Source organism: Mangifera indica, chromosome 16 (assembly GCF_011075055.1).
Source record: "Mangifera indica cultivar Alphonso chromosome 16, CATAS_Mindica_2.1, whole genome shotgun sequence".
Classification (NCBI taxonomy): domain Eukaryota; kingdom Viridiplantae; phylum Streptophyta; class Magnoliopsida; order Sapindales; family Anacardiaceae; genus Mangifera; species Mangifera indica.
This window is the reverse complement of record NC_058152.1, coordinates 2,982,626-3,125,010: the sequence shown is the minus strand read 5'-3', so window position 1 is coordinate 3,125,010 and position 142,385 is coordinate 2,982,626. Positions and strand designations below refer to the sequence as shown.

At 32.0% G+C, this 142,385-nt stretch overlaps 18 protein-coding genes and 1 pseudogene across 27 annotated transcripts in view; 12 read left to right on the top strand and 7 right to left on the bottom strand.

The window, feature by feature from the left end:
• The window catches only part of LOC123199397 (probable receptor-like protein kinase At2g23200), a 2,718-nt gene extending 1 nt beyond the window's left edge, over positions 1–2,717 (top strand). The window contains exon 1 of the mRNA XM_044614367.1: positions 1–2,717. This exon is cut by the window's left edge and continues 1 nt beyond it. Within this exon, the coding sequence (XP_044470302.1) occupies positions 55–2,550 (2,496 nt within the window). The 5' untranslated portion in view covers positions 1–54 and the 3' untranslated portion in view covers positions 2,551–2,717.
• Positions 2,718–9,601: 6,884 nt separating this feature from the next.
• Positions 9,602–10,328, top strand: LOC123199778 (PAMP-induced secreted peptide 2-like). The gene has a single exon (XM_044614832.1). It carries the CDS (start codon positions 9,674–9,676, stop codon positions 10,067–10,069), a length of 396 nt encoding a protein of 131 aa, XP_044470767.1. The 5' UTR covers positions 9,602–9,673; the 3' UTR covers positions 10,070–10,328.
• Positions 10,329–27,193: 16,865 nt separating this feature from the next.
• On the top strand, positions 27,194–28,541 carry LOC123199139 (transcription factor MYB44-like). Of its 2 annotated transcripts, none has more exons than XM_044614006.1 (2): positions 27,194–27,280; positions 27,316–28,541. In XM_044614006.1, the coding sequence occupies exon 2, from the start codon at positions 27,342–27,344 to the stop codon at positions 28,272–28,274; it is 933 nt and encodes a 310-aa protein (XP_044469941.1). In that variant the 5' UTR covers positions 27,194–27,280; positions 27,316–27,341; the 3' UTR covers positions 28,275–28,541. The 2 variants fall into 2 exon arrangements, with proteins under 2 accessions (XP_044469941.1, XP_044469940.1); XM_044614005.1 differs by having other exon boundaries at positions 27,196–27,254; positions 27,290–28,541.
• LOC123199138 (probable cadmium/zinc-transporting ATPase HMA1, chloroplastic) lies at positions 28,473–37,982 on the bottom strand. 2 transcript variants are annotated; one of them, XM_044614003.1, is made up of 13 exons: positions 37,447–37,981; positions 36,386–36,536; positions 36,127–36,311; positions 35,641–35,787; positions 35,214–35,409; positions 34,181–34,293; positions 33,543–33,784; positions 32,511–32,616; positions 31,276–31,440; positions 30,679–30,895; positions 30,009–30,196; positions 29,840–29,926; positions 28,473–28,809 (listed from the first exon to the last, which is right to left on the bottom strand). In XM_044614003.1, the coding sequence occupies exons 1-13, from the start codon at positions 37,888–37,890 to the stop codon at positions 28,627–28,629; spliced, it is 2,424 nt and encodes an 807-aa protein (XP_044469938.1). In that variant the 5' UTR covers positions 37,891–37,981; the 3' UTR covers positions 28,473–28,626. The 2 variants fall into 2 exon arrangements, with proteins under 2 accessions (XP_044469938.1, XP_044469939.1); XM_044614004.1 differs by lacking the exon at positions 35,641–35,787 and having other exon boundaries at positions 37,447–37,982.
• A 493-nt stretch (positions 37,983–38,475) lies between these two features.
• Positions 38,476–41,572, top strand: LOC123199584 (annotated as a pseudogene).
• Positions 41,573–42,258: 686 nt separating this feature from the next.
• On the bottom strand, positions 42,259–53,389 carry LOC123199328 (protein MRG1-like). Of its 2 annotated transcripts, XM_044614274.1 has the most exons (11): positions 53,154–53,388; positions 52,542–52,595; positions 52,327–52,340; positions 51,267–51,412; positions 50,005–50,040; positions 49,337–49,377; positions 48,635–48,736; positions 43,987–44,066; positions 43,189–43,358; positions 42,771–42,855; positions 42,259–42,673 (listed from the first exon to the last, which is right to left on the bottom strand). In XM_044614274.1, the coding sequence occupies exons 1-11, from the start codon at positions 53,289–53,291 to the stop codon at positions 42,622–42,624; spliced, it is 918 nt and encodes a 305-aa protein (XP_044470209.1). In that variant the 5' UTR covers positions 53,292–53,388; the 3' UTR covers positions 42,259–42,621. The 2 variants fall into 2 exon arrangements, with proteins under 2 accessions (XP_044470209.1, XP_044470210.1); XM_044614275.1 differs by lacking the exon at positions 50,005–50,040 and having other exon boundaries at positions 53,154–53,389.
• Positions 53,390–63,207: 9,818 nt separating this feature from the next.
• LOC123198631 (probable LRR receptor-like serine/threonine-protein kinase At4g37250) lies at positions 63,208–66,196 on the top strand. Of its 2 annotated transcripts, XM_044613359.1 has the most exons (3): positions 63,208–63,376; positions 63,495–65,170; positions 65,323–66,196. In XM_044613359.1, the coding sequence occupies exons 2-3, from the start codon at positions 63,514–63,516 to the stop codon at positions 66,033–66,035; spliced, it is 2,370 nt and encodes a 789-aa protein (XP_044469294.1). In that variant the 5' UTR covers positions 63,208–63,376; positions 63,495–63,513; the 3' UTR covers positions 66,036–66,196. The 2 variants fall into 2 exon arrangements, with proteins under 2 accessions (XP_044469294.1, XP_044469293.1); XM_044613358.1 differs by having other exon boundaries at positions 63,208–65,170.
• A 2,100-nt stretch (positions 66,197–68,296) lies between these two features.
• Positions 68,297–70,949, top strand: LOC123198882 (microtubule-associated protein RP/EB family member 1C-like). Its single transcript, XM_044613679.1, has 6 exons — positions 68,297–68,482; positions 68,579–68,734; positions 69,058–69,164; positions 69,803–70,019; positions 70,109–70,222; positions 70,462–70,949. The coding sequence occupies exons 1-6, from the start codon at positions 68,375–68,377 to the stop codon at positions 70,738–70,740; spliced, it is 981 nt and encodes a 326-aa protein (XP_044469614.1). The 5' UTR covers positions 68,297–68,374; the 3' UTR covers positions 70,741–70,949.
• A 2,744-nt stretch (positions 70,950–73,693) lies between these two features.
• On the top strand, positions 73,694–76,465 carry LOC123198778 (ADP-ribosylation factor 1-like). Of its 2 annotated transcripts, XM_044613551.1 has the most exons (7): positions 73,694–73,813; positions 73,902–74,063; positions 74,914–74,984; positions 75,103–75,222; positions 75,308–75,426; positions 76,126–76,207; positions 76,284–76,465. In XM_044613551.1, the coding sequence occupies exons 2-7, from the start codon at positions 73,916–73,918 to the stop codon at positions 76,287–76,289; spliced, it is 546 nt and encodes a 181-aa protein (XP_044469486.1). In that variant the 5' UTR covers positions 73,694–73,813; positions 73,902–73,915; the 3' UTR covers positions 76,290–76,465. The 2 variants fall into 2 exon arrangements, with proteins under 2 accessions (XP_044469486.1, XP_044469485.1); XM_044613550.1 differs by lacking the exon at positions 73,694–73,813 and having other exon boundaries at positions 73,823–74,063.
• A 4,980-nt stretch (positions 76,466–81,445) lies between these two features.
• Positions 81,446–83,385, bottom strand: LOC123199491 (cyclin-D3-3-like). Its single transcript, XM_044614520.1, has 4 exons — positions 82,756–83,385; positions 82,323–82,524; positions 82,061–82,191; positions 81,446–81,949 (listed from the first exon to the last, which is right to left on the bottom strand). The coding sequence occupies exons 1-4, from the start codon at positions 83,245–83,247 to the stop codon at positions 81,674–81,676; spliced, it is 1,101 nt and encodes a 366-aa protein (XP_044470455.1). The 5' UTR covers positions 83,248–83,385; the 3' UTR covers positions 81,446–81,673.
• Positions 83,386–94,524: 11,139 nt separating this feature from the next.
• LOC123199490 (F-box protein SKIP2-like) lies at positions 94,525–96,479 on the top strand. Its single transcript, XM_044614519.1, has one exon. It carries the CDS (start codon positions 94,667–94,669, stop codon positions 96,233–96,235), a length of 1,569 nt encoding a protein of 522 aa, XP_044470454.1. The 5' UTR covers positions 94,525–94,666; the 3' UTR covers positions 96,236–96,479.
• Positions 96,480–99,201: 2,722 nt separating this feature from the next.
• LOC123199489 (small RNA degrading nuclease 1-like) lies at positions 99,202–105,140 on the top strand. The gene is made up of 12 exons (XM_044614518.1): positions 99,202–99,355; positions 99,916–100,098; positions 100,196–100,285; positions 100,889–100,957; positions 101,658–101,798; positions 101,995–102,111; positions 102,196–102,265; positions 102,415–102,509; positions 102,782–102,913; positions 102,991–103,098; positions 103,979–104,083; positions 104,379–105,140. Exons 1-12 carry the CDS (start codon positions 99,323–99,325, stop codon positions 104,790–104,792), a joined length of 1,557 nt encoding a protein of 518 aa, XP_044470453.1. The 5' UTR covers positions 99,202–99,322; the 3' UTR covers positions 104,793–105,140.
• A 912-nt stretch (positions 105,141–106,052) lies between these two features.
• On the bottom strand, positions 106,053–112,296 carry LOC123199488 (phosphatidylinositol 3,4,5-trisphosphate 3-phosphatase and protein-tyrosine-phosphatase PTEN2A-like). Of its 2 annotated transcripts, none has more exons than XM_044614517.1 (13): positions 112,049–112,296; positions 111,075–111,657; positions 110,872–110,973; positions 110,732–110,788; positions 109,768–109,833; positions 108,413–108,589; positions 108,220–108,306; positions 108,069–108,133; positions 107,916–107,992; positions 107,398–107,444; positions 107,180–107,310; positions 106,871–106,940; positions 106,053–106,788 (listed from the first exon to the last, which is right to left on the bottom strand). In XM_044614517.1, the coding sequence occupies exons 2-13, from the start codon at positions 111,651–111,653 to the stop codon at positions 106,276–106,278; spliced, it is 1,971 nt and encodes a 656-aa protein (XP_044470452.1). In that variant the 5' UTR covers positions 111,654–111,657; positions 112,049–112,296; the 3' UTR covers positions 106,053–106,275. The 2 variants fall into 2 exon arrangements, with proteins under 2 accessions (XP_044470452.1, XP_044470450.1); XM_044614515.1 differs by having other exon boundaries at positions 111,075–111,673; positions 112,049–112,295.
• Positions 112,297–114,821: 2,525 nt separating this feature from the next.
• LOC123198680 (protein RER1C-like) lies at positions 114,822–117,275 on the top strand. Of its 3 annotated transcripts, none has more exons than XR_006498104.1 (4): positions 114,822–115,303; positions 116,510–116,690; positions 116,815–116,919; positions 116,998–117,275. XR_006498104.1 is itself a non-coding variant. In XM_044613424.1 (3 exons), exons 1-3 carry the CDS (start codon positions 114,927–114,929, stop codon positions 116,866–116,868), a joined length of 612 nt encoding a protein of 203 aa, XP_044469359.1. In that variant the 5' UTR covers positions 114,822–114,926; the 3' UTR covers positions 116,869–117,275. The 3 variants fall into 3 exon arrangements, 1 of the variants encoding a protein (XP_044469359.1); XR_006498105.1 differs by having other exon boundaries at positions 116,995–117,275; XM_044613424.1 differs by having other exon boundaries at positions 116,815–117,275.
• A 794-nt stretch (positions 117,276–118,069) lies between these two features.
• LOC123198679 (cysteine proteinase COT44) lies at positions 118,070–120,870 on the bottom strand. Its single transcript, XM_044613423.1, has 4 exons — positions 120,318–120,870; positions 118,955–119,190; positions 118,719–118,859; positions 118,070–118,624 (listed from the first exon to the last, which is right to left on the bottom strand). Exons 1-4 carry the CDS (start codon positions 120,823–120,825, stop codon positions 118,346–118,348), a joined length of 1,164 nt encoding a protein of 387 aa, XP_044469358.1. The 5' UTR covers positions 120,826–120,870; the 3' UTR covers positions 118,070–118,345.
• A 3,343-nt stretch (positions 120,871–124,213) lies between these two features.
• On the bottom strand, positions 124,214–127,208 carry LOC123199476 (probable beta-1,4-xylosyltransferase IRX14H). Its single transcript, XM_044614499.1, has 3 exons — positions 126,132–127,208; positions 125,248–125,805; positions 124,214–124,884 (listed from the first exon to the last, which is right to left on the bottom strand). The coding sequence occupies exons 1-3, from the start codon at positions 126,875–126,877 to the stop codon at positions 124,638–124,640; spliced, it is 1,551 nt and encodes a 516-aa protein (XP_044470434.1). The 5' UTR covers positions 126,878–127,208; the 3' UTR covers positions 124,214–124,637.
• Positions 127,209–133,961: 6,753 nt separating this feature from the next.
• LOC123198721 (probable WRKY transcription factor 15) lies at positions 133,962–135,555 on the top strand. The gene is made up of 3 exons (XM_044613482.1): positions 133,962–134,860; positions 134,962–135,087; positions 135,179–135,555. The coding sequence occupies exons 1-3, from the start codon at positions 134,208–134,210 to the stop codon at positions 135,333–135,335; spliced, it is 936 nt and encodes a 311-aa protein (XP_044469417.1). The 5' UTR covers positions 133,962–134,207; the 3' UTR covers positions 135,336–135,555.
• Positions 135,556–137,924: 2,369 nt separating this feature from the next.
• Positions 137,925–140,894, top strand: LOC123198717 (tRNA-dihydrouridine(16/17) synthase [NAD(P)(+)]-like). The gene is given in 4 exon segments (XM_044613478.1): positions 137,925–138,239; positions 138,242–138,450; positions 138,933–139,039; positions 139,791–140,894. Coding segments are annotated over 4 exon segments (1,281 nt in total). The 5' UTR covers positions 137,925–138,013; the 3' UTR covers positions 140,530–140,894.
• Positions 140,895–142,060: 1,166 nt separating this feature from the next.
• Positions 142,061–142,385, bottom strand: part of LOC123198718 (probable 2-oxoglutarate-dependent dioxygenase At3g50210) — a 4,130-nt gene continuing 3,805 nt past the window's right edge. For both annotated transcript variants that reach the window (XM_044613479.1, XM_044613480.1), the window contains exon 12: positions 142,061–142,385. In XM_044613479.1, the coding sequence (XP_044469414.1) occupies positions 142,257–142,385 (129 nt within the window). In that variant the 3' untranslated portion in view covers positions 142,061–142,256.

Here is a 142,385-nt window from a genome sequence, read left to right as displayed (position 1 = left end):
GTCTTCAGTGGTCTTCATCTAAATATCGGGATTGGCTTTGCTCTTGATGAAACCATGGAAAAAGCTGAAAGCATGAAAATCCATTGTTCTTTACTTTCTCTTGTTCTTGTTTTCCAGTTCTTATCGCTTGGGCTTACCTCTTCAGCTTATACTCTCCCAGATAAGTTCTTCATCAACTGTGGTTCGAACAAAAACATAAACACCACAGGTCGTCAATTCACTGGGGACTTGAATTCAATTTCCTTCTTTCCAAAGCAGAGTGAAATTGTTACAGCAAATAATCAGGCAGAAGATTCATTAACTCTTTATCGAACAGCCAGAGTTTTCAAGCAACCATCTTGCTATGAATTTGAGATCAACAATTACACAGTTTATGTGGTACGCCTTCATTTTTTTGCTTTCTCCTCTTCAACCAATCTCTCCACCGCTGTTTTCAATGTTTTGACTTCGACTTCTGAGTTTTTGCTTTTGGAGAATTTTACTGTCGAGGAAACTAGCCATCCTCCGGTTGTAAAAGAATTCCTTCTTAGCATCACTACAGGAAAATTCAGGATTTACTTTATTCCTCAAGTTTCCTCTTTCGCGTTTGTTAATGCCATAGAAGTCTTCCCTGGCCCTGAAAATTTTATCCCTGATGAAGCTCCACATATTAGCCCTTCAGGAAACAAGGATACTTCCAAGGGTTTACTTTCAAAGCTTTTACACCCAATTTATAGGATCAATGTTGGAGGCTCTACAATTACGCAAGAAAATGATACTCTATGGAGGAACTGGCAGCCGGATGATAGTTATTTGCTCAACCCAGATGTTGTTAAGAGCCAATCTTATTCTGTTAAGCCTAACTATCTTGGTGACGTTAATGAATATATTGCCCCGGATTTTGTCTACCAAACGGCCCAAGTGTTGGCTAATAGCTCTTCTAGTGACTCCAATTCCAACGTAACTTGGTCTTTTAATGTGAGTAAGAATGCTAGGCACTTCGTTCGGCTTCACTTCTGTGATATTGTCAGTCCATCGCCGAATGTTACGCGCTTTAATCTGTATGTTGATCGCAACTTCAGTAAGAAAATTGCACCTTATGATATAGTTAGCCAGTTGGCAGCTCCATTTTACTTGGATTTTGAGGTTGATTCTGATTATTCTGGAAGTATGAATGTTAGTGTAGGGCTTAACACTGATAGTGATTGGCGAACTGCCTTTCTGAATGGACTGGAGATAATGGAGTTACTTGAGAAATCGGGTTCGATTCCAAAGATCAGTGAACCCAAGAAAGATATTGTGTTGGTTGTGGTTGGCTCTGTTCTTGGAGGTTTAGCTTTTATAGGCATTTTGGCAGTGGTGATATTCTGGGGTTTGAATTGCAGGAAGCCAAAATCTGCTCAACCGTTGGAGTGGTCTCCATTACATGTTTATGGAGCTGGAAGTTCTCAAGGTAAGGTGCCTGAGGGAACCATCATTGGCTCTCCCATACCTTCCTTAAACCTTGATTTGAAAATCCCTTTTGCTGAAATTCTGTATGCCACAAACAACTTCAACGGCAAGTTAGTAATTGGTAAGGGGGGATTTGGGTATGTCTATAAAGGAACTTTAAGGAATGGCCTTAAAGTTGCTGTAAAACGAAGTGATCCTGGATCAGGCCAAGGTCTTTCTGAATTTCAAACAGAAATAATGGTCTTGTCAAAAATTCGCCATCGGCATCTTGTTTCTTTGATTGGGTACTGTGATGAAAGAAACGAGATGATACTAGTTTATGAATTCATGGAAAAAGGGACTGTAAGGGATCATTTATACAACTCAAAGTTTCCCAGTTTGTCTTGGAAGCAAAGGCTTGAAATATGCATTGGTGCAGCAAGAGGACTTCACTATCTCCACAAAGGCTCAGCAAGGGGAATCATTCACCGAGATGTTAAGTCCACAAACATCTTGCTGGATGAAAACCATGTTGCTAAAGTTGCCGACTTTGGCCTTTCAAGGTTGGGTCCTTCTGATCAAACCCATGTTAGCACAGCAGTAAAAGGCACTTTTGGCTATCTAGATCCTGAGTACTTCAGATCCCAACAAATAACAGAAAAATCTGATGTTTACTCATTTGGGGTTGTTCTTCTTGAGGTACTATGTGCAAGACCAGTCATTAATCCCTCACTCACAAGAGACGAAGTCAACCTAGCTGAATGGGCAATGCTTTGCAAGAACAAAGGGGTTATTGAAGAGATTGTAGATCCTTTGTTAAAGGGTCAAATTGCTCCAAATTCATTGAGAAAATTTATAGAGACAGCAGAGAAATGTTTGCAGGAAGATGGAGTTGACAGGCCTACAATGGGTGATGTGTTGTGGGACTTGGAGTATGCATTGCAGTTTCAAAGAACAGCAACGGGGGAACCCCATCAGGATTCAACAACAAATTTTGCATCTGAGTTAATATTGCCTGATGTCAAGCGTTTCCCTTCATTTAGCCAGTCCATCAATGAAATGCCCAATTTGACACAGGATAGCTTTATCTCATCAGAGGATGCGGTTTTCTCCCAATTGAATATTGAGAATGCAAGGTAAATTAGTTTAGTTTCTTAGCCTTTGTAGTTATATATGTAGATAGAACTGGAAAAACTTGCCACTGCTTTATATTACGTATTCTTCTGGATGTATTGCAATAACATAAATGTATGAAGAACAAAAGTACTATGGATTAGTCTTTATTATACATCAAACACTGCTTTTCATCGTTTATTGTTTTCAGAATTTCATTTAAATTTCATCGGGGAAACCATTTCTTCTCCAGCAATTGGTTTACGAGCATCTGAATCTGTTATGATCAAATGGGAACCAGTAATTTTGTTCTCTTTTTTAGCTGGAAACACATTTCTGCATTAAAAAAATAACATCAATTATTGGCATGGACTTGAATTGATACCTTATTGGTTTGAGGGACATCAAATTCTATGCTTACATGTAAGTTTTAAGGTCCATTCAAAGTTTTGCAGAAGGTGGGGTACGCGGTATACAAGTTGGAATTTCTAGCCCATTTGAAAATTCATTCAGTCTTCCATGTGTCGCTTTTGAAGCCATGCCCAAGAGTGGTCTCTTAGACTGACTTAGTGTTGTCACCCACCATGCACAATTGACAATCACTGATAACTCCCACCGGTGGTGGTGGGGCTTCGTACCGTCTAGCGTCTTGGCGTGAGTGTGGAGCAAATTTTTGTACAGTTGAAGGGTTACCATTCGAGGAAGCATCATGGGAGGATATTGTTCGAATGGTGGTGGTGCATTGTCTATCATAATAGTTAAATCGTATATCATATTATATATTGAAATTTTAATTTTACATATCATATTATATGATATATTTTTTGAATAATAAAAAAAATCTAATTAATATGTCATCATTTAAAAAATATCACAAATACTTTTAAAATTTTAATATTTGTAACATATATTTCTATTATATTATCATTTTTTTTAAATATATCAATCATATCAGTAATATATATCATTATGATATATCAATTATATTATATTAGTTTGATATATCCTATGATACGTATCATCTTATAAGATACGTATTATATATCATAAAATATTAATAATTATGTTGATAATTTCTTTCCAACTTTAGAGATAAGGTTATAACTTATACCTGAAGATGGGGCAATGCTAGGAAAGTGAAGCAACGAAAGAAAAGTTCAAATGGGAAAAGGTAAAAGATTATACGGGTTAGAATAAATAAAAAATTTACGGCAGGAAATAATATTGTAAGTCAGTATTTTATTTTAATTTTATATTTAAATATTTTAGTTTAATGCAATTAGAAAAGTTGGGATAACTTTCAGTTCCAGAAATCCTCAAGAGAATAGAATTTGTCTTCTTGAATGCTCAATTATTCTTGGCCAAAATGAATAAAGGTAGCTAATAAATAATTTCATAAATTCTCATTCTCTTCATCTTTAATTCTTAAAGGTAACACTCGTTCATATAGAATACATTATCCTTAACAAAATTCCCTTATCGCAAACTTAATATTCTCAGTAATATCATTAAAATTGTGTCAATTCAATTTGACTAAATCTTTACCATTGATTTCTTATTCCTTGCATCAAGACTTATCAAAATCAGAGAAACCCTCATTGTTAACATCATTGAGAGAGTGATCGTGCCTATTGATGTAGTTGAAGGGGTCCAATAAGTCACCATATTTGGCATTGTCATCAATTTTTCCAGGGAGGAAATTGAGGACCTCATCATCGTCTTCAACAATATTGATTTAAGGTTTGGATAACACTAAGGAGAAAGTAAAGAAGGATGTAGCATTGTTGTGAAATTGAGATACGAGTCAAAGACTCAGAATTTTTTCATTTGCGTGTTTTTTTTTTGTAATGTTATATATTAACACTTTTGAGTATATAGATAATATGTTATAATATAATTTAATATTATTTTATCTTAAATTTAAAATTATTTAATTATATTATGACGTATTATTTATATATTTAATTATATATTTAAAAATATATATACTTAATTTTATTTTATTTTAAGTTTTTATACACCCTTAATATAAATTATAGATATGCAATTGTAATTATCACTATATTATAATTGTATTAAGATCTAATCATTGAAGAGATAAATGAATAGCGAAAAAAAAATTATAAATTTGTTAGAATCTTGTAAAATCGCCATGTAATTATGTTGAGGGAACAAATTAGCGGCATCGATTGGGTCGAACCGTGGGCTGGTTTGGTGCAGCCTGTTACTGTTGAAAATTAAAAAATTAATAAAAAATATTTTTTTAAGAACATTAAAAAAGTCAAATTGTCAGCCTTATACTTCTATCAAGCTGATCAAGTCGGTATGATTCGTTACCGTACAAAGTTTAGGCCTGATCTCACTAACCGCTGTCTCTAGGGCAAATTTGGAAAATCTTTAAAATTTGTTGTGCTATATTTAACAATACTCCAGATTTCTAAACAGTCCATTGGCAGACTCAGCCCGAACTTCAATCTAACTCCTGCTCATTCCATCTGCCTTTACAACAACTATGGAAGTAATTTTTTAGAGAATTAAAAGAAAAACAATCAATCCTACTAATAATAATATAATCTATCAATATTAAAAGGAAGAAGCAAATTATATCCCTCTTACTTTGACAAAACTACTTTCATGAACTCAATTGGAGTTTGAAAATTGATATTATCATAATCTTACAATATAATATGACATATATAAAAAACGATACATATTTTAAAATATATCGAATTAGGATGATATAATAAACATATCAGATGATATGATTCATATCTTATGATATAATACATATTATTGATACGAATCGATTTAAAGGTGTTTGTGATATTTTTCAAAGTAATGATGTGTTAATTAAAATTTTTTATTATTTTATTTTTTAAAAAGCATATCCTATAATATACGATATAAAAAATTAGATTTTTGATACATAATACGATAGACAATTCAACTATTATATTTCAACTAATCAAGAACATCAAAATCTAATATATATTATGAATAATTGACAATGATCAATGAATTTTCTCAGCCCCTAAACTTGGCCTAACATAATTTACAGCCGCTGATACATAAAATAATTACATTAACAATATATATTACACACCCACTTAATTACATCTACAAGATATATACAACACACCCACAAACATAAAGCCAACAAATAAAAATGGTATAAGCCTTAGGATGACTCTGATATGAATTTTGAAAAAAAATACCACATCTAGAGCCATATAAACCCTATACAGAAAGCCATAAGCCATATTTACTTATATAGGATCTAAGTCTCATACCTCATGTTTGATTTGCTAACAAAAAACAAATAATCCTGTGAAAGATGACTAGTGGCCAGAGCCTCTCCTGCTAGGTCCAGACGACATTGTATAAACCTTCCCCTGAAGCCGACCACCCAAGTCCCTTGAAACTTCGGCAACAGCTTCCGGGCTACCTGACGCTGGAAGACCTCTACAATTAACAGAAATTGAACGAGAAATCACGACCATCATCAAAATCATTATAAACAAATAGACTTGTTGTCCCATTGTTGAAATTGTAGCGTTGTGTGTTTCCTCTTGTTTAGTTATTTTATACATTTTTCTTCAAAGATTCTCTGCCCTAGTGGAGGAGAAAAGAATGGTTAAGCGATTGGCATCTCCAATGCATAAGGAATTGGTTTTGGTGGAAAAGAAGTAAAGGACGGTGAAGGGCTTTCGGGAGTGGGGACATTCAATTAGAGTATTATTTGACTGAAATTTTTGTTTGTGATGAGATGCCAAGTTTATTTTACAAGATAGACTTCTGGTTCACATTTGAGCTATTGAGAATTTGACCTTAGAATCTTGTTACCAATTTTGGAGAGGCAGGAGATCCCAAATGGGAGGTGGGTAACTGACACATAAGCAATATAAATAGTAATATTATGTGTACTAATTTTGAGTATATAAATAAATAAATAAATAAATACTTATATATATTATCAAATGATTAAATATTAATTTACTTTTAATTTAAAATCACCTAATTATATGATGATATATATCAAATATATATTCATATATTCAAAATAATTATACATAGTTTTATTAATAGTAAATGTAAGCATCTTCATGAGTCTTGAAACCATTCAAATGGTAGGGGAAGAGAATGACACGATATTTGTGGTAATTAATTAAAGGTTGCAGTTCACATAATCTATTCTCCAAATTATTGCCGAATATGTAGCTTTCCAAGCACTTAACATCTTATAATTTTGGCCAAAGGATTATTTCCCACTAAGCTACAATGAAACCACAAATTCCGGCATTTTAAATGGAGTAATGATATATGTATAAATAATTTATATAATTTTATAAATAAACAATATTATATTACTATAAAGCATTAAAATTTTTAAGAAAAAATCTTTGATTCTAGCATTTATAATATTTTTAAAATTATCTGATTAATCATTTATCAAAGAAAAATAATAATATATTACTATATAATTAGATATTTTTAAATTAGAGATAAAATAATACTTAATTACATAATAATAAATATTATTTATTCATATAATTTTATTATTTTAAATTTGAAAATCCAAGAGTTTATTAGTCATTAACTTATGTTACATACCACAACGTCAACCATAATTTGGCCCCAATGAGCAATTAATTATCGTCATGGAAGAACAGGGGAAACACACTTTTTCTACCAACTGTTTTGGGAATCGCTATTACATTATTACTCTTACTATATTTATAGAAAGGCCAAGAGATTTACTCTTACCCCAGGTTTACTATATTTTCAAACCTTTATTTGTAAAGTTTTAAAAATTCATATACTCTCAATTTTATTAGAATTTTTTGTTAGAATTAAGGATAAAAGTTTTGTTTAACAAAAAAATTAAAAATAATTAATATTTTATTTTATTTTCTTATTTTAATTTAAAAAACTAACAATTTCTCTTCACTTAAAGTTTAAAAAGTTATATTTTTTCCTCTAAAGTTTAATTTTTTCCAATCATCACTTTCCAACAACCACTCCAGAAAGTTCGTCAGCTCGCTTTTCCAGCATCCTCCTCTCCGATGGTTTTCTAGCATGGAAACCACCCCAGATTCGATTGATATGGTCAAACAATGTCACACTGATATGTGCATTATTCGACCTCTATACATCAATTTTATCCTTAACACTAATAGAGAATTTTAACAGAATCATGAGTATTTAAATTTTTAAAATCTTATAAGTAAGAGTTTGAAAATAGATCAAACCTTGGGTGGGAATAAGTCTTTTGGCCTTATATAAATTTAGCCCTCTTACTATAAATATAAGAAATGAGTAACGGACTAGAGACTAAGCAAAGGTAAAAACATTTAAAAAAAGACAAATTAACTCTTGTTATTATCTTATAATATTTTTCATTCATATCAATAGCAATACTGTAGACATATTCCAATATTTTATATTTATATACTTGAATTTCACTTATTAGATATACATCTAGTTATTGCAAATTTAGGCACCAACATCTTACAATTTAATTTCAAGTAGGAGAAAATTCGATCCATACATGATACAATTCAAGTTGAAATATATATATATATATATATATATATATATATATATATATATATATTAGAAATTGCTTCTTTTTACTTTTCAAGTAGAAAAGGATCGGAAGTAATTAAAAGATAAACTTAAAAGCCTCCATTCAGCTTGCCACGTTTATTAGAACTTTACAACCTTGAAAAATGAGAATTGATTACTGATATATTTAATTAATTAATGTAAGTCTAAGAGATCACGTTGGACTGCCTTGGTCCCTATCCTCCAGAATTCAACATTGGGTTTGGTCTAATTTGCAGTCAGAGAATTCCTGCACGTAGTCACGCGGTGGCTGTCAATTGGACCTAAGAATCCATGCAACGAAGCTGATAACATGCATGACATTCTCCCGCCCACAGTTTGGCCTAAAAACACTTTTTCATTTTCACTTACCATAAATAATTTTTATTTCTAAAATAAAGCTCTATTATAAAAAAAAAATTAATATCCTGAAGATAAAATAATTATTTTATCATCTATTAATTAAAAAATAATTTTTTATCATATTTAAATATTTTAAACATGATAATTTAACTTTTAAAAAAGTTTAACAACTCATAAATTAATCTCTAAATATTATTTCAAACCATCATATATTTTAAAACTATTATATAACCTCAATAGTTTTTATATGACATTTACACTCATATTTGTTGTATTATGTTCAATTCTTGGGGGTGTGATTGTCACTTTTGAAACTATTGAAAGTAACTGATATTTTAAAATATTTCAAAAGACCCCAAAATATTTATGAAGTTCTAATAGCCCCTGAAATTTTTAAAAAGACCCCTAACATTCTCAAAATTTATATTTACTCATGATAAATGATTTTATGATAAAGACACTTCTATCTATAAATAAGAAAAAATGTGAGGGTGATAAGAAATGGAAATAATTCACTTCTTATATAATTTGGATATTTAAAAATTATTTCTTTTTAATTTAAGGTTATATGATAATTTAGAAAAAAAATAAAATACTATAAATAAAATGATAATTTTACTTTTTAATACTGTTATTTTATGAACATAGTTTAATTTTAGGTGAAAAGTATTATTTGTACTTGACTTTTGGGTTAAAAATTATTATTTATGTCAACTAAGGGAAAAAAAAGTCTTTTAAGACCAAATCTTGGGTGGGAAAATGTAAATTACTCTATTTTCTGTATATGTCTAAATACAATATGTTCTACACCTACTCTCAACTTGGACTCGCAATCTCTTATTTTCTTGATTTCTTTCATTCCTTCTCTAATTTTCCACCTTTTACTTAGAATATGAGAACCTCCCTCGTTGTTTCTTGCCAAAGAACAATGCTTTCTTTCACGTTTGTATGAAATCAGGAAAGTATGATTTCTCACATTGGTGTCAATGGTGTCAAATTACAATTAATACACCATAGTCAAAGAAAGCCTATCCCACATGTACTCAACAATTTACTCACCAAGCAAGCCACCTCTATAAATACCACATTAGCTTCTTTATGCACCATATCGCTTCATAACTTAACCTTCAGCTTGCTTCGACAATTTTGCATAAACTTTCTTTCTCCCGGCTATCACTGTAAAATGACAACTATAATAAAATCTCTCATCTTACTTTTGCCCCTTCTTTTTTATTCCTTTTCCACTGAGACGGAAGCCCGTCCATTCAATATCATGTTGCCAAGGAACTCTCCCACTGAAGTAAATGATGGTCTTTTCGACGGCTTAGCTCTTGGGGCAATCAAGCAAGCTGGGCCGAGTCCGGGTGAGGGGCACAAACTCATTGACAGCCATACCTTAGGAGGCATCAAGGACTCGGGCCCGAGCCCTGGTGCGGGTCACAAGTTCGTTGATAGTCAGACTCTTGGAGGCATTAAGGAGTCGGGTCCCAGCGGCCCTGGGGAGGGACACAAGTTAGTTGATAAGCGTATTCTTGAAGGCAGTAAACAGTCGGGTCCCAGCCCTGGAGAGGGACCCTGAAGAGGCTCCTGAGAACGAGGAAGCATTCGGTTGCAGAAACTTGAGCTAATTATATCTATTATACTTCTGAAGTTTGTGGCTCAATAATTTGTTCATATATTTTTCTTTTGTTCAGCATCCTATCAGTGGAACAATTAAGGATGACCATACAATACAATCCTATAAATAGACTTAAAAATGTTGATATGTATACATATAGAATCCACGTTTGCTTTTGTTTTCAATAAAAATAATAAATGCCAATACCTGTTTGTCCCAACTCTTAAGTGACATAGCAGTTCCTCTCTGGTGGCCATATATGTGTGGTCAGTGGCTCAATGCTTTACGACCAGTACTTCGGTCAAATATTCATGATAAATATTAACGTGTAAAATTAGGAATAACAACTATTTTTTCATTCGACTTATGTCAAAATTAGAAGTTGTCATGTTTAAAATTAAAAAATAACAAAAAATAAATTCATGGCAACCATCAATACAATCTCAACCGGAATAAAATCTATCTAATCCACCATATTTACTTGACTTCCATAGTCTAGTAAATTCTTCACGTGGCCGTGAATTTGTAGCGGCCCTAACCCTTCTGGGCGCTCCTCTAATCACTAACAACTTTTTGTTTTCACTGCTTTCTTGCTCTGAAATTACAAGGTGTGATAATGAGCCAAACAGCCATAATATCTCTTTTTTATTTTGCGCAACTTACGCCTATATTTTTGTGGTAAAAATCACATTCCAAAATCGCAAGGAACTGATCTTTATCTAATTTAAAATTCAACGAACAAATGCATATATGTGCACCAACACATACGCCACCGTTAGTCATCCTTTCTTAGCCATTTTCCACTGTCTTACTTGAAATAATGACTTTGCCCTTTACATTATATGCACAGGTTTACACCCCTTTGATGTACGGTCATTCATGCTCTCAATTAACACATAAACAACTTAAATAATAAGGAAAGTATAGAAATACTCTCATACGTATATGTGATGTTACATTTCTCAACCTCCATGTGACATCTTTAATTGATAATTTCTCCATAACCCTTGACCAAAGGAATCAGTTGGTTTTGAAGCACCTTCACTTGTTTGTTTAAATTTTGTACCGAAAACTCTTCATATATCAAATTGTTTTTCTGCTCGATATCTGTAATCCTTAACACATAGGTCAAGTCACTATAATATATTTGCACAACATTAATACATGAAATGTGATTCACCGTACAGTTATATCCATGTGATTTATAATAATAATAAGGCCAAATGACTCCACCCAAGGTTTAATGAAAAGACAAATTTTCACCTATTAATTTTTAAAAATTTAAATACTTACTCATCTATTAAAATTCATTGTTAAAGTTAAGAGTAAAATTATTATTTAATTCAAAATATTAATAAAAACTACAAACTTCTTAGAATGGTCATCCATTAGTAGTTATTAGAAAAAATCAAACCCTATGAAAAAAAATGTAACTTTTCAAACTTTGAGTAAGAAAAAATTATTAGATTTTTATGAATATTTTGAACTACATAATAATTTTATCTTTAAGTCTAATAATAAATTTTAAAAAATTGATTAGTATTTGAGTTTTTGAAAGTTATCATGTGAAAAAAAATTTCACTAAACCTTGGGTGGGAAATAGTGTTTTTGGCCCAATAATAATGTCTTGTGTGACCTGAATAATATTGCTGTATATGGGGTATAATTAAATTCATATATGTAAAAGAAATTGGCATCCACAATGTTCCTTGATTTGTAATATCATTATCGGCAATTCAATTAATAACTTGATTAAATTTTTTTTAATAAGGAATTTCATTGAAATTGAACCATAATTCAAATAAGTAAAACTCTGAATAAAATAGCTACTCTTATAATCATTATTAAATAAATTAAAATTTTAATTTTAAAATACTATCTAAAAATATAAACTCATAATCTCTTATATTTAAAATCACTCTATTATAATTCAAACATCTCCTCTTATACGCGCATAAACTAATACAAGAGGCTGCATGATTTAACGTAGAAAGCAGTCAATGTGCAACTCAAAGTCAAATGGGGGTCCAGCAGCCACAATCCCAGGTACTTGCATAGCTTCGGGGCACCGTCCGGTGAGGTGAAAAATCGAAGAGACGTGCTCCATGCAAATTCTTTCTTCTATGGTCCAAATTTTTGACTCACAGAGTCAAAGCTTAATGTGGTTCAGTGAGAGGAGTCAACCTTATTAACTTCCTCCGTTTGCTCTTTCAAACTTTCTGACTTCTATCCACCTATCCCAGTAAATCTTATTAGTTTTAATTTTTCTTCTAGCTTAAACAATTGAATAAGGATAAGTGTACAGAAAATAATATATCAACATATAATTAAATAGTTTTAAATTAGAGATAAAATAATATTTAATCATATAATAATATAATATTATTTATATATAAAGTTATGTGTATTATTTATATACAAAGTTAAACATATTATTTGTGTAAATAATTTTATTATTTGGATAAGGTTCATCACAAAATGGCATGCACTATTAAATTCAAGAGCAATATTATACGTATTTATTTTGAGTACATAAATGAATATATACTTATATGTGTTATCACGTAATTGGGTTTTATTTTATCTTTAATTCAAAATCACTCTAACACATGATAACACACATCAAATATATATTTATTTATGTATTTAAAGTAGATACGAATAATTTTATTATTTATCAATAAAACAATTTATATATATTTTTGATACACAATTTAGATACATAGATAGTGTGTCATCATGTGATTACATTATTTTAAATTAAATATAAAATAACACTCAATTATATAATGACATATTATTTGTATATTCAAATTATATATTAAAAATATGTACACATAATATTATTTTTAAAAAAATTCACACTTTACCCTAACAGAGCTTAAATTTAAACTAAAATTAGTTTAAAATATCACGAAACAAAAACCCCTTACTTTTTCCATATATAACAACCATACTTTGAAAATAAAAAACTTCCGAAGTGAGATGTGAGCAGACTTTTCTCACATATGTTATATTCCAAGTGAGCTAATAATTTAGTAAAAAGAAAAAAAAATCAATGTAATATTACGAAGAACAATATTATACATAGTCATTTTGAATATATAAATACATATATATTTATATGTGTCATCATGTGATTAAAAATTATTTAATTACATAATAACATATATTAAATATATTTTTTTTTATATATTCAAAATTAATATGCGTTAGTTTTATTATATTTTGAAAAACGAAAATCTATTTTTTAATAAATGGTTGGAAGGTTCTACTAGGCATAAGTTCAAAATTTGTCTGCAACTACGTGTAAATTGCATGAGTTCCATAAAATTCACGTGTAGTACTATACTTGGAGAAAGTAGGTAATTCAACCAAAACTCGTTTTGGAGAAGGAATTCCGGAAAACGAAAGAACATGAACACAAGAGTTTTGCTGCAAAAGTAGGGTAATATAGCCAATCCTGGACTCAGTCGCCTTCCATGTTGTTTCTTTACTCTTGACCTTCTTTCCAAGCTTCAGCGTAAAACACTGAACAAAATATATTCTGCATTCAATAACAGTATAAATGAGGTACCTAATTTAAATTTTTTTATTGACTCCCTTGAAAGCATTAATTCAAGCACTATTACATCCATTTTCTCCCATGGCAAGAGAACTAAAAGCTGTCAGCTTCTTGCTTATTCTTTCCCTTATTCTATCACTTGGTTCTGTGGATATTATTGAAGCTCGCTCATCTAGTAAGTTGAAGTTGGATGGTTCATATATTAGAAGAGAAGGTTTCTTTGAAGGAGATCCTTTTGAAGCAATCAAGGAATCGGGTCCAAGTCCGGGTCAAGGAAACAAGTTCATGGACTCAAGAGGTACTCATGGAGGTAGGAACAAATAAACATTAATTTTGCTTCAGCTTCAAGCCTTCAAGCCCTCGAGACGGAGACCATCTTGTTGCTGCAGAAAGCATTGTGGTATACACACCAGTAGTATTTAGGTATAAAGATGATAATAAATTTCTTTAATGTGCTTTGCTCTTACCCATTTATAAAATGATATCGAGTTACAAATTAATTATGCATTTTTGTTTGTTTTAATTAAGAACATAATAATGCGTTATCTTTATGGCAGTCGAATAAATTTATATCAATACATTTTTCAGATATAACTAACTATTACCATATTGGTAACCTTAAAAAAAGGGTCGCATTGGCCTTGTGCGAAATTAGGGTGATTGGTATGTAAAACACTTTAATGATCTCAAATTAAAAGATCGCATACATATTATCTTATTAAATAATTTATTTTATAGACATTAGAGTTGTTATCTATGTAAAAATTTTCGACAAGTGAATCTAGTAACTATATAGTTAACATACTTTTATGTGTTACATCAGATTATTATGACAGATAACTTTGAAATATGAAACATATCACTACTTTTTAGTATGATCATTATATATTATAATAGTTTTACATTATTATTTGTGCCCTACAAAAGGATAATATTGACAGTACAAACATTTTTAGAATAGCCAACAATGTATATATGGGTTCTTATGATCAAAATACATGTTAGTTTCCATGTTATGGTTATTATCATTTTAAGGGTATGTATCTTAGAACACATATAAACATATACACTTACAAATAAGGGGTGTCACTTGTAATCCTGTAAATATGACTCAATCATAATATGCATCATCAAGAAGGTTGGCTCTCTAACATTAACTTCAACAGAAATTTCATATGACAATTCTAGGTTGTTGCAATTAACTTGGGTTTGTATACTAATCTATAAAAATTACTTTGGAACCCCTCAATTTTCCCAAAAATCTAATCTTACCCTTGAATTTGATGGGGACCATAAAATTGAAATTTTTCTATTTTTAAAAGTAATAAATGGAATGAAAGTTATTTACAAAATTCATTGGAAAATAAAGTTACTCTTAAACAGTGGATTTCTTTGGCAATAGAAACCTCTCTTCGTAACCAACTTGAAATAAACTTTAGCAACATGTACTGGGCCAAATGTCTAAGGGCCCATGCCACTCTGAAATAAAACTATTATGAGACCGAATCCAATATGTATTAATAAAAGTCATAAATATTGATATAAATGTTAATATATTATCATATAATTAAATATTATTTTATTTTTAATTTAAAATTATTTAATTATATAATAATTTATAAATGTGTGTACCCGTATTTGTATTCTTTGTTAATACATAAAGTACTAGAACATATAATTGAGAGTTGAAATTTATGCCAATTCAAATGAGAAGATGATAAATATAACTTAAGCAAGCTTATTTATTTTGTTGTTGTTGCTACTAAATCTCTTTACTTTATTCTAAATTGTGTTTATTTAGGAGGACAAAAACAATTTAAGATTGACACTAAGGCCACAACAATTCCACAACTAATTAATCCATCAATCTAATTGTGTGTTGTTACACGAGAGTTCCCCAACTGTGAAGCCTCCACTCGAGCAAGTGACTATTTGCAAAAAGTGATGATTCGTGTCTTGATTAGCACATAGACAACTCTCACCTAAATAACACAATCCACTAGTCAACTTTTCTTTTGTGTCATTTCGCCCACAATAAAAAGTAATAATTTTCTATCGTATCAGTTCGATTAATATTATGTCTCTAATATATCTAGTCAAAAGTTATTATTTGAGTTTAACCAATATAATTGTAACCGTTCTCTCTCTCTCTTTCAACCCTTTAAATTAAGAAGATTTGTGTGAGACTGGAAGGAGAAGTATAAATTAACATGAGAAAACATATACTTTATGTTTAAAATATGATAAATTTCATCTGAATTTAGATGAGAAAACTCTCGTAGAAACCAACAATTCTTCTCAAAATTCTCATTCTTGATTGAATCCCTTTTAAGACCTTTTTTTGTAATTTATATACACATACTAAATCAGAGTCTTCTCTCAAAATCATTAATATTATATCCCTAGATATAAACTCTTAAATAACATATCAAATCATGTTAAAGTACCACTCTTAATCCAATTTTTTATTTTGTTGATACGAGAATTCAGCAACAAATCCTTGGCACTACTACTTTAATTTATCTTACAAAAGGCCCGGCGACAAAAAAAAAAATCTCATCATCATATGTGTTTGGTGAATTATTGCTTTTTCTTTAATGATTTAAACGAAAGAAACAAGCAGCAGCTAATAAGTGGTAACCAGTTCAACTTAAGATGGAAACCACATCAATTATATATGTGATTAAGTTAACCCCTTAACAATAAATAAATATATACATATTATAATATAAGATTTAATATATATATATATATATTCTCACTCTCCAATCACAGGCAAGGATGCTGAGAGGCTTGGATACGGAAGCTTTAATTATTCTTTCTTCTGTAAAGACAATTTCACATATTATTCCACTTTGATTTGAAGCTGTAGTTTTCTCTAGGAATTATTATGACTCCTATGGTTGCCAACAGGATCATGCAATTCAAGTGCAGCTGTCACAGCTAGCCCTTTGTTTTCTTTGTAAATTGGTGGACAACATAAATAACCTTTAGTATTATGATTGACTAAACAATTATTGAACTAAATAAGTTAAAAGTCTGATATTAAATCCAAACCCTCTCTCTTGAAAATTCCACATCATTTACCATTCAAGCTATCCTTTGAGGTTTTGTATACAAATTCTGATCAAGATGAATTGATTAGTTACAATAATTTTCAAATTTATCTCGACTCTTCGTATTCAAATTTTTCTTTTTCTTTGCATCCATCAATTTTTTGTATCAAAGTAAATCGGTGGAATATTAGATTTTTAGGGAGAAAATCTGGATTTAAATCTCTATTACGCTTATAAATATGGCAATTACAGTACTGGAAAACATGCAAAGCCAAATTTCAACTCACCCAAACAACTGCAAAAGTTTTTGGATTCGCCTACCCAAGTTGAAATATGCACCGAACATAGTCTTTTTTATCATTTTTCTAATTCCACTACTCTTTGTTTAGATAAATCATTTGAGCAAGTTATATTTTAGTTTCAAGTTGGGCAAATTGAACTAACAAAATTAACATAAATAAGTGCAACAGTTAATTGTCAATTCTTTAATAAAACTATGAAGAGAGAGCCCAATAATTTGCGAGACTCACAACTACCCAGTAGAAACAGACAGAGAAGAAAAACTACCCGAAAATAAAAAGGAAAATGAAGTTGACCCTACAAAATGCATGAAAAGAAGATATTCCAACTTTTTCTTTGGGTTCACATGAATCACATCCATTCGCCGCACGCCCCACAGAAGTGACAGGACCAAAGACTTAATATGGCCGAGCTGTTTTATGAAAACTACTTGCAAGCCCTAGAAGCAGCTTGGTTGGGAAAATACGTTGAATTCCAATAGTCACCAGAGAGTTTGGTTTGAGATTTACTGTTATCAAAGCAAAAATAATATTTTTAAATTATCCGATTCAATAGTTATATATTCAATCATTAGATCTGATTTTTTATCTATTTAATATAATCGATTAAATCTTAATATGAATATTTGACAAACAAAAGTTATAATATTTTTATAGAATATTAAGAGAGTTTAGATTCAAGATTCATTATCTTATTTATTCTAATAATTATAAAATTAATCATTAAATCTAAAATTTTATCTATTTTATATGATCGGTCAAATTCTAATACAAACAAACTAAATTGAATAGGTTTTGCGTTGTATAAAAAAAAAAAAAAAAAAAAAAATCTGCTTATAAGGAGCTGTTTGGGCCCATGTAGGTTAAGCTGAAACTGGGGGAGTTTAGAGGAAAGTGATTCCTGACCTAACTAACTAATAGGCACAAGCTAGTAAAGCGACGGATGGCTCCACCTCCTGACAAAAGTCAGCGTATTAGGTGAGTAAGGAGTTTTCTTTGGATTTGTTTACTTTCCATCTGACTACTTTATTATTAAGTAGTGATAAGCATGGACATATATGCTTGGTTCTTGCTTGTTAGTTTTGTACCCACTCGTTCATGAAGATTTGCCTCCCCCCGCTCTCCTTCAATACACGAGATGTATCATATATAATATGATATATATTAATATATATAAAAAAAAATTTATAATATAGTTTATATATTTTATAATATAATATTTATAGCATGATACATATTATTTATATAGAGTAATATACCTTTTTTTTTAAATAATGATATATTAAGAATATATTTAAGAAATTTTATAATTTTAATAAATATTTATGATATTATCAAATTTTTAATATATGATACAATTTTATATATATATTTATATATATGCTGTTTCCTGCTGAAACACCTGCACCACCACAAGTCTCCAACTATTTTTGTTGGCTGGAGGCAATTAAGTTAACAAGTTGAACAGAGGAGACGTGTTTGAAATTAAATAAAGTGTGAAAATCGCTTTCAAATAGTTAAAAGTGGTTTATAGTTTTTTTCTTTTAATAATTAATAATTTATTAATTGATCTTTTGAAAGAAAAATAATTTGAATTAAATATAGAATTTTTTTTTGTAACGAGAAATCCCATCGGAGTCAAATTACTACATTGGATCAAAATCAATTATACTAAACAAGATAAATCTTTAAAAAAAAAATTAAATTTATATTCTTTTATAGATAGAGTCTTCTCTTTTGTTATTAAAACTTTTTCTTAAGAGTTCAGATATAAAATTGTTGTGCACATATTATATAACTAGTTTTTCCAAAAACCAAGTGGGGGGCAATGTTGCTTAGATCCCATCAATGTGTCATTGCTTAATTATAAAGGAGGAATTATTTAGATGATAAAGTAAAGTGACCCTGATTATCTTAACTAATCATGAGCTTACACTTCCAATATTAATCATAAGCTTCAATTAGTAAAATATAATATATATATAAATGAAAGCAAAAGCACAGGGCTGCGCCCACAGTCACTTTAATTAAAGAAATATTTATATTAATTAGAATAATATGAATATTAAAGTTAGTAAAATTTTATTCCTCATTGTTTTGCATCATGCGGGACAACCCATAATTTTATCTATAAAAGGATAAATCTTTAGTATACTATACTTAATTACACTTTTCCTTTATTTGACAGGAAACCCCACTCAAGTCAGAGTTTTTGAATGACAAAATTAATCATACTAAACACGTAATATTTCAAATTATGATTTAAAAAATAAGGGTAGATCAATCGGTTAGATTTATTGAACTGTCAACCATAAATTAAATTTGGTTTTGATTTATTTAAAAACCCTTTTTACATTTAAATCAGGTTAAACTATTTGAACCGTCTGGTTGAATCGAATATAAAATTGGGTTTAACTCGGTCAATATAAAAAATAAATTTTTTTTCAAAAGTTCATTATAAAAGCTTAAACTTAAAACCTTATTTATCACGTTTGAATATATACACTATCAAACTAAGTTTTTTTTAATGTTAAATAAGTCAAATTATATAATTAATAATAAATTATACAAAAATTTTTAAGTTTTTTTTATTAATAATTAACCAGTCTATCATCAATCAATCGATGTAACCACCAGTTAGATCAGATCATCTTTTCTATTAGATTGAAATCTGATCCAATTTTAAAAATATTACTCTGAATTTAATAATAAATCTTATAATCTTTATACCAGTAAATTAAATATTTGTTCTTGTTATAATGCTAACAAACCCCAAATGCAACATTTACCCCCTCAGAATTCAACCTTCTTTACTATTCAACCCACCCAATAGAACCTTCCCATCTACACTTTGATTTGGTTACGGCTAGTTTGAATGAGCATTCATTTTTAACGTCAAATAGAGGAAAGACCAGTGATTTGATTGGCTTAACTCTTATCCATGTGAATGTGATGAAGGTGGAGGTAATAATCAATCGATCAACTCCGATTCTTTTGACCAAATATTCTATTATTAACCAACCATTTGAAAATCAAAAGCAGTATGCTTCCTTTAATAATGGATAATAACACCTCTTTATCATTGTTTCTCATTTTGTCTTACGCTATTTGTTGTTAGGGTTAGATTTTAATTGAGAGTCTTCAAGTTTGAAGATAAATTCGATTTGAATAAGTTTAAAATAAGTTTTGTTTAAATAAATTCAAACATAAAAATTTAATATTTTTAAATTTGAACTATAAAATTATTTGATTTGTTAAATTAACAGGTTTAAAAAATTTTAATATAAATCAATTAAAATGATATTATTTTAATTTTTTTTAATCTCAATTATAATATCAAATTAAATTAAAAGTTTGATTCAAACTCAAATCTTTTCATATAAATAAAATTTGAATAACTTTAAGGCAAACTCAAACTCAATTTTGATCCAACCTCCTATTTATTTTTGAAAGAGAATATGAGATTACTTTTCAACGTTGCTACTTTTGAAACTTGCTTATTTTTGTCTATTTGTCATGTCATAGTCCTCCCTACCGTCCAACATTAACTTAATTACTTGACAGTATTTTCTTTTAATGAAAGGGATTTCTAATAATTACAAGTATTAATCAATTAACAAAGTCAATGTGTTTTTGCATACATTCCTACAATATTTATTTAATTTTAGATAGGCCAAAAAGAATTACTCCCGTCCAAGATGTGGTCAATTATTAAACTTTCATTAGCTAAATTTTAAAAATTTAAATATTCATCTATTATATAATTTTTATTAAAATTTGTTATTAATTACAAAAGTAAAATTACCTTTTTCCCCCAAGGGTTTTTTCCCCTTCTTTGGCGGTTGTTTTCATTTTGGCTGACACTTGACCTTCCCGCCATCTTCCTCTCCAGTTGATCTGCAAGCATCAACGGGCATTTTCATTTCATCCACTCGTAGATTGACGTCTTCTAGTAATTTTAATGGGTTTTGAGTCATTTTCTAATATGATATATGGGTGTTGATGAAGACAAATTGTCTTCATCTCCTTGAAGAAACAAAGATGACTTCATCTGACGAAAATGGTTGTCGATGCTCAAAGATTGACAAGAGAGAAAGATGGTTGAAAGGTTAGCTGTCGGCTAAGGCAAAGATGGTCATTGAAGAAGGGAAAAAAAACCCTTATGGGAAAAAGGTAATTTTTCAAATTTTGGATAGGAAATTTTTTTTTTTTAAACTAAAGGAAAAAATGTGAAAAAATTTTATTTTTTTTAAATATTTTGATTAAATGACTTTTTTACCTTTATATCAACAACAAATTTTAATATAAATTAGATTATAGGTGGATAATTAGGTTTGTAGAACTTAGCGAGTAGGAGTTTGAGAGTGAACCAAACCTTATTCCCACCAACGATTAGTGTTTTCTCAAATTTCCATCTATTAATTTTAAAAATCTCAAACATCCACCTATATATTAATTTTTACAATTAATGTTAGGAGTAAAATTGTCATTTAACAAAAATATTTTTAAAAACGAAAAATTTATCTCATTTTCCCCCAAAGTTTAAAAACTAATAATTTTCCCCCTCCCACCTACCTAAGGTTTGAAAAATCACAATTTTTCCTTAGGATTTCGATCTTCTCTCTTCGATGACAATCCTTTCTCCGGTTATCGACATTTTCCCTCCCGATCAACTTATCTCTTTGATGACAATTCGAATAAAATGGAGCCACAAATTCAAGTTGATTTAAATCATAAATTCATATATCAAGCCATGAATTTCAATGAATATTAAATCAAATTAAACATCTCCTAATATAAATTTGCCTCAATTTAAAAATAAATAAATAAAAATTTACTTAAATTTAACTTAAATTCAAATCAAATAAATTTAAATTAAACTAAATTAAATCAAATCAATTTTTGAAAACCAAACCAAATTCCAAAACTGAACCCGCTTAGTAGGGTATAACCTTACTTGCACAACCATCAACACATGCTATCCAAATCATTATCATTTTCTCCCCCCTTAAGAGGCTTCTGCCTCAACTAGTATTTCCCAAGAAGCTAAAAATGATTGTTTTTTCAGATGCAGGGAGGTACGATGGATGTATACGGCTTACGTTAGCGGTAAACAGGGGATAATGAGGGATCGAATCCCAAAAATAAATGCTGTCTTTTTCGATAAACTCAAAAAACAATTTTAAATTATTTAAATAATAATGCCTTGTAGCTGGCAACTTCATCGCCCATCTCAATTGACGGTTCAAAAGGAGACAGCAAAATATTACCTTTTTTTTCACAATTTTAACTTATTTTAATATTGCGGAAAACGACAACCTGAAGTGGGGCCAAGTTCAACGAACCTTATGACGTGTCGACAAACGAGGGGAACCCGACATGACAAAGCCGGGGATGGTTGTCTGAGGTTCAACTATCAATCAATTGTACTGCCTACGTGGACCTTTTGGTAAACAAACACGTGTGAGCTCTGTTGTTCTGTCGGTTTTATCGTTTTCGAACACTGTGCTTATTACCACTTGTGTTCCACGTGCTTTGATAATAATTCAGGAGAGGGTGGGGGAGAGGTTTGTGAATTGGACGGTGAAGCATTTCAGCCACGTGTCAACCACAATCCTTCGGTTTTTCATTCCGCCCCCTGAACGTAATTTGCATGGACCAGAAAAATAATATCTTATTTAGGTAGATCACGAATCGTATTTGCATTTATATTTGTATTATGTTAATTTAAATTTTAAATAAAATTTTTTTATCTTAATCTGATATATATTAGAATTATATAAAAAATTTTAATCCTTACTTAATTATTTAAATTTAGATTGATATAATATAACTTAAATTATCTAAAATTATCTATCGTTTCATTATATTTAACGTTTTAATTTGTTTATTAAAATATTTAATTTATTATTAATAAAACATATAATATAATATTTTATATTATTTTAAGTGTTTTAAATTTTTTATATCAAAATCTTTAAAACACGTTAATAGTCTAACTAATTAAATCGTACTCTCACAATTAAATAATTAAATAAAATATTTCAAAAAAATAAAAAATAGTACGAATAATTATAATACAATTATATATAATATGTAAAAATTTCAATTTCTGTTCATATTACCCATTAACAATTTTATAATTTAATTTTAATAAAATATATTAAAATAACATTATCTATATATTTGAGTTAATTTTGATTATTTTTTATATCTATTTTAATATTATTTAATTTATTTTTAAATTATATCAAATTAATTTAAAATAAATTTTACATTAAAAAACAAAATCTTTATTTGTTTTTTATTTTTTCATATCGTATCCCCTCAAAGTAATAGATCTTATAAAAAAAAAAGTCAACTCTTTGGTGCCCTGTAGATTTCTTCACCAATAACATTACCGACTGTGCCATTAAAATAGTTAATGCCAATAAACCTCCAGGAATGTGGATAATCACGTGACCAAAATCAGTCAGTCACCAACCGTACGTACCTTCCTGTTAGGTTCTAATCAACGGATATACATTTAAAATTACAATAAGACCCTCAGACTAGAGGGCGAAAATGACAAAAGAGGAAGGGAATAACGTGTGGATAGACGGAATTAGGTCGTGTGCCGCAGTGTAGGACGCAAGTGGCACGTGTGTCTCCTTCGTGAGCAGCTGAAACACGTGATAAAGTTAATGGAGCACATGGCAATGCGGTTGAATCAGATGAAAACACAAGAGAAAAAATAGTTGGACCGTGGGGATCACGACACCTGTCCCACTGCAACGGTTAGAACACTCAAAGTACGATTTCGATATCTGCTGCGTCATCTTTTTGTCGATCTCTTTTGAAATTAATTTTTTAAGCATTATTAGAAATTCCATTAATAATTGAATTACTTAAATTTGGAGTCACATGGAGGAGACAATTGAAGATATCTTGTAGATTTTGTACTGAAGTAATGGATTAAATTAGCTGAAGTATTCCTTCACAATTTCCAAAGTATATCTACTCCTTACAAACTGTCTGATGGAATTCAAATTTCATTTGAGTAATGGATTTCAATCATATTCTCAATTAGCAGAGCTACATGCATAATTTCATATATAAATAATAATTTATTATTATATAATTAAAAATTAAAATTATATAATTATATAATAAAATATTATTTTTATATGTAAAATTATACATAAAATAATACACATAATTTTATTAATTTTTAATTAAATAATTACACTTCTAAATTATGTAATAAATATATTACGATGAATCATACCGATTTGTATGAAGTTATTCTATTATTTTAACTAGAAGGTAGATGATTTTTGTGTCAAGATTCCATTGGGAAGAGAGTGAGGGTGCCAGTGGATGTGTCAAAGTGAATTGCCCAGAAAAATGGTTGTTGAAAAAATAAAATATACTTTTTGGGATATAAGTGCATTTTTTTAAATTTTGAAGGAGATAACTGTTAACTTTAAAATATGAAAACTCTATATGATAGAATGAAAACATACTTTTTTTATAATTTAATTAAAAATATTATTAATTTTTAAAATTAAGATAGAAAAATATGATAGAGTTTTTTTTCTTTGAATAAAATCAATAAATAAAGATTTTATTTCTAATACTAACTACAAAATTTTACACACGGTTAAGTATTTAAGTTTTTAATACTTTACCAATAAAAGTTTCAGAATACAATAAACCACAAGCGGGAATAAGTCTTTTGGCCTTTTTTATATCTTATATGATTATTTTGTGGTTTTATAATACATTTTAAAACCATGATGTTGATAAGGTGAACTCTCTCCCTCTCTCTCTCTCTCTCTCTCTCACACACACACACATATATAAATAATTTACAAGCATAAAAAATATATTATCATGTAATTATGTGTTACTTTAATTTTAATTTATAATCATTTAATCATATGTAAATCTAAATTGTGTATACATAAGTTTTTTGGTAATAAGGAACCTACTCGAACTGGATCACCATTTTCAAAACCCTCCATTTAAGCTAGACATTACTTTCAATACTGAACCAACTATCCAAGTGGGAAAATCCCCTTGAATTGGATCGTCACTTTAAGGATTAAAGTAACTACCCAAGTCAGACAAACCTTGATTCCACTAAACGACCTCACAACTAATGAAGTAGGTAAGTTAAAAGTTTTGATTTTGATATGTGATCGGAAGAAACTTAAACTCATGTTCTTTTATATACGAAGTCTTTTCTTTTGCCACTTAAACTACTATTTAAAGTTTTTTTCTTCATTTCATTTAATATCAAATTAATTTACTATTTTATCATAAAAAGACAAATCTTTTTCATTTAATCACACTCTCTTATTCTCTCTCATGATTATTAATACCTATTACATACAATATGACACATATAAAAAATGATATATATCATAAAATATATCAAATTAATACAATACAATAAATATATTATACAATTAAATACATATATTATGGTATAATATATTATCAATAAGGTTCAATAGATTTTTTTTAAGAAAATAAAAATATAGTAAAAATAAATATATTAATTAAAATACTCAATTTGTTTCATATGTGTATATATATACACTCTAAAACATAAAATATCTAAAATACTTTTAAACTTTGTATTCATCCAATCAAAACATAAAACTCACCTATTTATCCAACCAAAGCTGAGGTGAAATAAAGTACAATTGTAAAATTTTTTGATAATTTTGACAATGAAAAAGTTGATAGATATTTGATCAATCGACCAATTCATCAAACTAATATTAAGTATCAAAATTTTTTATTTTAAAAATAATTATTTTAATTAATATCCTATAAAAATATATGCGAATAAGTTTAAATTTTCATTAAAAATAGTTCCTTCTAATTATAATAAAGATAAGATAGTTTGCTTTAAACAACCTAATATAAAATTAATTATACAAATAACAATTTAAATATTATCGGACGTTGAATGTTAATAGTGATTTAAATTTTAAAAATAAAACAAATTATTGCACTACGAGAGGAGGAAGGTCCGTGGTTATGGGAGCGTGTGTACGAAGGATAAGGTTTTACCGGTTCCGTACAGGTAAACGTTATGGAGAAAACGTTTATAGCAGTTGCGGATAGGGATGTTTGACTGGCACGCGTCAGTGGACAGGCCGTTAAGGTGGTGGCAGTGTACAGGCTGGACCGGGCAGCACAGCAGTAATGATTCGCCCTCTAATTCGGCGACCAGTGTTGTCGTTTTGTTCCACCTCAGCAGCTCATGCGGCCGTACCTGTTATCAAAAATGCTCAAAAAGAGAAATAAAAATCTGACACGAAATGCTATACAGCCTGGCTTGCCATCTCGGTCAAACTCTGACCAAAATCTTACCCAACCGTCACCATCTTTATCCTCAGATATTTAATTTTTGTTGTTTTTATTTTTGTTTTTATTTTTTAATCATAAATTTTACGGCTCTTAGAGTTTGGTTTGTCTATGTAACTTCCAGAATAGTGCAGAGCCAAATTTCTCACGCTCTCCTACGAGTTCTTAATGCGCGTGTTATTGCTATTTTCCATTTTTTTATTTGACAATGAGGGCCAAGCAAACTAGACCGTCAGATGGAGTCAGATCATCACATTAAATAAGGATCAATTATTTTAAATAATATAAATTTTATATCGAATAATTGATCTTATGATTATTAAATTAAATAAATTAAAATTAAAATTTTAATATATCATTAAAAAAACTTAATCTCATAATTTTTTATGTGTAAAACCCCTAATTTTATCACTATTTTCCATTTTGATTTTGTAATTTTGACGCTGCTCTGAATTTAATTTAAAGCTTAAAGATTGAATTCATGGTCTTCCGCTCCATGCAATAAAATCTTTAAATATTAGAAAAAGAAAGAGAGAGGGAGAGAGAGTGTGTGGGATAGACGCTCCATAAAAGAGTAGGCAAAATAACTAAAACAGATAAAGCAGAGAGATTTTAAGAGAGCGACTCATGTAAATCAGTGCAACTAAAATTTGACGCGTGTCAATTCCAGCTGTATCCCAAACCCAAAAACGTACAACCGATTACCTCAAATAGGCGGTGCCCATAACGTTTTCACAATAGAAACTGTCACCGCTTCTCCCGGTTACTCTTTTTCCTCTCTTACATATATATATTTCCAACTCCATTCCCCCACAACTCCAGTGGTCTCACTCCAAACCATCGGTCTCGATCTCTATTTAAATCTGTTCCTTCTTTCTTCTCTTTATATGTTAAACAACTGTTCCTTCTTTCTTCTCTTTATATGTTAAACAACTGAAACCACTAATACGATGGCGTTTAATAGAAAAGAAGTGGATCGGATCAAGGGCCCGTGGAGCCCAGAGGAGGACGAGGCGTTACAACAGCTTGTGCAAAAGCATGGCCCAAGAAACTGGTCGTTGATAAGCAAGTCAATTCCGGGGCGATCCGGCAAGTCTTGCCGTCTCCGGTGGTGCAATCAGCTCTCTCCGCAAGTTGAGCACCGCTCCTTCACACCTGAAGAAGACGAGACTATATTACGCGCTCATGCTCGCTTCGGCAACAAGTGGGCGACAATCGCCCGGCTTCTCAACGGCCGTACAGACAACGCGATAAAAAACCACTGGAACTCGACCTTGAAACGGAAGTGTTCAGGTTCGATGGCAGAGGATGGTAATTTTATCAACTGTAATGGGTACGACGGGGATTTAGGTCATAATAATCAAAATCAGCCGTTGAAAAGATCTGTAAGTGCAGGATCAGGTGTGCCGCTGACCACGGGGCTTTACGTGAACCCGAGTAGTCCATCTGGATCTGACGTAAGCGATTCCAGCGTACACGTATTTTCGTCGAATCACAACATATTTAAACCCGTTGCGAGAGCCGGCGGTGTTAATGTGGATGTGAATGTAATCCCCGAAACGACATCGTCGAGCAACGATCCGCCAACTTCACTGAGTCTATCACTTCCAGGCGCCGATTCAAGCGAAGATACGAACCAGAAGGCAGCGGAGTCAAGTAAGGCTATAAATACTAAGAGTTTGTTCCCTGAGAGTGGAGCGAAAGGCGGTGGCTTTCTAGGGTTTAGTCAAGAGTTCATGGGAGTGATGCAGGAGATGATAAGGCAGGAGGTGAGGAATTACATGGCTTCCCTTGAACAACAGAGAGGTGGAGTTTGTTATCAGAGTAGTGGCGGTGGCGGCGGCGACGGTGTCTTTAGAAATGTCGCGCTGCAGAGGATCTGAGAGAGAAAACTGGGATTTGTGTTTTCTCTTTTTTTTTTTTTTTTAGGATAATAATTTTGGTTAATGTACAGAGAGGTAGAGGTGGGCAATGGATGATAACTGAGTTAGGGGCTTTAGATTGACGGGAAAAATGGTGAAGACTATATCAATCTTCAGCCTTGTTCATTAGATGTTAGGGACCAAAACAAGCAACAAAAATGGAAAAAAAAATTATATTATATATAAGAAGTTCAAAAAAAAAAAAAATCCTTCCAAATGTTAAACCAATGGAAAGTCTTCTTAATTACATTTCTGTTATTCACAAACATTCAAGTCCCTAAAAGAGAGGTTCACAAGAATATCAATTCTTCCGTCATAAAGGTGCAGCTTGAATGGTGTTTGAGGTGGTGTTAAGTTTCCTCAGGAGGAAACGCCTAGATTTCTTCAATTCATTAAGCAAATTGCATATATCCTGTCTCCAGGACCATGAGGGGTCCTTGAGAGCTCTTATGGAATTGAGGCAGACAAGAAGAGTCCCACCTTCATGTAAAAGAACCTGCATGTATATCAAAAAGTTGGCAGTCAGGAAACCATTAGCTTCGGTTACAACAAAATTCGAATGGAACAACAATGGCATGCTGTAATCTATGAATATGGAGGTGAGATGTTCAAATTTCGACATTCGCATTGGTTGTGTTGCATATATATACTAAATGCAAATGTTAAATAGAAAAAAAGCTCACAAAGATGCAATTGTTTACCAGTGCAAATTAGTCAAAACTAATCAATAATCTCTTTCCAGAAAATTTTGACTCGTTTCAGAAGCAAGGATCTGCCCATTAAGAGCCTTGGTGTATTTGTCTAAATGAAAATCAAAAGTAAAATAGCATGTCGTTTATTTCTTAAAAATTAGGCAAAAGCCAATACAAATGTATGCAACAAGTTCTGTACAGCAGATCTTGACTAATTTAAATCCTGTCTACCTCAATTATATCTTTCCAGAAATATTTGACTAGTTTCATCAGAAGCAAGGATTTGTCACAGAAAGATTTGGTGTTTTTGTCTAAATGAAAATAAAAAAGTAAACTAGCATGATTTTTATTTCCACAAAATTAGCCATTGCCATTAAAAATGACGCAACAAGTTCTTTTCAGCAGATAATTAAGTTTAATTCTGAGTGTCTATGTAACATCCGTAGTTCAATAGTTTCGACTGTTATCAAGATATTGTCCACTTTAAGCACAACTTATTATAGATTTGTTTTCATCTTTATAATCTAAAACATCTCTTGACAGTTTAAGAAACTTACAAATTGTTTAACCAGTCACATTTTAATATTCTAAAATAATGTGGGATACACATACATATCTAATATCACTTTTGTGTTTTGCCAATCTAAAATTCGCTTAAGGGTATCACAATCTAACTCAATTATCTCTTTCCAGAAATTTTGACTAGTTTGGTGTTTTGTCTTAAGGAAAATCAGAAGTAAAATAGCATGTTTTTATTTCTATAAAATTAGCCAAAAGCCATTACTAATGCGCGCCACAAGCTCTGTAAAGCAGATAATTAAACTTAAATCATACCGTCAACCACAGGGGCAGAAAGCCCAAAACAGATGGAAGAGAGGCTAAAACTATACAAGATAAAGCGAGGGCAACACTCTGCTTGACCTGCAAGTACAAAGTACTCAAAGAATAAATATCATAAATAGCTGAAATGACTAATGATGATAGGAAGGACACTAGAAAGTACCACCGAATTTGTTTGCCGAGACTTTGCAATACAGAATGGAATGCCAGAGATATTATCCCGCAGCAGCACGACATCTGCAACAGCTATAGCTGTTGCACTTGCACGTTGAGCAAGCACAATTCCAACAGTTGCGGCAGCAAGTGCTGGTGCATCATTAATGCCTTCACCAACCATGATCAAACCTCCGCCTGTTAAAATAATTGAAAAATACAACAATCTGTTCAGCAAACCATGAGTTCCAGAACATAACATTATGAAACCTGCCCCTACACTCCACAAATTACAAATAACAATTGAAAAATGGTATTACGTGTACGAGGTCAAAACAAGAGAACGCAGTTTTCTAAAAATAAATGGGACAAAGAATAGGCAATTGAAGGCACAACAAATATACAAGTAATCAATTATATGAGTGTGCACATGTACATATATGGTTTTTCATGAACAAGTAGGGTGCTCTTTTCCAGTGTTTCTGATGGTTTGAAATATAACTAAAAAAAATAATATGATTTTGCATAATGAATATTCATTAACGAACTTTTAGGGCAAAAGTGTTACTAGGTAATCTTGTACAGAAATTTTCAAGTAAATCACATGCTATGAGTTAACATAAATAAGCCAAAACATTTGTTTTTTGAAAAAAAAATCTGCTGTTATAAGTGGAGCTCACCCATATCCCTGGAGATACTCTTGACATGATTGAGCTTATCCTCAGGCTTCAGGCTACAGTAAACTTCATTGATGCCAACAGAATTTGCAACTCTCCATGCACTGGATGCGTGGTCACCAGTTAACATCATGATGCGTAATCTTGCTTGATCTTTTAACTCCCCTATAACATCTGAAAGTCCTGGGCGAGGCTTATCCTCAAAGTGAATCAACGTTACCTACACATACAGATGGCAAACAAAATTTTTATTCTGGATTAAAAGTGATTCACAAAATAGATTACCATTGACCCATAGAATGAGAAATGAGGTGTTTATAAGGAAAAGTAAACAAAGAATCTAGGGGGCAATATAGTTGTATAAAATAGCAAATCATAAAGCTTAAAAAATACTTCAATTTTTCTTTTAAATAAGGCTAGAAAATTCTCAACGGTATTAGCCAATGATAGCCCTTGTAAAGCATAAATCTAGTGAAAGCCAACAAAACACCACAAATATGCAGGAAGCTACATTGTCTCCATGGTCTTTCTTGATTTGACTTTCAGATTTGCAGTTCAAAATTAAGTCAACAGATAGATTATCATAACCATAAACCACACCTTTTTATTAACAGAGAGAGCAGCATGGACAAAATTGCTTCCATAAGAAGAACCATCAACAGCTTCCTTGATCTTTCTTGATTCTGCTTCAGATTTACAGAGAGAAGTGATAAACTCTACAGAACCAAGAGATGCTTTTGACATTTTATGCCCTCCAGTTCCTGACTACAAGTACAAAAAATCGTAAAATCATATTATTGTCCAACCAAGACAACTTAACAATAATTTCATAAAAATGCATGGTTGTCATACACTTTCTTGAGAAGTTAATTGACAATGAATGTGGCAACTCAATAACAAACAGTTAAATTTTAGAAAGTTTTTTCTTTGCAAGATTTGTTTCTCAAAGCAGATGCAAAGGGCTGTCAGGACACAGTGTCTCAGTCAAAAGTAGAACTTTTATTTCTAGATTTAATATTTATATTTTGGTTACTAATTGGTTTCTTATGCCTACAAAGAAAGATTATAGATGATGATTCATAACAAAGATTGGTTTCATGAAATCTAATTTTTCTTTTATTTTTGTCTCTTTTCATCTTTGATTTATCTAATTTCCTCTCTATATTTTTTATTTTTTATTATCTGTTATTCTTCTGCTACTCTGTCAAAGCGTTATTATAATATATTAAACAAGATAATAATTACAACACCCATCCCCTATGTAAGGCAATAATCTAATATCATTAATTCGTTTACAAGCAGAAGTCTTAACATATTGTCCAAGATAACAATTTGCCCATACCATATGTTAGAAACAAAGTTCAAAATGTCATGATATCACACTTCCAGAGGATTCAAAATGACTAGGATCTTGTAAATAGGTAACAACTGTGCTAAAATAGACCTGAGCACAAAATAATTAGGAAAAAAATTATCATATTAAGAAGGGGCACAGAAGATAAAATTATTTACTAAAATAGGATCTTCCATAAGTTATTAACCATAAATAATATTGCCTCCAAACCAGTTCAAGAAAGGAGAATATTACATGAAAACGTGAGTTTCAGTTTTCCTAGATGAATAATAGAAATAAATTCTCCTTGTGTCTTTTTAAGTCCAAATTTAGCCAATGAAGAAAAACAGCATGATCCGTGGGACAATAAAATTATACTAATAGAAAAGTTTCAAATAAGTTGTCAAGCATTGTTATGCAATATGTTAATAGGATATTCTTTGCAAATCAAGAAAAATAGATAAGGTACCATCAGAATATATGATGAGATTAGAAAAAGTACCTCAATGCCATTAACAGTTGCTGTAAGACCTTTACCAGGAAAGTACTCGAAACTTTCAATGGAAACAGAAGGAAGGTCTTTTCCTATACTATGTTCTACCACAGCTCTGGATGAAATAAATAAATAATTGATCAATAAATTCACATGAAAGATGAGCCTGGAAACATAAAATTATGATTGAAAGGAAGATAGGTGTTCTTATTCAACATGGATAAAAACTCAGTAAGTTCTGCAGTAATATGGAAAACACAAGATTACAAAGATTTGATCCACACAACTCGATCTATCTCTACCACAAAATATCAGCAAGTACGCATTGGTCACTCATAAAGGATGAAAATCAACTAAAAGTTTATGTCATAGACAATCAATTCACATTAAATTGATATCAATCAGTTTCTTGTTATCAAATATACATAAAGTTTAAAATCCATACTAAAATATGAAAAATAGACATGTGAAGAGGATTCATATAGACAAATCACAATCTTCAGTAATTCAACTGCAAAGAGGGTCAAATTATGAAAACAAGGATGAGTTAATGCAATATAGATGATAAGGAACTTCAGCACAATAAATGAAAAATTGGCGAAATGTATGGCAAGAAGTTCACCAGCACGTTAACACTTCTGTGTTAAATGGGTGTAAGAAGAGCAATAACCATTGCGTAATGCTGCAGTTCTAGCATTAGTAATCTGATTTGTAATAATCACCACCTTTACAAGCCATTTCTGAGTAAAAATATTGCAACAATATACATAATAAGGGACAAGGATAGTTGAGCAAGGTCTTAGGAGACATGCCCACAAGAGAAAGGAATTGGTATGACAGATTGTACACACAATCAGTACATATTGTCCCACAGTTTCACAAGTAGCATTGAATGGAAGATCATGTAAAGCTAAATACTTTTGGCCAGGTCATCATGCAGTGCAAAAAGTAAATATTACAGTGACTTACCATTCAAACCGTATCACAGGAATAATACAGAGATAAAACTAAATATAGGAAAACATCTGTTTGACAAACTACCTTCCAATAGGGTGAGTAGTGCCCTTTTCCATAGCAGCTGCTACAGCTAGAGCTTCAGTTTCACAACTGGGAATGCAACAGGAAGAGAAATCTGTCTTCTCTTTCCTGTCAAAGTGCCCATAAATTGGTTCAATTGCTTTGAAGATAAGTCCCCCAGTTGTAAGTGTCCCAGTTTTATCAAATGCAATTGTGTGGCAAGAAGCTAGAGCATCTAGTACTTGTCCACCTTTAAGCAAAATCCCCTGTGAAAAAAGACCACAGAAGAAATAAAAATTATGCCAAAACCTATTCAGATAATCCGGAATATTTCACTTCCACGTTTATTTTTGTCCCACTGTTAACTATTGATTAATTCTCTCTGTAATATTTTCCAATTTTCATGCTGTAACCATCTTATAAGTCAACCATATTTTATATAGTAAACCTGAAAGATCTGTAAATTAGTTTCTTCTTTTTATTTTGATTGATGCTAATGAAACACATGAAAAGGAGGAATAACTGATTGAATAAAGGATAACCTACAACTTTCCTAATACTTGACATTGGAAGAAATGTGTTTAGCAAAAGACATTATAAGCAAATAAGATGACCACACCATCACATAAGTACTTAAATTGCTGTAGTTAGTTGATTGCTACCTTTCTAGCACAGGAGCTAATAGCAGTAGCATATGCCAATGGAGCTACAGCCAAGGCACATGGTGATGCTGCCACCATAAGGCCCAATGCTCTATATATTGATCCTCTGCATGCTACACAATTAACCAAGCATCAAATAAGATTGAAGAACATCTGAAAATCACACATGGGTAGCAACATCATAAAGAAATTGATGAGGGAGACGCTGTGAGATATTATGCTAAAGCATCAAACGGTAAGAGAGACACATTGTTGGAATATATAAGTCCTACATTGGGAAGAAAAATAAATATGAAAGGGTAATATAATGGGCATCCAAGTTAGATAGGCATAAGTCATTTTAACAATTGGAACCCAAAACATGTTAAAACCCATAGTTACTAAAGATGTTGATCTACAATCCAACTTTAAAGGACCTAAGATTTCTAATATGGTATTAGAGCCTTTTGATCCAAGACTTTATTTGAGAATGGTGGGCTGAGCTGAAAAAAAGCTAGATCATTCGGTTGAAACCCAGGTGGACCCATGAGTTAACCAAGAAATACTAAACCCTCTTTTAGATTGAACCAAGAAGAATCAAACTTAAGTTTAGATGGGTCACCCCATGTATAGCAAGTGTCAAATGGTAGTCCATTCACAATTGAAGAAGAGGTTAAAACCTAGGTGGACCCATGAGTTAGCCAAGAAAAGTCAGACCCAAGTTTGGATGGGTCCCAAGTGTCAATTGGTAGTCTGGTTACACATGAGGGGGGGTGTTGGAATATGTAAGTCCCCCATTCATAGGAAAAACAAAAATAAAATGGTATAAAAAGTAATGGGTATCCAAGTTAGATAGGCTTAAGTCATTTTAACAATTGAAACCCAAAACATGTTAAAGCTTATTGACACTCCAAGTTTAAAGGGCCCAAGATTTCTAACACAAATTAGTACAAAAGCTCATTGAAATTTGACTAGTAACATCTCCATGAAATTTTAACTAGATAGGAAATATGAAACCTAAGCACATGAATAGAAAGGTCTTTCTCCAAATTACCTGGTGTACCAATTAATGGCCACTTAAAAAGAAATGGTCCTATCAATGCAATAGCAACTGATAAAATAACCACCACCTTGCTGTATTGTTCACCAAATTCATCTAGCCACCTTTGAAGCTTTGGCTTATTCAATTGTGCTTCTTCAGTCAACTGCACAATTCTATTAAGTGTGGAATATTTCCAGGTCTTTGTTGCCTGATGCAAATTTGGATGGCAACTTGTATTATTAAGACAAAAGAAATTGTATAATCATGTGGCACTGAGAAAAAAAAAAGCAAAAGAAAAAATAATACACATTTTGAAAGCTTTTTGGCTATTTATTCTGTCAGAAATTTCAGAGGAGGTTTGAAGATCAAGAACAGAAAATTTCAATTTTTCAATATCTCCTGCTGCAAAGTTCAAATGCCTGCAAACTGAAGATCGTACCTTCACAATCATTCTACCATCCAGATTCGTTGCACCACCAGGAATCCTGTCCCCAACCTTAGCCTCTAAGGGTTTGACTTCCCCAGTCAAGTGTTCAATTGTAATTGTTGCACTACCTTGGAAAACTTCACAATCTACAGGCACAGCCTAAACAAAATTCCACACCCACTAAGAAACTTCTATATTCTAGCATGACATTCAAAAATTTAAACTAAGTTAGAATATTGTTTTCAAATTTGTATCAAATAATTAAAACTTTCAATAAAAAGAACTCGGAAAAGAGTTGGAAAAGGTGGTTACTACATAAGCAAGAAAGAAATATCACCAAGATAAAAGCCGAAATCAGTTGACTGAACAAATTTCAAGATGCAATGAACAAACATAAATACCTAATTTCATATATAAGCGCCAAATTAATAACATGAACTGATATTGAAGAAGTGCTGCCATAACAGAGGAAAAAGTGATACATATGTTTTCACAGACCTCACCAGCTCCAACCAAAATATATGAGCCAACTTCCACATCATGCACAGGAATACTTCTATAGGCCAAATCAGATATATCTGGTACATTTTCATCATTAACATTGAGCACAAGAGCAGAATCTGGATAATTTTCCTTCAACTCTTTAACGTCCACCATTGAGCGGCTGGTGAAAATCTCTTCAGCTACACAAACAGAATACATGATACTTAACTTTTCACATGAACTGTTTGCCAATCCTCAAGTTTGAAGTGCTTACCAATGTGAGCAAGATTGAACATTGCAAGAAGTAGTCCTCCTTCCAAGGAGCTTCCCATAAATATTGATGCAAAGGCTGCAAGAGCCATCAGTACGTGGATGTTTACTTTTCCACCAGCAATAACAGTAATAGCATCAAGTGAGGCTGAGACCTGACATGCATCAAGAATAGAACTATATGAAACAAAGAAAATACTCAAACTTGTACTCTAGACCTTTTTAAAGAAATCAGGTCCTCAAGAAAATATCACAACATGTCAGCGATCCTACAAATTTATATAGAGAAAAGATTCTTAAAATATAAGGATTTAACCAAAAAAAAAAGATTCTTAAAATATGGAAGGAAAAACATTCTAAACATTCAGGTGCATACAGAGAACCTTTTTGATAAACCAAAAAAATGAAATCTTAATAGAATTTTAAGTAACCATTTGGCTCAAAAGCTCAAGATAGTGGGTCCATAGACAATTCACTATAAGTTAATATCACAACAACATGATTTGAACAAAAAACCACATGTTAAACTTGGATATGGTAAAAGTTAAAGTGCCTGCCTACTTGACCCAAGCTAATGAGGACTCAGCAACAGTGTTTAAGCTTCAACAAAAATAAATCAATTACATAAACCACCTTTCCAGAGTACCAGATTATTATGGTCAAGAGAGAGATACATACCAAAAAAAAAAGAACATCAAAATAGTAAGCGATAGTTCACAAAAACTTGGTTGATGTAATCAAATTTCTCATCATTCACCCATATTCAACCGACAAACTAACAATTTCTTCTGACCACGCTAAGCATGACATGTAATTCCCATAAACAAGGAAGCACATAATCATTTCCCAGAAGAAAGAAGCTTATATGCTAAAACACACGTTATAAAACAATAACATAGTGAGGCTCGTCTGATAAACTTGTACAAGTAAAAATGAACAAGTAGAAAACATGTAATTCATATTCAAACTACAACAGGCTGACATAAAATCTCAATCAAAGCCCCAAATTATCAGTTGAAATGCCGAAATTAAGAAAAAAGGAAATAATTAAAAGGAAATGCTTACCCCAACTAGAGGAAAAGCAAGGAAGATAAAAGCATTCTGTACAGGCTTAACCGCAGGCTTGGGCAACAAACAAGGACAAGCTGCGGCAGCTAAAAACAAAGCAGTGGCAGAGCAACAAAGGTGCAAATGCTCTCTCAAGAAATTCGCTAAATCCAACCACCTTGTGGCTTTAGCAAATTTAATCACCGCTTTCTGTGGCCCGCTCAGCTCCGCGCAATTATCATCATGGTGGTGGTCGTGGTCGTGGTGGTGATCATGATGATGCAGCTGGTGTTGGCGGTGATTGTGAGCCTCAGCAAAGCAAGTAAGAGGACGGTGTCTGAGTGAAAAAGAAAGGGGAAAGGGCTTGAATCTGAGTGAGTTGAGTCGCTTGAATCGTGTAGAGTGAGTGAGAGAGGGAAACGTGGTGAGGCGGAAGGTAGAGTGGAGGACTGTAGTTTCCATTGTTGAGTTAGTTGGAGATCATTCTGTTCTCTCTCTCTCTCTCGCTTTTTGAGTCTATTTAATTTTGCTATGTCGTTATAAGATCTACACTGTGACCTCATTTTCGTGCCTCCTACTTCCCTGGTAATATTTTCTTTTTCAGTGTCAACAATTTTCAATTTCTTAATTGCAAATTATTTCAACCGCCGCATTTTATGGATGAATGTAAAAATTTAAATTCTTTTGATAATATTTTATTAGCCAAAGGAATTATTACCATCAAAGTATCCTATTTTTTCAAATATTTATTTTTTTAATTATGAAAATCTCAAACATCTATCTATAAAAAGTTAAATTTAATAATTTTAAGGATAAAATCATCATTTTATATGTAATATTAAAAATAAACTAAAATTTAATCTCTGTTTCCCCTTTAAATCTTAAAAACTAAAAGTTTTTTATTTAGGTTAAGTTTTAAAAAATAATATTTCTCTCTCTAGGGTTTAGTTTTCAAATCTCTGACGTCAAATCTGATGTCATCGCTGGCAATAAAAAGTCCTTGATATATCACCATGCTTTGACGGTTTCTCTCCCCTCTTCGAAAAGATGAAGCTCTTTGTCTTTCCAAATGTCTTCTCAAATGAAGAGGAGATCTTCTTCTTCATTTTTCCAGACAAAATCTTTAGTGGTCAGAGTTCCAAAGGAGAGGAAAGAGACCATCAGAGTATAGTGATACGTTGGAGACTCTTCGTCACCAGCAATGACATTAGATTTGACGTCAGAGATTGAAAACTAAACTTTAGGGGAGAAAATGTCATTTTTTAAAACTTGGCTTAGGAAAAAAACTTTTAGTTTTTAGGGTTTAGGGGGGAAAGTAGATTAAATTTTAAAGGGTTAAGGTTATGTTAATTTTAACTATCTATGAGTAGATATTTGAGATTTTAAAATTAAAAAATAGAAATTTAGAAAAATAAGATACTTTGGATAGAAATAAGTCCTTTGGCCTATTTTATAAGATTATGGTTTTTTTTTTTTCTTAACCCTATTTAAATTGATTAGACGAATAAATTTTGAATACAATAATCAAACTCATAATTATTGTATTAAATTAGAATTTTACAGATATAATAAAAATTTAAACGTAAACATTTTCCTTAAAATTTTGAATACTCTACTAATTTTATTACTCCTGAAATAAATCACTAATATTTTATGTTTTATTTTGGTTTGAATGTCCTGCATCCTTTAATATTTTATTCATTATTTGAGCTACAGAAGCATGATCCACGGCTATATAATCTGAAATGATGCAGCACGTATTCATATTCTCTCTTCTGTTCTTTTCATTTTTCCATATAGATTGAACTGAAGCAAACTGATATTGTGGGAAAAAGAGTCACCGGTTGGGCAGCTAGAGACCCACCTGGACACCTCGCGCCATTTTCCTTCCCCTCTCAGGTTTCACTTCCCTCCATGAATAGTATTATATATACCAATAACATCCTTATATCTCAGACAATTTAAAAAGTTCACATATTATTAATCAGTGTTATCTTAACATCTTTAAATGATGTCAAATATATATATAAATCTAATATTTCTTATATATTTTGTTTATCTAAGACTTCTTAAGAATGTCACAGCATCATTATTTGCATATATAATTTTATTTTTCTTATATTATTTTATATTTCATTAATTTTCTCACAAATGTACAATTAGCTGATGTTTCTATTTCTTCGTAAAACAGGAAAGTGGAACCTGAAGATGTGTTGTTCAAAGTTTTGTTCTGTGGAATGGACCATAACCATACTGATCTTCATCAAATAAGGAGTGAGGTTCATCCGCCAACATACCCTTTGGTCCCAGGGTAGGCTCCTTTCTCTTCTACCATTTGAAACTACTGTAATTGATAAATTGTGTTTACTGAATTCTTGAGTGGACGTGTGCCAAGGCATGAAGTTGTGGGAGAAGTAATGGAATTTGGTTCAGAAGTGAAGAAATTCAAAGTAGGAGATATCGTGGGAGTCGGGGGATTCGTAGGATCATGTGGGCAATGCTTGTCCTGCAATTCCAACACGGAAAACTATTGTAAAGATAGAATTGCCACCTATAATGGCATCTACAAAGATGGATCACCAACTCAGGGAGGCTACTCTTCAGCCATGGTTGTTCATCAAAAGTATGACAAAATCTACCAAACATATATACAACCAATAAAATTGTGTACTCGTTTTGAATACATGAATAGATATACATTTATTTATGTCATAATATGTATAACATCTCTGGTCCGATAACCCGGTCCACTGTCAAAATATTGTCTACTTTGAACACACAGTCCATCATGGGTTTGTTTCTGGGCTTTTCAACCCAAAACGCGTTTTAACAGTTAAGGAGCTCACAGGCTATTTAACCAATCAAATTCTCCCACCACTAACCAATGTGGGATACATAGACAGACCCAGCATCTCTCTCATGTTTTGTCGATGTGGGATTCCCCTAAGGGTATCACATACACCCCCCCTTACGGGACTTAGCGTCCTCGCTGAGGTTTGCCCTACCATCGTTCAAGAGGACACGCGGAGTTGCTCTGATTCCATTTGGGGAATCTCACACCGACAAAGCACGGGAGAGATGTTGGGTCTGTCTATGTATCTCACATTGGTTAGTAGTGGGAGAATTTGATTGGTTAAATAGCATGTGAGCTCCTTAACTGTTAAGACGCGTTTTGGGTTGAAAAGCCTAGAAACAAACCCATGATAGACTGTGTGTCCAAAGTGGACAATATCTTGACAGTGAGTCGAGTTATTGGACCAGGGATGTCACAATATGATTTAGTAATTTTGAATTTAAGATAAAGTAACACCCCTAATGTAATGATACATTAAGTGTGTACTTATTTGTGTACTCAAAATGGGTACAAATAATAACTTAGATCTACTATTTCCCAACTAACAAGCAATGTTAACACAGGTGTGTGATAAAAATTCCAGAAAAGCTCGCACCAGAACAGGCAGCACCACTGCTCAGCGCCAGTGTAACGGCTTATAGTCCATTGAAGGAATTCAGATTCTCCTGTAACATTACGAGGCCCGGAATTCTGGGTTTAGGAGGAATTGGTCATGTCGCCATCCTAATAGCCAAAGCAATGGGACACCATGTGACTGTGATAAGTTCTTCAAATAAGAAAAGCGCGGAGGCCTTAGAGCACTTGGGCGCTGATGATTATGTGGTAAGCTCCAGTGTGGCAGAGGTGGAAAGGGCAGCAAATAGCCTCGACTATATACTAGACACTGTTCCAGTTTTTCACCCTTCGAATTCCTACATTCCACTGCTCAAGATTGATGGGCAGCTAATTTTAGTTGGTGCTGTTTCGAAGCCCCTTCAAGTGGATGCAGTGGAGTTAATTCTGGGTATGTGCTTTGCTGATTTACTGAATTTTCATTCCAATTTTTTATGCAAAGGAGATAATTGAGATATTGTGTTGTAATTGATTAATGCAGGGAAGAAGACAATAAGGGGAAGTTTCATTGGAAGCGTGGAAGGCAGAGGAAGTAATGGAGTTTTGGGTAGAGAAAGGGTTGAAATCAAAGATAGAGGTGGTTAAATGGATTACGTGAACGAGGCATTTGAGAGAATGGAAAGAAACGACGTCAGGTACAGGATAGTATTGGACGTGGCTGGCGGCTATCTTCAGTGATTCAGTGACCCAAGCCACATTTCGGATATCAAAAATCTAATTTTTTATACCATATATCGAATATAATATTTTTTATATCATATATAGAATATAATATTACAGAGTACATTTTTTAAAAAATAATAATTTAATAAATTAATAAAAAATCTAATTACCATATTATTATTTTAAAAAATATTAAAAATTTTCATATACCCCCCATTATATCATTAATTTTTTTAGAAAGATATATCAATCCAAATCGATAATATTTATCGTATTAAAAGATAAATATCATATCATATAATATATTTACTATATTATGTTAATTCAATATATTTAAATATATATATTATTTTTTATATTTATCATATCATAAGATACTAATATCGATAATCATTACCATGCTAGTCCCCTTTTGCTGTGGAAGTTTTTCAAACCATAGTACAATAATGGTTTGCAATCATGTCCTTCCCCGGTCAGATTTTCTCATCTATTGATTGAATGAACTAGTTTTTGTTTTTATTAAAGGAATTTTTACAACGTTTCATAAATATAACAAAGACTCGAACTCAGCTCTTCTACTTGAATAAACTAGTTTTTGTGATTTGAAGAGTCTTTATCTTTATATTCATATTTTACATTGAGGATTGTTCACTATACATTTAAAACCAATCAAAGTTTAACGAATAAGCCGGGCACAATTCTTGCAAAATGTCATGAAAACACCGGGGCAAACAAAATAAGCATTCTACAAAGTTAGAATTGTAATGAAGTGAGCTATTACCATAAAATTCTCAAATAAAAACGCATATCATAGACAGCAATTACAATGAACCATCCTGATACTACAAGAAGTCTTGAATTTGACATACCTTGCCACCAGAAAACAAAAGATGAAATGCTAGTAGTGTTACAACAATTGGATGCTTCCTTCCAGGATTGTTGAGGTAATCATGCCAAGGTTGTCATGAAACTCAGTGGCTGGCAACACCATCTAACAATGATAGCAGAGCGTTTTCGTAGATACTTCAGCCATCTTCTCCCTCAGCATTCTTTTACAAAACACTTTATCCATCATACCGAGAAAGAAAATAAGTACTTTGATTCTTCTGCAGCCACCTGATTGACATTGAAAACGATTATCTCTCAGGCAATTTAATCTTCTCTAAAAGTTATAGATCGTAATAACAAGGAATAACAAGGATCAAATTCATACTTGAGAAAGTCGGTCAATTTCTGCTGCATGCGGGTCAGTGTTTCATCTTCAATGTCAACATATAACAATAGCTCTGGCAACTTGACTGCAAACACACAAAAGGACAAGTAAAAACGTATCAAACTAATTCAAAGTTTATGCAATATATAAATAGATAATGCATGAAAATTAAAGTTACGAGTAGATCATCTCCAGTTTAAAATCTGCGAGGAGGTGAATATAATTTGCATACAGTCAACCAAACCTCAATGGACAATTGCACAACAAAACATAATTTCAAAAAAAAGCAATCTAATACTCAATATTTTCATTTGAAAAAAAAAAAAAAAAACTCTAATTAAGAAGTAAATTAATGACAGTTTATTAAATAAACCAACAGCAAACATTCGAATCGATTAGCTTTTATGTATAGGCATACCAAAGAGGCGTAACAAATGTTCAGCACCATATATGGTAGATGGGGAAACATTATTTACGATTACATGATGATACTGTTCACGTTCTTTTTTGTAAAGAAGCATCGCAGGCAATGCTTTGTCAAAGTAAAGCCGAATGCCTCTCATGATTTCTATAACTGTTCCAACCAACCTGTATTCACGAAAAATGTCCATGTCACCATTACGACTATAATCTGAGGAATGTCAAATGGTATTGATGTAACAACTGGATTTCAATTTATTCAATACAGCCTAACTTAACATAAATTCTCAATTTCTTCAAAACACACAGTCTCTACTGGAAGTAATTTACACATGTACAACAAGAGAGCATGAAGAATATATGTGAGCATGGCACCACAGAACACAATCATGTATTTGGCATCCAAATGTTTCTGTTTCGGTGAGTGAACAAATTAAGGGCTAAACTCCACTCAAGAAGCTGGTAATTAAAAAGTCATCTTAATTTATGACCCAAATTTGAATGTTTCACATTCTGACTGACAAATTAAATTTTTAAAACCACTCTCATCCCCATTACACTTTCAAACAGTTGTACCTGAACCTAAAATTACAAGTATTTAGTAGAAAACTATAACACTTTTCAATCTGATTCAGCAAGACCGAAGAGAATTACCTTGTTAACATAATGATAACAGAAAATGTAATAAATTCATTTTAAAGTTAAGATAGGGTAGAAAGCAGCAAAAGTTCACATGACAAGCATATACATTAAAAGAAAATAATGCTAAAGATATGGCATTAGAAGTAAAACTTACAAGTTTTCCTTCTTTGTTCTGTATTGAATATACTTCGTCAAAATCTGGTCAACATTGGGTGAGCGTGGAAGTTTAACGAGCTGCAGAAGGAAAGAATTATCTTATGCAGACATTGGCAGGTGCGAGTGCGTGCGCACGCACGCACACACACACACACGTATACAGCAATCCAAAACTTTATACAAGCCTCCCTAAATATGTATGACCTGACAAAGTTTATTATATTTTTGAAAGATATATTCAACTGTCAACACGTCAAAGCAGAACACCATAATCATGACTATATAACCCACATCTGGGATTTAGAAGCACTGCTTTGCGTCACTCATGTTCATAACATTATTTTAGATGAATACTTTTAAACCCATAAAATCAAACATGGTAGATTTACATAAAACCATACTCTACAATGGAAAGAAAATGAATGAAAAAAGATGGTAAGATGGCGTGCATGTAAGATAAATAATATATACTAATAATCATATGTTCTACCAAAAACAATTAAAAGGTATAAATGCAGAGAGGTCTGCAGATTATTGAATTTCATGGCTAGCAAACCCAATAAACAACAACAAAGTCACTGGAGCTCACTGGTTAAATTCAGGCTCTCAACTAAATTTAGTCGAAAAAAACAAATTGATAGATTCATCAGAGACATTGACTAAGTAAATATTTATATTAAGCACATATGATGGATCTCCTTATGAGCAATTGGGGAAAAATCTATGGCTACAATCCAAGAAATATGATTTAGTTTGAATGAAGTTTAATGGCAAGGTAAACACCAAACAGAATGTGGTCAATGTTTAGGGATAAATGGTTTCAAGGCTTTTTCACCAATTACTGTAACACTCGTAAATACGTCTCCAAGGCAAAATAGTCTTTGAGTATGAGTATGATTATTGTTTGAAAGGTTTAAAGTGAATTTAAAGTTAAAATATGAATTTTGGGAGACACACAATTGTGTATGTGAAGGTCAAGCCTGTGTGTCGCAAACATGTCAATCGGACAAGGTGATCTTCGCGTAAATTTTGAATTACACGATACACAGCCGTATATGGCAATGTACATGCCTGTGTATGGTGTTACGAGATTTCAGTTTTTAAAAGGCACAATGACTGTGTTTTAAGGATTCCAATCCCTATCCAAATGCATGCATTCTTCCTAGAGAGAGAGAGGCTTTGAGTTTGACCAACCGGCTATCTTATGGCAGGTGTTAGGATTAGGACACTTGTCATCAATGCATAAGTCAGTTTAGGATAGTTCTATTATAAAAAGGGTGATTAGTTTTCAAAAGGAAGAGAAAAAAATACATTAGGGCTTTTTAGTTTTGAGGGCAGCCACTTGTGACTGATTGTGAGAGGTCTCCGGCGTCTCAAATAACCATCAAATGGGAGGTTCCAAATTTCTCGAACTGTCCGCAAATGGGAGACCTGAGACTTCTTGAATTGTCCCGTGTATCCTTGTAACCCTCTGATTAATGAAATAATTTTTATTTCATTATGTTTTTGTGTTTTACTTTTTTATTTTAGTTAAATAAAGGTGGAGTTCCTATTAAATAGTATCAGAACATTTGATCCAATGGGGAAGATAGACGACAACTGAAAAAGTGAAGCCACTAGAAAATGTTGACCGTAGAGGTTGATTTGAAGATGAATAATCACCGTGAGAAATGAATCGGTGGACGCATGCTAGAAAAGTGTCAAAAAAAAGAAGAAGGAGAAGAAAACAAAATGTCGAGAATGAAGAAGGTCGTATGAAAGCTGAGAAAAAAATAACTACAGAAACTATTGATGAATGAGAAGTCAAAAAAAGAAAGAAAGAGAAAGTTTTGCGAAAAGTTGAAAATAAGAGAAAAAGAGAAAGAAGTTGTGTGAGATAACTGGAAAGCAAAATAAGAAAAAAGTTAACACCTGTCAAAAGAATAGGAAAAGAAAAGATGGGCGGGACTGCTTGGGAAAAAGTGAAGAGGTGGAAAGGAAAATGGGTAGAAAAGGGGGTGAGTAGATATATGGAAAAAAATAAAATAAAATAAAAAATTCCATATATATATATATATATGAAAAAAATAAAATAACCCACCTTGAGAACAAAGTGGTTTTTCAAGGAGAGAAAAATGTTAGAATTAGAACATTTGTCTTTAATCTATAAGGTAGTTTGGAATAGTTTTATTATAAAAAAGATGTTTAGTTTTCAAAAGGGAGAAAAAAAATACATTAGGGCTTTTTAGTTTTGAGGGTAGCCACTTGTGGCTGATTGTAGAAGGTTTTTAGCGTCTCAAATGGTCAAAAAAAGGAGGTTTTGGACTCCTCAAACTATCCAAAAACAGCAGGCCCCAGAGTCCTTGAACTATTTGATTTATCTTTGTAACCCTCCAATTAATGAAATAATTTTTATTTTATTATGTTTTTGTGTTTTAATTTTTTGTTTTAGTTGAATAAAGATTGGGTTCCCATCAACTCCCAACAATTTTTTCCGGCAATGTCAGAGGCAACTTTTGTTGAGAGGAGGCTTGTTTGTCAGCTTGAGTTTGCGACAAAAAGAGGTAAGTGGGACCTCATTCTATGTTGAATGCTTATGTTCTATGGATTGAGGCTATTGCCCTTGTCAAACTGCTAGTTAATGATTATCTTCGTTATTACAATAGGTTTTAGGATCTATGAAATATGTTAAAGATGTATGATTCTATGATTAGATGCTGCCAAATATGTCCAAGTTATTGAGTTGACGAAATCATGTGTAATTGGTAATAATAGATTTCGTAGCCAATGACCTATAGATTGGATTGTGCACTTTGTTATGTCTTGAATAATTTTGATGATAATTCTTATGCTATTTATGTGATATAAGAGAGTTTTGAATTGTGTTTTATATGATTGTTGGTATTTGGTGCCTTAGAGAATTTGTTTAGCATTGAGAAAGGGTTGTAAATGCCTTAGGTATGCTTTGAATTGAGAGAGATGAGTAGAGACCGAATTAGGGTTCGATTTTAGGTCTACTCTTCCAATTTTTGGACTCTAGACCTGACGGTGTTGTATGGGACATACGCCTATGCGTGCAAACTCCAAAACTCAGGTTGAGTCTTCCGACAATGTGACAATCGTCGGACGCCATCAGCTATTGAGTGGTCAACTAGGCCATGAAGGTTGCCCCTGTATAGTTTTAGCACGACCATATATGGGGTGAAATGGCCATAACATCTTGAGAAGTACTGTGATCGAAGATGAGTGAAAAAATGGAAAGTATATTAAATACCAAGAGGACACACACACACCCATGTTTGTGAGACACACCCTCATGTATATAAGAATATGTTAAACAAGAGAGGCCGCAAGGAAGAAGGTCTTGTATGTCTAAAAGGGATACAAGACCCTAGAGACGGTATAAAGATCTCAAGTACATAGTAGTACCTTATGTGCTTAAAAGATGTGATCTTAGCTAGGCATGAGATATGTTTTAGTTGGAAACTATGATGTGCCTAAGAAGAATGGAGGCTTGAGATGCATGCATGTTAGACATCTTAAGATCGCTACAAAGGGACACCGTGAGTACATATTTTTCTACATCACTCACAGTAGGACACCTTACCTACAGTAGGATGCTTGCAATAGAGCCAATTGAGATCATGTTTGGGTGTGTGGAAGAGAGCTCACATGGCCAAGGTGTTGAATCCGTGTATTCAATCTAGTTCGATCAGTGTAGTATACAGCTACAAATATAATTCCAGATGATCATACTTTCACCAATAGATTATATGACCACGCTAAGGAATCTAGGGAGTGGTTCCTTAGTGATCAAGTATGACTCAATTGACCCTAGAGCTTCCGATGTCACACTAGTTAGGAATTCGGAGAGTGGTTTCATAATGACTGAGTGGATCATAGTTCGAATTGAGAGTTTGAGCATATAGCCTAGATGTTCCCGAGTTTAGTATGAGCACAAAGATGAGACATAAGACCCACCATCATCTTAATGGGAGTTCGATCTCCAACTCTAAATGATAGGGATAGTATGGGTCAAGACCAAGGATAATTGGGAAATTATATAAAAATTAGCAGTAAAGTCTTATTTACTGAATATTTTATCACTCATTCCGCTACTTTCATATGTATAGGTACAGGTGATTGTAACAGCTGCAGAACGAGTGGCAATCCACAGGTATAGAGATAAGGAGGGCATTTCTGTCAGTTTTTATTCTTCTACTTTTATGTGCTTAGCTACACATGGTAGACTTTTTAGTTTATATTTCATGTTTGAGGACATTTTTCGTACGCTTCCAACACATGGTTTTAAAAGAGTATTTTTGTAATTTTCACAAATTAAAAAATGACATTTTTTCAAAGAATTTATGGAATTTATTTGTGTGTCTTTTAAATAAATGCATACTCATATACTCTAATTAGTGACATCTTCCTCTGAAAAGCAATTTTTCTAGAGAGGGGTGTTAAATTTACACTTCTACTTAAAAGTGAACCGGTAACTATTGATTTGCATGAAAAGCATCTCATCCTTCAAATTCCCGAGAAAAGAAGGAAAATCTTTGTGAAACCAACTAAAGCATGAAGATAAATTTACTCTTTTTAAACTAAAATCTTAACCAAGCATCATTGATATACAATAACATTCCAACAGTTCATAGCATATATACCTGATCCTGCTGAGTAACAAATTCCCAATCATCAACAAGCTGCTTCTTTAAGGTTGGAGGAATTTGGATCTTGATCAGCCTTTCTAAAGACAGATTGTCCTTCTAATGATTATAGACCACATGTTGCACAACAATATAAAAGGAGGTGATGTTAGAACCTTATAAGAAATATGAGGAATACATATAACTTTCCAAATGGAGCATCCATGTGTTCATGTGCAATTTTTCCAAGATTTTCCCAGACTTAAAAAATAAGTGAAAGCAAGTAAATGAGATCCAAAACTAGGAAATTGCATCTGTGCTCCTTATCAACTCTCTATTGTTTTTGTGAAACCCATTAATTAGATTTAAAATAGACGAGATATATATGCATATATCAGAGGTGACTTATAAAATTTGGGAAGCAACCAGAAAGTGGTGTCTCCATGAGATACGTTTAAGCATTTAAGAACTAGAACACCATGTCTGTGCCACTCTTAACACATCCTTGTAGCTTATAAAAGAATTATTACATAAAACCTATTGCCTATTAAAATGGATAAAATACATTAGAAAGAAAATAATAATTTGGAAAGCAAACAGATGTAGCAGGTGAGAACGAATGCATTAATAACCATATTCAGAAAACAGAGAGAAAATATTTCTTTTGATCTCACAAAAGACAAATATTCAAGTATTATATTTAGTTATATACAGCCAGACCTCTACACTGGAGTCACTCTTTCGCTTCTTCCCTTTAGCCACTGCAATAAATATTGACATATGTTATATAGCATGAAATTCAATGCCCTTTAATGTACATATTATATTTAAAATGTTGTAAACTACACAACTTGAAGAGAAAAAGAGGTAGGTAGCTGTGTTTGTTAATCCCATGAAATTTCATTTTTTAAGTTTGTTCGCATTGCATTGAGAAGAAAAAACTACACTGCTGCAAGACACCCCATGACAGCAGGCAATAAATTTTGATGTTTTTCACAATGGCATTCCTAAATTTTCAAAAGGACTTGTGGAACTACTGAAAATTGATGGAATATGATTAACAAATACCATGCATGACAATATTTTCATTTCTGTTACATACAGGATGACCAAACCTTGATATAACTTTAAAAATCACAATATAGAAAAATGAACATGACTGTATAAAGCAATGATATATATTAGGTACAGTAAGAACAACATCATGTAACCTGATAATTACTTTTCCCACACAAACAAACACACTATAAGGCAAAATTTCAGTAGAAAGAAGGGCAGTAACAATTCTAATGAATGATGCTGGTGATGATTTAAAAAATGAAAAAACCATCACATTTAGGAGGATGAAAAGAGAAAATAGAAAATTAATATTGATAATAGATAAATACCATTGCTTTTCAGGTCATCTTTATCCACCTTTGCATCTATAAATCAAAAGCAAAATAAGTAGTCAATGGGGGGTAAAGAGGCACTGATAATTAATTTGTCAAACACTTGAAACCCCCAATGAGTGAAGCGTAACAAAAATACTAAATTAAATGCCTTAACTATTTGGAAGATAAAATCTAGACGCCAAGACTGAACTGGTGAGACGTCATAATGAGGACAAGCTTAGTAGTTCAATACCATATGAATGAAAAGAATTGTCAGTCATGCCTTTTTTGTCTAGAACATGATGCATAAAAAATGAACCCTGCAATTTAATTAAATTTTTAACAAGATAAAAGGGCTCCAAATCCTGATTAGTTCATTAAGGCAATCATTTAGAACAGCTATAAACAAATTAGGCATCATTTAACAGGAATGTACACATCACCCCTTTGCTTTTTGTGGCTGATGTTTAAATTACCAATGCTCTTGTTCCTCCAATTGCTGGGACAGTTATTGACCATCTTCACAAAAAGTCTCCAAAATATGATAAGGCAAAAGCCATAACCAAAAGGTTCAAGGCGAATCTGTAGCTCTCAATCTCACCTTTATTCACAACAGACCTAAACAATATAATCATACCCATAATATTTATTAATAACTGAATTAGTTACCTGTTTGAAGAAGCCACTATAAAGGTTGAGCATAAGAAATCTCATAACCACATGGACTCCTAATTCTAGATCATGTTTTGAGGAAAAAAGACTTCTAAAGGTATCTCTATACTTGCATTCAGGTCAAATTCTAGATTCTAAGGACAACAATCTGGAACCGAAATATTGAGCCCCACAGGAGTGCCAGACATTTATCATCCAATGTTGACAAAATCAATTTAAGTACCCTGAAACCCCTAAAGAGGATTTGGGAAAATATTGAACATGAAAGAGAAGTGATACTATGAACATCTAAGCACATATTGGAGATACATAATAATATAAATATGAAATTTCATTGTCAACTTTGTGCACACTGCCAACAATTATCCAGTATCCCTTACGGAAATTCAATGCATACTACCCTCAACAGTAAATGTAATTCAGAAAAAATTACATGGGACTTTTTGAGGATCGGAGAAGGCCAAGATTATGCTTGCCTAGGGCTACTTTATGCAGAAACACCCACATAAAAATGATTACATATAATTAGGAGCTGACATTCATGCTTCTAATATTTTCTGCATTAATAAGTGAATAAGTAAAAAAATAAAATGAGATGAGCTAACCAGTAGAACCCTTTTGCTTAGAATGACCAGGACGTCCAGACTTTGAACTCTTGTCAACACCCTGTTTTTTTTGGAGAGCTTGCTGCTTCATTAAATTCTCTTCAGTATATTTCAATAGCCGGTCTGCTCCAACCCATTCGTCCCAACTGTTGGCAAGATTTCCAAGCCATTTATATGATTTCTGTGTCCCTTTTTGAAAAGGTTGATAAATATTAATAAATGCAAACTTCCACAATTTCTCACTGAAAAGATTTTTCCTCAAATAAAATGTCTCATTGTTGTGCAGTCCACAAAGAATAGACTCTTGTCCAGATCCCAAACATCTCCAACAAAAGTTTAAAAAGAACTCAATGTGTCCAACAACATATTCTCAAACGTCCATGCAAACATAACCCTCCCAAGTCCATAAAATTAGTACAATGTTCAAATTACAAGGTATCAATCTCATAGACTTAACGGAGAGTATAAAATTTGCAAATTGCAAAAAAAAATGTTGAAGCAAAAAAGACTAGTTTGACTGGATAATTCCATAAGAAAAGACACAAGACACATGAAAGCATGTTTAATATAAATAGTTGAACAGCCTACTTTATAATAAATGGTCATTTTGGTATAATTTTCAAGGTATCAAGATATATTTCTTTTCTTAGACTCATATTATTAGTCTTAAAAAGCTGAACTTCGTTATGGAGAAAGCATTATAATATAAAATAGTCACATTAAGAAATACACTACATAATCCCAATTTGTGTAGACTGTTAATAAGCTATATTTGTTCCACCTCTCTAGAGATAATATTTATTATTATAATGCCTAGTTTAAGTTATTTCATCAGAAGGAACTAAAAGAATAAGAAGTGATCAAATTCTGTGCTTTGTTCCAAAAGCATGCCACATTTAGGGAGAGCAATCTGAATTAGATGACTAGAGTACTACATATAGTGGTACAGTCAGAAAGAAAAAGAAGAAAAGACCTAATATACAGCACTCTTTACATCATTAAGTTAAGAAATCAAACTCGAAATGTATGGGCAGGAGAATACAGCACAAGGCATACTCACTTTTTATTCCAACCCTGCAAAACAACAAATGAACATGTGCAATTGTGATGAGGTATACTTTGTTCATCCACCATATTCAGTGGTTCAAACATTTAAATGAAAAAGCTAAAATACTACTGTGCTAACTGCTGTCAGCTGTAACTTAAAGGAAATAACTTGATACGAAATAACTTGTTGAAAAGAAAGAAACGAGGAAGAGAGATGGCCAGACTCACAAGGTAGTGAACATAGAATCGCCACTCTTTCTTTCGCACCTCAGCCTTTTGAACCTAAAACATAAAGAGCAGAAGTCAATTATAAACCAGGTTTGACATCCAAAATTTCTGCATTGAGCCAACGTGACACAACACATCTTTACTAACATCAAACTAAAGTCACCATATAAAACAGACTTAATTATATATCTATGAAGATTTCTCTCATTACTCCGTCCAACAGGACATTAAAACACAACAGCATGCATAATCTATCACTTTCCCAACTTAATGGAATAAATATAGTGTTCTCATGGTCATCGCACTAACTAAAAACCTCAAGAGCATTTGACTTTTTACATTACATCCGCATTATCAATAACTACAAAACTAAAAACCCCACAACATTTATTACAGCAACTACGACTCGATTAAGTAAAAATTGATGAGAGAATACACAAAAAACAATAAACCCTAATTTTACTAATCAAAACATGAAGTTTTAAGAAAAAAGAAAGGAATTATTAGAGAATTAATAAAGCAACAAGACAGAAAAGTAAGAAAATGGGATTCATTTTGAAAATTAAAAGGCAGAGGAAAATTAAAAGAAAAAAGATTTGAAAGAAGAAATGCCTTGGCTTCGTAGACGCGAGGGCCGTGATAAGCGAGCACTCGCTCTCCCTCGGAGAAGAGGCTGGAATCGGGGGGAGGCGTTTCCCTGCTGGAGGTATCACCGTCGCTGGCCGTGTCCTCCTTCGATGAGCTTCCCATTTTTATTTTCTTTCCTTCTTTTTTTATTTTATTTTTTTCACCTAACGGCCCTCTCTCTCCGTCACTCGCTGTGCTATGGCTGGTCGCTGTTTGTTTCTCTCCTTGCACCCAATTAGAAGCGGTTATAAGATTTAGAATTACATTTAAGTCCCCATAATTTAACTATTTTATTCGGATAAATTTACTAATCCCTTCACTTTAGAATATTATAAAATCACCCCTAAATAAAGTAGATCTACCAATGACAAACAATGCCTCGTAATAAAAATGGCAATTGATTAAATTAGTCAAATTAGGAGGTCATAGTGTTATAACTAACATTTTAAAAATTATATGGATATAATAAAATAAAATAATACCTGTCATAGCTCATTGATCTAATTTTCACGAAGATTTTCACCAATAATTTATTTAAAAATCACAAAATCCAATGATAATTTCACCGTAATCCAAGTAAGCTTCTTTTTACTTTTTTTTTTTCCGCCATTCTAATTGTTAATTTGAGAAAAAAATTATGCAAAAATACGGTGAAAAAGTAATATTATATATATTTATTTTTAGTATATAATTGTATACATATTTATATATATTATTTTATCATTAATTTAAAATCACTCAATCATATAATAATACAAATAAGTGTGAACACATAATTTTACTGACGGTGAAATTATGGGCATACAGCAATACATGAGATAAAAGTAAATATGGTTATTAAGTACAAATCTAATGTCAATCTCCTTTTAATCATGTTTTTTTATAGGATACTAGAGAAGGATAATAGTTTTATTTACATAAACATATATATTTATATCATATCGAATTGAATTTAGAATAATGCTAGGTGTATATCCTATATTTACAATTTTGTACATAATTAATGTATATCAATCACTATATAATTATATATTATTTTATTTTTAATTTGAAACAATTTAATCGTATAATGATATATCATTAGTTGTACATAAAATTATACATATGAGTTGTGCGCATAACGTTACTCTTGAATTTATATATACATAGATAATATATATATATATTTTTACATATAATTTAGATATATATATAATATATCATCATATAATTATATATTATTTTATGTTTAATATAAAATTATATAATTATGTGGTAATATAAAAATTTTTATTTAAATCATATATTAAATATATATATATATATATATATATATATATATATATATATATAATTTTATTATCGTTGAATAAGCGTTTATGAGGGCGTTGCCATCCTCGGCCGATCAGAAAAAAGAAACTTAAGAAATTGAGCTCACTCTAAATTACAGGTCCATCTTAAAGGTTGGGCTTCTCAGCCCAATTGAACTATGTTTAAGGCTTTTGGTCCTATCATAGTAAGGGTTCTACACGTGCATAGATGAATGATGCTGTAAAACACACGTGACCCACTTCCTTCTCAACCAAGGAGTGCTAAAAATTATTCGGCAATCAAATTGGATTAATTTTTATGTCAAAAACTGAATAAAAATACCTTTTTTGAAAAATTCAGATTCAAATATTGGTTTAAGAATACAAAATAATCAATTAAAATTTGATTCTAAACCAATTAATAAAAAGTTCAATTTAATTAATTAATATTTTCAATTCATATCAAAATCAGTTAATTTAAAATCGGTTTCATTTTGGTTTATAATTTTCTCTAAATAAAAAATTTAATTCGGTTAACTTTTTTTTTTTGGTAATCAAGAATCTCACTCAAATTAGGCTATCCATTCTCAAGACTAACCAATTTTGAACATTTTTGTTCTTTTTTTTATAACGAGAAATCATATTGGGACTGGCACGGTATGTAATACGTGGAATTAAGTTCTGCCATGTTCAGGGTCCAAGATAATTCTTTACGTTGGAATATTAGATAGGTTTGCATTAACGGCATTCACATTACATCTCACCGTAGCCTCGCTTTATTCCTACTGGAATCAGATTTTATTCCTTACTAAAGTTTAATTAGATTTATTTCATCAGATTCTTCTGATAATTCTTTCCCCATGTTTCCTCATCCCAATTTATGGACACAACACAACTCAAGACAAAATCACAGAGGAAAAAAACCCAATAATGCTCCCATTCACAGGCCTGCATCAAGGAAGAAAACCAGTTAGCTGTGGAGAAATATTAAAACGGTGAAACGGTAATTTTTCACTCAAGTTTGAACGTATAAATAAATATACACTTACAAAGTTTTATAAATAAATATACACTTACAAAATATAATAATTTTATATGGATGAGTATTTGAGGTTTAAAACCCTGCAACATGTATTTGTCAATTTATCATAAGTTGGGTGGGAGATATTACTTCGGCCTATTAAAACAGTATGTCTTCTAATTCACGGGGCCAACTCCATTTATCGAAGCATTTAAGCAGTGGACTTGCAGATTTGGAAGTTGAAAAACCCTTATCTGCCTCCCTCTTTATTCTGATTTTTCCCCTCATGAAAGGTTGATTGATCAGTCAGCAAAGCACATCACGTGGTTTACAGCTGAGATTAGCTTTTTTGACGAAATTCAACTAACCTTTTGAAGCGAATGTGATTTGCATAAAGTAAGTTGCCCTTAATGGTGAAAAAGACCGAATGCCCCCAAAAATATTTATTATATTATGATATAATATATATAAAAAATAATATATATAAAAATATATATTGATTAATATAATATAATAAATATATCGTATAATACAATATGTCTTTTATAATATGATATATATTATTGATATAGAGTAATACATATTTTTTAAAAATAATAATAATATATATATATATGAGAAATTTTAATTTTTTAAGGGTGTTTATGATATTTTTCAAAATAATAACTTGTTAATTAAAATTTTGTTATTATTTTAGTTTCTAAAAGACATATCATGCAAAAGATACTATATATAATATATAAAATTAAAATTTTGATATATAATATGATACACAATTCAATAATCATACTCTCAAGAGGTAGCACAAATAAGAGGATTTAAATTTAAATATTGTAATATCTTAATATTAAATTTAGTGTAGTAGTTACAAAATCAATTACTGAACTCAGAATTTTGTTTATACGATATAATTAATTAAATCTAAAAAAAATAATCTAACTTGAAAGGGAGTAATCGTTAAAAAAAAAAAAAAAAAAAAGCCAAGTGCCCATCAAGCTTCAAGGAATGCCGGTAAGACCAAAATGCAGCTTTCTCTTTGCCCCACCCCTCCATTGAAGAATTTCATAATAATTAACACCACACATCCTTCATATCCTCGCTCATGTATACATCATTTTGCACGTTGTTTTGACAATATTGTCCAAAACCAAAAGTTGCCTAACAAAGTCAAACTCCCTTTATCTACATCGAGAAATAAATGTCGGAGTTATATCGAGTCAGATCATTTATTTAGAACAGAATTAATTATATTGAATAATATGTCTAATTTTGAGTTTAATAAACAATTCTATAATCATTAAATTTTTGATTGACCTAATTAATTAATTATAAAACTGATCATTAGATTGATCATTAGATTCGATAGTTGAGTGATTTGATATAACTGATTCCACCCTATAGAGACGATCTGACTCAAATGAGATTTTTCATTATCAAAAGAAAAAAAAATTCTGCTCAAATCATTTTATCTTTCACTTATTGAAAAAGTACACGAGAAGCAGCAATAGAATCACTCAATGATTTAGGTTTCTGTTTTTATAATAATAAAACAAGAGCTAGAATTTCTTGGCTTCAAACTTGAGGTGTTTGTAAAGCCAACGTGCAACATCAATGCTGAGTTTTGCGTGGACTTCCCAACCAACCTGTCGAAAACTTTTTACTCTCGATTCAACGCATCTGCAGAGGCATGCAAAACATAATTATTTGCAAGAAACAACTCAAACCCAAATTAACTAGGCTTAAAATATGATGATTAGCCACAGAGGGGTTCAATATTTAATCTTTTAATTTGTTAATCAGTTGAAGCTGATTAGCAGGTTAAATGTCTGATTAACTTGTTAATTTGTTTTAAGAAGATCATAATTGTTTGCATGTTATGTAACAGTAGGTGAGGTGTGATAGTTGTTTCCTTCGTTGAAAATATATATGAAAACAACAAAAAGGAAACAAGATGTGCGGGCATAGAGAGAAATACCAATTTGTATACATAACATTACTCTTCATTTTAGCTCAATCGGGCACGGACGTCAGTAGAAGACATGCAAGATAATAACATGCAAGAGATACAACACAATAGCAAAGATTCAAGACGGGAAATAAATCCAAAAAATTATCAGTCAAGAAGATTAGCTCGAGTTAGAAAACTACCAGTCTGATTCAAGGATTTCGTCACATTTTCCAAAGGATTCGACAAATCATGAGGAGAGTAATAATAGACAAATGGATTAGCCGAGATTTTTTATTTACATTCAAAAAAGCAAGCAAATAAGAAATATGCAATATATAGACAGGTGGAAAATGGGAATTTGGATAGATTCAGAGCCAGTCGTATTGGCATTTGTTTTGACATGAAGTGGTCGGTTTTTTGAAAAGCACGAGTCGGGGGTTTACGGGCGCAGTTTTTCGAATTCGCCAATCAAGTCATCCACTTGGATGCGTGAAGGGGTTAGATGGAGGGAATCCAAGCCAATTCGGAGTCGGTCATGCCCCTACCCCTAGGCTGCGTGCTATAACTTAGGAAATGGTTGATTTTTAGAAAAGCTCAAATCTATTAGTGATGTCATCTACCTAGATGCGTGAAGGGCGAATGGTGGGAATTTGAGCAGATTCGAAGCCAATTGTACCATCACTCGTTTTCATACATAATGATCGGTTTGTTGAGAAATGCGGGTTCAAGGGGGGTTCATGTTCGCCACTTTTATTTTCAGTTTTTCTAAGCTACTTTTTTTTCTTTGTGGCAGTTCGTAAGAAGTACAAAACTACTACGTTCAAGCTGTCGGAAGATCCTTATTTCAGTGCAACCTGATCTTAAAATATAATTACTTAAAAATTAGTGGGCTTCGTTGTTGCAGTGTGGCTATCAATATTGTCAATGAGCAAAAGGCCAGAGACTTTGGTGTTTCTGCCTTTTCTCTTTGGCCTTTCGATGACTATCAGTTCATGGTACAAAGAACTGTTGATTTTATAAGGAAGAGGAGAAGCATGATCCGCCCATTTGGGGGAGAAGGAAGAAAATAAAGCACATAAATTCAAGCAAGCCCTGCCAAATAATCTCTTCACTCTTGACTCTTTCACTCGGCATTTAACTATTTTAGCAGATTTAGAAGGTGATTTATGGCTAATAAAAAATAAAAGGATGTTTAGTGACTCTAATAAAAATCAGGCACTATATATGGTTATTGAAGCAATTAAACAAGATTTTAGAATCCAGAGCATAGACTTGTCAGATTTATTTTTGACCTTTCTAAAAGTTTCTGTAGAAGAACAGTGAATCAATTCCCATTTCCCACCTCTCAAGTTGCTGTTGCCCTCTTTTTGCATAAAGAAAAAGTTAGATGCTTTGGGGCATTATCTTCACTTTAAAAAGAGTGGTTTTAGGAGATAACAATTATAATTACAAGAGCCCCTAAGACGTAATTTGAGTAACAAATTGGTGATAGAGGAGATTTTATATATAAAAATATATAAGTTAAGAAGATCGCAATATATCATTATTTCCCATTTCCCACAAGACGACATGCATAAGTGAAAAAGAACAATGGATCAATTCCCATTTCCCGCCCTCCAAGTTGCTGTTGCCCTCTTTTTGCATAAAGAAAAAGTTAGATGCTTAAGGGCATTATTTTCACTTTAAAGACAAAAAGAGTGGTTTTAGGAGATGACAATTATAATCATAGGAGCATTTCCGAACGGTGGTTTAAGTGATCAAAAAATACGACTTTAAGATAAAGAGTTTGACTCAAATCTCTTTATAATATATCAAAATTATATTTTTAATTGATCTGATTTAGTAATTATAAAATTAATTATTAAATTTAAAATTTTTATTTATTTGATATAATTAATTTATTTTTGAATAAATGATCTGATTCAAATAAGATTTATCGTTCCTAAAAAGTAAAACTTTCATGATTAATTTTTAGTTAGAAATTAAAAATGCAGAGCGAATGATGTACCAAAACAGAGTGGCTGGTGGAACCAAGTGTACTAATCTTGGAATTATTAACACAATCAAGGGGGTTCACCTAATTTTTTATTGATTAACTACTTTATAATTAGATGGACAAAGCTGCCAAAATATTATTAAAAAATGAAAAAATAATCAAATGTGAGATGATGCAGCCATGTGTAGTCATCAACAAAATCCAAAAAATCCCAAGTGTCACTGGACTCAATTTCAAACATAGCAGTCAATAAAGCGACTGATTTGTACTAAAATGTCGGATCGCAATTGTCCACCGAGGAGGTCCGCCCGGGCCTATTTTTTGTCCACCGTCAAATTGGACAGCTTGGTGCACTTGAATCATGCAGAACTAGATACTTCATTAGTATTTTTTGGCAGCTTTTCCCCTTTTTTTTTTTTTAACTGAGAGACGTCATTCAAGTTAGATGATTCTTTTGAATAAAACGATTACGTTTAAATAAGTAATATTTTAGATTTAGTGTTTGATTAAAAATTTAATTTTAAAATATTATCGATAAAAATTTAAATATATATTTTTTTTTTGCACGAAACTTTATCCATTACCACTCGAGTTACTTTTAGAAATCCTAAAACAATTTTTCCAACTGGCTGCACTGAAAACGTTTTATGCGTTTGTTTGGCTTGCTCGGATTTTGTGGGACTTGGGTTGTGATGTGAAAAAGCTACTGGGATCGATGATGTTTGGTTTGAAATCTTGATAACGAAAATTTGCGTATAAAAACTATTTACCTGAAAATCCACCAATTTAATTATTTATAAATTACATTTTCCCGCTCAAAATCCAACATAATTAATAGTTTCTCATTCAAAACTAAATTTCGTTAACAAAACAATCATATTAAAAAGTAAAATTATTATTTTATTTTTTAAAATTAATATATAGTCCAAAATTAACAAAAAAATTAAAAATAATATTTAAAATATTCAAATTATATAAGAAATATCTTATTTTATTTCACTTTCATCATCACATTTTCTTAATCTCTTTTTATCGGTGTCTTTGTCGTATAATTAAATATTATCAGATAAACTATTGAAAATTTGAAAAGAAAGTTTGGGGCTTTTTGGAAATGTTTGAAATATCAATTTATCCCCTTATAGTTTCAAAAATGACAATTACATTTTAAAGAATTGAACAAAATATAACAAAATTTTTTAAGAATTAAATTGTAATGTTTAAAATATTTACGTATGATAGAAAATTGTTATTCTCTATTTTCAAAATTAATAAATAATAAAATTACTCTTATATCATTAGTTTTTTTTAACAAATTTGAGTTTTGATGAAAAATTTTAATTTATACCAACTAAGGGTGGAAAAATGCTATTAACTCTATATTTATATATCAACAAAACCATTTTGAGAAAAGTCTTCCATCAAAAAGCAGTAGAAATATTAACATATACATATAGATATTGTACAATGAAAGCTTTGTTTGGAGCCAATTCGATAGAAAGTGTGACAAATCTGGACAAATTGGCCGAGTTGTCTTCATCATAGATTCGTTGTCAATAGAGGCTTTTTTGCCTGTCATCAAACATCATCGACAATGGAAGAGAGAAAATGGAGGAGCTAATAGTTATCGCCAAAGAGAAGAGAACTTTGAGGATTTGGGAGGAGAAAAAGTTACTTTTTAAAGCTAAAGCTGAGATGAAATATTAGTTTTCAAAACCTAAAGAGGAAAACGAAATAAAATTATATTTTTTTAATATTACTGGTAAAATAATAATTTTATCTTTAACTTTAACTGAAAATTTTAATAGAAATTAGCTTATAGATAGATGTTTAAGTTTTTGAAACCTCATAGGGTGTGTATTGGGTATAAACTAAACCTTGGGAGGGAATAAGTCTTTTGGCCTTTAAATATTTCTGTTTACTCCACATCATTAAACTAGGACACCAATAATGCAGATTTAAGAGTGGCATGCTCCTTGCTGGGCCATTAATCTCTTCGAATTTCCAAACATCCAAAGGGTGACTTAAAAGAGAGCGAAATGCCAAAAGGGTACCAGCTATAACATAGTCAAATTTCCAAGGGTTGGCAAATCGTAGAAAGAAAATTGTTCACCTCTATTTTTCAACAATGATTCAGTGATGAGATAATATTTCAACCGGTTGGGACCCTCACAATAATGCTACAAACAACCGGATAATCATATATGTATTTTTAGAGTAATTTCTGTTACGACCCAAGGTTTGGCTTTAAAACCCTTTTTCACCCTTAATAGGTATAAACTATACTTTTTCACCCAAAATTAAGCATAAATAATCCTTTCCTACCCAAAATTAAGCCATGTTAATATAATAACAATATTAGAAAGTAAAATTATCATCTTATCCCTACTTTTTTATTTTTCAAAATTAACATATGCCCTAAATAAACAAAAATTAAAAATAATATTTTAAATATTAAAATTATATAAGGAACCTCTTATTTCTATTTTCTTTAATCCTCACCTTTTTTTTATATAAATAGGAGTGTCTTTGTTGTAAAATCATATATAAAGTAGTAAACTAAATTTTTTAAAAATTTTAGGGGTTTAAAAAGTTTAGGGGTTTTAAAAAAATTTTGAAATATCAGTCTACCTTAATCTTTTTAAAAATGATAATTATACCCAAAAATAAAATATAATATAACAAATTATAAATGTTAATATTATATTATAACTATTAGAATTATATAATATTTTAAAATATATGAGTGTTTAAAAAAATTATAGAGATTAATATTTGACTTTTTAAACCTTTTTAAAGTTAAATTTTAATTTAAAATATTTGGGTTTCATAAAAATTGTTATTTTTTAATTTTTTTTAAAATTAATTTATAATAAATTACTATTTTATTTTTATATTATTAATTTTTTAAACTGAATTTAATTTTGAGTGAAAAAATTATATGCGTTTTCAGTCGAACCTTGGATGGGAAAATGCGATTTACGCTCTCTCTTTCTCTCTCTCTCTCTCTCTCTCTCTCTCTATATATATATATATATATATATATTAATGAGAGAACCTCGCGTTGAATTTTATTCCTCCGTACCTCTTTCATTTATCATCCTAAGGTACTAAAATTTTGCCAAAAAACACTTGAAATTTTTTGTTAGCATTACCAAAATATGGGTGGGATTGGATTAAAAAATGGTGTTAGTATCAAAATGTGAAAATTGGAACCATTATCTTTTGATTTTAGAAAGGCCAAAAGACTTATTCTCAATCGAGATTCATTAATTTTCAAAAATTCAAATATTAATCTTTTGTAAAGAATAAAAAAATTAAAAATTTATTATATTTCTCTCTTTAATTTAAAATTTTAATAATTTTTCTATTTAAAGTTTAAAAAATAATTATTATTTTTTTTAAATTTTGAAACTATCATAAACTTTACCACCTTCGATTGTATCATTTCTTTCTCTCGCCTTTTCTCTCCCTACCATCCCTTTGTCTTCGTTGGAGACAAATTTTTTCAAAGTCTTTTGGCCTTTTAGGAATTAGTCTACCTTTGTTGATTCCCAGTGGAGACTGATACAATTAATCCATTAATATATTTATTATTAAATATTTATCTCGATCTTTACAAAGTCTACCCGTTGGCTAGACCGGTAAACACTCCCAAACCACTAACCATAAGAAATAAAACTGCTTAAATCTACATTACCGAAACAAAGAGATGGTGAAAAAATATAATAATCATAATGCAGAAAATTAATAAACAAACAATGGCTTATAAAAGTCAATCTGAGAGATGACTGCAACTTTCCAACTCCATGTAGGTGTCTTGTAGCAAAGATGCTACTCGCAGCAAATTTCCTTGATTCATAAAGTAACATTTAATCATTTTCTTTAAGAGAGTTTAATTTATAAATTGCTGCAGACCTGCCACAGGGGATTTTGGTACCAGCAAGTTCTGATTTGGTGAGCTGTGTGTTTGCGTTTCTCTGCACTTCACTTACTTTTTATTTAACAACTTCCTTTCACATGGAATCTCAGCAATCATAAATCTCACCTCGTATCTCTCTCTGTTTTTTCTCAGGAGAGATGTGTTTTCGGTCATGAGCTCTTCAAGTGTTGGTTTCAGTTTCAATTTGTGGAGATTTCTTTTTGTTCTTGTGGCTTCATTTTCTGTTGTTGATGAAGCTTTTGGGCTAAACCCAGATGGGGTTCTCTTGATTTCTTTTAAGTACTCTGTTCTCAGTGACCCTCTTAATGTTCTGGAGAACTGGAGCTTCAACGATGAAACTCCATGTTCCTGGAATGGAGTTTCATGTGCATCTCCTCGAAGAGAAAACTCTTATTACTCTCGTGTGACAAGCTTGTCTCTTCCCAATTCGCAGCTTCATGGTTACATTCCGAATGATTTGGGCTTGATAGAATTCCTGGAAAATCTTGATCTTTCGAACAATTCTTTAAATGGGTCTCTTCCTTGCACCCTTTTCAATGCCACCCACCTTCGTTTTCTTGATTTGTCGAGTAATTTGATCTCTGGTGAATTGCTGGAATCAATGGGGCGGTTGCAAAATCTTCAGTTTCTTAATCTCTCTCATAATTTCTTGAAGGGGAAGCTACCAGCGATTCTTACTACTCTGCAAAATCTAACTTTTGTTTCTTTAAGGAATAATTATTTCTCTGATAGTCTTCCTGGTGGATTCAACTCTGTTCAAGTTCTAGATCTGTCTTCAAATCTATTCAATGGATCTTTGCCTCCTGATTTCGGAGGCAACAATCTTCGTTATATGAACCTCTCTTACAACAACTTTTCCGGAGAAATCCCACCAGAATTCTCACAGAAAATTCCGGGAAATGCAACAATTGACCTCTCATTCAACAATCTCACAGGAGAAATCCCAGAAACCACTGTTTTCATGAGCCAAAACAGAAGTTCATTTTCTGGAAACTCCAATCTGTGTGGTGAATTATCTAAAAATCCGTGTCCAATTTCTTCTTCAGAGTCTTCTTTTTCAAATGTCTCTGCGCCAACTTCTCCTCCTGCAATTGCAGCAATTCCCAAAACCCTAGACTCAAACCACGGCTCCGCCTCCGCCGGGCCTGGCCAAGGCTCGGCGGGGCTCAGGCCAGGAACCATAATAGGAATTGTCTTTGGAGATGTTGCGGGGATTATAATCCTGGCTATGGCGTTCTTTTATGTCTACCGGCTGATAAAAAGGAAGACTGTTGAGTCTACACTGAATAAAGAAGCAACTGCAGCAAAGGATACATTGTCACTGTCTTCATCTTTATCCTCAGAGCCAAAAGTTTACTCAAGATGGTCATGTTTACGCAACAGACGAAATGATGAGGAGGAAGATTCAGAAACCTCTGAAACAGAGGAAAACCAAAGTGGTCGAAAAAGTCTGGACAATCAACGGCAGCAGTTGCATGATCAAAACAAGAAAGGGACACTGGTGACCTTGGATGGAGACAAGGAACTAGAGCTGGAGGCTTTACTCAAAGCTTCAGCTTATATACTCGGGGCTTCTGGTTCCAGTATATTGTACAAAGCAGTTCTTGAAGACGGAACAACATTTGCAGTTCGCAGAATTGGTGAGAGCTGTGTCGACCGATTCAGGGATTTCGAAACCCAGGTCCGAGTCATATCCAAACTGGTGCACCCCAACCTGGTTCGCATCCGTGGATTCTACTGGGGTGTTGATGAGAAGCTTATAATTTATGATTTTGTCCCAAACGGCAGCCTGGCCAATGCTCGTTATAGTAAGTCTCTGTTTTTATGCCCCTAATTATGTATTTTAAGTATGTACATATAATATGGCTTTTGAAAATAACTTGACTTTTTTTCCGCTCTTTGCCATACATGCTACGCCTCCTAATTAGATGATGCTGATTTTGGACTTTGAATTTTTCAGGAAAAGTTGGCTCATCTCCTTGTCATCTACCATGGGAGGCTCGGCTGAAGATAGCCAAAGGAGTAGCCCGAGGGCTGGCCTTCCTCCATGAAAAGAAGCATGTGCACGGAAATTTAAAGCCCGGCAACATTCTCTTGGGTGGCGATATGGAGCCCAAAATAGGCGATTTCGGGCTGGAAAAGCTTGTAACAGGTGACACAAGTTACAAAGCCGGAGGATCAGCCCGAAATTTTGGTAGCAAGAGGTCTTCGGCTTCACGTGATAGTTTCCAAGATTTTGGGCTAGGTCCCAGCCCGAGCCCAAGTCCGAGTTCATTAGGAGGCATATCGCCTTATCATGCACCAGAGTCGTTGAGGAGCCTGAAGCCTAATCCTAAGTGGGATGTCTACTCATTCGGGGTCATATTGCTCGAGCTACTAACTGGAAAGGTTATAATGGTAGATGAGTTAGGACAAGGAAACGGGCTTGTGGTGGAAGACAAGAATCGAGCTTTGCGGGTGGCAGACATGGCGATACGGGCTGATTTAGAGGGCAAAGAGGAGGCCTTGTTGTCTTGCTTCAAGCTAGGATTCAATTGCACATCTCCTATCCCCCAAAAGAGACCATCCATGAAAGAAGCACTTCAAGTTCTTGACAAATTCCCATCTTCATCTTCACTTCGTCACAATATTATGGTAACTAATGAAATAAGCATAAATTTGAACCCTTTGTAGAGAATTATGTATGTATGATTGACTGATAGATCTTTGTTTGCTCAAGGTTTGGATTGTAACTGGGTAGAGTTTGTTGTTTAACACTAATTTCCTTCTTTGTATTTTGGACTTAGCTCATGTCATTTTCAATTACAAAAGATTAGGAAATTTGCAGCTGGTATGATTTGTTGTTTTTAAGATCAATTTTCTTAATCATCATTATTGCTTGCCTTATATACAAAGCGTTTCACATAGACAAAACAAAACCTACTTAAGTTGTGTGTTTGAACAACACAAATATTAAGTAGAGCATTAAGTTCAAATGCGCACTAAATATACCTTTGTTTCTTGGGTCTATTTTTAGTTAGGGTTGGTTCGAATCAAATTGAATTTAAGTTTACTAAAACTCAAGTTTAAAAAAGTTAATCTCAAACTCGACTCGTTTAAGAGAGTCAATATCCAGTTCCCATCAAGCCAAGTTTTAAGCTTGATTTGACACTATAGTTAAACAAAAAATATTAAAATAACATCATTTTGATATATATTGATTAAAATAACATTATTTTAATTAATTTATATTAATTTTTTTAGGCTCACGAACTTAACAAACCAAACACTTATTAAGTTTGAATTAAAAAATATTTAACTCTTAAATTTGAATTTATTTTACACTTATTCAAATTAAACTTATTTTTAAATTTAAACAAGTTTGACTCAAAACCTGGCCTATTTCCCAGCATTGTGAATGCTATTTTCATGTTTATATATTTATAAATAAAGCAAGAAAAATGTCATTAAAAAGATGTTTATCAATTTATTTTCATTGAAAAGATTAATATTTAACCATTAAATTTATATACTACAAAGTGTTCATTCCTTCATTAGTAAGCAAACACAAGACAATATTTTATTTATTATTCTGTAAATCCAGTCACATCAAATTTATCTCTACTACTACTACTTGAAAAGCAATTGATAGGCTGTGACTTTATTGTCTTGTTGTGTTTCCATTTTGTCGATATGCCTGTCTTGGATCATTGTCCGATTCTTGCAGATTGGGGTTGGTCCTATTTTATGAAAAGAATAAGTTAAAAGGAAATAAATAATAAAAAGGGCATAAGATGTAGTATTTATAATAAGTAACTATCATTGTCCACCATATGAACTATAACCATGACATTTCATTTGTTCTAATGATTGAACTCCCATAAGCTTTTGTTAATAAATGGTGGTCCAAATAAGTTGAAGTCTTTCTCATGGGGCAGTTAGGGCTCTCATACCCTAGCAAAATTTGTTTTGGGATCTAATGTAGTAGAATTTAATTAGTGATTTTTAAATAAGAGAAAAAATAAATAATTATATAACGCAATCACAAGCTATCCTCTTAATTTATACAAATAAGTTAGTAAAATTTGTTTGTATACATAATTTTATTCAATTTGTGTATCACTCATCGTATGATTTGATGGACTCATTAGATTAAAAAAAACCTTCATCACAGTTATAAGAGAAAGATTGATAAAGGATTAAAAATTGTGAGGTTGTCATGTTTGAGTTTGGTGTATGTTATTTATAAGCTATAGAGCAAGAGTATGGGAGGGGGAAGATGGGGATGCCCCTTATGATTATATTATGAGATCATGTAATTTATGTTGTTTTTGTAGTAAGATAATTTTATACACATTTGCATGTATGAATGTTCAGTACTTGGTTTTACGAGGTTATTATACACTTTTTGTACGATTCAATAAAATTATTTTTACATGTTCATGTAATGTTGTTAAATAATTTCAGAAACATTGATTGTTGGGTTTAGCATGGGTTCGAGAAAAATTCAAGTTGACACATCTCTTTTGATGTATATTCTCTTAGAAAGAATATTTGTTCAAAGATAGGTATTACATAGTGATTGTGTTATAAAACATTATTAATTATGTCTTTTCTTTTATAATAAAATTATATGTACCTATTTTGAGTATACAAATAAATATATATTTATATATGTCATCATGTGATTAGGTGTTTCTGTATTTTTAATTTAAAATTATTCAATCAGATAACATATATAAATATAAATTTATTTGTGTACTTGTAATTCTTTCAAACAATAGGAAGAGAAACAGAGCAGGATATTGGGCCGTTCTGGGTTGGGCTTGTGACAGCCCACACTCATAAGAGGAGCGTTGATCGCACAACGTTTGAACCGTTTTGTCAGACAATTAATTTTGAATTGAAAAAGTCCCGCCCTTCACTCAGTTTAAATTCCCCCTTTGAGTCTCTTTCTAGAACAAAAGAGCCGTTAGGGAGAGAGAAAATACACAGACCATTTTCACACACAGGAGGGAGAAGCACCACAAACAATGGCGACAAATATTGGCATGATGGATTCGGCTTACTTTGTCGGTAGATCGGAGATTCTCGCTTGGATTAACTCCACTCTTCAACTCAACCTCTCTAAAGTCGAAGAGGTTTTTCTTTTATCTTCAATTTCTAACCCTAATTTCTTTGCTATTATTTTCGGTTATTGAGAAAAGTTTGTTTGGATCTTTGAATTGAAACTTTAGGCATGTTCCGGTGCGGTTCATTGCCAACTCATGGATGCCGTTCATCCAGGGATGGTCCCGATGCACAAAGTCAACTTTGATGCCAAGAACGAGTACGAGATGATTCAAAACTACAAGGTCCTTCAAGACGTCTTCAACAAGCTTAAGATCACCAAGGTTTAGTTTAACTCATATTCTTGTTGTTAATTTCTTTTTCTTTTTTCTTTTTTCTTTTTTAAATACTTATGTAATTTTGCACCTTAAATTTTTGTTGGATTATAATTACAGATATTAATTATGGGAGTAAATGACTATGATGATCAATTGTTGCATGTTTGATATGATTATTGGATTATAAATAATCTTAATCCAATTGCAATTGTTTGGCGAATAATATGAAAAATTGATTATTTGTATTAAAATATTTAATATGCCAAACACGTGCACTTAATCTTCGAATTATTTGTTAAATTTTATAATTTTGCTGCCTGTGAATTTAGCATATTGAGGTGAGCAAACTGGTTAAAGGAAGGCCGCTTGATAACTTGGAGTTCATGCAGTGGATGAAGAGGTACTGCGACTCTGTTAATGGAGGCCTCATGCACAGGTAAATTCCTTTCTATCCCTATGACGAGATTTATTTCAATTTAAATCTTGTTTCTCTTTAACATCATGATCTAAAATTGAAAAAGGATGTAAGTTTGACTAATTCTGGCACCGGAAGGCATGTGAATATTATTTCTCGTGAGATTTTGATTTGGAACCTTTTTAATGTCATCATAGTGCAAATTTAAAGATTGATTCCATAATTTTGATAAAATTTTCGTTGAGCACTTAATAGGTATTGACAGAAAATCATGTCTTCATGCATTGTACCTTTAACGTTAATTTTCATAACCAATTCATATCTATTAGAATTTGAATTGGTGTTATTGTGTTCTGCAATTAAATATAAAGTGGAAAATTATTTTCCAGTCAGTGGATCTGTTAAAAATTCTAAAAGAAACATGTTTTTGGTTCTCAATTTGAACTTGCTTTTAGAGTTTTGTCAATTGTGGCATCAACTAGTTAGTTTTGTTCATATTGTTGTTGGAATGAAGCAGTATAAATGTAATTGTACTGATTACTTTTTTCCTTATTCCTGTATTTATTAATAGACCAAAGTTCTAGGATCCTTGTAAATGAATCTTGTCTTTTTGATAATTGGGCAATGTACAAGTGAAGTGTTTTTCAAAATGTTGTTAGCTATAATCCATTGGAAAGGAGAGAAGCCAGCAAAGGAGGGAAGGAAGCGAGCAAGAAATCTGCAGCATCACAATCTACAAACAAAGGTTCGACAGCGACTCCAAGAGCTCAGTCCTCACAAAATTCTCGAAGGAATGATACGTCTTCCGGAAACCCAACAACTCAAGCAATTAAGGCTTCAAAGCCTTCTGTTGCAGTGCCAGCATATGATGAACAGGTAGATATGACATATTAATTTAAGAAGCAGAACAGATGGATTTTTTCGTTTAACAATATTAAGAGTCTAATGCCACTTCGCATATGCAGATCACAGAGTTGAAGTTGTCAGTGGATAGCCTTGAAAAAGAGAGGGACTTCTACTTTGCAAAGCTGAGAGATATCGAAATTTTGTGCCAGAGTCCTGAGTTTGAACACTCGCCTGTAACGTTTTCCTGGCTATATTTTTGTGGTTGGAAAGTCAGAAATATTTAAATAATAAAATTATATGTACATATTTTTTAGTACACAGACGATGTGTCATCATATGATTAAATAATTTTGAAATAAAAATGAAGTAATACTCATCTATATATCCAATTATGTACTAAAAAATATGTGTACATCGTATATTTAAATTACTGCTACATGATATGCTAATTACCAATTGCTTGTGTTTACAGATTGTAGCAGCTATTAAAAGGATTCTGTATGCCACAGATGATGATGCATCGGTGGTGGCAGAAGCTCAAGCCATGTTGTCTCAGCAACAGAAGGAAGCAGAGCCATTGAGTCCGATTGCGGAGGTATCAGAAGAGAAAGCAAGTTCAGATACTCAAAAGAGGAAAAACATTGTGAATGTTGATGTTGATGCTGCTGGCATCTCAACCTTGTCTCCAAGGCAACGGCTTTCTGATGTTTCCGATGTTCATTGCAGTGGGTCACCTCTTATGACCTACTGATGAACTCAAATCCTAGGGATTAAAAATGCAGGTTTGCCAACAATTACATCTATTAGAGAGTATGCTTCTTATACAACAATGCGACAACCTTTCACTAAAATTCTGTATGTGCTTCTGATTTTCAGTTATTTTGTTTGATTTGTAAAATCTTTAGAGAACTTCTCTAATTCTCCTTAAGAGTAAGGTGCTGATTTTCAGTTTCTGGTCCATTTTTTTATGCTCTATCTCACATTGGTTTAAAAAAAAAAAAAATTTGGTCATTTAATAATATTTGTTACCAGAAAGGATTTGAACTTTTCCTTTCATACTTGAAATCTCTCTCTCTTGCCATTTTAGTTACTCTTCCGATAATAGCCTATTTGGTGAAGTGAAATCCATACGAAAATAAATACATCGGGAGTTGTGGGAATCTATAAATGGATTTTGTCGGTTGTAAGGTGGAGGTGCTAGAGTTATCAATTAGATAATTTAGGGTTATAAGATATCAGCATAATTTTAATCTGGATTGAATTTAAGATTGAAGGTCTTTGATCCAAAATTTAAATTGGCAGGATATATAGAGGATCCTTTGACACGAAATGTCAGGATTGAAAAGCTAAGCAACAGCCACAGACTCTCATTGAGCAGTAAAATAACAGAAGATTCATCTAACTGATTTATCATGTAACCTTCAACATGAATTAAAAAACTAGGAGAGTAACAAGTATCTCCCTTTCATATGTTGGAGAGTCTCAACACCAGTGGTGGAGTCTTGGCGGACGCCATCGCCGCAGCTGACTGTCCAAGATAAATGATATTTAAAGTTGACGTGACAAAATAAATGCAATTAAAAAAATTGTTAAAAAGTTAGCCAATGAGGTTGTGACACGTCACACATGGAAGGGCAGGGGTTGGATTCCGAAAAATCAATGACTGCAGCAATAAGGCCAAAGGACTACTTCCCACTTAAGTTTTGATTTGTTTTCAAAATAACATTTATGAGATTTAAAAAACTCAAAGTTTCATTCATAGGTTAATTAGAGTTAAAATTTTATGTTAAAAGCAGGAGTAAAATCATTATTTAACTTATAATATTTAAAAAATATAAAATTTATTATATTTTTTTCTTAAGTTTTAAAAATTAACAATTTCACTTTTTTTAAAAATTTTTTAACTTTCAAAAGTCATATTCTCCCCCTCCAACTTTAGTTTTTTTTCTTCTCCCCCTTGACCTCTGTCTCCTGCGTCAATAACCTTCCTTCTTCATCCTAAGCTAGTGGCCAATGCAAGGAAAACAATCTAGAGCAGATTTCTTCATCGGAGATGAAAAGATTAAGCGACAAAGAGATATAGATCTCTTGGACGATGAGATGAAGAGATCTCCGATGATGAGATTCAAGATCTCTTTGTCTCCAGCAAAAAGATTCCAGATTTCTTTGTCTTCAACAAAAAGATTTGTTTCAAATCGTTTCCCTTGCACGACTACTAATTTAGGGTGAAGATGAGAGGTCATTGACATCGAAGATAGTGCCAGAAGGGGTGCAGAAAAAATTTGGAGAGGGGGCTGGAAATATGACTTTTCAAAGTTAGAAAACTTTAAGTAAGGGTGAAGTTGTTAGTTTTTCAAACTTAGAGAAAAAAAATTTATGTATATTTAATATTATTAGTAAAATGATGATTTTACCCCTGACTCTAATAAAAAAATTTAATGGCAGTTGACCCATAGGTAGAACTTTGGGTTTTTTAAACCTCGTGGATGTGAGTTTGGAAAAGTATCAAAACTTGGGTGAGAAATAGTCCTTTGGCCCAGCGATAACTTCACACTAAGTAGGTATTTTCTATTTAGTGACCTGCAACTCATAAAGATCCCATTTGAGGTAATGGTGTTTTGGCAAGTGATGAGCAATTAGGTAAATATAATATTGTTAATGAATGCAAGATTTCCTCATATTAAAATTTTAATTGTAGCATAATTTTTAGATAGTCCTAATTCAATTGAATTTGAGCATATTTTCTCTCATAAAGATCATGTGTAAATGAAATAGAAGGGGAAAGAGAGGAGGAAGCACATACGTGACATTACAAAATTGTATTGGATCATCATTTCTTTGTAATATACTCATATCAGTAACAACTACCAACACCTTGAACATATGTATTTCGATTATTGGGTCGAACCACATTAAAAATCCTGTGTTTTATTTATTTTTTTGCTTCTTTTTATCTACATTAATATATACTATAGTAGATATACCCAATCTTTTCATATTTTAACTGTTATTATTGTAATATGACTCTTGCAAGATATAGAATTGCCTACATTAACAACGAGAAATTGCATCAACATGTATCTAGACAGTTCATTTGTTTTATGTTTTGTGGCAGGGTAAATTATCATGTTAATTCCTAATTGGACAGCAAGATCTTCTTCAAATTGCCAGGAAAAAAAAAAGAAATTGCGACTTTTCTCACTTGTATTAAACGTTAGGAACATTTTAAGTCATATTTTGTTTGTAGGCATACGGGAAATGCTTTAGAAGTTCTAGATACCTGGTAAAATTTACGGTCATACTTTAAAATGTAACGGGTGATAGAGCTGTAAGATTCTTTAGAGGAGATTGGAATTGCAATAATCCTATAGTTAGTGAAATTTTGAATTACCCAATTTGAAGTTTATCTATCTGACAAAGTCAGGTAAGGTTCTTTGGTCATTAAAAAAGATTTTTTTTTTTTTGTTGGTTAATATTCTTCTTTTTTGTTCACTACGGCGCTGTCAAATCTTAAACCCAAATCCTTTCATTTAAGATTCCACATGTTTTAGCATTCGAACACTTGGCACAAGTGGAACTCAGTTTCGTATCGTATAGCACAATTGGAATTTTCTTTCTGGCTCAACTTGGTAGCAAGAATCGAGAATCCGGTGGGTTAAAGCTTAGAAAATTACCACCACCGAAAGTACGAGAACAAATGTTGTCAACTTTATTCTTCAGCAAACCTCATCCGAATCCTATTCTCCCACCTTTTTTTGCCTTAATAAGATGATATAATATGAAGAGAATGTAGGTTTATTTGCTTCCCTTCTTTGGTCTCCAAGGTCTGTTAAATTAACCCAGTTTCTTCATTTATAAAAAGAAACAAAAATTGCTTTGTAGTTTGGTACTGATACAGTATTGTGGGTGAAGGGTTTACAGGAAGAATGGGGTTGGCAATTTCAAGACTGGTGAGATCTCTATTTGCCAGGAAAGAAATGAGGATTCTGATGGTGGGTCTTGATGCTGCTGGAAAAACAACCATTCTTTACAAGCTTAAACTTGGAGAAATTGTTACTACCATTCCCACCATTGGTATTTTTGTCCTCTAAATGTTTGCTTTTATCTATTCCATTCATATATCTCCTTTTTTTTTTGTTTTTAATGCAATCTCAAACCTTAAAACTCAACTTGTGCATTGATGAAATGTTTTACTTTTTTTAAAATTATTTTGCTAAAAGTATAGTGTAAAATTATTAATATAGGGGTTAATTAGAATGAATTCTCCAAGGATAATTAGACTTCTACATTGGAACCCAGCAATCACGTTTCTTGTTATTACTTTTAATACAAACATGAAATTTTTTGAGGAATTACGTTACTCTTTCAAGTCGTATGTAGAAATAATGATGAGTTAGATAAGAGTTGAATAACTTAATCCTTATTCTCGTTCTCACAGGAGAAACCTTTTTTCCATCCCCATTCAAGGATGACAAGGAATCTCGTCTTTTCCTCGCGGAAAAATTTTTCTTTCGTTCTCCTCCCATCTTGATAGGAAGAATTTTTCATACTTTTTCTTTACACTCCTACTAGAAAAATAATGAAATATTTATTAAGTATTTTTACATATTCGTAATAATTGAAAATTTTTAAAAGTAATTTATAAGTAAAAATTTAAAGAATATGTCGAGGAGGGGATGAACCAAGGAGAATGAATTATGGATATAAGTATTCCTATTCCTAATTATAGGAATTTTAGTCATTTTTTCCTTTCCCCCAAAGGAAAGGACATGCTAAAGACCCAATTTTGTAGGTTAAATTGTCATCTCTAGTGGCATGTTAGGTTTTGTGTTGTAAGTATAAACATATTAAAATGGATAAAATAAGTCTTGTATTTTTATTAGGTTATGATTCGCACTTATTTCGGACTTTGTCCTGTAACCAGGATTCAATGTGGAAACTGTTGAATACAAAAATGTTAGCTTCACAGTGTGGGATGTTGGAGGACAGGACAAGGTACAATACACCATATATCTGTATTAATTGTGATTTATTTGTATTTATATAATTTATTTGTACATATAATCTTAATCTTAACAAGAATATTTTGTTTTAATAATGATGGAGCAAGCAGATAAGACCACTGTGGAGGCACTATTTTCAGAACACACAGGGCCTCATATTTGTGGTGGACAGTAACGACAGAGAAAGAATTACAGAGGCCAAAGATGAACTCCATCGGATGCTCAGTGAGGTCAGTTTTCTTTATTTCTCAGGGTACAAAAATAGGAATCATTTGTCTGATAAACTTATGAAAAATTTTTCCTCCAATGTTACAGGATGAACTTCGTGATGCCACACTGCTTGTATTTGCCAACAAGCAAGACCTCCCAAATGCCCTCACTGTCTCTGAAATCACTGATAAACTTGGCCTGCACTCGCTTCGCCAGCGTCGTTGGTAAGATTAATTGCATCACTCTCCTTCATAATAAAACTTATAAAGGAAATTGCAGTATAACATTATTTTGTTGTTTAGATAAATAGGGACCAAAATACACTGTCCAAAATTTCATTATCACAACCTGGGAAGCACAGAAACATGGTGCGTTTCTGAGTTTTTGAAACTTTTCTGTTTCTAAAACACTACGAAACTAGCAGAAACATTTTGGGGCCATTTCATAACTATAGAAAAATTTTTAAACTCGTTTAAGGGAAAAAAAATGTTTTCATGCAACACTTTTCTTCACAATTTTGAACCCCAACTTTGATTTCGTCTCCTTTTCTTTCGGTCAAATTAAAATTCATTTCCTTTCCATTTCTAGCTTCTCTAACCGTTGATGAATGCTTAAAAAATCGACTTCATCAAATTTGATATATATTGTTTATTTAATTAAGCGCACACTTTATTATAACTAAAAAATTCTTTTTTTTTCTATTTCTTAAAAGAAAGATAGATTGTTTTTCTTAATAAAATTTGGTATTTATAAAAAAAAAAAAATCTCTTATATCTTTCATATTTATACTTTTTTTCATGATTTTGCTTCTTATATTTTTTAGGAATAAGTTTCTGCATTTCTACGTTTCTGCTTCTATGCTATCTAGATAAAAACTTGTGACTTTGCTCTGATTATTGGCATTTGAAAATTGAGCTGTGCAGGTATATTCAGGCAACTTGTGCCACATCTGGGCAAGGACTTTATGAAGGTCTTGATTGGCTGTCTAGCAATATCTCTACCAAGGCAAGTATTTTAAGCCAGGAGAATCGAAAACTGAATTCTTCAAATATTTTCTAAGTGTCTTTGCATTTACTTGCAGGCCTAATTTGCAATAGCAGCAACAAAGGCTAAGGTTTTCATCCTCAGATCATCAGATGAAAAAGCTTGATAATTACATGACATGTGAAGAGCCTTTATATGTCATTAAAATCTGTAAATCTTTTGAGATATTTAGTAGCATATGTATTATTATAATAATATGAAAGAATGACTTTGTGGGGATATGAATAACTTATTTATATATTTATTGATGAAAACTGCTTATTTCAAAAGTGTATTTATGTCATTAACGCCATTTGGATTGAAAGGAAATAGAGAAGAGGAAATAAGCATGATAGAGATGCATATCATGCTATGGAATCGATCATTGGATCTAAGGTTTTACCTATTTGATATGATTGATTTGACTTTGAAGGGGTAGTTCGATTCAGGTGAGATTCTTTGTTATAAAAAAAAAATGCATATGATTTCTCCAAATCAAAGGAATTTTTAAAAAGCCAAAAGACTTATTTCCACCCAAAGTTTAGTATATTTCCAAACTCTCCCTCGCAAAATTTCAAAAACCTAAAATTTTATTCTTTTATTAAAATTTTCTATTAAGGTTAAAAATAAAATTATCATTTAACAATAAAATTTTATCTTATTATCCTCTCTTTAATTTAAAAAACTAAAAATTTTCTCCAATCAAAAGTTTAAAAAAGTTTACTTTTTCCCCTAAGGGTTTTTTCTTCTTTCTTTGACGATCAGAATCTGTTCCCACTGTTGGCCGACTTTTCCACTATCTTCTTCTCATGCGGTTAACCTTTCCACCATCTCATTTTTGTAAGACGAAGATAACCAATCTTTGTTTGACGATGAGATGAAGCGATTCGTCTTTATTCTGCTGAAGATCAACATCTCCAAAATTGTTTGATGCAGATTTTCGGTCAGATAAAGATGACGAAACCTTGGGTGGGTTGGGCCCTTATAAAAAGGACATAATTATTTTCCATCTCCTCTGTGGCAGCACCACCAAAGTAGCTCTTCTAAATAATCAATTAAATTAGCTGAAGGCTTTCTTCACTATAATTTGATCATTGACTACTGTAATGACAAGTCTTCTCTTGTCGTCAGTTCAGGAGTTATGGTAGTGGGGAATTTATATTTCTGAAGATTTATTGCACAAGTTAATCATCACCAAGAATTTGGCTGTAATAAATATGTGAGTATAAGATTAACCCATGTAATAGCAGAGGAATTTTTAATGAATGAAGTTTGAATTTACTTTCTGAAGAGATGAAACCTGTCATATTATAAAAATATTAACTATATATTACAGAATCAAACATTATTATCAAAATCTAGCATTAGAAGGACTTTAATATAAAGAAAGAAAAAAACAGGCATATGTGAAAAGTGCAGTCTTCATTTGCAATGATAATTTCAAATAGAGCATTCAATAATGGATGTAACATGTGCATTTCCAGATCAATGAATGAACTGCATTATTACTAAAGTCCAACATCCTTATTATATTGAATTCTCAATCTGGGTCTGATTAATCTCTACTGTGACGATGATTTGAAACTTACTTATGACCTCAAAGTTAGGTAGGTCTCTGTATCTTCATTCCTAGCTTCTGGTTTTCAGCTTCACATGTTCAATGCCCTGCCATCAATTTTTTTTTTTGTAAAGAGAAAACCTTATTTGAGTCGGACTGTGTCTTTAGAGTCAACCACACCAAGTAGTTGAAAATTTAGGTTTAATGACTAATCCTACAACTATTGTATTAGGTAAATTAGAAGTTTAGTTTTGACATTTTGCCAAAGGTCCCGCCATCAATTTCAATTTGAAGATTATGGGGCACAGATACCTTCAATAACAGGTTGGACATTTCCCGAACACAATTTGCAGAGATTTGTCATCTTGTCCGAAGAGAAAATTTATTAAGTTGGTAGCAATATTAATGAAATAGATAGCAGAAGCTTCTTTTGCTGGGCTGTCATCCATTTTATAGTATCACAGGTAATTTTTGCCACAGTATCCCGCTTGCATGAAAGAACAAAGGACAACTGGTGCTGTGAAGATATTGAATTTCTAGTCTTTTGTGTTACCAATGCAAAGACTCTACAGACTTTGAAGCCAAAACTACAATTAGCCCACTAGAAGGGATGAAAATTGAATCAGATTTTATTGGGTAAATTTCTTGAATTGCAAAGATTTGAGGAAACTGGAATAACTAAAAGTGTCTAAAATTTCTCTTTCTGATACACAATCAGAGCAGTTCTATTTAAGCAACAGTATGAGAGAAAAGAACAAGAGAGTACTCAAGTTTTGACAATTTTCTGTTCTATCACATGTTCACTACTTACTCTTTTGTTCATATTATCAAACTCTGACCTATTCTGCATGCAATTTCCAAACTTAGCTTTCTTGTTTCCCCTTCACTTGAGGCCTCTTCTTCTTCAGGCATGTGAGGACAGAAATTATACAAGAAGGACAAACATCTCCCTCTTTTCATGTCTTGTTGAATTGTTACATTGTTCAATAGTTAAATCAATGGATTTTACCAATGATTAGAAGAAGCCCTTTTCGGAGGGTACTGGATTTATTTACCTGGAACATCCCATGGAAATGTAAGTTTTGAAAGCTGAAATCATTACTCTGGTTTTACGGACTTATATTTTCCCAAATCCCATTAGAGAAAATTTTCATACTTTCAGAAAGTAATACTGCAAATATTCAGATGAAGTTGGATTTAAATTTAACATGCTATCTGAAATCCTAAATCCCCAGTTAAAAGACTCATAATTGCACATGGGGAAGTGCAGAAAGGGGGTATGGTGATTATTAAATACTATGGCCATTATGGTAATGTGGTACATGGCTTGACTTTGCATGACATGTTAGAAAATTTCCCCCTGAGCAAACATTAATTATATGATTTTAATTTAAATAAAATCGAATAATTAAATAATTTAATTATATTTAACAAATGAACTTAAATTATCAATAAAGATAAATTCAATACACTTATAAGTTATGAAATGAATAGACAACATTAGTGTTGAGTTTAGGTTTATTAGATGTTTGAAGAGGTTTATTTACCAATTATATATGGGTTACGTTCCTCTCTAATACCTATACAATATAGTTTTACTTATTTAAAGTTGCCATTCAGAAGAGATTTTAAGAACGAAAAACTTGTTACTTCAATACAGAGAATTTTGAAAATTTTATACATTTAGATTGCATGATAACGTCCTATGTATTCTTATAATCCTAAAAAATTTTAATTCAATATTTTATAACATATGTATCATGTGAACTAGGATTGAATGTTTATGGTTGTTCATGTACATTAAATTTTACACTGTGCACCAGGAAAAAGTTTGGTAAAAACAGAACATTTCCCAAATTTGAATAAATACTTTGCAGCTCATTTAAAGAGAATCTGTTCATTTAACCAAATGGAAAACCCAGATTACTATTAAATCAGTACTAGAAAACAACATTCAATAGCAAGTATTTATTATATGATTCCAGGGCTATTATGAAGGATAGTCCCCACAGCCTTAGCTGATGATTAAAACAAAAGCATCATGAGATTAATGTCAAACCATACTTACCTACAAAAGCAGAAACAGTACCATAAAAATTACCAAGTTCTGGCATGGTCAGACTCATAGTCATTATTGCCTTTCTAGTACAAATCTCCACGTATTGATCTCTCTCGGAATTATTAACTGCCAAAATTTATCAACAGAACTCTTTCCTTTTTGACTTCTGTTGAAATGAATATTTTTCCTGTGTAACTTTTTAATACAGGAGTAACAGGACATCCCTACAAAGCAAATTTATGTGATGGGATTCTGAATAATTCAAAGAATAGAAAACCCATCTATCTGTTCCAAGTCAATCAGGTAAAACACGTATTTAGCCCAACTGTTTGCGGGTGAATTACAGAACACACAGCATATTTTGCAATAGATACTTCAGTGTAGTTTGTATATATACTTTTTATAGGTAATCAAGAATCCCATCTATATTGATTACCTACAACCATTGTACCAAATAAGTCAAAATTTTACAAATGTAACAAAAACTCAAACCCAAACCTTCTTCCATATAGTTTGCTTGAGGAAGCATAAAAAATTATTACTAAAAGTTATTTCTAGCATTGTATGCCAACATGAGATGAGGATTAGAATTGGCAACAGGAGATGAGGACTAGAATAGGCGACCGAAGCATTTAACCAGTCAATTTAACCCAACTTATATAAGGTGAGAAGCAAGGACAAGCATGTATTAGAATTCTGGAATTTTTGTGCAAAAAAATGTATGGAATGCATGTACAATGAAATTACTAAAACTAATCCAGTATTAGCATAATCTTTTGCCTGCAACAATCGCTTGATCTTAAATGACTAAATATTTTGCAATTTGCCAAGTTGTAACCCAACAAAATAATGAGAAAGCAGTGAAAATGTTTTGACAGAACACTCCCAAGTCCCAAGAAGCCACAACAGTGAAAAAAACTACAGGGCCGCACCAGACGGGAAGCCAGAAGACTGCCGTTGTGTTGACGGAAACAACATATCATGTTATAAGAAAAATGGGAAGTATAGATGTTGAACCACAAAAAGTGTACATCGAATTCAATCGAACTAGCTATATACTTGGCTTAGTGAAAGATATCCATAATTCCACAAGATCAGCTAATACACATAGCAGAGTATGAACAAGTATAAAGGAAATCTGCTAACTTAACAGAACACCGGAAACCCTTGAGTAGTTAAAGAGAGATATATTGATGACGAAAAAACTGTGTGCACGATAAATTTGGCTATTGTCATAATTCCTTCAGAACTTTACCCTATTGTTACATGGCAGGGACCTCACCAATGTTTCTGATGTTCTACTTAAGGGATTGAGACTAAAGATTCATGCCTATTGCTCACAGTAATATTCATATTTCAGTCTACAACCAAGGCATTCACCAGTCATCTACACTTCCAAGGAAAACTCTCAATTGATCAATTTTATCATTGAAGAAAAACAGCAAAGACTTTACCCCCTACAGGGAGCTCACACCTAAATTAATGAGATTGATGGGCAGATAATGGTAATGATGGTGTTGATGAGGCACATGCTGATGTTTATCAACATGATTGTAAAATTATAAAGAGATGCCAATCAGACTAACTGTATGCAATGAGGATATAAACCGCCAATCTGCTCATTCATTCTCAAACCATGCCATTTCCCAACTAAATTCAACAAGGCAGAGAGTGAATTGTAGCTTGTCTTTCCTTGATTCCACACCAAAGTTTTGGCGAGAAAGGAAATGATAAATAAAGCATGACATACAAAGTTATTTGCACCTCAAAGATATACTAAAAGAGGGATAGTATAATAACATGTTCTGTGGTAGATGCTAGGAAAGATAGATTAATGCAGGCTGCTAAGCACATCCACAAACGTACTTTGTGAAGGTACTGGCGTCTGTTGAACATTGGCTCTGATCCTTTTGAATCGAGGCACAGGCGTAGATGAGACTGATGATGATGAAGTCCATGAATCATTTGAGTCGTCAGAACTGAAAGATGCATCAATAACAGCGTTTGGGCTTCCAGGTGCAGATTGAGATGGACTCCTGCGTTTGTGGCGCCTTCTATGGCTGCTTGCTACTTCCAGGATAAGCATGTAACACTCCTTGACTTTATCCTGTTCAAAGGGAATGCAAATATTAGGAAATCAAATTTTGATCAATCAACAAGTGCAGAGATTATAAGGAAAGACAGAATAACCCCTGTAAGTTGTAACTAAATTTCAAACCTCACTGATTTTGAGCACACTCATAAGCTGAGTTTGGTATTCCACATGATTAAGAGGCTCAACCTCCTTAATAACTTGCAGCATTGTTGCAGAAGCCAATACAGAAGGAGGATAAGCTATAAACCTTGAGTCTGGAATCAAATAAAATCTTACATGTCAACATTCAGAAACCCACATGTGAGGAGTGAATTAACAGTCGATTTCCTATTCCAAGTTTGTAACAGGAAAAACAAACTTGAAATAATAGATAAAGATTTCTTACCTACGATGACAGAGAGAAGCAAGTTCTCACACCTACGCATGAACTCCCAATGCAGGTGAGTCTTCAAACCAAGCCTTCTTACGATATGATCAAAGAAAGAAATTGGTGTCACCGGATTCATCCTCCAATTAAGCGTGGAAAGCACCAGAATCTCCATTTTCTGAATAGTCTTAGATTCAAAAACATACTCTGATTCCTCCACCTAAACATAACACAAAGCCTTACATTTATGATATAACAAGTTCAATAAACACAGCACAAATGAAAAACCAAAACTTTATGGCTAAATGACATCAATAAGCACACAAATAAACGCAACACAGAACCCGCATTAAATTAGTGAAAAGTAAAATAACACCAAAAAAAAAAAAAAAAGAGTAAAGAAGTGGCATTTCAACAAACACCCAGATCCAAAATCAACAGAAATACATACTTGCAAGTCCAAAAGAAGTGGGACTTGGGTCTCCTCAACTTTGGCAGCAAGTGACAAACAAGTGACAGCAGTAAGTTGACCCATCCATGGAGTGTCTCTTTGAAACTTAAAGCTTGAAATGAACCTATCAAAGTAATTGATAGCAAGAACAGCAGTCAAAGCATTGAAGCCAAAGATAGCCTTAACCTTGAATATCCACTCTATAGCCTCTTCACGAACAAACACTAAAAGCCCATCATAGATTAAGTCACTAGCATGAACACGAGTCCCATTTTCTTTCGAAATCAAAGCTGATAACTCAGCATCGTCCCAAAACAAGTCATGTTCAACAACAACAGTTGATAAAGCTGAGTCCTTTTCTCCACATTTTGCATTTTCAAACTCAGTAACACTCTCATCCTCAAAACAACTACCCTCCTCGTCACACAAAAGACCATCAAGCATATTGGAATGTGTTTGTAGCTGTTGAGTCTCTTCTTCAAGCAAAGCCATCTTCCTCAAATAAGAAGAAGAAGATTGAAGCCTTCGCTCATTATATTTTCAAATCCCAAATCTTGTCATTTGCTATTTGTCACTTGCTACTACTCTCTTTCTCTCTCTCTTTATAGGCTCTACTGTGACAGCAGGAGAAATGTTGCGAGGAACTAAGAGGGTTTTTATCTGTGGAAACTTTCACGCCTGTCCTTTTTATTCCCTTGTAGTTTTTTTTTTTTTTTCACTTTTAACATTTCTTTGCTTTGCTTTTCTTTTCCTTTTACTAATTATATATAATACATATTAATTTTTTTGAACAATTTGATAATTTTTTAAATTAAATTAAATTTTTGGTTTGGAAAAATTATAAACTAAAACCAAATTAATTAATTTTGAATCAAACTAAAATTACTAATTAATTAAACTGATTTTTTGGTTAATTAGTTTTAAACCTAATTTCAAATGATTATTTTATTTAATTTTTTAATTCTTTTGAAAGAATACTCAATATTTTAGTAATTCCTTATTTAATTTTTTAAAAACCGATTTAGTTTAGTTTGATTAGCTGGTTTTAAAAAATTGGCAAACCAATAACTAAATCGAAAAACCAATTTTCTATATTCTTGAATCGATATTTGAACAAATTTTTCAAATAATTTTTTTTGGTTCGGCTTTCTATTTAAAAATTGATTTGATTCAATTATTAGATATTTTTGAATACTTTTAGTTTTTGGCCGTCAAGAAAAAATAAATTCTAAATATTTTATTACATTATTTTATAAAATATATATTATATGATAAATACAAATTACAAAAGTTTAGATTTTTATAATATATGATTCGACTATCATATACGGCGATGAGAGTAAATAAGGGAGGCAAAAAAATTTTTGATAAAAATTAAAATAAAATTTAAGTAAATAAAAAAATACTGAAAGTTTATTAAAGAGCAGCGTGCGCAGGGTTTTTAGATAAAGAAAGAAAAAGAAAAAGGAAAGCAAAAATGTTACACGCTGATGGTAAATCTCTTACAAAAGCCTCTCCTTACTCTACTGTTTTTATCTCTATATATATTTTTACTCGCACTTTCCGACAGTGTGTTTTACACCTTCTAATTTATAATTTTTAAATAAATAATTATTGTATTTATTAAATGTAATAAAAAATATTACATTATTGTTTTTTAAATATATTTAAATACAATTAATTGAAAATAAGTATATATTTTTTAAATTTTAATAAATAATAATTAAATTATTTGATTATTGATTATATTATAAAATATAAAATATGAATTGTTAAAATAATATTTAATCCAAAAATTAATCACTAAATAGTGGTACTTGAGGTGATGGAAAGAGCGTGTATGAAACGCGCCAAAAGTATGATTAGAATTGGCGTGTGGCCCACCAAAATGGGTAAAAAAGCGTTGACCGTATCAGACGAAGCTTGTCCGTTTTCATGTTTTTGAATTTTGAGGAGAAAACGTGCGACTCTTAATCAAATCATTATACCTGAAATCCCAACTTTATTTTCGATTACATAATCAAATGAATATAATTTAGAAGGAAAATGTTATGGGAATAAATTTTAAAAATATAAATTAGGTACACAAATAAAGTATAATTCATACGAAGGTTTCGTTTGAATTTGATGAATTTTTTGCTATTTAGACAAAGAATTCGTCCATTAAGAGAGAGCTTCGGAGAGAGATACATCATCAAAAGGGACAGAAATTGAGTATCAGCTATCGATCGACAATAAAGATGATGGTCAACAAAATGGAGAAAGAATAATAAACCCTAGCAAAAGGAAACTATGACTTTTTAAACTTTTGAGTGAAAAAATTTGTTAATTTTTTAAACTAAGAGAAGAAACGAAATAAAATTTTATTTTTTTAATATTATTGATTAAATGATATTTTTAACAAATTTTATTAATTTTAATCATTAATTAGTGAATAAAAGAAAAAATAAGATAAAATTTTATTTTTTAATATTATTAGTTAAATAATGTTTTTAACGAATCTTATTAATTTTAATTATATATAGGTGAATATTTGAGTTTTTAAAATTTTATGATAATTGCATTAGTATCGAGTTGGAGGATAAGAGGATTACCTTTACCAGATGAGCCAATGGAAACAGATTAATGAGAAGCTAAGCAATTTATCGAAATAAATTTTGCAATTGGAGTTTAGCACTGATTTAAAGAGTATTTATTCGTATCACTTTCAAATAAAAATTTAAGACTATATTAAATTTTAAATGAGAATAATCTTTTAATTTATATATAATTATATAATTTAATATTATTTTATTTTTAATTAAAAATTATTTGGTTATGCAAGAATAAATTATTTACATATTTTCTTAATGTATTCAAAATACTTGAATTGTTTTATTAGTTTAAAAGTTTTATTAATATTATATATATTATAATATAAAAAATTCAAAGTCAGGGTGGCAGCTGACCCCATGGCCACCCTCCCTCCGCCGCTGCAGTTTCACACACATCAAATCAAATTTCATAAGGTTAGTAGCCTAACAAACTGTGTAATGATAGGATGACAGGCCGGTATCATCTCTTCTTACAGTTGACACGTGGAGCGATTACAAGAACAAAAATTCAGAAATGGTCAACATATTAACAGTGTGAAAGCACGGCATATTCTCATGTTTAATGTTGGGACTGAAGACAAGGACGTACATAATTTGTTTAAATTCGAAAAATAAAGTATAATTTAATTTATAAAATAAATTAATTTAAATTAATAAATTTTTTAAAAATAATTTTTAGTTTGAATTATGATTTAAATGATTTTTAAATTAAATTAAACTATAAATCATATTTTTTAAAAATACATATATACAACTATATTTAAAATAATTTTTTAATAGATAATTAAGTATATAACTTATTTTTAATATTTATTTTATCATTTTTTATATGTACATAATATATATTTCATATATATTTTATATATTTATATTATATTATATTATATTTAAAAAAAATTATAATTCAATTAATTTTATTAAATATTAAATATTTAAAATTTAATTATTTTAATATATTTAAATTATAATCTAAGTTAGATTCAATTATATATTTTTTGATTTGGTATAAAATTTAAAATAATTTAATTTGATTTGATTTAAAATTTTTTAATTTAATTTAAAAAAGCTCTGGGACGGTATTAAATTCGATCGCACACAGCCGAAATTGCTGAGAGATGAAATGTTGGGGATAAAATTGTAGAAGGTAGGATGAATGAAGTTGCAGACAGAGGCAAAGCAAGTCCATAAATAAAAGAAGCGCGGAATGTTCTGCCGGTTTTGGAAAGATCAAAGAGAGAGGAGGAACAGAAGAGGACTTTGAATAATTCGACACAGTGGAATATGAAATGACAGCACAGTGGCTAGTTTCATAGGGCGCCAGAAAGGAAATACAACAATGGCTGTGCCGCGTCATGACCTTTCGTCTTCGGTAAATTTTTGTCCTTTTTTACTTTTCTAAATTTGTTGATGCTCGACTTAACAGTATAGCTGGCTACCGTTTTCAAAAATGGCTAATCTTATCACTCATAAATCATAATTAACCTGTTAAACTGTAATTAAATTAGGAGATAGCGTGTAATTCAAGAAAGAAGATATGGGAATGGTGAACAAGCAGACAGTACAACAGGGACAACTCATTGGAAGGAGGGAGAAGGAGAAAGATAAAATTGTGTACTGTATATACAATCGACAACAGGCGAAACTGATCCGTCTCTCTCTTTCTCTTCATTCTTCTCTCGGGTCAGCCACTGTCACGTACATTTCTTGCTTCCGATTCTAGATCCAGCAAACAGGCAGATGGATATCTTATGACCCGGATAAAAATAAATACGGATAAAACGGATATAAATGGTAAATATATCGATTTGTATATGATTATAGGTTGATCCGGGGATCAATGGATAATATTAATTTTTTTATATTTTTTAATTATTTTAATATATTTATTTTATAATTTTTAATATTTTATAAAAAAGATAAATATTTAATTAAAAAACAAAAACCTACGTCAAATTATAAAAAAAATTTCTATAGAATTGAAAATTTTTAACATTAAACATTAAATAAATAACTATAATAAAGTATTTAGTATATAAATTCTTTGAATTTGTTTATACCAAGTGAAGAGAAAATTTAAATTGGGTATATTTAATGTTAAAAAAATAAAATAAAAAATAAATCCCGAGTGATTTGAAAATATTCATAGACATACCCGATCCATCCGTAAAAACCCATTACACGCGGGTGCAAATGCAAACAAATATGTATCCCAATTCATCTTCTTTCTTTTTATTTTATTTTTGTGGGTATATGCTGGTATTTACTCGTTAACTGTTGAAATTATTTATAGGCTACCTTCCGTCTATAACTCTCTTCACCTAAGTCAGTAAATGCTCTTTTGAAAACAATTCATAATATTAATTCCAACTTAGTTTGAACTGTCTAATGGTAGATCTTGTTACACACAGTACAAATGAAAGTGATAAGCATATTAAATGGGTGCAATACAGATGTGACGTCGGTCTGTTGACAGGCCTGCAAGGGCTGGTCAGTTTTCAAGGAAGAGTTTCACCGGTACAAGTTTGAGCTGAAGAACCTTATCTTGATGATGACTTCTGCAAAATTTTTACCACAGATTCAAAAATAACCATGCCAGCTAGTAAAGATTCAAAAGCCCCACTGTAATTTGCCCATTTTAACTCCTGCTAGTACCCTCTATATATAAACACATGTATACGTATATACAATGTATATATCATTTGGTTAAGTAAGGTTTAGCGGTAGAAAGTGTAGTGGAAACCAGGCTGTAGTTTTACAGCTTCTTCTTCCAAATTGGTGTTTCATCCCAGTTGCCAACACACAATAAATGCGTCTAGGATTTTTCAAAGCTGAGCCACTTATGGGCGGTGCTTGCAGTGCACACATGGTTACAGTGTATCATCTTTGCTAAAAACTTAAACTAATTACTAGAAGAATTTTTTATTACCATACGAGTGGTTTAGTTCAAATATTTAAAGATTATTTTAATAATTTATTTTTTATTATTTTATTTAATTTATTAATAATAAAAAATTATGATAATATTTTATTATCAATGTTAACATGATAGATAATATAGGTAATAATTTGATTACCAATTTTATCTTAGATATTAAAAGAGTACCAAAATAATCTTAATTTTATTATAATTATATTATTATTTATTATTTTTTTTAGATAAAAATAAATTTATTTTAATTAATATGACAAATACTATAAAAAATAATTATATTCAAGGACATTTAAGTAAAATAATTTACTAGTATTCTTTTATTACTTTTAACCAAACACAATAATTATTTATACTTATCAAATTTTATCAAACGTAGTAATCATTTATACCAAGTAATCTTCTAAGTACTATATTTTTAAGGTAATCTTTATATTTTGATAATAAAACATTACCTAAATCAAACACTCCCTATATGTTTCTAGAACCACATAAGTAACATCTCCACATAGAAATTAAACATTGGTCTTACTTTGCATATATGCCCACTACCGTTCTCAATAGGACTCGAACCTTAAAAGCTCTAATACCATATGTGCATAAGGTGCTATCAAAGTTAAAAGAATCCCTTAGTACCTCATACGTTATAAGGACCAGTCAAGTATGATCTCCACGTTTGGTTGCCTCTTGTGAGGATCTAAATATAGGTCTGTACACACACACACACACACACACACACACACACATATATATATATATATATCCACAATTCAAACTTAAAACCCTCACAACTTAGAGGTAAAAATCTAGTCTAGTGACGATCGAACCCATACTGAAAGTAAATCAAAAATTTGATTTTGAAATATCACATGAGGAGATTTGAACTCATACTATTTTATATATGAAAACTTTTATAACCACTGAAACTATCTTTTAAGGTGCAATTGACTAATGTCAATAACATAATTTGCTCAAAAAGATTACAAGAATCAAAGTTCTCAAAAGGATGATGGATGCCTTAGATTTTAGCAAAAGGCTTGAAAAATGAAGAAGTCTGTCAGAAGAGAAGAAAGGAGAGTAAGAGCAAGTGAGCAGCTGCAGCAGCATGAATATTATTCAGTGTGCAAAGATATGAAAAATCAACAGCTATGTTAAGTTGCATGAAGATGAAATATTATTCTCTTCTCTTCTCTACTTTATTTTGTGTGTTTAATTATTATATAATCATATCTTTTTCAGATTATTCATGCAGTCTGGATTCTCTGATGAACTCTCAATACCTCTCTCTCTCCACTCTTTTGTACAATTTCATATGCCTTTACAGAAAGAAATCAGAATTAAACTTTATCCATTTTTGTATGCATAATTTGTTTATAAAGCTTTCTGGGTATTGCCAGCCACGATAGAGAAAAACTTACATATCTTCAGTCTACAAAGATTTCTGTAGGGTCACCTAGGAGGATTACACTTTCAGCCAGCCTTTCCTCTTTTTCATTACATGGCTCGACCTCGACCTCGAGGTAGAGAGATATAGATAGAGACTCATAGGGCTATATCTAATCCGAGCCGACTCACTTTTGAAACTCAGCGCAACTCGGTTCATATTCATTTTATCCAAATTCAAATCAAATGATTTAACTTGTTTTTTAAACTAAGTCAAAATCGAGCTAAGAGGTGTTCAACACGGTTATGCTCGTGTTCAACTTAGATTTATGGTTCAAATCAGTAATTAAAATTTGTGATTCGATTTGGTTTGAATTCATAGCTCGATTCGATTTGAATTTATGGTTTTGATTATTATTTAAATAAAATAATATCGTTTTATCAATAAGTCATAAACTCGAGTTATAAATCTAAATCATAAATTCGAATAATAAATTTCAGTTGAAATCAAATCGAACCAAACAAAATCATTTTTTATTCAAGCTGAACTCGAACTATCCTTAATTTTAACTTATTAAACTCGAATCAGATCATTTTTTATTTGAACTAAACTTAAACTAAGAGGTGTTTGGATTCGGCCGTACATATCCACTCCTAAACACCCATATATATATTTTCAAACAAAATTAAGCTCACATGTGCTAGTTTTTATGGGCATTGCTCTTTTTCTTCCTTCGCATTACCAGAAACAAGTTTTAATTTCTGTTGCATCACTTTTGTTAAAAGTCATTTTCCTCTCATCGAAATCAGTAGACGACTATTATGTGTGCACCATAAACAATAAATTTTCCCTCTGCATTCGTAGTTTTACAGCCTACATTGCCTATACAAATCATCCATCCTGTCACTTTATGTTCCTCTTCACCTTTACCAGTGCCATACTTAATGATCAACAAAAATATAAAAGATTGATCACTAGACATAAGGTTTATCTTATTCGGTGTGATTAGTTCGATCCTAAAATGAATAGGATTCCTCGTTACTTAAACTATATATATAAAAGTAAGATCAAATTTTGCAAATTAATTAGTAATTCTGTTCATTATGGAGATGGCGTATTTTTTTCTTTGTGTGGTTAAAATCTTATTCATGGCCAATGGTCATTACAAAGAGGTGTAATTTTATTTTGATATATAATTGGGCTACCAGCAACCGTCAACCAAACTCACATTATGCATGCCTTGAATTGGGTCCTATTCCACTGCCAAACTTGGGCTCTTTTGCACCCAAGGCCCAGCCTCGAATCAACATATGTTACCAAAACAAATTTTGATAAGATTTGGAGTTTTAGCCTTGGAGAGATAATTTGAATGACAAAGAATTGAGATTTTAAATATAAAAATAAGGGTTCAAATCTCTTTTAATGATATTTTTAGATTAAAATTTTGATTTATTTAATGTAATAAATTTTGTTTTTTTTTAGTGTAATCGATTCAATCTCGAATGGTTAATTTGATTGAAATAAGATTTGCTTTTTAAAAGAAAAGATAAAAATAATGTGAACACGATAAAGCAGAAGCAAGAATATAAGTTTGAGTTACGTCTGCAGCCCAATGAAATCATACATATACCTCATGAGAAATCACTTTTTATCTTAGTAAATTAAATTGATTGCCTTAATTTACCATATTCGATTCCGATTCCTTTTAACGAACAGGTTAGACATACCTATGAGTGGGTTACTCGTAATATAAAACCAACTATAAATAACATTTATATTATATTATATATATATAATTTTGTGAAATGCTCATAACTACAATAAATAAAACCATATGTACACACTTTTAATATATAATTTGAATATACAGATAATGTGTCATTATGTGATTGAATGATTTTGAATTAAAAATAAAGTAATATCCGATCATATAATAACATATTTTATATATACTAATATTATTTATATACACTTTTGACACGTAACATTGACCTATATTTTGGCCCATTAAAGCATTCATTTGGGCGTTAATCAAACAAGTTATGGTGAAATTTAGCCATATTTTTGTAATATTTTCCTCCATCTAGATACATATTCGCACCTATTCATTTGCGTTTCATCGTCCAACCTACAATTATGTTGACATCTTAGTCAACCTGTTGGACCTTTGTGGTGACCATTTGTTGCCCTTCAAGTTTTAGTAATGATTTGATTAATTTTGTGTTGGAAGTTTATAAGATAACTAAAAAACAAAGTATTAAACTTAATAAATTAATAATTACGGGTAATTTGTGGGTTTATACATACTCACAAGATTGGGTATGAGTTTTCAAAATCATCACTTGTATATCTCAATTTGTATTTATTTCATTTGCACCCGTTTTGACCTATATTACACTTAGATTGACCTGTTTGTTTATTAGATCTGTTAATAATTATTTTGCCAGCAACTTTGATTGAATTTGTCGATTCATTCATCCATACAACTATACAAGGCAACACCTATTTGGTGAAAAATGTTTTTATGGGGGCATACTCTTTAACATATATCTCATATTTATCACATATTTATATTAGTCCGAATAAGACTTATTCCCACCCCAAGTTTACTCTTTTTTTAAATTTTCATTCATTATCTTTAAAAAACTCAAATATGCACTTATAAACTATTAAAATTAACAAAATTTGTTTGTTCTAAAGATAAAATTGTCATTTGACTAATGATATTAAAAAAATAAAATTTTATCTCATTTCTCCCATAAATTCTAAAACTAAAATTTTTTTTCCAGACTTAAGCTTTAAAAAAGTTATATTTCCCTTACCAGGTTTAAAGTTTCTCTAGTGACGAATTTTCTCCCTTCTCCAATAACCTCTCTCTTCAAAGATGAACTCTCTCTTTGCTTTGGAAATAAATGTCTTCATCAGAGACATAGACGTCGTCTTTGACAAAAGGCTATGTCTTCATTGATGACAAAGATGTTTTGTCTTTGTCTAAAGACAAAAAACAAATATGGTATCTTTGTCTTTGACAAACATGTTCATCGCTAAAGAAGGGAGAGAGTTCATCATCGAAAAAGGGGATCAAGTTTGTTGCCGAAGAAACCCTAAACCTACCAGAGGGAAATGTAACTTTTTCAAGACTTCAGTTTGAAGAAAAATTATTAGTTTTTAAGGTTTAAGAGAAAAAAATGAGATATAATTTTAAAACTAACAAATTTAATTAACTTTAACGATTTATAGGTAAGTATTTAGTTTTTTAAAAGATAATGAACAGAAACTTATAAAAAGAGTAAACTTTTGGTAGGAAAATAATTCCATTGCCCTTTATATTACAAGGTTCACTCCATCTTAAATGTAGTTATTTAAATGAATGTCTACCATCACGAATCAATTTAGACTACAAAAAATATAATTACACGGACATTTTCATTTCTTTAGCAGCACTTTGTCTCGGCGCAAGTGTTTCACAGCCCATAGACATTTCATATTTAATTGACTAATTGGAAAATAAAAAAATAAAAAAATAAAAATTGTATTTTTCTTGGTGGGAGCACTCGACTGCCGTGGAAAATTCTTCCTGCAGCTGTTTCTCACTATTTGACCATCGGTTTTAACGTGTCTGACTATTGTCCTAGTCTAGTCGGCACTTCGGTCCATATTCCTTTTTTCATCTTTTCTACAAAATTGTGCATCCTTAGAAATTAGGGCCTTTCAATAGATAAAAACAATAATTTTAAAATTTGATCGGATATTAATATAATAAAAAAGATTATTTGATCCAATCGGTAGTTGATTTAGTTAATTAGTGATTAAATTGATTAATTATTTAAAATTTTATATATATTTTATTATTAATTATATATTTTGATTTATTTAATATTAAAATAATATTAATTTGATGATATATATTCAAATGTGATAAATAAATTATTTAAGTTTTTATAATAATTTTTTTAAAAAATTAATCTTCTATATTGACAAGTCAAACCAAGATTTTGTATCATGTTCAATCAAATGACTCATACAGTTTAATGTAATTTAATTATAAAAATAGTTTTCAAGTTAGTCGAAACCAATTTGGTTAGCAATTGACTAAAACCATAGTTAAAAGGAATGACGAAAAAATTTAATAATTGAAATATAACTAAAAATTAAAATTAACAAATATGAATTACTAAATATTTCATACATAATATTTATAAAAAAATTGTGGTTTGTCTAGCTCAATCGGTAGATCGCAAGGCTCTTAACCTTGCAGTTGAAGGATCTCAAAAATTAATAAAATTGATAGAATATTAAAATTTTTTAAAAAAATATCGAAATTTGAATCTCTATTATACTTATAAAATTTTGAGTTATTTCATATAATAGTTATGGATCTGATTACTATTATAAGAGTTTTTGTCAAACCAATACAACTGAGTCTCGGATTACGAAAAAAAAAAAATTTTTAAACTTTTCAAATTGACTGAATATCTCGTTATGGGGAGAAAATGAATAATAGTAATGAAGGGAAACTTAGCGTAAGTTACAATTTTAAATTTCTCATTCTAATCATTTTCTTCTTTTAGAACATTTGAACAGTCAAAAAGATTGGCTTTATCAATTTATTTATTTACATTTGAATCTAAAAAATTAGACGCCGGAATTTACGGCCATCTAGGATTTCACGGCAATCTACAGTTCCACGTCACAAAAAAAAAAAGCTCCAGTATGACTTAGATTCCTAGTCATCAAATTGGACGGCTGTGATGTTGAAGCAAATCCCCAATCACAAGATGACACGCAGACGAACCCCATTTGACGGGGGTAAAAAATCATGAGCTAACGAACCAAAACCAAAACAGAAGCTGAACCATCCAGGTCCAGCCACCTGCTTGCCTAATGCCTCTTTATAACGCTCTCTTTCTCCCCACCGAAAAATAATAATTAATATTATCGAATTTCTTAAAGCAACTTCGCAAAATTCATTTTCTCTGTGCGTGTATTTCAACTTCTCATCTCATGGGCCAATCACCGTCCACCGTTTTAGAGCCGACCGATCGGTTTTCTCTTAGTCCACCGCGTCTTTCAAACGACTTTGCTGAGGAAGTTGTTCGGAGTCAAGATTATACCGCCGATTTACCCGACGATTGTTTGGCGTATGTTTTTCAATTTCTCGGGGCGAAGGATCGGAAACAGTGTTCCCTTGTGTGCAAGAGGTGGCTTCAGGTGGACGCTTTCAGTCGGTATCGGCTTTCTCTGAACGCGCAGGGCGAGATATTGTCGTATCTCCCGCCGATTTTCAAGCGATTTGATTCCGTGACGAAATTGGCTCTCCGATGCGATCGGAAATCCATCAGCGTTAACGACGACGCTTTCATTTTGATCTCGCTACGTTGTCAGAAACTCACCTGCCTCAAGCTTCGTGGTTGCCGCGAGATCACGGACCACGGGATTTCTACATTTGCTCAGAACTGCAAAACTCTGAAGAAACTGTCTTGTGGCTCATGCACTTTCGGAGCCAAAGGTATCAACTCGGTTCTTGATCACTGCTTTCTTCTCGAAGAGCTTTCCATCAAGCGGCTTAGAGGAATTCGTGATGGAACCCAGCTGATTGGTCCAGGATTCTCCGCGGCTTCATCTTTGAAGTCAATTTGCTTGAAAGAGCTGGTCAACGGTCAGTCTTTTGAACCTTTAGTAATCGGAGCTAAAAACCTCAGAACTTTGAAAATTATTCGTTGTTTAGGTGATTGGGACAGAGTATTAAATATTATTGGAAATTCAAAAAGCACTTCTTTGAACGAAATTCATATTGAAAGGCTTCAATTAACTGATATTGGATTAACTGCGATATCAAAATGTTCATGCATTGAAAATTTACATATTGTCAAAGCTCCCGAGTGTTCAAATACAGGGCTTGTTTGTATAGCTCAGAAATGTAGCTTGTTAAGGAAGCTTCACATTGATGGATGGAGGAGTAATAGGATTGGTGATGAGGCTTTAATTGCTGTGGCCAGACACTGCCCTAATTTACAAGAACTTGTTTTAATTGGGGTTAATGCAACCCACTTAAGTTTGACAGCAATTGCCTGTAATTGTTCAAAATTGGAGAGGTTAGCACTTTGTGGAAGTGGAACGATTGGTGATGCGGAGATTGCATGTATTTCTGCCAAATGTGTGGCGTTGAAGAGGCTTTGTATTAAAGGGTGTGCTATATCAGACCTTGGGATCGAAGCACTTGCTTGGGGGTGCCCTAATTTGGTAAAAATTAAGGTCAAGAAATGTAAAGGAGTGAGTAGTGAAGTGGGAGAGTGGTTGAGAGCACGTAGAGGATCTTTAATTGTAAATTTGGATGTTGAAGAGATTGATGTCTTCGATGCCAGTGTTAGTGATGGTGGACTACAAGAAAGTGGTTTGGAGGTTCCAATGATGGGAGGGCAGGTAAATGTTCCTGATGCCTCACCAAACATTGTTGGTAGATTGTCCTATTCGAAGGTAAAGATTGGACTTGTTGGCGGTTGGAATTTGGCGGCTGGCAAATTTAGAAGATGGGCAAATGGTGAAAGCAGCAGTTCTAATGACAAATTATGAATGATCTGTAAAAGATTTGGAAAATTCAATCTTGTCGTAGTCACTTTATTCTTGTACTTTGATACATTGAAATGATGTTGCGTTTTAAGCCTTTTTTGGCTTCAATGTTTTAGTATATTTTTTTTGTGAGAACTTGTAATTTGTTAAATGGATAGGTGACAGAAATTGATTGTGAAAGATTCTTGTTATTCCTGTTTAACATTGTATGCCAAACTGGTTATGATATGAGGATTTAATCCTTCAATCTGTCGTTTTGAAGTTGTTTTTCTTCCTTTGAATTTTCTGTCTAATTTTGTTGTGGGGATGGGAGTAGTTTTGCAATACATATGGAAAATTATAATGTACAGACTTATGTGTAGACAATGATTTGTGGCATATCACATCCACAATCCATGGTCTGTGAGCTACTACCTGTTGTCCTTGTATTAAGACTTTAGATAATGTCAGAACTGTTAAAATCCCTTGCAAGTTTATAAAAGGTCTAGGAATCAATTCTCATTTACACGAGAGTTGGGTGTTGTGTTTTTTCATAAGCTTATTTTGAAGTGAAAACTGGTATCTAGACTCCATGGTGGTAACATATGTGAAAAATGTTGTGTTTCTAACTGGTTTATGCATTTTATTAACCTATTTGGCTGACTCAGGGATCAAATGGTATAAGTTCCCTTTCAGTTGATAGCTTGGAGGAATAGCTACTTTATCCATTGTTTGCTTCCGCCTACGGATTGATGGGTAGTCAAGTAGCACATATGTTGTACTCTCTAGAATTGTTGCATTATGGTTGGTTGGATTAATCTCTTTGGCAGGTCTCCTCATTCCACTAAATTGTAGTTTGGTCATTATGGTAGCAGCGTATTGGAGTCGTTTCTTTTTCAACACGGTAAAATTTTCTCAATGAAAGCCATGTAAGGAATGGAGAATGATATTTTGTGTTGAGACTTCTATTGCATTGAGCGGGTCAATACTGGAAGATTGTGTTGACTAGGATCGGGAGACGAGGATCAGAAGCCAAACTGAAAGTTGTTGGTGGATGGACCAAACTGACGTGGAAATCCTATACGGAACGGAAGTCAACAGTCTTTACCAGGTTAGTGGTGAGTTTCAGGCAACGATTCTGTGGTTTTAAAAAAAATGACCCCATCACTAGTCAGTCTTTGACGTTCGATTTTACTTCAAAAAACTAAAAAGCTTGGACAATGGAAAATACAACATATCACAGCAATTCCGTTTGTAGGATTTGGACTGAGTCTCTCTCGTGGACTCTAATTTTGTTATTCTGGACTAAAATAAACCAAGATTGTACCGCAACTACAATTTTAGAGAGACGCGAAAGCGAACGCCTATGGGGTCACTTTTATAATTGAATAACCAACACAGAAAGCCGTCTTTACATTGGATGCTTTGGTGTTTTGATAATCTCGACTTCATTGACCGCAACTTCTGTATTTATTAGCCCCTTAATTGCTTCCTCTCCAATGGATATTGATGACATTTATGAACCTGTTTCTAGATTTCTGCTTTACGGAAACAATATTATTTCTAGTGTCATTATTTCTACTTCTGCAGCTGTAGGTTTGCACTTTTTCCTAATATGTGGGAAGTAGCATCCGTTGATGAATGGTCAAGCAATGACGGTCCTTATCAACTAATTGCTCTGCACTTCTTGGTTGGTGTAGCTTGCTGCATAGCTTGAAATTTTTAACACGGTTCACCATCTGGACAAGATAAGATACCAAAAAAATCATATTAGGGTGAGTTTTTTAATCACAAAATTTATTTTAAGTTAATGTGATATGATTCAAAATTAAATTGGATAGCATTAAGAATGACATAAAAGTAACTCGAATTAACTTAAATTAATTCAAATATTTCGAGAAATGTTACTTTGATATAATTTATTAAGGATAAGTTATAGAAATATTAAAAGAACAATATCAATAGTAGTTAAAATTATTATAAATTGTATAAAGTAGTATTCTTATATAGATGTAATTATTTATATTATTCTTAATATTCATTTAAATATTTTATTATTTGATAGTAATAATGTGACTTTTAATGAGATTTGCTAACTTAGTACGATATGATATGAAAAAAATTAAATTAGGGATGAGTTTTTTTTACAAAAAATTTGTTTCAGGGTAATACGATATGATTTCAGATTTAATCAAATAGTGTTAAAGATGATAAGAAAGTAACCTGAACTGACTCGAATGTTTAAAGAAATATTAATTTAGTAAAATTTATTAGAAATAAATTATAGAAATGTTAAAGTATAATATCATACTAATTGAAATCCTTACATATTGTATATAATAGTATCTTTATATAGAAACAATTACTTATATTATTCTTAATTTTCATATAAATATTTTATTATTTAATAATGAAAATGTAATTGAGTTAGTAAAATTATTAACGTGTTTTAAATGTAATGATATGTAATTTTTAAATCATATATAAATAAGATAAAATATTATATCATATGTTTTATTAATAATAGGTTAAAATTATTTGATAAAAAAATATGAAGATAAAAATAATAAATAATTTTGAATCGATTTATATTATATTAGGTCAATCTGAATATTAAAAAATTAATTTTGAGTTAATATTCTTTAATATAATTCTAATTTAAATCGGGTTAAATTGTAAATTTCCAACCAAAATTCAAACTCACACGTTGCAAAAATAAGCTGCTTAGTCTAACATCTGATGTTGCCTGTTGTAAAATAACCCAATTTTAACATTTTTAGGTCATTCGTTATATTTTGGCGTTGAAAATGGACCCTTAGATCTTGAAGTTATATAATCCAGTCGCTTAGATTTTGGTTATTTTTCAAAAATATTTTAAATCTAGAAAAGTAAATATAAATAAATGACGGCTGAAATTAGATCCAACTTTATTCTAACAAAAAATCACTTTTTTTTTAATATAATTAAATCCCTTATAAAAATCTAAATTCCATATTAATATTAAATACCAAAATTGCCCCGATGGATATTGCATAGATGCAAACCCTAAACCCTTGAACATCATCTTCCCCGTTTGTTCAGTCGTCAGTAGCGGCAAAGTAGTAACCCGGAATGGACCAGAAACTCGATATTTTAGAGAAAAAGGTAAGCGCTTATCATCGAATCCGATTCTTGCGGCTATAACTTTACGAATTTCTGCCTTAACTTGGTCTATGATTAACAATAGTTTTTGCATAATTTAAGATTTTAAAACTTTTAATTTTAACGTTGTGACTGTAACTTTAGCGCTTTGTATGTTATAATTATGAAAATGCTTACTTTGCATTTGGTCGCATGGAATTATACCTTTTAAATTGGAGTTTGAAGATGCCTACTCCCTTATTTTTTCTGAAGATGACGATCTCTAACTCCATCTACTTTCAATCATACTCGAATTCAATGCCCAAAAACGAAGCTTTTATATTACAATTATAATCCTTGTGTCTGTGTTTGAACTTCTGTCACTTTGTGATATTGGTAATGGTTCAGCTCTAGTCAATCGTTTAGGAAAGGGCATGCAGCTGTTTTTTGTCTTTTTTTGTTTTTGATTGCTTTTCAGCTGTTATTCCAATGAGATGCAACCATACGTTTTGATTACAAGGTTTGGGTTTTTCATTGTTAATTTATTTTTGGGTACCTCATATTAACGTTTAAGATGTTGCTAGGTTCTTGTTGGAATTGTTAAGATGGTCCAAAAGCAAGGAATGCAGGGCACTGCTGGAGGTTGGAAAGACTTTTTGAATAGTTATGACAAAAAGTTTGGCTCTAGTTTAAGTGATCCGGCTAAGAGGTCCAACGATGTTTTGGTATCTTTTCTAAAGACATTCACTGAGGATGATGATTTAAAGGTAACTTTGTTTTGATCTTTTATAGTCACTTTTAATAACTCCTTGATTAAGCATCATGTCTCGTTGTTAAGCATAAATGATTCCTTGTCATTCACAGTTTATCGCAAAAGTGTTGCAACATCATCAGAATCGTGATATATTGGAGCTATATGAAAAGAAATCTCCTGATGATAAATCCCCTGAGCAGGTATGATCTAGTTCATTTTCATGCATTGATGGGTTGGGCCTGCAGTTCCAATAAAGCTGCATATGGCAGTTCATATTCTCAGTTGCTGCTTTTTGCTTATCCATTGTTAGTATGATAGAAGTTAAATTGTGGCTTGATTGATTGTATTTCAAGCTTCGTGTGCCTTGTTTTGATACGCATATTGACAAAACTATATGGCTTTTTTTCCATTTTGTCCTAAAATAATAATGATTAAATGTGCTTTCTTTAGAGTTTCTGTTTTCATATGTAATGACTGCCTGTAGCTTAACGTTCTGGACTTTTTTGCTGTAAGTGTACTTGAGTAATATTGAAAACCTTGGTTGTTACTTTCTGCCTTCCTTTTAGGGTTTCATGTTTCGTTATAGCTAGTTCCCTATGTTACATTCGTATGAGTCATGACTGCATAACTTCAAAACTGCCAGCAACTTCATAATGGCACATGCCTTTCTTAGTCATTATAGTGTTATAACTCAATTCTTTTGTGTTCTAATTGATTCTAACACCTGTATGCTAAACTTTACAATCTTAATTCTTAGAAGATTCTGCTGTAATGTCTATTATTTTGTCATGGTGGTAGTGCAGAGGCTGGTTCGTTTAACTCTTCAACACCCTCAGTATGCATTGAATTATATGTTCCCATCATGTAATGAGGTTTGGCTTCTCAATCTTTGCCCATGTTAATTCATTTTAATTAATTTTTGAAAAGCTTTCATTTCTTTAAATGTGGTAAGAAATCCATTGGCATGTTGATACCTGGAAATTTGAATATATGCGCTGACTGGAAGACAACCTTTTATTTACTAAACATGTAACACCTTGCAATCTTTGTAACCCATTTGCTAAATTTTGTGTGGACTCAACTAATTGATAGGAAAATTATGCGTTTAATTTATTTACTGGCGTTCATATTGGTTTGGTAATAACTAAACGTGTAATGGAATGCCAAAGTGAATTTTTCTTAATCATATATGTTAATTTTTTTAAAAATAATTCATAAACTATCTCTAACTGTAGTTGCTGTTTAAATTTTATCTTCTAGTAGAAGATCTGAGTTAATATGGACACAGTTAATTAATTGTGTTGATTTTGGTCAATTTTGTTTTAGACACTTTTTGTCAATTGGTAAATAAAAGTACTTCTACCTCTCTGTAAATGTAGTTATTACTATAGGTAGTTGGTGCTGTTTATATAGCTCGAGGAAGAAAGATGAGTTATCTGGCTGTTCTCATATGTGCTTCTGAATACAAATTAGCGTTTCAACATCTAGGCTTTCTGTTACTTGTGCCTTTTCATGTGGTTTTGATAACTTTCAATGTGGCTTACAACTTTTAACTTCTGATTTGCATACCAGGAGTGGGTAATTACCAAGCTTGGTGAGAAATCCAAAGTGATGACATCAAACACAATGTACGCTGTTGATTGTGAGATGGTTCTTTGTGAAGATGGCAGTGAGGCTTTGGTGAGGGTGTGTGTTGTCAATCGCAATTTAGAGGTATTATATGGCTTTCAACTCCTGCAATAGCATATGCTCCAACAACCCAGAAATGAAAGATACTCGTTCTTTAACCTTGTTCTTAATAGTTCAGCCTTTACGTTTGGGCTGTTATTTATTGATCAATTTCATATACATAATATCATATGTCCCCTCCGCTCCCATATAAAATGAGATTTTGGGGTTGGTTTTCCAGGTAAAGTTGGATGAACTTGTGAACCCTAACAAAGCAGTTGCTGATTATAGATCTGAGATTACTGGAGTTACTGCTGAAGATCTGGTTGGTGTTACCTGTTCATTGGCAGATATACAGGTAAATTTTGTGGTTTTTTTTCCCCCTGGTTTTCGGGGTTATTCTCTGCAATTTTTTGTTTGAAATTATTACTGCTTTTTTCAGAGAAGAATGGAGAAGCTACTATCACATGGAAACATTTTAGTGGGCCACAGTTTGAATAATGACCTAAATGGTAAGTTAAGCGGCATTACTCATATTTGAGTTTGTTTAGGTGACATTGAAACAGTTTTAGGTTTCAGATGGGACCATGGTGCAATGTAGTTACAACTTACTCTTTGCTTTTGCAGTATCCCTTTTTATTTATTTATTTATTTTTTACAGCACTAAAAGTAGATCATCCAAGAGTCATTGACACCTCCTTAATCTTCAAATACTCAAATGGAAATAGAAGACCTTCTTTGAATAATTTGTGCAAGGCAAGTTTCATTAATTTTGTATGCACTTGTATGTATATATATGGTAAAGGAGGACCCTACAGCTTTCCCTTTTGTTTTGAACCGGTTATATAAAGAATTTACTCTGAACTATCCAGGCTTATCACAGCAAAGACTTGTGAACAATTCCATTCTTTTTTTTTTTTATCTCATTCAAGACTTTTCTGTGGTTAAATTTAATGTTTAGTGCATTGATGAAAGGATGCAGTTACTTTCAGTTTTATATGTTCATCTAAAAATTTTCTTGTTGACAGTCTGTGCTGGGCTATGAAATTCGGAAAAGTGGTGCTCCACATGATTGTTTAGATGATGCATGTGCTGCAATGAAGCTAGTTCTTGCTGTAATAGAGCATGGTTTTGATAATACTATGCCCATTGTTCAAGATGTAAGTTTGGTCTAGTGAATCCTGCTCAGTTCTATTCTGATTTCATATTATCATATTTTGCATATTTAAAACCGCAGGTTCCAGAAATAGACAAGGCAAAGCTATTTATCCACAGGATACCATTCAATGTGCCTAGTGAAGAATTACACAGTGTTATTCCTGGGGACTTCACAATTGAAGTCAAGGTTGAGTACTGTATTTTATAATCTCGCTAATCAATTTGAGTTAATGCACCATCATCACAGCAATAAGGAATGGACAGTCTACATGCTAATCATCCAGAGCTTAGAAATGCACTTGAGAGGAAAAAATTAGTGTCACTTTTCTGCATCGTGAACTTGAAAATTCTTGACTTGCTAAAATTTTATTTCATATTAATGGCCCTTTAATCACTAAGTTTTATATGCATTCAATGGCCCATGTTATTCAAGTAGTGAAATTTTATATTCAATCAATTTTGGTCAGAGGGGATACCAGCATATCAGTTTTTAAGTATAATATTGCTACACATATGAAGTTGGGATCCCAAATTAGTTTCCCAACCCATGTGGCAACATCTCTTTAATTATGAGATGATTGGATAAGTGATCATTTGCTAACTCAACTGCCATATGGTTTGGAATACAAAGTTTATATCCCAACTTTGCGCGTGTAGTATGACACACCAAGTATTGCAATGTGACATTTATCTTCAACAAACAATAAGAGGTGATTTTTATTTTTATTTTTTTAATTGTAATTCCAGTTAGATGATTCAAATCATGATGTCTCTTCATTCATGTGCTTGAAGGGGATTTTTTTTTTTTTTGAACAACTAGGATTTAGAACTTCAGTAACAATTACATGTTAGTTATAATCTTGCCTTGTTCTTGTGTGAGAGTAAATTGACCCAATCCTAGCAGCTGAGTGAGATTTAGTTGTGTCGAGTCGGTTTAGAAACTACCAACAGGGAGGTTATTAGATTTGTTCATACTATGAATTGGCCTCCTTGCTGAATCATGCATTAATTTACTGACTACGAATATGTATTCATGTTAAGTTTCTAATTTGGTGACTTCCTGTCAGACATCAAAGAGACAACAAGGAGACAAGTATGCTGCTGTTGCCATATTTAGTAGCCCACAAGAAGCATGTCAAGCATTTGAGAATGTGGAAGGCAGCCTAGATAAGGTATGTTGAATATGAAGTATTTCGTGTAGAAATACTCTATGTTTGTGGCTGGTTGTCACTTTTAGGAATTTCTTGTATGAAGAAACATTTATATTCCTGTCCAACAACATATTAACGGTGAGAGATAAAACAATATTCTACTTAATCAAAGTAGCATTCTCACCTTGAATTGTGGACTTCGATGTCCACTGAAATGCTCTCCTTTGTGTGTTTGTATGCGTGGGTGAAAGTGCTCAGTCTATTCACTAGTTATTTTGGCTGTGCTACATTGAATCTTGTCCCTTTTTTCTGTTAGGATTCATCTGGGAGGCAGCAGAAACTTGTCAAATTCCAAACCAGCAAAGGTGTGACTCGGGGCATATATGTTCGTAAAATGGCATGTGATGCTCTTCCTGGCGAGGTTTTGGTTAAGAGAGCTCTGGAAGGAGAGGAGAACACAGGTCTATCCAAAAAACGGAAAATTGAGCAGATAAATGAAGAGATAATGTCAGGGTTAGACAAGTGCAAGTGTAAAGAGCACATAAAGGAGATTGAAAGATTGAGGAAAATGGCAAACTCGAATCAATGCGAAGATCACTTGAGAGAGATTGAACGTTTGAAGCAAGAACTAATAGAAAAGGATTTCCAGATTTCAAAGCAGCATAAGATGATATCTCTCCTTGAAGAGAAATTACAAAGGAAAAAGGACAAAAAGAATAAAGGAAGGTGAACATGCCACCACTAATTTGCTGCATGATACCATTGATTAAAAATTTTGGGGTCAAATTTAGAATTGAGGAGAGGCTGGTGGATGTGATGTGGCCAACAGAGATATATATTTATGATATTTCTCATTGCTTGGAGTGATGTTGAAGAAATGAGTGAAGGCAGGAGAGGATACTTTTTTGGGTGTAAAAAATGAGTTACGTTTTCCTGGTTTGACTCATTGTTATTTTGCCAAGCAGTTTTTGAACCTCTTCAAATTCTTGTAATTTCATTGTTTCAATTTTTATTTTCCCTTAATACATTTGTGTTTTGTGAGCTTCTAAAACAAAATATTTGATTGATGTTTTATTAATTTTATGAGTAATTTTAGTTCTTAAATTTAGTCGGATACTAATAAATTGTATCATAATTGTGTCTAAACAATATTAACATTTCCAGAAAATCCCATTAAAGAAAAATAATTTATTTTCAATTTTTGAATTAGTTTTTTATTTAAGAAAAACAATAATAAAAAATAGGTGAAATCAACACACAATTTATGAAAATTTTGCAAATATAGTTAGATATACAAGTAAATTATATAAATTTATTTATATAAACTGAGATGAGATGTAATTCTTGTGTACCAGTTACCGGGTGGATAACTGCTTCTTATTCCACAACAATGAAAGCGCTAGGACTTAGCTTAGAAGGAGTAGTCTTTGGCCCACCTGAGTGTCCATTCCCTCTATTTCCTATATTGTATTGATGAATCTCACCTGCAGCGTTCGATGAGCGCTATGCTGTAAGAATTACTTTCTCAATTGGTTTTGAGTTAACGAATGAGGTCAATTGAAAACATAGCGTAGCGGTTCAAAACGTTGATTGGGGGCCAAACGACAAGGCAAAGAATTTGTAATCAATCCAAAGAACCACAACCAGACTGGCCATACTGGTATGATTTGCAAGGTGAATGGAGTTGGCTGACCGCCCTTTCTTTAGGACATTTCCTGTTGAGAATTCCTTGTTCCCTTTCGTGTGAATTCCCCGGCGACGAATTCGAAGGGTGAATGCATGAGGTTAATGTCTTTCCATGCTTGCTTTGTTATTGAACTTTATATAGAAATTGTCAATTTCAGAGCTTCACTTAATATGATTTGAGTGATATAATTATCTACTTTCTCTCACTTAAAAATCACGCTAATCAAATGTTACAATATCAAATTGTATGAATAAAGATTATTTGTTTGCACATGTAATACTCCTCTAAGCCAAAAGATGTCAATGGAGAGAAAAAAAAACCTTCACATAAGCTTGAATTTCAGTAACCATGATACCTTCGATGCTAGGTGGGGGAGAGAGAGTCATATGGAAATTTGTGTCTTGTTATGTGAACATAAAGGAAAAAAAAAGTGATAAATTTAATGAACAAATTCCCCAAAAATCAAATCATTTTGTTAATGAGGAGCTTATGCATGTTACAAGTGTTTCTCAGACAGATATAGGCTTCATTCACTTTCATAATCTTCATCATCCCCAAAGCTGAAAACTGAAGCATCAGCAGCTATTGCCTTGATATCACTTGCCCCCACAGAATCTATATGTGGAATCTGCGGTGATGCAGGTTGTTTACTCCCATCAACATTTGCTTCTTTACTTGTTTCCTTACTGTTCGGAGACAACTGTCCAGTTCCTTCCGATACACTCTCTGCCCTGCTTTTATATCCTCCTCCATACGCTGCTGATTCCCCTCCAGAACCAGAACCAACACCAGCTCGTCCGTTCTTTGAAGCTCTAGTCTCTTCTCCATCACTGTCCGAGAATACATTGTCGTTGTCTTCATTTCCAGTCACTTCATGTTGATTGGAATTGATTGCAGCCCCACTAGTTGCACCCGAAACATAACTTGAGCTACCATCAGATCTCTTGCTGGAAGAATCGGGTTTAGATCTTGAAGGTAAAGTACCATCATAGTCTATCATCACGATCTCGACCTGGAATCCAGGAGAAGGCAAGTTTCTCTGCGAACAGCAGCCAAATAATCCAAGTTATAAGAACTACATCATTTAGTATTCAAGTCTTAGATGATATATTGACATTTACCTTGTCAAAACCATCGAATTCAGACGCATCCAATATTTTTCTGTTCTCAGTCATTGTTGTATTTAACCAACTGCAAGCAAATGAAAAAAATACATGCTATAACACATACGCAGAAAGCAGATTACTAATAAAAAAGTACAATTGCTCGTACACAAAAACAAATTCAAGCTGAAATGAAGGATCAGTGTACTGATCCATGAAAAGAAAATGAGAATTATCTATATTCTTTTAGTATAACGTCTAACAAGTTTTTCATTAATAATTCAACTAATTATACAACAACGCAATGAAAGGAGACAATTTACAAACCAGTAGAAGTCTCCATGACGGTCGTTAAACTGAATTTTAAAATCCCCTACCAATTCTGCCAGCCCAGGCTCCCCTGGCAAAGCAAAGACCACAATCCCTTTCTTTGGTGCTTTAATCCAGAAATCTTCTGGCTGTAAAAACAAAGTAATGGGCTGAAATCAGATGTCAAAATTATGCACTCGTGCAAAAATTTAAATGGCACTTGTATAGAAAATTACCATTAAATCCTTAGTTTTTGAATGCTTTCTTGTTGAGAACAGAATTCCTGTGGATGAACGAAAGTGTCCATGTAAAGATAGTTCCATATCACATTCAGAAAATCATGAAATGCAAAAAGTAAAACTGAAAGGCATAATGCAATAATCTTCATGCATGAAGTAAATCGTACTCCAATTTTCAATCTAAACTTCAGCTAATCAAAGAATGAGACTCTTTTTTTTTTTTTTTAACAAAGGGAAACTCAGGTCAACAACTTGCAAATTTAGCTATTTCTATTGATAAGATTGGTATTTCCAATAGTATTTTGCTCTCCAAGAAAGCATTGGGTGCCAGATCCAAAATACAGTAAAGAAACAAGTATAATTTTGTTTAAGTTACATACACAACAGAACAGGGAGCAGTATACAGTATTCTATAATATAATCTTCTAGTAACCACAAAAGTGAGCAGATGATAGTTCATAATATCACAAGATTGTCGAAACAATTATCATGCCGAGCAGAGTAAAATAGCATACCACTGTGATTAGAGATTGTAATAGAGGGTCTAATCCAATAAGGGCATTGATGAAGCCGAAATCCTCTAAGCATGCACCTATTATTCAATTATAATTTCAGTAACTTCTTAATGGTCCACATGAAGTATTTTGAGAGCCAGATAAGTGGTGTACCTGCGCCCAGGCTGAATTTCTCCATTAAAATATGTTAAGATCCGTTCAAAGTATTTGACATACCTCTGAGGGAAGCCAAAAAAAAAAAAGGTCAAAATTATGTAAAACGAGTGACACTGAAGGTAAAATAATTTCATTAATAGTGACTGACAATCTGACTTGGGAGAACTAGAGCTTTCCCATCTACACATCTTTTCTGGTTGTAATAATCAATGGCCTCCTCAGCTGTTGGGAAGAACTGCACACAAGAGGCAAAGATAGTAATAATCCAATCATGAAAATGGCTGAAAAAACAAAAACAAGGAAAATTTACCACAAAAATCAAAGAGCTTAAAGAACCTGACCTTAAGGACTAAAAGAAGGCTACAAATCATTAATCCTGTTCTAGCCATGCCAGCTTTACAGTGAACAACGACCACATTTAAAATGTCTTCTTTCAACCATGAGTATGCGCTTTGACAAAATGATGATATAAGTTGAATAGGAGGGCAGTTATGGTCATCAAAAGGGAAGCATGCAACCTGCAAAAATTCGAACAAACCATTTATAAAAGAAACTGGAAATTTATTTTGTGCATAAGTTGATAAAGAACAAGTTATCCAGTATTAGATTTGTCAATTTCTTGCACAATCTATACCAGTCATAATATCCAAACAATCAGCAGCACAAAGAGGTAGATAATGTAATTAATACTATTTTCTCTCTTCTTTTGGGCCGCACAGATCTTTGAAATTCACAATGATTTCTAGAAAATAAGTAACCTTATAATTCAATCTATATTGCTGTAGACAAATAATATATTGTACATATATAGTGACAGATCTCAAACTATGAATAGCTAGCTATATGTTATAATCTCATCCACATGACTAAAAACTATGATTTGTTCTTCTTTGCCCATAGTGCATTCAAGATGAAAGCATACAGTGGTAAAAGTCTAAAGGTGTGATTCAAAGAACAAGATGTATCTGTAACACAAGTTTTTTCCAATTTTTGAAAAGCCAAGAGAGATTTTGGACCATTGCTTCAACACACAGTGACAACAAAGCAGCTATTTCTAACAAGGGCTAAAGTTATTTTCAAGAACTGACATCAGCAACTTAGCCATGTTATATTATTTTCAGAAATTTTAAACTGAAACACTATATGTCAAAGAAAGAAGTCCTTTTAAAGTAACTTCCAAGTCTTCGCACAGAGATAAAAGATTTAAAAGCAAACCTTTAACATTCATACCCCAAATAAGAAGCGTATACAATTGCCAATTTATAAATTGCAACCAGAAATCAGCACCAATTGATGAGACCAAACCTAGTGCAGTTCTTATAACATGAGTTATTCATATAGAACATAAATTTTGCTAACGATTACAAGAATGAGAAGGCAAACTTCTAAATTTTTCAAATCCACCGAAATATATACATTCATAAAGAACGTGTCTCATATTTGAGCAGAACCCACATAATTTGAAAGCAATGACAAAAAGAAACTACCTTCCTCTCAAACAGCAATGCATCATACAATCTCTCCCTCAAATGACATGAAGCAATAACATGAGTTATTCATATAGACACACCTCAGTCTGTTAACAATTTCTTAGGCATGACAATGCAAACTTCTAAATAGACATAGATATAGAAAAATATCTCATGTTCAACCACAACCCACCATAATTTTGAAAGCAATAACATGAAGAAAGTACCTTCCCCTCAAATAGTGATGCATCATACAATCTCTCAGAACAAAGATTATACACCTTATATTTTCCCTGCACACAAAATGTTGATTTTTTAGACACTGATTTTCCAAAAAAATGAATTGATAGAATATTCGGGGAGTGGATCAAGCTTGGCAAAATATAGAACTAGATTTAAATAGTTGATTTGCTGAAAAGCCAAACAAGCATAAACTTCAATTGTGAAATTATGGCAAGTAAAGACATCCGCAATAGGCCACTACAAACTACACATATGATATAGCAATGAGAAAAAAACAATGTAGTTAATAATTTAGAACTCAAAATAACCATGGAAGTTGAGCTAATATTTTTTTGCTCTATTATGATGATTGTACCTGTAAAAGGAGAATTTATAAAAAGTTAGTCCATCCAAGAAATGAGAGAAAGCACTCATTCAGTATTTAGGAACATATCAGCTTATCAATGGAAGCAATAATCATGCAATAAGCATCCCAACATAAATTATTTATTTTGATGGAAAAAGAATCCAATATCATTCACCTAACTCCAGAAATATATATAACCAACACAATGATAGGTGATAGAGCAGCAAGGCGATTTTCTCCTTCGCTTTGTTCTTGTGCTTTATTTAAGCTGAGCAATCTTTTTTGTGGTGGTATAGTAGCTGAACAATGGGGACTGAAAGGTTAAGAGCACTAAACACTTGCCTCTTCTTAAGCCAACTTTTATCCAGAAAAATAAAATCAAATAAAACAGCACTAATTTTATGACAAAGTATTCAAATATTAAGCAGAATGTCCAAATACTATATACATATATATAATGCCGAACGATTGATCTCCAAATTTCAAATATATTTCTATTGATTCAAGCTAAAATGTCCACCCTCCCCCTGTCTCAATGTTTCAGATTCCTCCCCAGTGCTCAATACCACATTTGAGGTCTTAAAATTTCACGTATAGAGTACCTTGTGATGAGTTTCAAAAAACCGGATGACTTCTTCCATGTGATTTCTATAGAAGCCCTGCATTGCAATTTTTATTTGTAATGTGACAAGATTAATAAAATCTTTTTTAACTAAAAAATATCACCAGAACATATGTTCACCTCAAAATATCCAAAAAAGCCTGAGCTTATATCACCAGCAGGGAACCCCATTGCAATTATATTTTCAGTAATGTAAGTCATATCCAAATCAAATCCTCCTTCCTGTATATAGTTCATAATATTGTGTCATATGATCAACAATCAACTATTGCAATGTAATTAAAAAGTGGTAAACTACCAGAAGTGGTGCACAGATAAGTAACCTGATATCTTCGTTTGTTTTGAGATACAATGTGACGTGCCTTGACCTGCACAGCCTTGACTGCATTCTTAGATGAGTCAAGTAGACCTTTTGTAAATGAACCAAGCATACTAGCTGGCGATGTTGTTGAGGTGCCTTCAACACTCCTATCCTGTACAGGAGTGATTGAGGTTAAACGCAATCCAAGTTCACTAGTGAAACGTGCAAATTTCGACATCCCTGCATTTCCCAAATCTGGGCTTTCTTGTGGTGGAATAGGCTGCGGAAGTTTCACAGATTTAGCCCTCAATGATAGGCTGGAAGCAGCAGACAAATTAGACGGTTGAGATTCCTGTGCACTTGGGTTAAGCTCATTAACACGGATGTAAGCCGGTTCAACATTAGAAGCTTGATGAGGAGCTTCCACATTAGAAGCTTCATGAGTAGCTTCCACATTAGAAACTTCATGAGCAGCTTCGACATTAGAAGCTTCTGCTGGAGGTTCGTTTTTAGCAGCTTCCTCAGAAACTTTAGCAGAATCTTCGACATCAGAAGCCTTAGCAGAATGTTGGGAAACTGAGTCAGCAGATTCTGAATCCATGTCGCTGCAAAAATATAGGTCTAAACACTAATATTGATCAAGACATTGAACTAGACCAAATAAATACAGAAAACGAAGATATCATTCATAAAAAAATTACTACATCGAATAAATCAAGCTACTAATTTCTCTTCCAGAAGATAATTCAAATATAATATCTGAACTGTTAATAATAATTTACGTTTATTTTCCTTTATAACATAAACATTCAATACATTATATTATGAAACGATAAACTACTTAAATTGGAAATGAATATATACATTGCATTTGCCTACACGCAACAAAGGTAAGCAGACTGAGATCTGTAATCAAATCGTTCAAAAATTGAGGGTAAATACATGGATTCATAATGTCGACAGATATTGGCAAAGGCAAAACATTAAATCACTCACCAGAAAATGAATAGAAAATTCAACAGAGATGGATAGAAGGTGAGTAGATTTGCTTGTGATTTCCTGGAGTAACGCTTAGTGTGGCTGGCGCCGGCCTCATTTCAGGATGTGGAAGTCAAGGAGAAAGCTTGCATAGAAGTACGTGACTCGCAAATCAAAATGCAATCACCTGCTCAAACCGGCCAAAATCAATTTCTTTCCGCAAATTCTGCATCCGGAATGAGATGAACCGGGCCTTTCCAAGCCCATTCGTTGTCATATCAGTTATTGATTGTCGTTAGACGTAAGTTTAAACTTTGAAATGAAGCAATCTTGATTGTACAGTTTACTTAAGAATAAACTCATTCGTATAATTTTATATATAAATAATAATATATTATAATATGATTATATATTATTTTATTTTTAATTTTTAACTATTTAATCACGTAATAACACATTATTATTTATACATAAAATTACATATATAATACTACTTTTTACGTAAACACTACATTAGTTTTAGTATTTACGCATGTCTTAACATATTAGAGTAGTATTATGCCACTCACTTTGAAAATACATTTATACGTCATTATACGACTATATATCACTTTATCTCTGATTCAAAATCTCCTTATTATACAATAATATATCTAAATAAGTATTCATTTATATATTAAAAATAAATACATATAATTTTAAGGCTCATATTAATCCACATCACTCAATTGCTTGAACTAAGTAAGATCACTTTAATTAAAAAAAGAAAAACCAAGTTGATGTAGGAGGATGATTTAAATATAAATTATTTTTTAATTATTTAAATTTTTAACAAGTTCAAAGCAACAGTAACCATTCTAGGTGAAGTTCAAGAATTGTTTAAGTTATTGGATCATTTTGAATCGTAATTGAATCAAGAGAATGATGTCGGGTCAAGGCTTACCGATTCAATCCCACTCCAATAGTTATGCTAACACCGATATAACTTTGTAAAATTTGTTGAACATGTCAGACCATGCACCACCAACTTTGTTTAGTTACTGTTACAGAGTAAAACTACTCGTTAACAAAATTAACAAAATGACGTCCGATGAAGCAACAAGTAACAAAACGATCAATTAATAGCTTATTATACAAGTAGGAATCCTTTGGTTAAAGGTAGACGATCTTTCAAATTACTTTTCAACTTTATTTTGTGTTTACATGGAAAAGAAATAACTTTTTACTAAATTTAGATCAGTCAATTATTCGTCAATTATTTTATATCTAACAAATGAAATATGAAGTTAATTTTTTAATTTGAATTTACATTGTAGTGGATAAGATTATAATTCTCTCTTCTTGTCCTATAAACATAAAAGATCATTGTGAGACATATGCATATAAAAACTTCCAAGATATATCCATGAATTGGTACGGAATCCCTCAGAAAAACACAAACACTCTAAATAGAGATTTCTAGTAATCTATATCATCTTCAGAATATTCTTTTTGTAATCACTGTATATACTTTATTGAAACATTTTTCGTAGGGCTAAATAACGTAAACGTGAATGCAGGTTTTCAAGTAACAAATCAAACTATATTAAAATCTCTCTTATCCTTATTATTCCGTCTTTCACATATATGTCGTTTTGATCATCTTTAAAGATCAATAATGTAATGATAACTCGATAATACGGACAAAGAACGAAGATCATCATGCATTCTTGATTTGTGTTTGAGGGAAAAATATTTACATGAAGCTTAACTTGTGTACTTAATGAATTCATGATACGTTGGGGAATTCTATGGTGTTGTGATGTAGGTTAGCTAATGTAAATCTAGATCTGTGATTATTGGTTTGAGATGGTATCATCATACTGATTGTGTTAGTAGAAATTGTGAGGGCCCGCAGCATCTGGCAATGATAGTAAACTGAGGTAGGTTAATTGAGGCTTGTTTTGTTTGCTTTTTATCCTATGCATGTTTGAGAATGAACTATGATTCGAAGTACTAGGCAAATTCTGGCTTGAGCCCTGAAAATTCTAATTCGAGAACGTCATGCACGATCGTGTTAGGGTTATGCATAATCATTTATAGACATAGAATTACATGATTTTAAATCGGTGTACGTTAATGTATTTGTTTGTATGCATCCGTACGTTAGTTTTGAAGAACAAAAAAATTCACCAATAGTCGAACGTATGACAAAATTACACAATCGGTCATGATCTAATTATAAATTAAAAATAAAATAATATTCAATTATATAATAACATATCATTATTTATAAATAAATTTATACTCATTATTTATGTATTAATGTCATTTAGAGTTCGATAAAATTAGACACATAAATAATATACAAAATTTTATATACAAACACTAATATATTATCATCTGGGTAGGTGTAACTTTATTTATAATTTAAGAATATTCAATTATAGGAGGATGTATCATTTCATCTACAGTTGGATTTGAATTGAGTTTGAGTTCTGCTCAATTTACATATAGCTGAGCTCGAACTTGTCGAACTCGTAAAAACCAAGTTTAAATTCAGTTTGAATTTGGTTTGACTCATTTTTCGTTATTAAAACGACATCGTTTTAATACGTATTGATCAAAACGACATCATTTTGTATCAAAATTTTTAATTAAAAAATTTGATGAATAATTCCAGCTCAACCGAACTTGTATAGGACTTCGTTTCAAACTCATTCGAACCAAGCTCAAACAGGCTCGGTTCAAGCGCAGCCCTAATTTCATCCAAGAATTGGCGATGTCTTGGAAATCATTAGGTCTTCAGTACCGTCTCCACATTTCTTTTATAAATCTAAAGAGTATACGTGCGCAAAAGAATAATTATAAAAATAAATAAATCTAAATCTAAATAACTCTCAACCGGTGTGCCCCAATGGAATCCGTATCGGCCGCTGGTCCCGTCGCCGCTGACGATCATCTCTCATCATCTCCAATGGCGGTTATATCTCGATGGAGATTCAATGTATCGCAGCGGTACCAACACTTATTGGACAAGGCGGTCCCGCATATCCTCTACCGTTGGTTGGCCTGCCTAGCTGTGGTCTTCATCTATGCCCTACGCGTGTACCTTGTTCAAGGCTTCTACATCATCACCTACGGCCTCGGCATCTACATGCTCAATCTATTAATGGGCTTTCTCTCGCCGCAGATCGATCCCGAGATGAGCGACGGGCTTGGACCCACTCTTCCAACCCGCGAATCCGACGAGTTCAGGCCCTTTGTTCGCCGCCTGCCCGAGTTCAAGTTCTGGTACGTTTGACTTTTTGCATTTCGAAGTCTAGGGTTTCTTGCTTTTACTGGAATAATCTGGTATAATGAAGCCAAGTATTGAATTGGAATTGATGATTGTTTGAAGTGCGGATGTTATTATTAATGACACAGGCGTAATTATTTCCTGATCATAGAGAAGCAGCTGCATGTTCTTGATGAGTTGAAGTTTTTCTTGGATTACTTAACAGTTGTGGAGAAACTAACGAAGGTTTAGTTAGTTATTCGAAAACAAGTTTTGGGAAAGTAGATTATAATTTGTGAGTCTTGGACGCAATCTAGGAATCAGTTTCTCGTTGGTTTCAGATTTCTATCTGAATTTTGAAATAGTGTTTTTGAAAACTACTTTTGAAAGCACTCCAATCAAATGCATTTCTTAAGATTTATTTATAGATTTTACGTTGGTAAGGATTCCGGATTTCAAATCAATATGCTTTTTGCTTTTAATTTTTTATTTGTGGGAAGCAGATGCTTTTATATATATATATCAAACGGGGAAGAAGCCATCTGTTAGTTTATATTTAGGCCAGACACCAACAAATAAAGGGATCCTGGCTGGTGTTTTGAAAATTCTATACTACTAGAAAAGTCTCGTGTGGATGCTTAAAAATTTTGCTTGTTGAGTTATTTAATAGGTGAAATATGTGTGAATTTCCAAGTGATAGTTTTCTGTATAAGGGGGTTTCTTTAAATCATATGCCTACTGTAAAATATTGATTAGTAACAAACGTTGTGATTACATAGCTTATTGAGGCTAGAAATTATGATACATTAATTGATTTTGAGATAAGGTATCTGACTGGATTCATATGTGGCAGAGTTGGCTGTGGAGACAGTACATGACTTGGTCAAGGAATCAATGATTTGAGTGTTTACTTCCATTTGTGTGTTGCAAGGTAGTTTGGACTAGTTATGCAAATGTTGGGCTGGCTTTTGCATAAAGAATAATGTTTTACGATAAAATTTTTTTGGTCTGAATCAATATTCAGTATGATTCTGCTCAGAGGGAGATGATTTAGAGTACTTTTTTTACATGAGTTTACTTATTTATGGGGGAAGCCTTTATCCTTGATTTATTGCTTTTCTACAAATGAAACGTTTATTTGATTTATATTTACGAACTGTTCTACACTAGTTCTTTTGCTGGTTGAATATACTATTGAAATATCTCGGGTTTTCTCCTTTAAGGTACTGTATTACAAGGTCCTTCTGCATTGGTTTTGTGATGACATTCTTTAGTGTGTTTGATGTGCCTGTCTTTTGGCCTATACTCCTTTTCTACTGGGTGATGCTATTCACTCTCACTATGCGGAAACAAATCATGCACATGATCAAGTACAAATATGTTCCATTCTCTTTCGGAAAACAGGTATTCCAAAAGTAATCCTGCATTCCGATTACTACTATAATTTTTTGTATGTTTCCGTGGTATTTATTAGTTAAATACATTTTCACTTTTTAATTAAGGTTTGTTTTGTTATTTTTTTCAATAGCAATATGGAAAGAGGGCATCCCCAAGTGACTCCATTAGCCTTCCTGAGGACTAAGGTCGTCAAGTAGCGGCAACCATATATGCGCCTCTTGAAGCCTGCACATTGGTGGCTTAATTTATTATTATTTATTATATATTATTATTATTACTGTTATCCATTTTTTCATTCTCTAGTTGACAGCAGGAGCACTTAAAGGATGTGGTGGTCATAATCAAGAAGCAGATTTTTGCCGAGCAACCTTTCAAATGCCCTGGTAGAAAATTTTAGAGTAGGGAATTCAAGCTGTTGCTAGTTTTTTTTTTCCCCCATAAAGAACCCTTGTATAGAAGGTACATGCCACTTTTGTAGTTGCTTTGACAATGACCCAGTAACTTGTGCTTTAGAGAAGGGAATGGTGATCTAGAAGAGCAAATGAGTATTGTTTAAATTTAATTTGAAATTCTACATCTTTTCAGTTTAAACTGCCATTTTTGCCTTTATGTATGTTTTACCCAATATAAACACCAAACTTCTCTCAAGTTGTAGGTGTAGGATGTTTATATGCCCAATTATCGACAATACAGAATTAGCAAGTTCGTTACAATTGACATAAAGGTTGTAAAAGCTTGTTTTATTTCAAAATGTAATACTATGCTATCTGTGGCAGCAATGTTGTAATATTGCTTTACATCTTCCCTTTCGGAAAGATTGCTGTCATTGATATCAAAGCTACCTCTTGACAGAGGCAGGTTGAAGAGATCTGCAACTTCACCATTGCTACCTTGTGAGTGTAGGTATCCTACATCCTCAGGGGAGTTGATTAAATTGTCTACGAAGATAACATAAGATGTAATGTCATTGCTGCAATCAAGGTGGCACTGCTAAAATGCAATGAGACTGAGGAAAAGCGACTTTGTACCATCATGAATGAAAAGCCTGGGAATGCCTAGATTCCCATTCTTGAATTTTATGTCCCAGAAGCCATCAGTCTTACTTTTCCTGAATTTGCCACCAGATTTTCGCAGTTCGGTATTGCAATGTATCAGTTGTTGCCTCCTTTTATCTGCGACACGATTCACATGCGACCATTGTTGGATCCAAGCTTTTAGGGGTACAGGTTGAGGCCCTGAGTGCAAGAGGCAATACATTGAAGACCACCTTTATCTTAACCTTCTTTTATTACATCCAACCAATCTTTCTGGGCTGATTCCCAGGCTAACCATCAGTAGCAACAGCATAATGAAAATAAAAATTAAAAAAAAAAGAAAGAAAGAAATCACAACATAAACTGATTATCAAATTTGAAAGGAAATGACATTGAATCAGTTTATCATAATAATACAAAGTCTTTAGGTGGCGTTGACAATTGAGAGCTATGTACAACAAGCATTACCAGATAACATCAATGGCCTGCTCTACTCCTCAGCTAAACTTAGACCAAGAAGGAATACAGGGCATAAATCACAATCAACCGAAAGGACACTATTAAATTAAGCAGCTAATTATTATTTGCAATTTTCATCACTTTGTCTCTTATATCAGCCACAGATTTTCAAGCACTGTTGATCTTTCCCTCAGTGATTTCATCAGCCCAGTAAGCCTTAGCAGGATTTGGGCTATTTTTGACAGGATAAGAAGCCTCCATGGCAATGCCACACTTACCGGCAAAACTTTCCACCGCATTACGCTGCAATTTTATGTATCCACTTTCACCCCAGGTGGTTCCCCATGAATTCCTCACAAGCCAGTAATCTGTACCATTCTCTGTGCCGTATCCGACTGCCACAACGCCGTGGTCTAGCGCCGTCCCACACTCTCCGGTGAACACCCCCTGTTCAAATCAAAAGGGAATGAATGACTCAATTGCATTTCCCATTTGAGGAATTCTTTCATAGAAAAAGAAAAGAAAATGTTTGTTAGCTTACAGAGTCGTAGAGTTGGAAAGCCAAGCCACTAGCTTCAATGGCAACACTGACAGGTTGATGTGCCACAGCCTTTTTCAAGGATTTCTCGTCGAAAGGAAGCACATCCTCGTAGCCATCAATGCTAACAACCTTAGCATTCTTCTGCAAGAATGGAGAATTCATTGAAGATTAATAACAACAAGAGAAAGTGAAAATAGTAGATAAGATTTTAGTGAAAGCAGATGTAGACCACAAACCCGAACAAGGTCGCATTTGGTGTCGACGCCAAGGTAAGGATAGTCTTGTTCAGTGTCCATGCCACCATTGTCGATGATAAACTGGAAGGCGTAGTCCATGAGACCTCCATTGCAGCCTGCGTTGTAATCTTTGTCACAGTCTACAAGTTCTTGCTCTGATAGAGAGATTAACTCCCCAGTCACTATCTTGTTTATTCCTTCTACTGCTGCTACGGTTGAAAATGCCCAGCAACTTCCTGCTCAAACATTACAATCAAAATGTTAACAAATTTAAGGCTTAAATCAATTTGGCATAGGGCTAGACCCGAACCGAGTTAACTCGATTTAGTTTAGTTCGGTTTAAATCCATTTACTTTAAATTTGAACTAAGTTCAAATTAAGAGATTCAAAACTCATTTTGAAACTGAGTCAAACTCGGTTAGATAAAGTTTAATTCAGTTTGAATTACAAGTAGAGGATTCGATTTGGTTTGAACTTCATTTATGACTCGATTTGAATTATGTTAAATAATTGTTAAATGACATCATTTTGTTAATAATTCATGAACTTAAATTATGAATTTAAGTTACATATCCGAGTTAAGGATTCAAACTATAAATTCAAGTCAAACTTGAACCATTCTTGATTTAAGTTCAATGAACTCAAGTCGAGATATTTTTTATTCAAATCAAAATTCGAATTACGAGGTGTTTGGACTTGGCTTAGTTTATATCTACCCTTAATTCGGCACCCCTCAAATTTGAAAATTTGACAATAGGATCAGGGGGGAGTCGTAAAATACCCCAAAATTATGGACCGTATTTAATTCAACAAACATGAAGGGCATCGATGGTATTCATCATAAATTAAAAGTCTTTCGCCTGGTGAGCTGTAAGAAAGTTGGAATAAAAACCCACGTGTTTTCCAACTGACAGTCTAAAACTGCAATTCTAGTATTAACTACCATTCGGCCTGGAAAAGTCAAACAAAAGTAGATTTAAAAGTTCCACTGTTATAAGCTAAATCTATTATTTTAGGATACTAACACAAATTTGTTCAATAATTTAGATTGGTATCCATCATCCATAAATGGCAATTTCAGTCTCCAATTGGGTTTTTCAACCGGTTTTCTTTGAAAGAGGAGGAGATTTTTCAATAAAAACGTAGATGAAGATAAGAATAACTAAAATATCGGTGATCGAGATAGGATGAGGATAAATATATCGTTGATAAATAGTCTTCCCGACCATTTCCTTTTCGATTCATCTCTTTTCCTACCTATCTTCTAAGTTCTTATTTATTGGAGCTAAAAAATTCTATTTGTGGAAAAGAGATAGAAATGAGAAAATAAATAACTTGTTGAGAAAGGGAAGAATATATATACCACAACTTCCTTGATCTTTGATGGGGTTAACTGCGCCCTGCTCTGTCCAATCTACAGATTCCGGCAAGGTTTCACTGGCCTTATAAGCGTACCTTTGACTGGCGACTTTAGCCTTCATGACTCTCCGCTTAGCATCACTCCTGGTACCCAAATAAATCGATCGGTATTCTTCATTTGTCAAATCGGCAAACTTGTTCAACCCCACCTTGTACGGGCGGTCCTGAGAGTTGTGTTCATCGATGAATCTCAAGTTATCTTTGAAAGTCTGAAACCGCCTCTCGTTCTCCCCTATTCCGTTGTCAGCTTTTCCGTGCTTGACCAGCCATGACTGATAGATGCTCATCACCTCCTCGTCGCTTCTCCAGTTTGACTGCTCGTGCTTGCTGTCGTAGGTGATGATGGACATGTCTGCGGCGGATGTGAAGGTGAAGAAGAGGAAGAGGAAGAGGAGACTGGAGATAGCAAGAAGCATGGTTGATATACTTGGAGAAGAGCTGTTAAGAGCCATTTGGGATTTAACACAGAGATGAGGGAATGAAGAGGGGGAGGAAGTTCGATGAGTTTATAAAGAAAAATAAATGATTTAATAATCAAGAATTTGGTGAATGGTTGAAAGTAAAATGTAGAAAAAGCTAAGAATTTAAAACCAGGAAGTAAAATACAGATAAACTAATTTCATTTTGAATATATTTTTTAAAATATAAAATAAATAACAATTTTAATTAAACAATATTATTTTAAAAATATTATAAATATTTTTAAAAGTTTAAAATTTATTATATACACTTTTATAATATCTTAATATTTTTAAAAAATTATTAATTTATATAAATAATATATATCATATTATATTATATTAATTTAATATATTTTAACACATGTATAATCTTTTATCTATATTATATATAAGTAACATTATATATAGTTATTTTACGTATATAAATGATAATATATTTATATATATTATCATATGATTGAGTATTATTTTACTTTTAATTCAAATTTATCGATGATAAATATAAATATATATTTATTTATGTATTCAAAATGAGTATATATAATTTTATTATATTACATAAAATAAATTATATTTTTTTTGATATATAAATATATTACGATATAATTAAATAAATTTAAATTAATAATAAAATAATATTTAATTTATAATAATATATCCATAATGTATATATTTATATATATAAATAATATAATATTATTAAATATATTATAGAACAGTGATAAAGATATTTAGAACCACACAAAAATAATAAAATTTTTCAGATCAAATATATCTTTTTTATCTTTGATTTTATTTTATGAATAATATAAAACAAGAGGTCTGGATACAGTAAGATGAAGGGTAACAAAATTGAGGCTGCGTAAATACAAAGAACAACAGGGTTCGATTGGGGGGCAATTGCAAAACTTAGTCAATTATGAGGAATGGAAGGTTACAGAAAAGTCATAGTTTCAGGATTTGAACAAATGGGGTTTTGCCACGTGTGATGACTTTTTGGGTTCCTTAGAGCTTGGGGTTTGCACCCACTAGTCAAACTCGAACTGCGTGCTACCGCCCGCCAGATCAAAAAAGTTGCAGAAATTAAAATATGAAAAAAGGTAAAATATTTTTTTATTTATTTTTTAGGTCCAAATAGGATTGTTCGGCTGTGACAGTTTTTATTATCGGATTATATTCATATTACAACAATTCAAAATTTTACTTTTAATTTGATTTAAATTAAATTTGTATCAAAATTTTTTAATTTTAAATTATTTAAGTTCATCTAATTTGATTTAAATTCATTAAAAATTATTTATTATTTTCATTCTCTAAAATATTTTTATTATTTTAATTTCTTTAATAAATTATTTTAATTTCTTTAATAAATTATCTTAATTTACTGTTAATAAAACATATAATATAATATTTTGTCTTATTTATAAAAGATTTAAAAATTATATATTAAGATTTTTAAAATATATTAATAATCTTACTAACAAAATCACATTTTTACTATTTAATAGTAATATAAAATATTTAAATAAAAATAAAAAATAATATGAATAATTATAATTATATACATATATAACTATATACAATTTGTAAAAATTTTAATTGTTGTTGATAAAATTAATTCGAATCGTATTAGATTATTTTTATGTGAATCCTAATATTATTTAATGAAATAAATTTTGTATCAAAAAAATTTACCCATAATCTATTTTTTAATATATTGCATCAAATTAACCAATCAAATTAAAAGTCATCAACCCGTTATAAAAAAATAAAATAAAATTGATCGAATTTAACAAACGGTGATGGCTTTATTCAGAAATGCATGTGCCTCTCTGAGAAAATTTGATGGATGAATTGGTGTACAATATTCCACTATTGGGCACAGAAATTGATTGGCTTTGGACCTCTGCCTCTAATTCAGTGCAACTATTATCATGGTAAAGAGATGAATATTTGTTTGCTAAATTTAGAATTTTGAGTTTCCCTACAGCTGCAAGTAGCTATTCTCAATTGCCAGCTGCAAAATGAACGGGTATCATGCCCCCTTGGTACCTTGAATGATTAAAAATGTGAAATTTGCAAAGAAAAAGGTTTAGGTTAGAGATCTATAGGGTTATATCAAAGCGAGACATTTGAAATACCCAGTGTTATAATTATGAGATCAATTATTGAATCAGAGTTTAACTTATTTAATGTGATTGATTCAATTCTGAATAAATAATTTGATTCGAATAGGGTTTTTCATTATAAAAACAAAATTAATGGGTATCATGTGCGCTACATAAACAATTCAATACTAGATCACCAACTTAAGAGATTAAGGATTGAGTTGGAGAATCAAATTGGATAAGTTATTGATGAGTTTTCTCTATATCATTTCTTGAAGTCTGAAAATCTGCGTTGTGGAAAGGGATAGAAAACACTAGTATGGGCAGGCCAATTGAGCTGAGGATTTAGATACAAAGCATAAACTGATGAATAAGATAGAATTATTGGAAGTAAAAGAAGATGGTGAAGAGATAGGGTGATGAATATTATTTAATGTGATCCTAGGGAATCTCCCTCCTTATCTGAGGCTGTGAGAATTGGCCAATCTCAGAACAAGTTGCCTATTTCTTCAGCCTCAGCCTCAGCCTCAATTCTTAGCTTTGAATGTTAGAACCAACTAACAGTCACAAGGCTAACCTCTCTAAACTACTCTTGATGTGACCGCCCAGTTCCACAGATTTCGCAAGAACCTAATCAATTTGTATACGCCTTCCATTGATGACAAAGACAAACAATTAGGAGGCGTGTTCTTAGATATCTTCTGCATATAATAATTTTATTTTCAACGCTTGTTATGGGCTGAGGATGGCCGAGAATATAAATGGCAACTTCTTGAAGGAAACTGACATCTCACTCAGCCTCCACATGCTTCCCATGGGTGGATTGGATTCAATAGATACTTTAAACCATGTGCAACTGGAGGTTAAAGTATCCCCAATTTTAGGGAAAGACTTGGGGCTAGTTGTTCAAGTTAGATTTGAATTAAATTTATTTAAATTTAAAAATGAGTTTGATTTAAATGAACTTGACTTAATCAAACTCAAGTTCGAACTTAAGTTTTAAAAATGTTCGACTCACCAAACTCACGAATTTGAAAAACTTTTAATACAAATTAACTAAAATAATATCATTTTGATCAACACTCATTAAACTGACATCATTTTAATCATTTTTTACTTGATTCTAATATCAAACTGAGTTCAAAACTCGATTTGAACAAAACTCAAGTTTGACTTCCCTCAAATGATCTAAGCTTAGACAACTTTGAGGCAAAGCCAAACTCAGTTCGGGTCAAATCCAACCCTTCTATGGCTCCTCACAAGTCACAAAGTGCAAGGAATAATTTTATATTTTCTTTTAGCAATGAATGAAATAAAATTTATTACAACTGGTATCATTTTTACTAAATTCAACAATTGAACACCACCATGATTCCTATCAAAAGATTATGTATAAAATTTTAAGCACGTCAGAAACAAGCTTTCCTGCAAGGTTAACAATGTGGCAGGTCTTAGTTGAATTGCTCTTCCATTTAAAAAAAAAAAAAAACAGAAAGGAGGAAAGAAAGAAAGAAAAAATATGTGATGCTTAGGAGTAACCCTCAAACCACAAGACGATGTATCCAACAGCCAGCTGCAAGATTTGCCTAGTCTTCTGTATCCCCCAATTCAGCATGAACCTCTGTATGTCCCTCTCAGGAAATAAATTTCTTGGTGCTTTAGGCTATAGCAGTACTCTAAATTCACACCACAAGGCTACTTTTCAGTTTTTTGTTCAGAATGCCTTGAAGAAACCTGTGGGTCTATCACTTTTGGTTCACGCTTTCTCTTACTTCGAGAACTGCGTTTTGATCTGGGTGTTCGAGTTTTTGCAGAATGCTTCACTGTCTGCTCCTGCATGCTCGTCACTAACTTTTCTGTAGATGGGAGTTCAGGAGGGGCATCTGGCCATGGTGTGTGTTTTGCTGGGACAGTAATCTCCAATGGTGGGTCGATTATCCATCTGTACAAAATGCAAATTAATCATTAGATTAACGCAAGAAAAATAATGACTTTTCAAATTAGCTTCAGAATGAAGATAAGACTCCAGAAAAAAAAATAATGTTAACCATAATTAAGCAAAAAAATAATCTTTTGCTGAATGAATAGTCTGGTTTTGTGTCATGTATTTCAACTTACTAGTAGACTTGGACATGAAAGACCAAAGAAAACAAACACTGGACATCTAAAAGGATTTTGCACTACTAAGCATAGACCGCTCCAGTTAGAATACTTATTATTGAAAAATATGTATAGTAATTGCTTATTTCTATTAGAATCATTGGGAAAAACATACAATAGCAAGAGCAAAAGATTAAGGACTCACCCTGGAGGGAACTTGCTATCAGCACGAGCTTCAACACGTAGCCACCAAAGTAAAACTTGGCGCCCACAGCTTCCAAGTGGCTCCACCATGGAATGGTCCTTCAACAGAGACAGTGGACTCTCTATATCCTCAACCCCATCCAGTAAATCCAGATCATTCACCCACTCTGGCTTATCATCGGTTTCCTTCCAAAGTAACCTGGAACTCAAAACAAACCCAGCCCATTCCAGCTTCCTGGGAATCACAGTTGCCCTATCATCAATGTAAGTTGCAGCCTTCCCAGCATATGGCAAGGAATTAAAAGTGTGCCAACCAACCAACTTATTGGATGAGTTACAAGCTGGTCCTTGAACAGGCACTGGTGAGCTCTCTGCACCATCCTCTTTCTCCTTCAGCACTAATGATGGCTCATCTGGATCTTCTGAATGAACAAGAATTCCAACCGAGACAGCACCAAACCATTTCACATTTTGAATTTCATCGAACAGCTCCATACTGTGCATATTACTATCATCCGCAAACATCACAATCCCATCCAGCTTCTCTTCTCTCACAACTCTGTTCCATCATAGACCTACTAAATTAATTCACATCCTAATAATCTCCTAAATACCCTGCCTACGTCAAAAGAAAACAAACTAAATATCGTAATATTGAAACAAATCTTCTTAATTAAATCAATCAGAATGCATTTCCATTTGCTAGAATCCACTTTCATTTATTAATTACAGCTTATACTTGACAAAAAAGGCATAAAATGTAGACGTTAACTAATTCTTTGCACTCAATTGAGTTTTATTTTAACAAATAATTAAATTTGACACTAGCGAAGACTTAACAAGAATCAAAGCAAATTTGTGAAGCAAAAATGACCAAGAACTGACCTCAAAGCGCGGAGCCTCATTTTGGCCTCCAATTTATGCCTTTCCTGCCACGAATTAGACATTCTTTGCTTAATCCCAACATGGATGGTCCTTAATTGAGACTTGGAAATCAACGACGCCGTTTCGTTGGTCACTCCACCTGCCTCCACCACGATCCACACCAGATCGTACGGCACCAGCATAAGCGAGTGCATCACACCAGTCAAGTGAAGCGTTTGGAACGTCCTTACATAAGTAGGAGTCACAGCAATCACCGTTCTCGGATTTTTCACACCAAAATGAGCTCTCTGCTCTTTCTGCACTCTCTCGATTAATCTATGCGCTTTCATCACCTCCGTCGGGTTAGGGTGGGGCCACGGCCGGATCAGGATCCCATGCCGACCCACCACCACTCTCGAGTTCGAGCTCGGCGTCGTTTTGTTCACAACTGGAACTTCAACATTATTAGTGACCGTCGGATTCGAAGACAGAACAGTGGTCGCGAGGTCAGTAGCCGCGTTTCGAAACGGCGCGGTGTAGAAATTGGTTGTAGTTGCAGAAGTTGAAAATAGGAAAAAAAACACCAAGCGAGAAAAACGGTAACCGAGAACCAAACTGATTAAACAGCAGAGACCATGAAGGAGGAGCCAGAAAACGGCGGCCGGCGACTTGATGGCAGTGTCGGATGAGGAATCCAACGGTGCTGATCCTCTAAAGCTATTGGTCCGGCGATTCAAGTAGCTCTGATGCAAGGCGGAGAGCTTCATGTTTAGGTTGGTGGGAATAGAGAGAGAAAGAACTCAACTGAGAGGACAGGTATTTGATTTGGTGAGTAAGTTGGTTATGGGTAAAGTGCAGTTTAATCAAAAGATTACTTGAGAATTAAGAATAAAACGAATAAGAGTTGGTGATTGATTGCTGTTTTTGGTTGATTAGCAACTATCTGCTTTGCTACAGTGACGAAAGAAGAAAGGGACGTTAGCCCTTTAGGTTGAGGTTGAAGGTGAGGGTGAGCAGAGGACCCTGAAACTGCTGTGTTTTTGGACAGGGAAGACTTTGAATTACATTTTCCACGGTTTGGTTTAAAAACACTTTTCCGCTGGTTAATACGCAAATTACATTTTTCCTCCCAAAATTTAACAGGCTGGTGCAGAAACAATAATTACTATATTACCCTTAGCAGTTTCGCTTGACAATTTTACCCTTCTAACCATCTCGCTGGCGGCCAAAGTAGTAGATGGCATGCATTTCTACCATTTTATGGCAAGATGAAACAAAGATTGTTCTGAATACTGAAACAATATATTTATGTTCTAAAATAAATAATCAGTTGTGGTGCAGCACATACTCCGTTAACGTGTATTAAAAATTAATTTTTTTATATTATATATCATATATTATATCGTATTGTAGGATATGATTTTTAAAAAAGTTTTATTCAAAGTTTGTTGAAACTCTAAATTGATACCCATTAAGTATTGAAAACCAAAACTTTTATTTATAGACATTTAAAATTAACAAAATTAGTTAGTTTTAGGGGTAAAATCGTTAAGTATTATAATATATTAAAAATAATAAAATTTTATCTCATTTCTTTTTTTTAGTTTAGAAAATTAATAATTTTTCTTAGAATTAAACTTTGAAAAGTTATATTTTCTCCTTTAGAGTTTCATTTTCAACCTATTTTCTCCGGCGATCAGAATTTGGTTGTGACCTCCCTTTCTCTGCTGTTAAGGTCCCTTCGCGACACAATCTTAACGAGTTAGTCAAACATTCGTCTTCATTAAAGACAAATATGTCAAACCAAAAATCAGTCAAGAATTCGGTTTTAAAATGTTGTCACAAAGAATTTAAATCTATGTTCTCATATCCATGAAAATCCCCCTCAATTGTTATTTAAACAATCCCCTTAGTTTCACCGATCTTTTTTGACAAAAAAAGACCTTTTGTCATCCAGATTTAAAAGACGCAACAAAAGACAATGTTTCATCGTCCTTTCTCACATTGTCTAGACAACGAAAAATGATGTTTCATCATTCTTCATGATAGTTGAGGGTCGTTCTTCTTAACAGAATCTAAAAGATGGATAGAAAGTGTCAGTCATTAGTTAAAATGATAATGGCCTAAAAAGGGAAACAAACCCTAAGGATAAAATATTAGTTTTTCAAACTTTAAGTAGGAGTAAAATTGTTAGTTTTTAAAATATAAGAAAAAATAATATTAACTTTTATGATTTTAAGATTTAATAATAAAATCATTTTATCCTTATCTATAATAAAAAATTCTAATAAAAATTAATTCGTAGGTAGACATTTGAGTTTTTGAAATATCATAGGTATATTTTGTGAATATACTAAAAGTTGGGTGGAGCATAGTACTTTGGCCTCGTTCACGCGGCAGTTAACGCGTTTGGCTGGGCTGGTGAATTAACTTGGAGGGGGGTTACTTTCTGTTTATTATAATTATTATTTATTACCCAGTTAATCAGTTATTAACTACATTGAACACAGGGTTGTATTACAATTATGGTTATTTATTTAATTAATATAATATTAATCATATGTCCATAAGTAAACAGTGTGATAAATAAGTGCAGTTTTATAAGAATAGGTAGTTGTGGACTATCTTTCTCTTTTTAATTGGTTGTTAAGCACTCACCATATTTTAAAGCATCACCAATGGCACTGTGAATTGTGGTCCATCAGAAGGAAACCCAGAAGCACCTAAACCACCTGCTATTGGATTTGCAACTAATAAAATAAAGACTCAAAATTGATACCATTATCAAAGTCTTCTGTTCCGAAACTCACTCTGTCGATGATTGTAATATTTTTGGGCCAATAATCTAATTTATTATAGTTTTATTTTTGGGTTTTATAATTTAAAATTCGTTTTGATAATTTATAGAGTTTACAAGTTATTTAATTAATACCGTTTTATCATCTCTTAGTGACGTAGAGATATATACACAAATTTAATATTTTTTTCGTATTTTATCGATGTAAGATTTGTCTAAATATATCACAATGAGTAATATTATATGTATATATATTTTTATATATAATTTAGATAAGCAAACGATACGTTATGAAATGATTGTTTGGCAATTTGGACAAGTAAATTTGGAAGCAAATTATTCCTAAACCAAGTTTGAACTTGAGATGATTGTTAAGCAACAACCAATGGTTGCATTTTCCCTTTTATTTTAATGCAACTACTTTGTTTCGCTTTTCGTTTAAGCCCAAATATTGGTCATCTTTTTCTTTCTAGGCCATGAATATGCAAAAGTCAACACATTTTCCAACCAAGTTTGAACTTGAGATTATTACTAAGCAACAGCTAATGGTGACATTATCCCTTTTATTTTAATTCAACTACTTTACTTCATTTTTGGGTTTTAGGCCCAAACATTACTCATCTTTTTCTATCTTTAATTTTAAATAATGAATATAAACAATAATATATTATTATATAATTAAATAATTTTAAATAAAAATAATAATATTATGTATATATATTTTTATATATAATTTGAGTATATAATTGATATGTTATCTGTGTATTCAAATTATATATGTATAATTTTATTAAAATAAAATAATATTTAATTATATAGTGATATATCATTATTTAAATTTAAATTTAAATTTATTATTTATATATATAGTGCTACTTGATATATATATTACACTCAACTACTCGATGTGAATGTTTGTTTTAATTGCAATTTAAATAATAAATAAAAATAGTTTTACCCAATGAAATCAAGATAAAAAAATATATATTTTCTTAAATTTCAAGGTCTCAAATTAGGTATTGGATGGATCCTACTTCATTTACAAGTCTTCCAACCATCCATTTTCTTTCCAATAATGTGAAAGTGTAACCAATGTCTACCCTTTTTGTATTCACTTTGCCTATTCACTCTACCTATAATATCTTAAAGGCCAAAGGACTATTACCCACCCAACGTTTGATGAACTAATATATTTTTATTTTTTAAATTTAAAAAAAATCAATTTCCCGTCAATTTGTCAAAATCAACTATTAATTTAAATGGTTAATAGGTATTTATATTATTTTATCCAAATGTTATAATATGGACTGCAAATGGGGTAAAGGTGTCATTTTTCAAAACTTGTAAGAGTTCAAATTGCCAGACATTTCTTCTATCTTGTTTTAGACATTTTTATTTTATTTCGCTCATATATTTTAAAATATATTTATAATCATAATAATTTTAATATAATATTTAAGTCTTTAATTTGTTACATTATATTAATTTCTTTGAGAATGAATTGTAATTTTTGAAACTATTGAAAAACATATTAAAATTTTTAAATTTCAAAAACAACATCAAACATTTTTAGAATTTCTAAAAATCCCTAAAAAATTTCATTATCACCCCTAAATTTAGAAAAATTAAAATATACCTCAAACATATGATTATATATCATTAAAACTCTTACCTATACCTTTACTAACAATTTATTTTAGTTTTAATTGAAATTAATATAAACTATGAATAAACCAATTATTTAATAAACTTTTGGGGGCACAAATTATTTAATTAGAAGATTTTTTTTGGATTTTCAATATTTTTATAATAGTAGAGTTTTTTAACAAATTTAACAAATGGGTGAGAAATTAGGTTTGTTAAATTTAATTGGTGATAATCATCGTTTCATTAAACCATAATGTTAAATAGTTATTTGGCCATCTATAAGTGCCAAAAATATTCAATAAATTGCATATTATATGCTTTTATTCAAATAAATTGGGTCTTAACTAACGCAAACTTGAAATAGGCTTTTTTCTCAAACTATAATTATCGAACGAATAGATTTGAATTGGAAACAATTGAGCTATAAATGTCAAATATAAAATATTTGTCAATTCAGATAAATAAAACATAGTTAGCAGTATTCAATAATACATGATACATATTTTATAATACAGATAGAAAATAATACATATCATAAAGTATATCAAATTAATACGATATAATAAACGTATTATACAATATGATATATATCTTATAATACTATACATATTATTGTTACGAATTGATATATTTTAAAAAAAAAAAAATAATACAGTAGAAGTATATAAAAAATTTTAAAATTTCAAAGATATTTATAATATTTTTCAAAATAATGATATATCAATTAGATTTTATTAATATTTTGTTATTTTACTTTTCAAAGTTATATCATATGATACTATACCTAATATAAGATATTAAAAATTAAATTTTTAATATATTTTTTATATAAAAATATATGAGTTTAAGTATTCTCTTTTATTTTAATTCAAATCATAAATTATGATTTTGAATTAAGAGAGTCTCAAATATATATGAAATTTATGTTTCTTAAAATATATCTTATAAATTTTAAAATTTATTTAAATAATTAAAAAAATTGATTTTTTTTCACCCAATCACGTTTATCTTATACCCACACGCCTATCCGTTATTTGCTTAGGAGAGTCTTTTATATATATGGAATTTATGTTTCTCTAAATATATCTGATAAATTCTTGTACATTTAAATCTATCCAAACAATTTGAAAAATTGACTTTTTCACCCAATCACGTCTACCCTCCTATACTACACCCACATGCCTACCCGTTACTCACTTACCTCCAACTCTTCTATACCACTCTGCTTGCCTACCTCGTGCCTAAGGTTGGACTTGAACCAAGCCCGTTCAAACTCGAGTTTGAGTTTGATTTGAACGAGCCTAAAACAAGTCAACTGTATACTAGTTCAGTCGAGTTCAAACTACTCGTCAAATTTTTTAATTAAAAATTTTGGTACAAAATGATATTATTTTGATCAATATATATTAAAACGACTTCATTTTAATAACAAAAAATGAATTAAGTTAAATTCTAACCGAGTTCGAGCTTGACTTTTACGAGATCAAGCTTGAACTCGAGCACAACTATATGTAAATTGAGTCGAGCTTAAGCTCAAACAAGCTTAATTCTGCTCGAATCCAACACTACTCGTGCCCATTTGCCTACAATTTTAAGTAAAAACACAATTTTTATTTTCATTTGATTTGATCACTAAAATTTACCTATTTTTAATCTAACATTTGTTTGATATAAATCTATCAATCATATGACTACTTTAAGTTTAAAACAAAATAAAAAATTATTTCAATGATCCGATACATACAATATCATAATAAACACTTAGAATATAAGTTTTGAAACTTTGATATAAATTATTAGGAAATAGACTTATTTAGATTGTGATGATCTTGATACAATAACTCTCTGATTTTAAATGATTTTTCAATTAAAATTGTGCATAAAAGGGTGGAGAAGAATTAGGGCTCTTAAGGTTAATGATACGGATAAAATAAATATTAATTTATGATCTCAACTAAAATGTTATAATTAAAAATAAAAGAAATTAAAGGGTATAAAAAACTTTAAAAAATTAAAATAATCGATTTTTCAGATATAAATCCTAAATAAAATCACATAAAATTATTATAATAAATTATGTGCATAATTTTTATATATAATTTTATATACAAATAATAATATTTTACTATATAATTAAATGTTACTATATTTTTAATTTTTTATTAATAAATTCTATAATAATATATTATTTATAAAATTATGGAAAAAATTACATATATAATATTACTTAAATTATTATATTTCTTTTCTACATGTTTTTCATTTTCTATATAATAAAAAATTTTATATTTTTTCCCTTAATTATTCGTTTCGGTTGAACTAGAATTGACATTGATGGAGGAAGAAATTGAGAAATACCGAAGTCAACTGTATCGTGCGGCCCCTACCAAGACCACTATTTTATTCAAAACCTAGTTAGAGATCGGACGGCCAGTGACCAATCTTTGACATTGAGCAAAATTTCCCACCTTGGCCCGTTTGGGCTGACCGATCAGACTGTAAGTAAAACGTATAGTTTATTTTAGAAATTATGTGATTTGGGCTTTTTCTTTTTTTAATTTTTTTATAAGGAAGAATATTATCCTAATTAATTTAAAATAGTATGTAAATTATATAAATATAATATGATAAATAATAAAAAATATGTTTATTAAAAAAATCTTAAAATTAAGTTATAAAAAAAATACAAAAAATGTATGTGCGAGTTAATAAGACACATTATTAATAATGTATTTTTAAAAATATGACAATATCATAATAATTTTAATATTTTTTATGAATCTCTTATTGAAAATTAATATAACAATTCAAATATAAAATATTTAATTAATTATTAAATTTAATATAACATAATACATAATTAAAATTTTTTATATAATAAGTAATGTACTAATCAATTAAAAAAAAATTAATTAATCAATTTGAATTTCAAATTTTAAATTAGAGTGAATCTTTGTATAGACTATAAGAAAGAAAAACATAAAATTAAGAGTGAAAATTAAGAAAAAAATACTTTGTTTTTTTTAAATAACAATGATATTTTTGTAAATAATTAAAAATAGAGAGGATAATTTTATATTTCAAATTTTAAAAAAAATAAATATAAAACATGATATATAATTTATATTTAATATAAAAAACCTAAAATACGTATTTAATATATTTTAAATTCAAAATTTTTTTTGAATATGCTTAATATAAAAATATAAATAATACATATATTTACTAACTAAGTTTATACTAATTATATTAAATAAATAAAATTTTAAATTCATTTCTACCAAAGTTGATTGATCACGTTAATAAAACTCATCTCATAATTATTAAATAAAATAATTTTAAAATTTTATCTTATTTAGCGTCAATAAATCTCCAATTCATGCTCTCTCCTGAACAGTGTATGATAATTCCACAACTTTTACAGGTGGAACTGTCCGTTGGGTGCTGGGGGCAGGATCTTATTCGCACCTAAATTGGACTGCAAAGCTAGACTGACAGGCAACTGACCCAATTGACCGATCACTGTTTCATGGCATTAGACGATGCCATCATTTTGACCACACCAGGGAGAGAGAAACTATTCATCCCTCTATTAGCATAGCTTGTGTCTTCTTATTGTTTTTGCATAATTTTTTCATGGTGCTGTTGCAGAAATGGCTGTAGAACTTATGATGGGATTCGGTAAAATTGGTTTTTCTTCCAAAATGAAGGAAGAATCTGCAGTGAAAGAAGCAGCCTCCGGACTCGAGGGTGTTGAAAAGCTCCTCAAGTTGTTGTCGTCACAACAACACAACCGGGAGAAATTTAGTCTCCAATCATCTTCATCTTCAACCCTCAGTCTTAAATCTCCCATGGATTTAGACAAAGACTACAAAGCTGTTGCCGACGTCACCGTTTCGAAGTTTAAGAGGGTGATCTCTCTTCTTGGCCGTACCAGAACTGGCCACGCTCGTTTTAGAAGGGCCCCTGTGGCTTCGCCTCATCATCTTCATCACCATGAAAACTCTTACTTGGTAGTTCCAAAGAGCAGGGTTCTTGAGAGGAAGGATTCCTCCACTACAATCAGTTTTTCATATTCGTCAGCTGCCAATTCGTTTATCTCTTCCTTGACTGGTGTTTGTGATAGCAAGCAACATCCATCCTCCTCCTCCGCTTTTCAGATTACTAATCTCTCTCATGTTTCTTCTGTTGGGAAGCCACCTCTGTCTTCATCTGCTTTGAAGAGGAAGTGTAACTCTGAGAACAACGTGGGTTCAGCCCGCAAGTGTGGCGTCTCTTCTGGTCGTTGCCATTGTTCCAAGAAGAAGTAATAATAACTAACTCTCTCCATTGTTTTACATATTTAGTCCTTTTCTACAAATAAAGTTTGGTTTTTTAATTTTATTGTTTTGTTGTTAACCGTGACAGAAAGCTGAGATTGAAGAGGGTTGTGAGGATTCCGGCAGTAAGCTTGAAATTATCAGATATTCCACCTGATGATTACTCTTGGAGGAAGTATGGACAAAAACCCATCGAAGGATCTCCTCATCCGAGGTATAATCCGTTGTTAAAGCTAGCTGATTAATGGTGTAATTATTTGGTTAATTAACTGAGTCTGTGTTGGATTAAATTGAAAATTCAACAGGGGTTACTACAAGTGCAGCAGTGAGAGAGGTTGCCCAGCACGCAAACATGTTGAAAGAGTTGTGGAAGATCCATCAATGCTCGTAGTGACATATGAAGGCGAGCACAGCCACTCTCTCTCAGTTGCAGATGCCGCAAAACTCATTCTCGAATCGTAAACTCTAAACCCTCAAGTCTCGAAGGAGATTAGTGGGTTTAGTTTGTCCATATATACCAGTCTAGTTTGTACAATATGGAAAGGGATTCCTCTTGCTTTATCTATATATGTTGAGCACAGTAAGTTAACCTGTGTTAATCAAAAGAAAAAGTAAGAGAAGATAGTGGATATGGTGTTAGATTTCAATCTCAAAAGGAAAGAAAGTGGGGTTCCATTTTCAATCATCTTTTTTTCCTAATTTTTATTAGTTGCTTTATCTTTGGTTCTTCATTTGGATTGCCTCTTTCTCACCTTTTTCTTTTCTCTGATTTAACGAGTGAACGAACAAAGGAAAAGAAAAAGAAAAAGAAAAGTAAAGTAAACGACTCAGTCAATTAAGTAGAAAGGGGTGAACCAATTTGTCCTGTTTTGGGTTGTTGACCAAACATGAAAGGGCTGGTTGGGCGTTGAGGGTTTGTTTTTTTATTTTTAATGAATTTAGGTTCGGTTTTGTTTGGATTCTGGGAAATGGATTGGCTGAATTTGCACATGACTGAGAAAGAGAAAATTGGTCTAGAAGGGTATGAAACTTTAAGGCTTTATTTACTGATTTTTATTATGTGAAATTAGAACCAAATGGCAAAGTCAAAATGGGTGGGTGGGGAATTGATAAGTTCGGGCCTTTTGGGGCCCTGCAGACAATGCTTCTCAATTTTGTTTTGTTTTGCTTTGTTTTTGCTTGACGTCAACTTTGATGGGCGAAAGGCTTATTCCCACCAAGGTTTAGTGAAAATCCAAATCCAAATTTTTTAATTTTTAAAAATTTAAAAATTTATTTAAAAATAAATTTTTGTTACAAATTTTAATTAGTGTTAAAAATAAAACTATTATTTACTAAAAAAAAATTTTAAAAAACTAAAATTTTATTATACTTTTATTTTTAAGTTTAAAAAACTCATAATTTTTCTTTAATTTAAAGTTTAAAAAATGACAAATACCCTATAGAAATTTTTTTACTTATCTCCAACACTGATTCATTATCTCTAGCTATCGATCATCCTCTTTGCCATCTTATCTCTCCTTTTGATTTCTCTCTTCTCTCTCCTATCATCTTCAGTTGAGACAAAAACTTATACTTGTAATTTTAGAATAATAATTATAATAAAATTTTAATTTTGTCAAAATTTACATGACCCACCTGCAATTGCCAGGATGAACTGATATCACAAGTTTGCCAACCGAATAAGTTAGTCCAATCTGTAAGATGTTGATATTTCATACATCAATAGGATAATGAGAATCTTTATTCATACATCTAAAGTCCAGATTTGTGCTTAAATTAAACAATCTTTGTGTATAATTTTAGAAGCATGATTCTGCCAAGAAAAGCAATTTCATGGCTAACTAGCAGATGATCTATGTTATGTCACTCCATATATATGCTTACATAAGAAGCTGATATAATTTCTTGTTGGGTTTGGCTAGATCATTGAACCCTCACTTGCCTTGCTACTAACTGCTCCTACCTGTAAAACAACACAACAAACGTGTGAATATGAAAACATTTAGTAAGTAGGCAACATATTTGATATCATTACTTAAATATTTTTTAGTAACTTTGATGTTTATCAAGGCTAAACTATATAATTTATGTACCTTTTTTAGAGGATCTTATAATCTTGAATTGATTTATGATATTAATAAGATACGTATCTTTTAATTTAGATGTTTCATAAAAGTATATCCTAAATTGACAATCCAAATATTTAACTAATACTAGTGCACATATCATATTGTTGGGCAAGCTTAAGATTGACTAAACATTGGCATCTTGCCCACATGAGGAATTTGGCCACATTTCCCCCTTCTTTCTATTAAGCCAACTAGGGTTGGACTCGAGCCGAGTTGGCTCGGTAGATTTTTTTTTAAATTTTTTATACAAAACGACATCATTTTGATCAATATATATTAAAAATGATATCGTTTTGATAACGAAAACGAGTCGAGCCGAACTCGAGCCGGCCTTAGCTGAGATCAAGTCGAGCTCTAGCCGAACTCGAGCCGCCCATATATGAACCGAGCCAAGCTCGGCTCGAATCCAGCCCTAAAGCCAACCCATCCTCATTCTTCCTATTCATTATTTTTATCAGCAAAAAACTGTCTCCAGATTATTGAGAAACTTATAGAGAAGGCACCTTTTTGATTTAAAAACAACAAAGAGAACACTGAAAAAGAGAAAAAGGAAAAATAAAAGGAAGGTAAAAAATTTGGCTAGTGTCAAGATTTACTTTTAGGTTGGATCCGACCTATTCATTGGCAAAAATTTCCAAGTATAATATGTTACCTTTCTGAAAGTGAAATAGCTGTGGGTATTACCATAATTTAACTTCCTAACTAGGGTCCTTTTTCATTAACAAAGTTAGGTTTATAGTGAAAAAGTGTGATTTATGAATTCAATGGGTGGGAATGTGTTTCTAAGTAAAGCTTAGGCGAAAAATGTAATCCTCTTGTTATTAAAGGGCCCAAGTCAGGTGGACTCACTTAAAATAACACTAAAGCTTAAGCCCAAGAATTTGAGGCCCAAAAGGAACCCAGCTTAAACCCAGGTGTGAATGTCGAAGGCATCTTAGAGTCCTCCAGTAAACCCTAACCAATGGTAGCGGCGATGGGTTCCCTCTCATCAAATCCCGTCGGCCGCTCATGAACTTCCAATCCAAAATCATTAGTCCCTGTTCATCTTCTCCCAACTCTTGTTTCTTCATTTCCAAACTTCTCATGGGTGAAACCCTGAACCGGACTTTCCATTCGGATACGCCGCAATACAGCGACGATGTCCTCTGCTCCGGCAACGACCTACAACAAGAGCAAGAATCTTCTTTGTCTGACACGTCGTCTTTTATCTTGGGGTCGCCGAGTCGATACCTGACCGGAGGGGCCGTGTAGAGAGAGCATGGGCCCATTGGGCTAAACTAGGTCGGCCCAAGTTGATCGTTGCCCCGATGGTTGACAATTCGGAGCTCCCGTTTCGGATGCTCTGTAGAAAGTACGGTGCTGAGGCTGCGTATACGCCCATGCTGCATTCACGGATTTTTAATGAGACCGAAAAATATAGAACTCAAGAATTCACTACTTGTAAGGTAATTTTCTTACTTCTAATTGTTCTCAAAACTTTGTTTGAAGTTTGTTATGCCACATGGTTGTTTAACAGCCTTTTTTTATGCTTGATTTATTTTAATTTTGTGAATAATAGTTGGATAGAAATGTGAATGGTTAGTATATTTTGTTTTTATATATGTACATATAGAGGAAAAAATTAATAATTTTGCATGTTAGATAACAGGCTTCAATTATTTCTGAATGGTGATTGGTGAGAGAAAAGAGATGCACTATAATTGTGAGGGTTTTTATCTTGGCTTGCTAAACTGGGTATAATTGAATGCGATTAAGCTGTTTCTGGAAGGATTTGTTTTTAATATGTGTCTAATAATTTAGGCTCTTTGAGTTGAGATATCAGAGCTTATATTAGTCACTCTAGAATTCCGAAGTTTCTGATATGTATTTCTTGAGAATTTGAGGGTGGCTTCTTTTTGGGGTTCTTACATATTGCAAGTTATTGCAGGAGGATCGCCCATTGTTTGTTCAATTTTGTGCCAATGATCCAGACACATTATTAGATGCTGCACGGCGAGTGGAACCTTTTTGTGATTATGTTGACATTAATTTAGGGTAAGATAATTTCTCCCACCATTTATAATGAACATTTACTTGATTCTTATTAGATGCAACTTTTTTTGTAATTTAACTTTTAATTGGTCATTAGCTGGAAAACTGTTATCAATGAAATGTAGTAAATGGTGGGTATAAGGCTTTAAAGAACCTTGAATATTGGAACCACTTGTCATGATAATCCAGTATGATATCCCAAGAAAACACCATATTCCATATTTATTCTTTGACAATGAATACTAACATTAATTTATATCTTGGAAATAAAGGGACTTAGAAGAAAAGAAACAGCTTAATATCTTCCTTGTATTCCCAGTCATTCAAGCTTATATCTTTTGGTTTTTATTTTCTTTCATCTGTCATCTGTTCAATGTTTGAAAACACAGATTGTGGGTTTTTTATTTTCAACAATATAAATATAATATTACAGGAGAATTATTCAATTAAGGTTACTCCAAATCAAATGGTTCACTTTTATAATTCCTGGTAAAACCATAATCATCTTATCTAATCCAGAATTTTTTATGATCTCAAAATGTCAGAATCTAGGAGAAAAGACGTTAAATAAACAAAATAAATTATTTCTTGTGACACACAGCCAACTTGCATTTTTGCAGCTTTGTGATTATAATATCAGCTTCTTAATGATTATAGGAAATTACAATGCACTTTACTGAAGTGAGCAGTCTTTTCCCAAGATACTTTCTTACAGTGATTACTTGACTATAAATGGTTTTTTGCTTGTTTACAGCTGTCCTCAGCGTATTGCTAGGCGAGGTAATTATGGAGCTTTCCTAATGGACAACCTTCCTCTGGTAAAGTCACTAGTAGAAAAATTGGCTCAGAACCTTCATGTCCCTGTGTCATGCAAGATTCGAGTATTTCCTAATTTACAATATACTATCAATTATGCTAAGATGCTTGAGGATGCTGGGTGCTCTCTGTTAGCTGTCCATGGTCGAACAAGGGATGAGAAAGATGGTAAGAAAATCAGAGCTGACTGGAATGCCATAAAGGCGGTTAAAAATGCGGTTAGAATCCCTGTCCTTGCAAATGGAAATGTACGACACATGGATGATGTGCAAAATTGTTTGCAAGAGACTGGTTGTGATGGGGTGCTTTCAGCTGAGTCTCTACTTGAGAATCCAGCCCTTTTTGCTGGATTTCGAACTGCTGAATGGACGGTGGAGTGTGAAGGAAACCATAAAGATGGAAATCTTGATCAAGCAGAACTATTGGTGGAGTACTTGGAGCTTTGTGAAAGGTACCCAGTTCCTTGGAGGATGATCCGTTCTCATGTGCACAAATTGTTGGGGGAATGGTTCAGGATTCAGCCCAGCGTCAGAGAGGATCTAGATGCCCAACCCATACTGACCTTTGAATTTCTTTATGGGCTCATAGATCAACTGAGAGAGTTAGGTGTAAGAATTCCACTTTATCAGAAGGATACTCGTGTCCAAAAAATTTTAGCAGATAATTTGGCCTCCTGAACACACTGTGCAAGTAGTAAAACAAGTTGCAGGTGCCTGCAGTCTTTGTTTTTGGCAAAGGTCACAGTGGGTTTGTTGCTAACTTTGGGATTCTTTTGGCTCATTACTTTTCTTTTTTAAATTACAATTGTCAACGTGATTTGATTATACTAACTGACATATTGGGAAGACAGAAGAATGAGCAAAGAAGGCTTTGCATGGTTGTACTTGATTTGTTATATTAGTTTGATATTGTTGTATTATTATTATTATTAAGGTACATATGTATCAATTTTGAAGGTAATAATTCTTGTATTAATACTTTGTTTCATTAACAATGACTTTAAACACAGGTACAAATATTTTATCTCTGTGTCATTATATAATTAGATGAGTTTGAATCAGAGATATAGTAATATTAATTACATGACATGTTAATATTTGTATTTATTATTTATTGTTCGTACATGTAGCATTAACATTATTCAAATTTGTCTATTTTCCTGTTTTTGATAACAATAATATTATGTGCATATAGTTTTAAGTATTAAATTGGGTATTAAGATGGGTTTTTTATTATATGATTGAATGATTTTGAATAATAATATTTTATACCTAATTTTGAATGATATCTTGATACGTAATTTTGCATTGAGATGCATATGGTTCGCTCTTTTGATAAATGTCATGTGAGAAATATCATTTTAGGTTTCTTCTATTTACATATTTTAAGGTTTCGGGATGCCTAAAAAGGATGCAAATGTTTTAAATGGACTACTGGTGTGTTCTGATTTAGTATTAAAATGGTCACCGTTTGGCTCTACACTGACATGTTGTACTTGCAAGAGGCACTTTCCTCTGTGTGTACTCATAATTGTTCAATTATGAATTATATTATATCATATATTAAAAATTTAATTTTATATATTATATACCAAATATTATATAATATAATTTTAAAAAATAAAATAATAAAAATATAATTGATAGGTTATTATTTTAAAAAATATTATAAATTCTGTTAAAATTTTAAAATTTTTCATATATATCTCTATTACATCATTATTTTCTTTAAAAAGTGTATTAATTTATATCAATAATATGTATCATATAATATGTTTATTATATCATATCAAATACAACATATTCTATGACAAGTATCGTTTTTCATCTGTATCGTATTGTATCATATCATATTATATCATAAGATATATATCATATATCATAAGACACTGATAATTATACATATAATAACAATTTCTATGTACCATGCATGTTGACAAATCTAAAGAGAAAATCCTAGTAGGTAAAAGAATCAATGTTCGAATTATCCCATTAATTATTTCGTATAATAAAATTATACGTATAACTTTTATATACAAATAATAATATGTTATTATATAATTGAGTATTATTTTATCATTAATTTTTAATTATTTAATCACATAATAATATATTATTATTTATTTATAAAATTATATATATAATACTCCTATTATTCGGTGGATTGCTGAAAAATGTAGAAAAGAATAATATACACTCTTTTTCTAAAGAAATAAACTAAAGGAAAATTAAATAAAAAATCATTTAGTTTGGCATCAACTCATCCTATGAAACAGTTTGCAGCAAATAAAAGCCAATGGTAGGATCCAAATTCCAAAATAGAATTAAATTACATTATTGTGAGTCGAGATGATTCAACCGTTGATCCATTGTATTTACAAGATTCAAAACTGAAAAACGATCTGCTACTCGACAAAGTTGGTGGTAACTTTGCTTACTAAATGTTCTCCATAAACAGCTCTGTCAAACTTTCCAGTTCCCCCAGACCGCTGTTTACAAACTTCCAGAGGCTCCACTGCTGTATCATAGTTGGT

Bases quoted from the DNA above. Each gene is read 5' to 3' on its own strand.
- LOC123198631 (XM_044613359.1), top strand. From the start codon at position 63,514: ATGAGCTCTTCAAGTGTTGGTTTCAGTTTCAATTTGTGGAGATTTCTT. The intron at 65,171-65,322 runs GTAAGTCTCTGT...TGAATTTTTCAG, and splicing joins CCTGGCCAATGCTCGTTATA to GAAAAGTTGGCTCATCTCCT.
- LOC123198778 (XM_044613551.1), top strand. From the start codon at position 73,916: ATGGGGTTGGCAATTTCAAGACTGGTGAGATCTCTATTTGCCAGGAAA. The intron at 74,064-74,913 runs GTATTTTTGTCC...TCCTGTAACCAG, and splicing joins TACTACCATTCCCACCATTG to GATTCAATGTGGAAACTGTT. The intron at 74,985-75,102 runs GTACAATACACC...TGGAGCAAGCAG, and splicing joins ATGTTGGAGGACAGGACAAG to ATAAGACCACTGTGGAGGCA.
- LOC123199778 (XM_044614832.1), top strand. From the start codon at position 9,674: ATGACAACTATAATAAAATCTCTCATCTTACTTTTGCCCCTTCTTTTT.
- LOC123199139 (XM_044614006.1), top strand. From the start codon at position 27,342: ATGGCGTTTAATAGAAAAGAAGTGGATCGGATCAAGGGCCCGTGGAGC.
- LOC123198721 (XM_044613482.1), top strand. From the start codon at position 134,208: ATGGCTGTAGAACTTATGATGGGATTCGGTAAAATTGGTTTTTCTTCC. The intron at 134,861-134,961 runs GTAATAATAACT...TAACCGTGACAG, and splicing joins TGCCATTGTTCCAAGAAGAA to AAAGCTGAGATTGAAGAGGG. The intron at 135,088-135,178 runs GTATAATCCGTT...AAAATTCAACAG, and splicing joins GAAGGATCTCCTCATCCGAG to GGGTTACTACAAGTGCAGCA.
- LOC123199328 (XM_044614274.1), bottom strand. From the start codon at position 53,291: ATGGGAAGCTCATCGAAGGAGGACACGGCCAGCGACGGTGATACCTCC. The intron at 48,737-49,336 runs GTCTGGCTGTAT...TATAATCATTAG, and splicing joins AGAGTGACTCCAGTGTAGAG to AAGGACAATCTGTCTTTAGA. The intron at 43,359-43,986 runs GTAAGTTTTACT...TCGTGAATACAG, and splicing joins AGAACAAAGAAGGAAAACTT to GTTGGTTGGAACAGTTATAG.
- LOC123198680 (XM_044613424.1), top strand. From the start codon at position 114,927: ATGGAATCCGTATCGGCCGCTGGTCCCGTCGCCGCTGACGATCATCTC. The intron at 115,304-116,509 runs GTACGTTTGACT...TTCTCCTTTAAG, and splicing joins CTGCCCGAGTTCAAGTTCTG to GTACTGTATTACAAGGTCCT. The intron at 116,691-116,814 runs GTATTCCAAAAG...TTTTTTCAATAG, and splicing joins CATTCTCTTTCGGAAAACAG to CAATATGGAAAGAGGGCATC.
- LOC123199489 (XM_044614518.1), top strand. From the start codon at position 99,323: ATGGACCAGAAACTCGATATTTTAGAGAAAAAG. The intron at 100,286-100,888 runs GTATGATCTAGT...GTGGTAGTGCAG, and splicing joins ATGATAAATCCCCTGAGCAG to AGGCTGGTTCGTTTAACTCT. The intron at 104,084-104,378 runs GTATGTTGAATA...TTTTTCTGTTAG, and splicing joins TGGAAGGCAGCCTAGATAAG to GATTCATCTGGGAGGCAGCA.
- LOC123198679 (XM_044613423.1), bottom strand. From the start codon at position 120,825: ATGGCTCTTAACAGCTCTTCTCCAAGTATATCAACCATGCTTCTTGCT. The intron at 119,191-120,317 runs GTATATATATTC...ATGTTTGAGCAG, and splicing joins CAAAGATCAAGGAAGTTGTG to GAAGTTGCTGGGCATTTTCA. The intron at 118,625-118,718 runs GTAAGCTAACAA...TGATTTGAACAG, and splicing joins CTTTCCAACTCTACGACTCT to GGGGTGTTCACCGGAGAGTG.
- LOC123199490 (XM_044614519.1), top strand. From the start codon at position 94,667: ATGGGCCAATCACCGTCCACCGTTTTAGAGCCGACCGATCGGTTTTCT.
- LOC123199491 (XM_044614520.1), bottom strand. From the start codon at position 83,247: ATGGCTTTGCTTGAAGAAGAGACTCAACAGCTACAAACACATTCCAAT. The intron at 82,192-82,322 runs GTAAGAAATCTT...ATTTGATTCCAG, and splicing joins GCTTCTCTCTGTCATCGTAG to ACTCAAGGTTTATAGCTTAT. The intron at 81,950-82,060 runs GTTTGAAATTTA...CCCTTTGAACAG, and splicing joins GTGTGCTCAAAATCAGTGAG to GATAAAGTCAAGGAGTGTTA.
- LOC123199488 (XM_044614517.1), bottom strand. From the start codon at position 111,653: ATGGATTCAGAATCTGCTGACTCAGTTTCCCAACATTCTGCTAAGGCT. The intron at 110,789-110,871 runs GTGAACATATGT...ATTGCAATGCAG, and splicing joins GCTTTTTTGGATATTTTGAG to GGCTTCTATAGAAATCACAT. The intron at 107,993-108,068 runs GTACACCACTTA...ATTGAATAATAG, and splicing joins GAAATTCAGCCTGGGCGCAG to GTGCATGCTTAGAGGATTTC.
- LOC123198882 (XM_044613679.1), top strand. From the start codon at position 68,375: ATGGCGACAAATATTGGCATGATGGATTCGGCTTACTTTGTCGGTAGA. The intron at 68,483-68,578 runs GTTTTTCTTTTA...TTGAAACTTTAG, and splicing joins ACCTCTCTAAAGTCGAAGAG to GCATGTTCCGGTGCGGTTCA. The intron at 69,165-69,802 runs GTAAATTCCTTT...AAATGTTGTTAG, and splicing joins AATGGAGGCCTCATGCACAG to CTATAATCCATTGGAAAGGA.
- LOC123199476 (XM_044614499.1), bottom strand. From the start codon at position 126,877: ATGAAGCTCTCCGCCTTGCATCAGAGCTACTTGAATCGCCGGACCAAT. The intron at 125,806-126,131 runs GTCAGTTCTTGG...ATGATGGAACAG, and splicing joins ATGAGGCTCCGCGCTTTGAG to AGTTGTGAGAGAAGAGAAGC. The intron at 124,885-125,247 runs GTGAGTCCTTAA...CATTTTGTACAG, and splicing joins GATAGCAAGTTCCCTCCAGG to ATGGATAATCGACCCACCAT.
- LOC123199138 (XM_044614003.1), bottom strand. From the start codon at position 37,890: ATGGAAACTACAGTCCTCCACTCTACCTTCCGCCTCACCACGTTTCCC. The intron at 35,410-35,640 runs GTACGATCTTCA...AATTTGCATCAG, and splicing joins ATGGTAGAATGATTGTGAAG to GCAACAAAGACCTGGAAATA. The intron at 32,617-33,542 runs GTAGTTTGTCAA...TATTTCATCCAG, and splicing joins ACTACTCACCCTATTGGAAG to AGCTGTGGTAGAACATAGTA.